The sequence below is a fragment of the Rattus rattus genome, chromosome 1, assembly GCF_011064425.1.
Source record: "Rattus rattus isolate New Zealand chromosome 1, Rrattus_CSIRO_v1, whole genome shotgun sequence".
NCBI lineage: Eukaryota > Metazoa > Chordata > Mammalia > Rodentia > Muridae > Rattus > Rattus rattus.
In genome coordinates, this window is record NC_046154.1 from 174888278 (window position 1) to 175032456 (window position 144179).

Sequence of the window (144179 nt, forward strand, 5' to 3'; positions counted from 1 at the left end):
AGTTACTTCTTGAGTGTTAAGTGCGAGTTCCCTGAGCTCAGTAACCGAAGAAGAGGCTGACGTAAGCACCCTGCTGAGGTGTGAGATGGCAGGGTGGAGTGGCAAGGTCATCTTCATGGGTCAGGTCAACCGTGGGAGCATCCTGTTCTTTCCCAGTAGCTTCTCCTGCTGCCAGAGGAGGGGAGAGCCTGTGTAAAGCTCACTTTCAACTCAGCCCTGGCCCTGGCGTCTGCCCCTCCCTTTCTGGGCCTTGGCTGCTGTAAAGCTTCTTACTCCAGTAGCTTCACCACGCATTCTCGCTCAGCCTCTCTCTTCTGGGGTTGACATCTTGGCTCCATTCCTCAGGCAGCACACCGGAAATAATCTCTCTCTTTCTCTCTCTCTTTTTAAATTTACCTGATTTTTTCTTTCTTCTTTTCCAACACACACACACACACACACACACACACACACACACACACACACACACCACAAACTTTAAAAAAAATCAACATCATAATATTTTTCCTTGTGTACACACACGTTTGTGTGCCTGTGAATGGTCACACATGTGCCATGGCATGCAGGTCAGAGGTCAGAGGACAGCAGGTTCTGCCTTCCTACTGTGTGGTTTCTGGGAAGTGGGCTCGGGTGATAAGTTCGAGGTGCCGTAGCTGCCGCTCACCCACTGCCTCCAACCCTCCCCCCACGCACACACACACACTTTTCAGACTCAGAAAAATGGATGTTATGCTACCCCATAGCTGTTGTCACTGTCACAAGGTACCTCTAACTCGGCGGCTTCAAACAGAATCTTGATGGTCATGGTGGTGCACGCCTGTAATCCCAGTGCCCTGGGGTTGAGGCTTGTCTAGTCTACACGAGAGAGCCTGTTTATAAACAAATCAAAACCAGGAATGCATTCTTCTTCCACAGTTCTGGAGGCCAGACACTCCAAACCCAGGGGCTGGGCTCCACGACGAGGGACTCTTGCCCTGGCTGTCCTTCCTTCTCCATGCTCCTTGGCTAACACAGCATAGCTCCGATTTCCTTATTCGTCTACACAGGGCTACTTTCCCTTGGTGCTGGTCTGTATTCAAATCCACCCGTCTTTACCATGACTGCATCAGGTCCAGTCTAACCCAATACATCATTTAAAGTTGTTTTTCTCTCTCTCCCTCTAAAGACCCTATTTCCAAATAAGGTCACGTTGTCACATACTAAAGTTACAGCTTTAACATACCTGCTTTTGGAGTCACGAGCCAATTGTCAACTGACGGCCTCCGGTTGTCTGTTGCTTGGCATTTTTCAAAGCTATGCTGACAATCCCCGTGGAAAGACACTGTTACATGAGGCTGACAGTATGTAGCCCGATGTGGTGCGGATCTAAGTCCTTTGGCCACAACTTGGGAGAGCTGACCTCAGCTCATTGGTCCTCATGGATAAGATGGAGAGAAGAGGCCCAACTGCTCCCCGATGGCTATGTTGGTTCTTAGCACAGCATCTGGCTTGAGGGTTATACCACAGGCTTCACTATCAGGGGAGTGGACCGTCCTCTGTCCTCCGAATTCGCACACAGTCCCATGTACTTAGAGCAGACGCTAACATCGGACTTCAGAGTCCCAGATGAATTTTTAGAACACCTACGTGTCTGTGGCCAGCCCCTTAAGCTTTCCAGACTAGACAGTGCTAAGTGAACTCAAGATTGGGACAAGTTCATTCTGTTGTTCTTCTGCCCCTCCCTGTCCCCATCTTGTCTGTTTGCTAAGCTAAAAGAATCATGGGGAAAAGCTAGAAAGCAAACTTTGGGGGATACGTGCATATGTGTGCTTCAGTCTAGATTGACCCTGTGTGATTTTTTTTTCCCTGCCCACAAGGCTCCTCCCTCTACTCCTCTACCCTGCACACAGCCAGGCCCCACACGGGGTGGATAGAACTGGCTCGTCTTGGGTTTCTGCCGGTTTCATGGCTTTGATGCCGGCTCCGCTCTGAGGTAGCTGGGAAAGACAAACTATTATTTGTTACTTGGGAGGGGAAAAGGAAAGAAACCCCAGTCTTTTATCTCTGTGTCCTCTAAGTTGCCAGTCTCATGGCGGAGAGAGGGAACAAGTGGGTTTTATCTAACTGTCATGGGAACATCAGAGAGCTCAGAGCCCTGGGAGTGCATGCAGGGGCCAGGGAGAAAAGAGGCCAGGCTCTCTCAGGGAATGGGGTGCTTTCAGGGGGCTGGGCTGCTGACACTGCTGCTGGTGATGGTGACTGGCGGTTGGGCAGGAATGAGAGGAGCTGGGAGCTTCAGTGAGCGGATCCCAAAGGGAGCCTCCAGCCAAGTGGGTAACCCATCCGTAGCAAGGGGAACAAGCTGCTCTCTGCCTTATTTTCTTTAAAACCTTAACTTTTTTTTTTAATTTTTTTTTAACCTTAACTTTTTAAAAGAAAATTTTATGCATGTGGATGTTTTGCCTGTGTCATTGGCAGGCAGGGACCATGGCCGCAGAGGTCAGAAGAAGGTGTCAGATCTCCCGGGACTGAAATTACAGTTCTAAGCTGACACGTTGGTACCATGGCGGTGCTCAGAAGCAAACCTGGGTCTTCTCCAAGAACAGCGGGCTCTCTTCGCGGCTGAGCCATTTCTCCAGCCCTCTCCCCTTTCAAAGTATGACTGCTTACTGAGGAAGCAGGTCAATGGGTGTGATGGTTTACGGATGTAATCCCAGCACTCGGGTGGCCAGTGCAGGGAGAGGGCAAGGTTCAGGTCAGCCTGGGCTATGTTAGTGCAGCCCTGTTTTATCTCTTTGACCCTCTGTTGTGCAACAACCCTCACATACACACAAAACCCTCTACCCCATCGAAACACCACACTAAACCAACCAAGTCACCACCACCACCACCACCACCACCACCACCACCACCAAAAAGTAGACTATTCTTTTTCTTCTCCTCACTTGCTTATAGTCATGTGGACTTTGAACAGACACAAAGATATTTTTTATCATATAAAATTGAAACGCGGGGTTGGGGATTTAGCTCAGTGGTAGAGCGCTTGCCTAGCGAGCGCAAGGCCCTGGGTTCGGTCCCCAGCTCCGAAAAAAAGAAAAAAGAAAAAAAATTGAAACGCTGTACTTTTGAAAATAATTTTGGGTCCACCCAGGCTGCCTTAGATCGTATAAGTCTCCTGTTTCCTAAGGAGCCAACGTGTAAGGCATCTACCATTCGGATGAGCTTCATTTTGTCTTTTGACACTTGAATATTTAAAATGTACAATGGATGTGAAAGTTCTCGTCCCTAGCCTTTAGAGAACTGAAACAGGACAATTGTCACAAATTCGAGGCCAATCTGGGCTTCCTAGTGAGTTTTAGTGGGACTTGGGCTAAAGCGTAGACCCCGTCAAAAACAACAATTTTATGAAGTCTAAAATGCACACACACACACACACACACACACACACACACACACACACACACACACATACACACCCTTACACTTCTCAGCTTCTGCTGTTGTCTTTAAGAAACAATTCTACCCAAATATCATAGTTCATATCTGTAATTATAGCCATTTAAGAGGCTGAGGTAAGATAAGTACCACAAATCTGAGGCTAGCCTGGGCCACAAATCTGAGGTTAGCCTGGGCCACATAGTAAGTTCTGTCACAAAACAACAACAACAACAACAACAACAACAAAAGCAGCAGCAGCAGCAACCACAACTACAACAGAACAAAACAAAAATCAAACCAACCAACTAAAACAAACAAAACCACAACAAAATAAAAAATAAATAAGATAAAAAGCAGAAAGAAAGAAAAAAAAATGAAAACTTTGCCAAATCTGATGGCCTATGTTTAGGTGGGCCTGATGATGTGATTTTGGTAATTTTGAGTGTGTGTGTGTGTTTTTAAATACTTTATTAGGTTAAAAGATTCAACTTCATTGTTTGGTATCCTGGTGCTTCAGCAGTGGGAAAGAATTTCCCAGCTGAGTGATCTTGGCACCTATGTCAAAGACCTTTTGATGGAGCTGGAACAGAGCTCAGCAGGAGAATGTTTGCCTAGTGTTTCACATGAATTTTAGGATGATTGTTTTCAATTTCTAAAAGGAAATTGAGATTTTGACAGGGATTTGACTCCATCTGAGGGTCTCTTTGGATTGTATCTCAGCAATCATAAGTCTCCAGTCCAAGACTCTAAGCTAGATTTTATTCTCTGTTTCACCAATCCCTCTTCTTTATTATTTTATTTTTCCACAATTTATAAAAATTAGTTGCTAGTTTTATGCCACTTCCCCCTCTCCTTTTTGAGACAGGGTTTCTCTGTGTAGTCCTGGCTGCCCTGGAACTCGATCTGCAGACCAGGCTAGCCTTGAACTCACGGAGATCTGCCTGCTTCTGCCTCCCAAGTACTGGGATTAAAGGCGTGTGTCATCATGTCTGATACCTTTCTCTGTTTAACTTAAACACAGCTATAGGCGTCCCTTTCAACCCCACACATCACGCTGTCTCTGTTTTCTTTTTTCTCTAAGCTTACTCTGATCTCACTGTGATTTACTTGACCCGCTGATTGTTGAAAGGTCTATTGTTTAATTTCATATATATGTATATATAAAACTTAAGCTACCGATTTCTAATTTCATCCTATCCCAGTCAAAGAAGATGCTTTGTACGAAGTGTATCATTTAAAATCTACTCAGGACCCAGGGAGGTAAAAGTTGACAAATACCTGTTCCACACACAAGCAGGAGGGCCTGAGTTCGGATCCCCAGTGCCCCTCTTCAACCTTAGCGTTCACAGTGGGGGAGGGACAGACACAGTTGAACTCTCAGAGATCATTGACCACCCAGACTAGCCAACTGATCAGCACTGTGCTCAGTGAAAGTCCCTGTCTCAAAATATAAGGTGGAGAGCAATAAAGGATACCCGTGGTTGACCTTCATGTGCACGTACATACATGGTCGTGAACATACACACATATATAGCCACTCCCTACCACACACACACAGACACACACAGACACACACAGACACACACACAGACACACGCATACGCACATGAGAATTTGTGATCTAATATACTGTCTACTCTAACAGAGTAGTTTGGAAAATGTCTCTTGTGCACCTGGGACAACTGTTTTCTACCTGGGTTACGTATATCATATTGTATAATACTACTGTATAATATTATATATTATATTATACATATATTATATTGCATGTTATTTCACCTTCTTTACTTATTTTCTATGTGATGGCTCTGTCAGACAGATGGACTAGAACCCTGAGGTCTCCAGCTATTGTTGCATAGTTGTTTTTTTTCCCTTCAATTATGATAACAAACATTCTGTAATTGTCACAAAAACCCCAAGACTTGTGACTTGCAAGGACAGAAGGCTTACTTTGGCTGATGGTTGCCATCTATGATTGGTTGGCCTTTGGCCTGTGATGGCACCGCATCATGGTATAAGCCCATAGTAGAGGAAGCAGCTCAGTGCTAGGAAGTAAATGAGAAAGGAGATAGTGTCCCCCGTGTCCACATCAACAGGGTACTTCCATGTCCTGACATCTCTCCACATGGGGATTCTTTCTCTGTGCATGTCTGACTCTGCTTCCCACACTTCGTCTTTCTCTAAGGATTAGTCAGATCCAAGGCCGTCCCCAGTGACGCAACTCATTCTTCTGCAAAGACCCTAATTTCTAAATAAGCCCTTACAGGCGCTAGGGCGTGCCTTCAACGTATCTCTTCAGGCTGGTGGACACAGTTGAATTCATAATAAGTAGTTCCAAGGAAAAATGACAGAAATACAGTTTTACATAAAGGAGTACTGAGATCGCTCCCCAGTGGTGGATACCATCCCACAGGGAGAAGGACGGTAAAGGAGAACCAATAGACTCTGTCTCAGAAGCGCAAGGTACCTTTCTGCTAGTTACAAAGTAGCGAAAGAGTAACCGCTAGGGTTAGAGTCTCATCACCAGAAGGGCTGCTGGTCAGGTCCCTGAAACATAAGGTTTTGCTATTCTTCTCTTAATCTGTTCATTTTTATCACTTGGGACAAATGATCTTAATTCACTGAGCATTAAGTGGTCCTAAAATCTCTTTCTTGGGAATCATGTTCCCACTTCCATTTCCCGGCCCTGCTTCCGCTGTCACTGGGTAAGGGGTTGGCTGTGTCCTCCTCAGTGCCAGTGTGTGACTACTGATGATGGCAGGAGCCTCAGGAGAGAGGGAGAGCCACCCACCTTGGTGGCTCTCTGCTCCTTCTTCCTGTGATCTTTCTGGGGAGGCAGAAGCCAAGTCCGTGAAACAAAGGAGTGCGGCTATCACCATTCGATGAACTGTTACAGATACAGGGGCTGTGACATCCAGGATGCCATAGACACTCCCCTCCCTACACTTTATATTTACTCTTCACGGCTCTGGGAATCGAACACAAGACTCGCACATGATGGGTGAGCGCTCTACTTCCGAGGTGTGGCTACCCAGTCTCCATTTCTCAAGTCCCAGCTAATAAAAGAAAGGCATGGGGCTCAATGCTACACTGGTTTTAGCTTCATTTTCTGCACCCGTTTAAATGTTCTCATAGCTGCTTGGGTGCATAAGGAAGGAGTGGGCAGAGACAGTAACGAGTTTTCAGACTGTCTACATGTTACAAAATGACACAAGCGTGACCCCCCGCCCAGTAAAGGAGGGGGGCACTTTAAGAAACTGCAGAAACATGGGCTCAGTCAAGAGTGCTTGCCTCGAAGAAAATAACTCTGGGAATCAGCGTGGGAATATGTGATTCCTATTCCTGACATTCTTTGCCTTCTCACTATACAACTTCCCACTTTTGTGCCGTACTGCTTTTTTGTTTGGTTTGGTTTGGTTTTATCTCCAGAAAGAGAAAATCCTTGTGGGGGAAATCTGGGCCAAGTTGGAGAATGTTTTATTGCTCAGGCCCAAGCCAAAAGAGCCGGCGCTTTCCAGTAGGAAATGACTCTATCTGGAGGGCTGGACGCCAGTCCGCTGGCACAGCTGGTAGGCTTTGGAGACAGGTCCTTTCATGTGTCTTGTCCAGCTCTCTAATTTACTCCACTGATTCAAGCACTTGCCAGTTTTCCATACATCACTCCCAGAAGCTTCCAAGTAGATGGCCAAAATCTCAATCTTATATTTCATTCGGGCAGAACTCAGACCGTCGTGCTTTGCTACGCTTGCAATTCTTTTGTGCAATATATTTAGACCACGTTCTCTCCCCTAACTCCTCCCAGATCATCTCCTTTTCCTACCCACCCAACTGCAGATTCTCTCTCTCTGGAAAAAAAAAAAAAGGCCAAGGTAAACAGCAGCAGCAGCAACAACACCAAATTAAACCCAAAAGGTGCACGAGTGTGCACGCGCATCCTCCCCAAACAAAAAACCAACAACCAAACAAAAACCCAACCCAACAACAACAACCCAATCAAAAAACCATGGAGTTCATTTTGTGTTAGGGTTTCTGAGCATGAACCCTTTCTCTGCAATGTGGTTGATACACCCAGCGTTGTTCCACTGGAGAAAACAGAATTTTCCTTTCCCAGAAAGTATCGATTGCAAATAGCCTTGTGGTTAGGGGTGGGACTTTGTGCCCACTTTCCTTTCTCTGAACTGGGATTTTTTTGTCTGGGCTTATACACTGGTGTTATCGTCTCCGTGGATCCTCTGTGAAGCAGCCCTGCGGAGTCTGGCTGATGCACTTTCCTCACAATCATCCACCTCCTCTGTTTTTTTACAGCCTTTCTGCCTCCTCTTCTACAAAGATCCCTGAGTTCTGAGGGGAGGAGTGGGGTTAAAACGTCTCCTGCGTCTTGGAGTTGAGCACTGTCTGAGCATTGGCTAGCTGTGGTTAGCTATGCGAATTACTGTCTACTATGAAGAGAAGCTTCTCTGCCGAGGGTTGGCAATGCAATGACCTACGGGTATAGCAATATGTCATTAGGAGTGGTTTCATTGCTCTGCTCATTTAGTAGAATAATAGTAGGTATTTCCTGAGGGCTCGTGAACTATTCACTCTCAGGCTCTTGATCTTATTACAGTGGCAGGCATTGGTTCTAGCTTGTGGAATGGAACTTAGGCCCAATTAAAAAAACAAAGACCCCTCTCCCCCACCAGTTGTTGGTTACTTCCATAACATATGTGCCGCTCTGCAGCATATCTTGTGGGCGGGTCTCTATTATAGTCCAACATCCTTAGCCATCAAGGAAATGCGGATTAAAATTCCTTTGAGATTTCTTCTTACTCAAGTCAGAATGACCAAGATCAATGAAACCAATGATATCTTATGCCAACAGGGATTTAGGGAAAGGAATTGCTTCTCCTTTAAAAACATTTTTTTTTTAAATTAAAAAAACCTTTTCATACAATGTATTTTGACCACATTCATTTGCCTCTCCTAACTCCTCCCAGATCATCCCCCTTCCCTATCCACCCAACTGCAGATTCTCTCTCTCTCTCTCTCTCTCTCTCTCTCTCTCTCTCTCTCTCCCCACTCCTTTGTCCCTTCTCTCCACATGCTCACAGCCGGCCTCTACTCCTCTCCTCTCCTCTCCTCTCTCTCTCTTTCTCTGCCCTACCATGCCCTGAATAAACTCTATTCTATAGTATACGGTCATGTAGCTGGTCCCTCAGGAGGAAGGGATGTCTCAGCATGGACCCTCTGAGGCACCTCCTTTCCCCAGACCTCCATAGAACACATGGAGTCTTTCATCATTCATGTCAATCCATTTCTCACACTGTAACAAATATCTGTGACAATCAATTTATAAAGATTTATTTATATATTTAGTGTGTGTGTGTGTGTGTGTGTGTGTGTGTGTGTGTGTGTGTGTGTGTGTGTGTTGTGAGACTAGAGACATTGGGTGTCTTCTTCAATTTCTCTCCAACTTAGTTTTTGAGACAGGGTCTCTTACTGATCTGAAATCCACCAATTGACGATATTGATTGGTCACGTCTGAGGGATCCTTCTGTCTCCACATTCCCAGCTGGGACTATGAACCACCATGACTGGCTTTTTTGCAGATGCTGAAGAATGAACTCAGGTTCACTTTACTGACTAAGGCCCTATGTGACCTCTTATGAAAATCTTTCTTTCCCTCTTTATTCCTGCATGCGTGTCCTTCTAAGAGCTGAAGGACACTCTGGCCTCAGACTGATTGTGCAGCCAAAAGGGCCTGTCTTCCTGGAAGTTGCTCTGTCTGACAGTGGCCTGGCTTGTGGAGATATCTAGTATCAGAAGTGCTTTGCGCCCAGGTCCTGAGAAACAAATTTTTCTGAGCTTCTTGTTGTTGTTCATGGTAGTGGTCATTTTAATGATTCTATCTGGTGGACTTTGTGACAACCCTTTTTAACTCTAGAGGTAACCAAGATAGATTTCATTCTGGAAAGAGTAACATCACTTACAAGTGAGACATTTTATAACTCAAGGTTTGGGAGGAGAGATTAAGTTCTGCTACATGGTATTATACCTGTCATTGTTTTGGAGAGTTGAGGGACTATAATTGAGATTAGACCTCTCCCACACAGTTTACTACTAAGATTGAGGATGCAAGGTTTGGGGTCATCAACCTGAACAGACCACAGATTCTCCTTCCAAGGGCTATGCATAGAAAAGTATGGGAGGAAAGCAGGTGAAAATGTACACACAGGTGCTAGTATTCATTTCAGGGTCTTGGCTGTGTGACTTCATTTATAAGGATGGATTTTGACTGTCTCAAGCTGGCTTTGAACTTACTATGTAGTTGAAGGTGACCTTGAACTTTTAAAAAAATGTTTATTATTGTATATATTTATTGTATATGAGTACACTGTAGTTGTCTTCAGACACCCCAGAAGAGGGCATTGGATCCCATCACAGGTGGTTGTGAGGCACCATATGGTTGCTGGGAATTGAACTCAGGAACTCTGGAAGAGCAGTCAGTGCTTTTAACCGCTGAGCCATCTCTCTAGCCTGATCTTGAACTTGTGATTCTCCTGCTTTTACCTCCCCAGGGCTGGGATTAAATGCTATGTAAATCATGTCTGGTCAGTGAAGTTCTGAGGATTGAAGCTTTGTGAATGCTTGGCTAGCACTCTAACAACAGCTATGCTTGGCCATTCTTTTCGGTGTCCAGAAGGACTAGACCACAGTCTCTGGCAATGGTATAGTGGTCAGCATGCGGGGAGCAGAGGACACAACTGTGGGGCAGTGACTATTAATTTCTTCAATATCAGTGACATTGGGACAATGTTTGCTTCTCTTCCTCATACATACAGGGGCTCCTGGCCTCCTGGGCTCCTGCATGCCCAGGGTAGCTACAGCAGTCAAGGGTTGATGGAGAAGAGGATATCATTGTCTTCAGAGATAGACAGCCAGGTTTCTCCTGCTGCAGTGAAGAGCTGCCACCTGTGCCCATATGAGTGGCTCGGGGCAACCCCAAGGGGTCGCGCAACATGAAAAAATAAAAAGAACACTAAAATAGATAAAGAGTTGGGTGGGGACTTAGTGGGGAGGTTCTTTTTACAGTGACAATGACAGAAATAGAATGGATGAGTGTGACCAGCCTTACCATGTGTATGTGTGTGTGTATATATCAAATATATATGTACATATATTGTCAAATAATGAAATTAAAAGCTTTCTTTTCAAAGAAAAAACCTTCAGAAAGGTAAGAGAATGTGTTTTTGTATTTTACCCACCTGACAAGCTATTATGCTGACTTACTAGCCCTGTAGCACAATTTGGAAATTTTGGATGACTTTGGTCCACTCAGCTCCCTTTCTGTGACACCCCTGAGAGACTCGTGTTTCTTCAGATGAGAAGATAGGGAGGTTTGGAGGCTTTGGGAACTTGTCCAAAATCACTGGTAGCATAGGGGCAGTTGCTGACAGGGGCAACTGCCCCCCACCCCCGACACCTGCGACACTTCCAGGCCTTGCATAGGGGCTAGCATCTCTTATATTGCAGAGTATGGCTTTAGTGTGTGTGTGTGTGTGTGTGTGTGTGTGTGCGCGCACATGCTTACGTGCATGCATGTGCACATGCATAGGTGTGAGGGAGTGTGTGGAGGTCAGAAGAGGATTCCTCAATTGTTCTCTACCTTGTTTTTTGAGACCGAGTCTCCCACTGAACCTGGAACTCACTGATTGGCTAGACTGGCTGACCAGCAAGACCCATGCTTCCTCCTGTCTCCGCCTCCCAGTACTAGGCTTACAAGGGCATGGTGCTGTGCCTGGCCTCTTGACATGGTTGATGGAAACTGCAGGCTGAACTGCATGCTTGCACGGTAGACGCTTTACCAGTGAAGTCAGATCCCTAGCTCTCTTTTTCTTTCTGGTAGTAATTATTATTATTTAATAGAGCATCGAGTGCTTCCGTTGGGCAAGCTGGAGTTGCCTGTATTTTCTCATTTAATCCTCAAGATAACATGCTACCGGGCTCTGCCTGACTCTAACTAACGTCCTCACACTCAGCTTCTGCACACAGTCCCTTTGATAACCCAGACTTGCTGACCTGGACTTGGTATCCTTTCTGCTACCAACAATGGCCAGTAAATCCTGAGAGTGCAAATCAAACAGAAGACAAACGACAGAAGCCCAAAAGCCCGTCAGGAAGCAAGAGTCTGTGGCGGCACAGGCTAGTTACCACAGCACTGGCCAAGCCGAGTCAGGAGGATGGGGTGTTCAAAGCCAGCCTGAATTACAGTTTCCAGGCAGCCTTCACTGGATGGCCGGATGCTGTATGGAAAAACCGAAGCAACGAAAGTCAAGAGCCCTCAACCAGACAAAACACCTAAGTGGCAGGCATGCTGGCACACATCTATAATCCTATTAGTTGGGAGAATGAGGAGAAGGATTGTGGGGAGGACCAGCCCAGCCCGGATTCATAGTGAATCCTTATCTCAAAAACAAAAAAAAAAAAACAAGAAAAACCAAAAACCAAAAACCAAAAACACAGGGGCTTGCAACCCCATAAGAACAACAATACCAACCAACCAGAGCTCCCAGGGACTAAACCACCATCCAGAGAGCACACATGGACAGACCCATGGCTCCAGTTGCATATGTAGCAGAGGATGGCCTTGTTGGGCATCAGTGGGAGGAGAAGCCCTTGGTCCTGCCAAGGCTGGACCCCCAGTGTAGGGGAATGTCAGGGCGGGAAGACAGGAAGAGGGGGTGGTTGGGGAGGGGGAACACCCTTATAGAAGAAGGGGAGGAGGATGGGCTAGAGGTTTATGGACGGGAAACTGGGAAAGGGAATAACATTTGAAATGTAAATAAAAAAAAGTCCAATTAAAAACAAAACAAACAAAACAAACAAACAAACAAAACCCAAAAAAAACCCAACCAACTAAACAACCAACCAAACAAAACACCAAACCACACCAGGAAAAAAAAAAGATGAGGAAGGAGATCCTGATAAGACTATTGATCTCTGGCCTATGTAGATTTAATCAGCATCCAGTTTGCCTCCCACTAGACTCCTTCCTCTGAGCTTTGAAGGTGAACTAATAAAACGCTCTGTGCATGGGGTTGGGGATTTGGCTCAGTGATAGAGCGCTTGCCTAGGAAGCGCAAGGTCCTGGGTTTGATCCCCAGCCCCGGGGAAAAAAAACAAAACAAAACAAAAAACCGCTCTGTGCAGCGCATGCCGTTGTTGGGATGTACGAACTTGCAGTAACCCAATAAGCTTGAGTTACTTTTTGTTAAAGAAGGAAATGGTTTTAAAAAGTAGTATCCTTATGATCCCCCCCTCCCCATGGAAAACCTGCAGGCCAGTGCTGACTCAGTTCTTCCAACAGCTCCATCCAAACGGAAGTTGGGATCACAAACATTTCCGCCAAGCGGAGGGTAATGACTGCACCAGCGTGGGAAAAATGGTGGGGGTTGATTTCAGGTCTGTAAAAGACATTTTCATCACGCCACGAACCTAGCTGCAGCCTAGCAGTTGGCCACATTGCCACAGAATAACTTCCTCCATTAGCTAGCGGAAGGAGCTGGGAGACAAGGGGAGCTCCTTGCAGGCAGGGAAACAGACTCTGGAAACACTGACCAGAACCGGAAGTGCCGTTAGCAGCTCTGCATCTATGCGTCGAACTGCAGAGTGAGGGCAGCCAAGGACCCACCTAGGCTCTCTGGTGCACAGACCAAAGAAGAGAGAAAGCTGAGCCTGTACACTAACGGGCCAGTGACAGGTGCTGCTTATGGCTGAGTTGTGTCCCAGCGAGACAGGTCGCAGCCACTATCAGTTCTTTGTAACTTCCCAGAACCATGATCCAGGGTATTCCACTGTCTCCCCAGCCTTCTAGGTCATTGCAAGTCTGAGTTCTCTGCATAAGACAGCCTGGTACAGGGCCTGTCTACATTGCTGAGCCCCGTGATGAGGTATTTCTATCAAGTGTTTAGCTTTTTCTCTTGCTTCTTTTGCCCACCCGGGTTGGCCTATAGATACCGATGCAGAGGCTACAGAGATGGTCTTGGGTTCCACGCCTGACAATTTTTGGTGTGCCTGGAGAAAACCATTTAACTTCTCCAAGCTGTTTTTTCCCCGGGCCACAGGGCGGATAGGTAATAGCATGAAAGTGTAGACTGGTGGGGCACACCCACAAGACACAGAACTCCTCTCTCCCCATTCCCTTATCTCTAAACTAGGGGTGATAACAGCATCTAACTCGGAGCTGAATCGGCAGAGCCTGATACTCACTAAATGCTGAGCAGATCATTATTTTCAGCTTTGTAGTTCCTCCACCTCAAAGGACTCAGTGCTGTGTCAGTTGATAAAGACTATCCTTTAAGTAGAAATCTGCACAGAAGAGCAAGGCAATGAATAAATAATAGTGGATCACTTCGTGGACACCCCTGTCTGTAGCCCGGGGCATATATACCAGCAGAACCTCCCGTCTGAACCTTCAGGCCTCAGAAAAAGATACACCAAACTTTGTTGCTTTGACTTGCCGAGGAAACGAGGAAACGGAACTAAAAGTCCAGGAAGTAGCTTTCTGGAACCTTCTCCCAACCTCTTTTCAGGTTTCTCTTTCTTACCTAAATCGGTCATATTTTCTCACTCAAAGCCTAGAGCTATTTCCTGGGAGGTTCTACTGCCCCTCCTTCTTTTCTCTTCTTTTCTTTTGTTTTTCGTTTTGTTTTGTTTTGTTTTGTTTTTTGAGACAAGGTTTCATTGAGTAGTGCTGGCTATCCTGGAACATACTCTGTAGTCCGGACTGGCCTTGACTCACTGTTATCTGCCTTCTGGGTGCTGGGATCAAAGCCGCCTGTGCCACCACCACCCGGCTTCCTACTGCTTTTCCATGCAGAAACTGGCTTAAAGAACGTTTAGTCCGAGAGAGGTCCTGTGTCATTCTCTGGAGGGACACTGCAAGAGACCGAGAAACTGAGCAGGTGGACCTTGCTGCTTTTCCCCATCCAGACTGTTCCCACGACTTTATACCCTTTGTCCTCCCCATTGCTACATGGCTGTCCATTCATCAAGGGATTTAAGCACAAAATAGTTTTCTTTCTTTGCGGGGGGAGGTGTGCGATCATTTTTGAAAGCTTCTCTGACACACAGAACTTGAGTTATGTCAGTGGGTTGTCGATGTTTGATTTGGCAGGGTCTCTCTCTGTAATCTAGCCTGGCCCGAAGCCTTAGTAACTCCTCAGACAGTTTTGATGCCCAGTAATGTTCTAAAGACTCTGAGAAGTCTCGTAGTAGGGAAATGTTTCTTTTTCCATAAGCCGGCAGTTCTTAAGTGTTGACCTTGAAGAACTTTTTAAAAAATTATCTTTTTGTTTTACTTTTAAAGAAGTATAGTGACAGAAAAGGATGTCCCTTCTCCCCCCTTTATAATTGTGCTGGGTTCAGTGACAAACTACAATGTGGAAGTGTAAGCCAAAAGAACCCTTTCCTGCCCAAGTTGCTTTTGGTCATGGTGTTTCATCATGGCAATAGGAACCCTAACTAAGAGAAGTGTCACAGTAGATAGACCAATGAACGAGAGGAAAGTGTAGCAAATTTGTTTATTCGTAGTTTGACCTATCACAGGAGACTTCACTCCCGGGCTGAGGGAAAGCTGTCTGTCTTACACTCAGATTCCATGAAAGTGGGGTAGAAATGGGAGAGGCGTAGGTATGGGGTCCTGGGAAGAAGGAGCCCAGCAGGTCTGCGTGCCCGTGCCTTCTTGGCCTCTGAGCGTAGCAGTCCTCTGTGGGTGGGGGCGGGGGTGGGAAGCAGAATGCTGTAGAATGAGACTGCTGACAGTTTTCTGAAGGCCATGAGTTTTCACTGACTGGCCTGGCTGGCTGAAGTAGGGCAGACCTTTGATGGTTAATTCACCCTCTGGTCCCCTGTGATGTGAGAAGTCACAGAGCTGTACTTCGGCCAACACTTGCAGCCTCCCCTGCCCCAATGGACAGTGCCTTAGCAACTAACCCTAATTCTGATGAATTATTATTATTTAAACTGTTTCGCTTTAAAATAGAATACATGTCAATGAGCTATAATAGAAATGACTGGAACCGTATGAATCATGTGTTTCTGCAGTTTTCTATGTTAAATTCTGGGGCCAGGTTTGACCCCAGGTGAACTGAAACCCCAGAAAGTAAAATCATATATAAGAGTGGGGTGGCGTTTGATGGCTCCCTAAGGCAGACCAGATATATGAAGTGGCTTTTTCAGGCACCCCGAAAGATAACCAATAGATACCCCCCAGATCCCTTAGACGTCATGCCCTAACCACCAAGGATATTCTCACTTTTTGGTTCTGGAACACACTCCCTGTTCTTATCTGATTTAATCTGGTTTGCAGTGTGTGTGTGTGTGTGTGTGTGTGTGTGTGTGTGTGTGTGTGTGTGTGTGTGTTTTCATCCTTTTTACTTCTTTGGCAATGATCAAAATATTCCTTCAGGACCTTCTTCCTATTCGTCTGGCTCCTTTTCAGCGAGGCTATCGTCCTAGCCTTGTGGGGTTGCCGTGTGCAGACTCTACAACTGGCTTATTCCTGCTCGGGGCTGTGGGAACGGCTTTCCGAAACAGCCAAGCAACCCAAACCCAGACAAGTGCGTCTGGATCTGTGAAGTGCTTCTGGTATTCTGTTTCCTTTTTTGTGCACAGATATTTAAAAATAGATAGCGAGGACTTGCATTAGCCGTGAGGGGAGTTGTGTGTAGAAGGACGGTCCCTCCTTTGGAGACGACACTGTAAAGGCAGATTTGACATAGTAGAAAAAATGTGGATATTTTGGTCCGTGTCCCACTTCCTGGCACACAGCTCCACCAAACCGCTTGTCGGTTCTCAGAAGTGAGGCGACTCTTGGAGGCTAACGGGATTTCTGATGTTTAGGGCTTCTTGGGCAGTCTTCAGACAGAGGCTGGTTGCCAAGGGAAATAGCCAAGTGAGGCAACAACTTGGACTTTCAGCCTTACCCTCTTTTCTGACCTCTGGGGAGGGAGAGGGGCTGGCTGGCCTTTGAGGTGATCATTGTTGGCCAATGGTTGAATTAAGACCCCAAAGGAAGCCATGGAGAGCTTCAGGCTCATTTAAAAATCTGCCTATATTTAGCTCCTGGGAGAATGGTAAGGCTCATTGCCAAGGCGACAAGTTCTACATTAGAGCAGCCCCCATTTCTCCCGTGCCTGTCGGAGGCATGGAGGTCTTTCTCTGTTCATGAAGAAGCATTAGGGAACCTGGATGTTCACCATACGAGTTGACCCCTCAAAGGGAAGAGTGCATAACCAGTAATCTGCCCAGAAGGCTGGAACTGGAAATGGCTAAGGGCCTGGTGACCTGTGTGCTGACACTGTGGCCGCAACTACACTGGATCCTCCCTCAGGCCCTTAGTGTGAGGCTGTCACTCTATAAAACAACTTAATCTTTATGGAAGGTGTCTGTGGGATGTTTTTGTGCACTGTGTATTAAAGGCTGACTTAGAGGTCTGGTCACAATCTGGACTTTGGAATTGTCATTATTATGGGACATTTCTTGATTCACTGTTTCCTAAGACATTTTCTCTGTCACCTTCTGATGGGCTAATAAAGAGCTGAACAGCCTATGGCTGGGCAGGAGAGGCGGGACTTCTGTGACTGGAGAGAGGGAGAGGGTCTCTGGTAGGACCTGGAGAGTTGCTATTGGGACACAAACGAAGGCTAAGGAGAGACTAAAAAATGGCGGGTAAGGAGCCAGATGGCTGGGAAGTAGGCTAGGCCAGCATTATCAATGAAGAATAGTGTAGAATCTGCCTAGCTATAGTGCCTGAAGCTTGTTAAATAATACAAAGGTCTCTGTGTCATTTACTCAGAGCAAGGGCAGGCATAGAAAAACCCATTCTTTCACAGGTGTTAAATGTACTTCACAAAGAATTTTGATACACTCCTATCTTAAGCTTTTCTGTGCATGTGGGATCGAATTGATTATCACCAGGAAGATCTCACCAAATTGTGCCACGTTTATGCCTAAAACAAACCACTCAGGGTTACAGTTCCAAAGTTTGAACCAACACCAGTGACTGGGACATGTTGAACCAAACTACTTCCTTCTATCTGTGAGGTGGTCACAGAGACCCCCTGTAAATGCTGTCACTGACCCTGTTTCTTCCTGGCTAGAAGCACAGCTCTTGATATATTGTGGCTAAAGGCTGGGGTAGGTCTGGAGTCGTGGAGAGGTGAGGGTAAGCATATGTATATGTATGTGTATATGTATATGATGTAAATGTATACATGACAACATATTTTATTATATATAAAATTAATATAATTTAATAAATAATATGATATATTGTAATATATATATTATGGTGAAGGCAGCATAGGGTGAAGACATGGGACACAGCGAACACAAGGGGAGGCTGTAATAAGCAGTTATTTTGTAAGTTTTCCTCTCAGGAATGAGGAGTGAAAGTTGATGTGAAGATGGATGAGGGCAGATGAGAGGGCTCAGTGGGTAAAGAGTCTTGCTGCTAAGCCTGATGACCTGAGTTCAATCCCTGGGACTCATATGGTGGAAAGACAGAGCAGACTCCTGAAAATTGTCCCGTGGTATTTGCTTGTGTAATGTGCATGCACACACATGCACAGGTATGTGTGTATGCACGTACATGCACATGCATGTGTGAATACACAGACCCAAATACACACTAAATCATATATACATATGATGGTTACATTTTAGATATAAAGAAATTAAACTAAGAATGGATGGGATGTTAAAAGGAAGAGTCAACAAATAAATTAATCAACATAGCAGTTAACCTACATAAATGTTAAAGGGTGACATGATAGACGGTTGGTTGGACGCCCAAAAGCATTAGTCAGCAGCTTCTCTGCCTTTCAGTTAAAGCAAGGTCTCGCTGTTTTGTCTGCATCTGGGTGGATATGTGACACGTTTCCAGACAACGAAAGTGGAATGTCTGTTTAATGATTTCATGTGCTCCACAGCCAACTGACTGATTCAGAGCATGGTTGGAGGAGAAGATGCTTGGAACTGCTGTGGCCCTGTTGGCAGAGTGAGGGGGTCAAGGGTTAATAGGGAAACTGCCCTTAGTCAGCCAAACCCATGCTCTATATCCTTCTTTAGGTCTCCTGGGAGCCAAGATGTTTTCATAGTGTTAAGCACTCTTAACATCTATCTTTTGCCCTTTCAGGTATACAGAGGAGCTCAGGTATTTGAAAGGATCATTCATTGTTTGCCAAACAAACACTTGGAAGTGACCTAAATAACCATTAGCTGAGAAAAGATCTAGGTAAGTCATGGCACTATTTGTTGAGTGGAATACTATACAGCACTTAAGATTGCAAGGCACGGAAATCAGTATTATGCAGAGTGTCTATTTTTATATGTCCATATAAATATACACAATGCATACATAGACATGTGTACAAATCTCTCTCTCTCTCTCTCTCTCTCTCTCTCTCTCTCTCTCTGTGTGTGTGTGTGTGTGTGTGTGTGTGTGTGTGTGTGTGTGTGTGTAAATCGTTTTACTTCTGGGGAAGGAGAAAAGAGGACTCGTATAGGAGACAAAGAAGGCACAGCATGACATTTAAAAGTCTGGGTGGTGGCTAAATGGGTGTTTATTTTGTTTTCTCTGCATTGAAAGACCTTAATGAAAGAACAGAAAGACAGTGGTAAAACCAGCACTGGTGGCAAGCACCTGTTGATTCTGGCAGATGAATCATGGGTTTGAGGCCAGCCTAGGCTACATAGTAAGAACTAGGCTAGTTAGTATAGAATAAACAAATTCTGTAACATAGAGTAATCAGATCACTCAGAAGGAAATGAAAAGACAATTTGGACATCTATCTGTACATCTATTTGTCTGTCTATCTATCTATCTATATCTATCTATCTATCTATCTATCTATCTATCTATCTATCTATCTATCTATCCATGTTCTATCTGTTTGTGTATATATAATCTGTCTGTCTGTCTGTCTGTCTAACCTATCTACAGACCCTCACATATCTTAAGCTGACTGAAACTAGCCTAGGATGACCCTGAACCTCCTAGTCCTCCTGCCTCTATTTCCCGAGTGCTGGGATTACAGATATATAACACTACACCTGGCTGGGGTTTTTGCAGCATTAGATATTCACCCAGGGCCTTGTGCCTACTAGGAGAGCACTCTCCCCTCTGAGGCTCAGCCCCAGCCCTATGACTCATGCGACGTAACTACCCTATGCCAACCACTTTCAGTGCACAGGTCAAAGGTGTCAAGTACAGTACCATTGTTCGTGATCACCCCACCTTTACTTTCAGCAAACTCTCCTATCCTCAGCACTGCAGATCTGCATTCTTTAAACACAAATGTTGTGTTAAATAATAAAAATGGGATGTACCAACCATGCTAGCACCAGCTATTCTCTGGCCCCAGCGAGTGGTCTTGCTGTCTTCAATGCTATTCCAGTGCAGTGGCGCCCATCTTGTGGTTAGTCGTCACAAATCCCCATAACCTGGTAAAGTCAAAACTCTAGAGGCTTGTAATTTATCAGTCAAATTTATATCAGTAAATTATCAATCCACAAAGTACCCAAACTAAGAACTCAGAGCCAATTGATATTGATATAAACTGCCCACTTAGATTGGACAAATTGTCCTCTAATAATCACCCCTTACATGATATTCACAGCTACCTGTGGCTATTTAAAGCCACACGGATCTGGGTCATCCTTTTCTTCCCCCATCTTCCTTCCTTGTCCCTTTCTCCTATCTCTCCCGCCTTTCGGGCACTGGTCCCTTCTATCCGTCTTCCTCCTTGCTCTGAGGCACCGACCCTTGGGACCTCGCACCTCTGGGATCATAGATCGTTTCTTCTTTTGCGCCAGGCTTGTTTCACTTAGATCAGCCCTCAGTGGACTGTGTGCCTTTCAGTCTATTTATAGCTGACTATTTTCAGGCTTTTTGTTGTTGTTGCTGTTTGTCTGTGCATCCTCGATGGACACACAGCTCAGTCCCACGGTTCGGCCATTTTGAGTCAGACTGCTTGAATATGGCAGCTTACATATGTGTTCAAGCCCATTCTGTCAGTTCTTTGAGGCACATACTCCTAAGTGGATTTGCTGGGACATATCATAATCTTATTTTCTATTTCATTGTTACAAGGACAATAATTTTATAGTTATGATTTCAGGCTAATGTGAAATGTGTCGTGTTAGAATGTTCCCGTGTGATTCTCGCCGTGACATTCCAGCAGCCTGTGGAGTTTGCAAGTACGGGTTCTCACATTGAGTCTTGTAACCATGGACTTGAGAAGTTCAGGGGCTTTCAGAGTCGAACTAAATTCTAGGGCAACCTAGGCTGAGCACGGTAGCTGTAGGGGGAACCCTGGTGCGGAGGCTGAGGTTTGCCTAAGCTCCTGGTTGAGAAGCCTGATTGCGGAGTCACATGACCACGCGAGTTCAATGGCTGAGGTTTGCCCTGCAACCTCTCCTTAGGGTCAAAGAAGAGAGAAGAGACTAAGAAGAAGTCCCAAACTCTCTCTCGCCAGGAATGCATTTATTAAACAAGACAATAAAAAAATAAAACCAATCTTTACTTCTGAAAATTATATGTGCAATGCAGGTTCCTTGTAAGGTAATAAAAAAGCAAGCCCATGTAATGAGAAAATTGAAGTCGTATGTAATGCCATGCCAGCCCATCTAGCTTATGCACTGTACATAAATACGTTTAATACACTTTCTGACCAAAAGTCAGAGCTATGGTATGAGTGACTTTTCTCCTTTACTTAGGAGGATTGTGAACGTGGGCCTGATCTCCTAGTCCCTATGATGAGCCCCTCTTTCACGACAAGATGGAACAAAGAAAAACAAACAAAACTACATCAGTCATTCTAATTTCTGTTCAAAACAAAAAAATATTTATGCGGTTTTAAAACGAGCAAGCATAGCATTCGTTATTAGTTTGAAAAAAATTACAGAAAGAGTAAAAATGGGGGTTAAAATTACTCTGCCTCCCGTGAACATTCTGTTGTTCTTCCTCTTTGCGTGTGTAAGTGTGTCATGTATGTGCACATATGTGGAGGTGCATGTGTGGGTGCAGGTGCATGCGTTTGTGCTCTAGGTTGCAGGCCCACATAGCTACACATAGCTTTGCTCTATGGGTGCTGGTGTCTTAACTTGCGTCCTTATTCTCTCTCTCTCTCTCTCTCTCTCTCTCTCTCTCTCTCTCTCTCGCTCGCTCGCTCGCACGCGCGCACACACACACACACACACACACACACACACTCTCTCTCTCTCTCTCACACACACACACACTCTTACTCTTTCTCACACAAACACACATACACACATTCACACACATTCTCTCTCTCTCTCTCTCACACACACACACACACACACACACACACACACACACACACACACACCCCTTTGTATAACTGCACAAATGCCAGGTTGAACATCCCTCATCCAAAGACTTGGGACCGGACATGTTTAAGACTTTGAAAGCTTTTGTTCAGGGATTAATTTTTGAGCAATGAGCCTTTATTTATGAACAATCTTAAAATAGAAAATGGCGTATGCTCCGAATGTAAGAATGAGTGAGCTTTTTTCCATATTATTAAATATCCCTTTAGAGAATAAAATTTAAAGCTTCCAAACCTTTCTCAATTTATGTTGCCATTTTCTTCAGCCTTTGTCAAGGGAGTTTCAACATGGCATTTGTGCAGTTATATAAAGACGCGCGCACGCGCGCGTGTGTGTGTGTGTGTGTGCATGTGTGTGTAAGAGATAGATAGATAGATAGATAGATAGATAGATAGATAGATAGATAGAGGAGCTGAGGTACTGGCTGGCTCATACATAGTTCCTGACAGAGCAGGGGTCAGGGGGCACGGCTCTCCTGGCTCTCCCCAAGCCCCTCCCCATTCCTGCTTGCTACCAGCTTGTTGGAACCAGGCCAGGTACCTGACACATGGACAATCAGAGGGTTGGGAGGGGTGTTGGGGGCAAAAATCTCTGCTCAAAGAAGGTGGAGTGGATCAACCATGATCTTTTTGTTAGATCTGAACATGGAAATTGGTCCGACTAGTTTACAAGGGGTTCACAGCTTGAAGATTTATAGAGAAAGCCCACAAGGTTGGATATTGGGTGGCAGGAGATATGAGCAAGGCAAACCCTGTTGTCACGAGCGTGCAGAATAGTGTTTTGGGTGAACTTAAAATCAGACAAACAACAGAGTAAGAATACCTCTATTGAAATGTTAGGTGACTCGAACTGATGGTAATCTTCTGAAGCATAATACCTTTATTTGTAGCACATACATAATAATATATGTGTTATTCAGTTGGGAGAATTTATTTAGATACATAGGTAAGCTTCTTAGCACAGTCGTTATCAATAAAGCTATTTATTCTCAAAAGCTTGATACTTTCTCGATATCCTATTTTGAATCTCTGGCATATAGAATATGGACTTCTGTATACATCATTAATAATTATGTGTTATGTTCCAGGAGGTTTTCATGGCTTGAAATCTCAGGTTTTTTTTTTTTTTCATTATTGACCAAGTTTCTGACACAGTAAATAGATTTTCTTGTCTGTCACTTTCTTTTATCTTTAAGGATAAAAGGAGATCCTACTGCGATGTCTTGTTTACTTTTGGGTTTATAAACTTTGAAGTTTCTTAGTCTCCTGAAGGAAGGTTTGAAGGGCTGGAAGGTGCACTTTTTTTTTTTTAAAAAGACAATTAGCTTTGAAATGTCAGTTAGTGTCTTAGAAGTCATTACTCTCCCAGGACCTGAGGTTTCTATTTCCTTCTCTTAGAAAGGAGGCATCTAGAACTTTCTTTCTTACACAAACTGCGCTGAGGGCAGAGGGCAGGCTCAATTTTCAATCACATCCACTTTCTCCCTCTGGCCACGCCCTCCCCCTGATAATTAAGTGTGTAAATAGCGTCGTCTGAGAACATCCTCAAATCTCGGTCCTTCTCATCACCGAGCAGGGCCCAGAACTGATGTTGCAATTAGAGTACTGATTTAGCTCTGAGAGGCGCATTGCAAGTGATCCACCGAGGACGATATTTATATCAGCACCGACTGATGAAGACCTTGTCCACTGTACCTTTGGCAGATCATTTAATGGCGTGCCCCTGGGGTTAATCTACCTCTCGTTATAGCTTATGATCTGTGATGATGTGTTTTCTGAACCACTCATCTTACCCAGAAGGCCACTATGTGTAAAAACGCTGATCCGTCAAGGACAAACGCAACCCAACATGGAGGAGTCGGTGGGAAAGATTTCAGGGCATGGTTCCAGCCCAGGAAAAAGGGCATGATCTGTGCGGAGGGGCAGTCGTTCTTCCGTGTTACCGGTTTCACCCTGTTTTGACACGAGAAGAAGGAAATGAAGATAGACTAACTACTTATGTCCCCCTCCAGAAACCCAGGGCAATTTTAAGTCTGCTCATTTCTTAGTTGTTTGCTACGTTAGGATTGTAATACCTCAGGACAAACCAGTAATACAGAATCAAAATCCTAGGATTAGTGTAAATTATTTCATTAGGGTCAAAAGCCAGTAGCTGAATATTTATATCATGTATAATATATGTCATAACAATGTAATAATATTACATATAACATATTTTATATTATTTACAATATATAATATACATTCTTGTATGTTTCATATTATAGTATATCATAAATATATTTATAAATATATAATAAAATCATTTATGATGTATATAATATATAGTCAGGTAACATTTATACCACAAAAAGCATATGATTATTATAACTGATAATATGTGCCTATCTATATATTTGTTACTAGATTCTTCTGGGAAAGATATTCTATGTACGCTCCCATGAAGCAGTAGAACAAACATAACTTAGAGTTATCAAAACAACTACCAAGGATGTCCAGATGGGTCAGCAAGTAAATGCAGGCTCTGTGCATTTGACAACTTGAGTTTGATTCTCAGAACCCCAGGCAGAAGTAGAGAACTGACTCCTAAAGTTATATTTTGACATCCATACCTGTACTCTGGCGTGTGTGTGCATACACACACACACACACACACACACACACACGCACAATACACATATATTACATACACATATGCACTCATACACTCATACACACGCATGCACACACATGCATACATGCACATGCACACACATATATGCACACACACATGCACATACATACACATGCACACAGGCACACACATTATACATGTACACATACACACGTTTACACACATATACTCATACACATACACATATGCACACACATGCATGCATACACTCATATAAACACATGCATGCACGCACACACATGTACACATATATGCACATACATGCACACACATACACATGCACATATGCACACACACACACACACACACACACACACACACACACACAGAGTAAGTTAAATAAACCCAACAGCAGCTGGAAGTCATTGGCATCAACCCCGTATTGTAGAAGGAGGGAATTGGGCCCTTCTCCTTCTAACTCTCCATAATGACGGGAAGAACTGGATGTTACAGTTTCCTCTGTACATGTCTTTGGAATACTATTATCTTCAAATCTTTATTAAGGAATTTCCAAACATACTTTGCAATATACAAAACCTTCCCTCAATCAGATTTTTTTCTTTCTGAGTCCTTCCTATCTAAAACCCCTTCTACAGTTCACACATCACAATGAGTTCAGAGGCTGTCACAGTAAGTTGTCAGCCAGCACAGCATGTACCAAGTTCCTCTGATGAACACGAAGACCTCTTGGTGTCTGTTTGACTGTCCCCAGGACCTCACCTTTCCCCACGCTGTGAGCTCAGCTAATCAGATTGGCCAGTGTTGGAGTTAGAGATGAAGAAAGTACCAGATGTTCCTCCTAGCCTTAAAAACAGCGTGGAATGAGATTGGCATCTTCTGGCCCAGCCTCAGAGTGAACCCACCCTGACAGGAGCTTCTCCCTCGGCATCTTGCCCCACTGGATATGGCCCTTACTTTACTTTGTTTCTTTCTTTGCTTGAAACATAGACCCTTCATACCGTTGAAAACTTTGGTAACATTACTGATAGTTAATGCCTTGCCTGTCTTTTTCCATAGATGTCTGGCAGGCCTTAAGAATGATGTTTCTGTGGCAAGAACCATCTCTGATCTTATCTCCGAAAGGCCAGACAGTCCCTGGGAGGATAAAGAAACAATAGAGAAACCAATATGTGATTTAGGATTCGTATTCGGAGTATGTGAAGAATTTCAAAATTCAAAATTCAATATGGCCACCGGGCACACCATGCGTGCTCACACACACACACACACACACACACACACACACACACACACACACACCCCAATTACTGCGTCTGCACAAGAATGGTCCTGTCTACACACAGGTATGGGGGTGAGAGGCGCTTAGTGGGCTGTACTTCTCATTGCTGAATTTGCTCCTGATCGACTCAGGCAGAGGGTTATATTCACTAGGGACCCCACTAATTTCCAATAAATAATTACAATACAACGGTCTCACGGATGGCCCTGGTTAAACCTAATGGGTCAGAGAACCAAGCCCAAAGTCATGAATCTGGGAAAGATCTGACAGTGATGGTGAGGGGTAGGTGGGGCAGTGGGGTGATGTGATGGTTTGAAGGCTTGGTCCAGGGCTCCATTATTAGGAGGTGTGGCCTTGTTAGAGTAGGTGTCACCTTGCTGGAGGAAGTGTGTCACTGTGGGAGTGGGCTTTGAGAGCTTCCTCCTGGCTGCCTGAGAACACTGGATGGTTCTTCGGAGAACCAGGTTCAATTCCCAGCACCCACGTGAGGCATCTTTCCGACACTGAAGCCACATGTCTGTAGAATGAAAGGTCATACGTTGGCCCATGTAAGTTCCACTGTCTGGTACAGTCTTCATACCACATCTTATATGGTAGAGGACAAAGACGGTGAGTATTTTTAAACCCTGCCTCAGCAACTGTGTCATACTTCAAAAAAAATAAATTATACGTTTGCTATTTAATTTAAGAAAAACATCCTAAGATACACCACAGTCTTTAAAACATTTTACTGTTGGGTGTGGTGGTGCACACCTGTAATCCCAGCACTCGGGAGGCAGAGGCGGAGGCGGGGGCGGGGGTGGGGCGTGGTCAGGGCGTGGTCGGGGCGTGGTCAGGGTCGGGGTTGGAGGGCAGGGGGGGGAATGGCAGGTGGGTCTCTGTGAGTTGGAGACCAGCCTGGTCCACAAAGTGAGTTCCAGGACAGCCAGGGCTGTTATACAGAAAAGACCCTGTCTTGCAAAACAAAACGAAAATTAATTTTGACTTTCTCTTTGAAATCTTTAGTTGACCTGGCATCAATTTTGGCATTTGAGGCAAAGCAAAGTTTATATTTCTCTTCAGTTGGTGTTCTGCATGCTAGTGTTTTTTTTTTTTGTTTTTTTTTTTTGTTCAAGTTACTGTTATTTTATTTCTGAGATAAATCCTCATTTCTTGGGTTCTTTATTGCTTATTAACCTGCTCTTTATTGTCTTTGAGGAGCTCTGGTGTGGTGTGACTGTGAAAGGTTCTTGTCTCGACACTCTTGTGTCGAGCACTTGGTTCTAGCTGGTCATCTCCGTTTGGAGAGGATCTGGAATCCTTAGAGGGTGGGTCATAGTTGGTGATGGGCCTTTGAAGGTTTTGCCTGGCCATCCTCACTCTCTGTCTCTCCACCTGCTGTGGTATTCTGCCTCAAGCATGGGACCAGCAGCCTGGACAGAGCACGAAGACTGAGAAAAGTAAACCCTTCATCCCTGATTTTATGTCAGGTGTTTGAGTAGAGTCATGGGAAGGTGAGGCAACACAGAACATCGATCTTTCTTTTGTTCACATAATCTAGTTTTGTTTTATGTTTTGAGACAGAATCTTGCTAGGTTACAAAGCTAGTCTTGAACTCCTAGGCTCAAGGGACTCTCGTGCCCAAGTCCCTTGAGTAGGTAGACTTCAGGTACAAGCTATTGTACCTGACCGATACTATCCATCTGCCTTAGGGATTTCACTGCTGTGAGGAGACACCGTGACCAAGGCAGTTCTTATAAAGGCCAACATTTAATTGGGGCTGGCTTATAGATTCAGAGGTTTAGTCCACTATCATCATGGAGGGAAACATGACAGTGCAGACAGGCATAGCACTGGAGAAGGAGCTGAGAGTTCTACATCTTGACCCCAGGGCAGCAGCAGGAGACTGGCTTCTACAGGAAGCCAGGAGGAGGCTCTCATTCACATTGGGCAGAGCTTAAACCTCAAAGCCCGTCCCCACAGTGACATATCTACTCCAACAAGCCACAGCTCCCGGCAGTACCATTTCCCACAGGCCAAGCATATTCAAACCATCATCCACCCTTTGTTTTATATTTCAATTATACACATATGGTATGTTTAATCATATTATTGGTTTAATGGCAACTATTGTTTTACAGATCAATGCTAGCAAAGACCACTTCGATAAAACAGTTTGACTTTTGGCTGCAAGATTTCTGGCTAATGATGACAACAAGATTTTTAACCCAGTAGGTTTCTCCTGGACAGCACTTTGGGCTTTTTGAAGTTTCCTATCAGTGCCTGGACCCATAAAACTTCACGGACTTCCAGACACCTGATCGCAGACTTACAAATCTTAGTCAAGCATCCTCTTTGAGCACAGGGGAAGTATGTTTAGAGGGAGGGCCTTGGCACTGAGCTTAGGAGGCCTGCTCAGCCTTTCCTCCAGCCTGGCTGGGCCTGTTGTTCTCCTCCTGTACTAAGGGCTTTAAGATAAGCTTTGTCTCCAGTGTCAGAGGCCTCCGCTGTAGCCTGCAGCAGGGAACACCGGAAGGAAAGCTGGTCATGATGACCAACTGGGGATGCCGCTGTTGAGGACAGGGGATGGGCAGTGTAGCAGACTTCTTCATCTTCCAGTTTTACCATTGGATTTTCACTTTCAATATATTCCCCCAAATATCTGCATTTAAGTATGCACGCATGTATCTTTCGGGGCAGCTATCTTCTACATGATCTTAGCCGGAAGGCTGAGACGAGAAGTGGATCTGCAGGCTTTTTCCAGTTTCCTCTATTTTCTCCATGCACCGATGCTGTAGTGTTTTTTTTTTTCTTTTTCTGTTTTCTTTTCTTTCCTTTTGAAATAGATTTTTTTCATACAGTATATTGTGATGGACTATAGCAAGTCCTCCCTGTTCTTCCCTGCCTCCCCTCCTGTCCAGATTCACACCCTTTCTGTCTCTCATTAGAAGACAAGCAGGCATCTAAGGAATACTAATATAAGATAAATTTAAAAAAAGAAGAGATGAACCCCAGACCCCCCCCAAAAAAACCCTACAAGAAACAAGACACAGAGACACATAAATTTCATATAAGTAAGAATACCATAAAAGCACAAAAGAAGTCATTATATATACATATATATGCATATATTATACACATATACATATATACATATGTAAATACATATATACATATGTAAATATGTATATATATATATTTAAAGATTTATAAGGTAGAATAAAAAAAAACTGACTTAGCATTATGACACAGAACCTTCAAAGACACTGTTGAGTTCATTTTCTGTGGACCAGCTACTGCTGGGCACATGGCATTCCCTTAAGAGTGCTTTGTGTCCCCAGCTGGAGACAGTTTTTAGGTTAGGGGTGAGGTCACGTGTCACCTTCCCCTCTCGGCTCTAGGACCTCACCCACGCAGACCTATGTAGGCTCTGCGCTGCTGCCACAGTCTCTGTGAGTTCATAGATGTGCTGCCACAGTCTCTGTGAGCTCATGGGTGTGCTGCCACAGTCTCTGTGAGGTCATAGGTGTGCTGCCACAGTCTCTGTGAGTGAGCTCACAGGTGTGCTGCCACAGTCTCTGTGAGCTCACGGGTGTGCTGCCACAGTCTCTGTGAGCTCATAGGTGTGCTGCCACAGTCTGTGTGAGCTCACAGGTGTGCTAGCCCTGTTCTGTCTAGAAGGTCTTGATTATCTGGTGTTGTCTGTCTCCTCTTCTGCCTTGTTCCCTGAGCCCTGGGGGGAGGGGCTCGATGGATCATGCCATGTAGGACTGAGTATTCTGAGGTGTCTCACCGCATGCTGTCTGGCTGTGGGTCTCTGTCTCTGTCCCCATCTGCTACACAAGGATGCTTCTCCGGCGATGACTGAGCATCGCCATGTATGAGCATAACAGAATGCTACTAGGAGTTACTTCATTTCTACAGTTCTTTAGCAGAGCAGAACACTGTTTTTAGTTTCCCCTAAATTCCTAGCTTATCTAATCTCAGGTTCTCGCCTACCCAAGCCGCACTAGGTTTGGGTCCCATTGAGTGGGTCTTAGCTCACATCAGATATCGGTTGGTTACTTGCACAAGACTTGTGATATTATTTATGGCTCTGACATATCTTCTAAGCAGGTCAGTCTCGCGGGTCAAAGGGTTTGTAGCTGGATTGGCGTTTACCTTTCTCTTTTGGCAGCATGCAGAGTGCCTTCCGGTACTATGAGGACTAACTAGTCCGTGTGGATAAAGGCTCCAGGTAAGGCACCAGTTCATTGTCTCCATGTTCAGTGAATCGTTTTTGTGTTGTCTTCGGCAATGGGGCCTCACCATCAGTTTGTGGGGAGCCACCCGTGACCTTGGCAACAGCCTGGGTTGTTTGGGGGTTTCCATGGTCTCTTAGTCAGGGTTTGTATTCCTGCACAAACATCATGACCAAGATGCAAGTTGGGGAGGAAAGGGTTTATTCAGCTTACACTTTCCACATTGCTGTTCATCACCACAGGAAGTCAGGACTGGAACTCAAGCAGGTCGGGAAGCAGGAGCCGATGCAAAGGCCATGGAGGGATGTTACTTACTGGCTTGCTTCCCCTGGCTTGCTCAGCTTGCTTTCTTATAGAACCCAAGACAACCAGCCCAGGGACAGCATCACCCGTAAGGGGCTGGGTCCTCCCCGCTTGATCACTAATTGATCTCATGGAGGCATTTCCTCAAGGGAGGCTCCTTTCTCTGTGATAACTCCAGCTTGTGTCAAGTTGACACACAAAACCAGCCAGTACACCTGGGATCCCTTTGGCCAACAATTTGATTCTATATAAACCATTCCCAATATTGGAAGTGTCATTGGTGATGGGAGATGTCCCTTTGGAACTCTGTCTCCCTCATTACTTGGCAATTTTATTTCAATCACCTCCATGTATGTATATATTATATATGTATATATTATAGGAGGGTTCTACTGTATTAGGTGTCTATATGATCCCTCAAATGGCCTTTAGGTTTATCTGTCCATCCTCTCACTCCTTCTTTCTCCTACCCTCCATTTCATCCTTCCATTTTAGCTCCCCCATCCATCTATAATGGTCTTATCTATTTCCCCTTCCTAGGGAGATGCTTCCCTTCCCCCACCCCTTATTTCCTTCGTATCTTCTGTGGTTATGTGGACTGTAGCTTGCTTACCAATGACTTCGCAGCTGACAGAGGATCACTTCATACCATCTCCATTAAGGAAGGCTTGGCAGCCCTTAGCTGCTCATTCATAATTGAGCACAAACTGCTGGGAGGTGAAATGGGAGCACAGGACACCCAGGGGACGCACTGCTGAAGCTGGCTACATTTGCATGGTTAATATGCAGGCAGCTAGGATACAGAGAGGCTTCTAAGTGTGTGCTGTGGAATTCATTCTCCGGAGCCATCAGCTTTTCCAGGTCAGAAAAGCTTCACCGTCTTGTTTCAGAGGAAAGAAAAGGTAGATACCAGGGAACGGTGTCCAGGGTGTTCCGGTGTGTAAGTCTCATTACCTGAATGTTGCACACGCAGACCTCCTCAGTCACTTGTACACTTTGTATAGTAATAATTAAAAAGGCTAACTCACATAGTGTTTAATGAACAGCAGGCATGAAGCGTCTGTTTTGTACTGTTTAACCTGGCTTACCACTCTGAAGTACTTCAACGGGTGCTTTAATTATGTCAAACCTATAGCCAGCCTGAGTTCACACAGCTTCTGAGTTATAAAGACAGAATTTCAGGGCTGGGAAGAGGGCTCCACATTTAAGAGAATATACTGCTCTTCCAGAGGACCCAACTTTGATCCCCTCTTACCCACCCATGGTGACACGGATATCTGCAACTCCGCCTCCACGGCACCTGATATCCCCGGCTTTGGCGGGCACCTGCGCTCATGTCCACATACGAACAGGCACACACATAAGCAAAATAGTAATAAATCATTTTTTAAAGGGCAGATTCTGAACTCAGACCCTTTGACAGTGTAGGGCGTATACAGTCTACTCCCTTGTTAGGAAAGTGATACAGGCTGGTGTGTTAGCTCTGACAGCTTCACGGCTTTGGTGTCTCCCTGAGGAAGGAATATCATGCATTTCCCTTACTATATCCCCCAACTCCCCACCCCCATGCTAGCACAGGTCAGGATAGTACATTTTATGAATGAACGAATCTCCATTATTTTCTCATAGAATGGTCCTTGTCAGTGACGGGAGTTTGCTACCTGTGACGGCTAATCTTAGGCATGAACGTGACAGACGAGGAAAGAGGCAATCTTTTTTTTTTTTTGGTTCTTTTTTTCGGAGCTGGGGACCGAACCCAGGGCCTTGCGCTTCCTAGGCAAGCGCTCTACCACTGAGCTAAATCCCCAACCCCGGAAAGAGGCAATCTTAATGGATGGATCACCTCCATCTGATTGGCTTTTGGGCGTGTCTGTGGGGCACTGTCTTGATGAATGGTTGATGTGGGACAGAGGAAGGAAGCCAGTGAGCATCACTGTGCCTCATGCGCTCTACTGCTCTGCCGCAGTGTTCCCACCAGGTTCTAGCCTGAGCTCTGGCTCTGGTTTCCCCCACGATGGACTATAACTTCTAAGATGTAAGAACTTTCTGCCCCAAGTTGGTTTTGGTTGGTGTTTCATCCCAGCAACGGGAAGCAAAGTAGGTCATTACCTCAAGGGGGGTGTGTGGTGCCCGGTGCATGTTTTTCTCCTCTCGGTTGTGAAAACACACCTCTGGCCTGGTGAACGAAGCCGGAGGACAAAGGGTACCAGCGCATTCCTGCAGTCACCCTTCGTCCCCTTTCACAACTGGCTGCTTCCGGCTTTGTTCAGAGGCGGCTTCTATGGCTTGGGAGTGAGCTGACTGACTTTTTCTCAATATTGTGGGCCACGAATGGGCCTTCCTAGCACTCTCCCTTATCTGAAGCTGAGAGTCTATTCCCAGCTCCCAGGCCCCATTGCAAACAAATCTCTCAATTGTTCAGTTTGAATGAATAGCCCAGCCATTCTTTTTCTTAACAGAAAGGCAGTGACTTGCCAGTGACTATTTAAAGCATGGGTTTCCTGAAATGGCCCAGAGATATTGCCAGTACTTCTAAGTGTCTTCTAAAAAAAAAATGATTTAGTCTTATTCCAGGGACTTATGACTGTCTGGAGAGTGGTGTGGTAGGGAGTGGAGGCTCCTTTGCCTCGATGTAGTGTTTATCAACTGTTGCAGAAAAAAAAAATATAGTTGCTGTGTTCATGCTTTGCTTATTTGCGGTTCTTAACTTCTCCATGACTGATGGGTAAGGAAAAACTCAATAGCCAACTGCAAATGTAGCCAACTATTTCTTCAGTAATTTTTTTTCTTTTTTTCGGAGCTGGGGACCGAACCCAGGGCCTTGCACTTCCTAGGCAAGCGCTCTACCACTGAGCTAAATCCCCAACCCCCAACTATTTCTTGTTATAAACACTATGGGGGTATAAATGTTCATGGAGTACACATTAAGTATAAGGGAAGGATCACAAAAGGAAGATGTCAGTCTGTAACACAGAATTATTGTCTTCTCTGGAGTCAAACATATCTACAGAGTCTGCAACGTTTCTAGGGTCACATTTCCTCACATGTGTAATGGATATCGCTCTACTTGTTTTGAAATATGTAAATTAGATAAGGCAAACGAGGTAAAGGAAAGGAGAGAGGGGGGAAGGAGAGAGAGAAAGATAGAGAGAGAGAGGAGAGAGAGAGAGAGAGAGAGAGAGAGAGAGAGAGAGAGAGAGAGAGAGAGATCACACTTCTTGCCCCTTGTGTGGACTCACAGCAATCTGGTGGAGCCTCATGGTTTACTCTTGATCGAGCTGTTGTTGCTGATTCATGTGTGGTGCCTGCCAAGTGGACTAGGCCGAAGCGCTGATTTGTGTTTGGTGCTTTGCTAGTAGACTGAACTGCTGATATTGGGACAACAAAGATCGGAATGGCCCCAGAGAACTATTTCTAAACAGGTCCACTTTCCCCGTGCCCTATTAACCTTTCCTTTCCACTACCTCTTGTGGGTGGTGGGCTAGAAGCGGGGTTAAAGTATCTAAGAACCCTTATTAAAATAGGTTTTGGAAGGTATTAAAACATAAGCCTACAACCCTATGTAGCCCAGGGCTGTCCTTGAACTCATGTGTCTTCTTGCCTCAGTGTCCCAAGCACCGGGATTATAGTTGTGTAACATTATACCTACTTAAGATAATATGCTCGCGGGAGTGTTGCTGTTGTAGGCTACAGCATTTGTAGCTAGGCGATATTGATGATTAGTTTTCTTATCTGGTAGCGCGCAAAGTACCTGTCAGCACCGTGAACTCTACTTAGTAGAGGTGAAGTTGGGAACCAGATGGATTTTTCCATCTTCACTGACATAAGCAGGCCTTCCCACAAGGTTATGGAGAGTAACCAATAGCCTTGGAAGACCTGGTGCAGTAGGGGTGCAGATCTGATGGGATTGACTGTCCGCTATTATTGTTGTTGTCATTGTTATTAATGATGGATTTAAGGTCCACTCCGGAGCTAGAACCCATGCTTGACACAGTTAAAATGACCAAGAGCTTGAGATTGTATAGTGGACCCTAGGGGCAAGGATTCATACTATTCTGCTAAATGAACAGAGCAGTCAAACCACTCCCGATGACATATCCCTTACCCAGAGACCATTCTCCCGGTCACCCCTTATCAGGGAAGCTTCTTCTTGCCGTAGATGGTAATTAACAATTAACCTACAGCTGAACAATGTGCGGAGAGTTAGAGATTTTGGAGCACTCAGCTCAAAATCAGATGGCTTTATTTTACTCCTCCTTGCGAGACTCATGGGTGGATCGACGTGGAGGGGGAGGGGAGAAAAACGGTGAGAGCTGGAAGTGTGAATTACTCAAAAACAAAACAAGACAAAACAAACAATAATACCAATAATAAAAAAAAAGAACCAAAAAACCCAAAACCCTAAAACAAAAAAACTTAGCCTCATCCAGACACATTAGGACTGATACCCATATGAACTTACAGCATTCACAAGACCTGCACAGGTCCAAACCACACAAAATCCCACCTGCTAGCCAAGAGGCTGTTTGCAGTTGGTACTTGTTGAGAAACAGAAAGTCAGCTTTCTCCACTGGAGGGTCACTGGGTACCTCAAACACACTCCAGGGAATGCCCCAGGCCCAGGAATGCCCAACCACCAAATGAAATTCAGGGTTGGCTTTGTGTACTTTTTCTTATTTTTTTCTTTTGATTTTCATTTTCTTTTTTGTTTTTGGTTTCTTCTTTTGAGAGGGAGAGGGAGAGGGAGAGGGAGAGGGAGAGGGAGAGAGAGAAAGAGAGAGAGAGAGAGAGAGAGAGAGAGAGAGAGATGAAGTTGTGTAGGTAGGGAAGATGTGGGAGGTGTTGGGGAAGGGCAAGAATATGGTAAAAATTTATGACAAAATTAAGTAAAAACCCCATTAATTAAGAAGAATAAGATTCTTATAAGTTGAGTAGCCATAGAATTTGTCACCTGCTTCTCTTTTGTGGTGCTGAGAATCCAAACTGTGGTTCCCTGAAATATGCTTAGTGCTTTGTCCCCAACCCCACAGCTCACTTTCGAAAGTGAATGGGGCGTTATTCATAGTCACACTTGACAATAAGTCTAATACTACCTGGTGCACACCAGAAATGTCACAGGCCAAGGGCTCGCAGAGAACTGGAATAGGATATGTGGCGAGGGCTGGGTGGCTACTTGAGTCTGGCAGTAGGAGATCTCTTCATGTAAGCTGAGCCCTGAATGAGGAGAAGAAGCCAAGTGCAGGAAGGTGACAGGGATGGTTCTTCCAGGCAGAGAGATCATCCAGAATGAGTACTTCCAGCAAGGACAGGTTGGAGGCATTTGAGGAACGGTGTGGTTGGTGTGCGGTAGGGAGAATGGTTGGGCGCAGGACCAGAAACATAGGCAGGGCTCTGTGAACTTGAGTCTCAATGAGATCGGCTTTATCTAAAAGCAGGACTGGAAGTCATTGGAAGGTTTTCAACGATGAAGTCACTTAACCAATTTTGCTTTTTTTTTTTTTTTTTTCAATTTTGCTTTTTTTAAGGTGACCACCGCACAGTGCAGTGTGCTTATAGTTCAAAATGTTATTTGCTCTTTTCTTTGATATGTTAGGTTTAAATTTTTTTCCTCTCTTTTAAGCATGCAATACTATGAAATTATAAATCACGAGTAGATCAAAGGATAAGGTATTTGAGATTTACCACAAACCCAGAGATGAAGATGAAGTGTGATTGGCTGTAGATGGTTATTTACTATTGATGTTAAACAATGAAAATAGAGAAAGGTACCACCTGAGCTGCAGCTGTGTGGAGATTACATTGTGGAAGGGCAGAGAACAGGTAGCTCGGTGTGCTGAGGAGTTCATTTGGTAGAGGCTATTAGGTTGGTACTAACTGACAGGGAAGGGTTGGGTTTAGGATACATTTAGTAGTGGAAGCCAATATACCCCACTGCTGGATGGGTGGGCTGAGGAGACCTGAGTAACCTATGACAACTCTTTAATTTTTAGCCTCAAAAATCGGTTGGATTGAAACGTTGCTTACTATTGGGCACGGTGGTGCAAATCTTAATCCCAGGTCTCCAGGGGCCGAGGCAGGAAGAGCCTAAATTCAAAGCAAGCCTGGGCTATGTAGTTAGGCCATGTCTTAAAGACAAACAAACAAACAAACCTGTTATTGACCAAGTTAGGGAAAACACAGAATGAACACGTGGAAATACGTGGAGGGATATATGAAGACATGCTCTCTCTAGGTCATGTTAAGTGTAACACGCCTGGTTAGTCATTTATAAGAAGTGTCAACTAGGCAAGTCTGGAGGTGCCTAGTGATGTCAGGAGAGCACATTGGATGTCTCTGGAGAACTACTCGAGTTCTGTCAGCCACACAGGAGCCTTCCTTATTTGTCTGCTTCTGTGTGACTCCTACTGACTTTCTATGGGTACAACCTGCCACAGTCCTTTACACATGCCTAGCATTTTCTCCCTTCCGGGATTCTCAATGGGGAGAAAGTCTTGCTTAATGGTGGGGGAAGTTGATTCAGCTGGGAGTAAGGAAGTGGAATAAACCATTAAGAATGGGAGCCAGCCCTCTCTCAGGACACAGGCCTTTATGTGGCTCTTGAGGAAGGCCCTTGGCGGTGAAGCAATTAGTTATACTTGGTCCCAAGAGGAAACAAGTTCAGTAACACATCGTCATGTGTATTGTTTCTCCTTCCCATGACTCATTGTCTCTGCCAATTTTACGTTCCTTTGTCAAGACACTTGGAGCTGGGGTGACTTTAAAGGAAACAAGCTCCTTTGCCCTATAGTTCTGGAGGTTCAAGGGCAGGGCCCAGTGTCTTAATAAGGGTTTTGGAGACCCCATAAAATGGCAAGGAAATAGAAAGTCCCTTTTGAAGGAAGTAGAAAGACCATCTTTTTGAGAGGGACCAGGTAGTGCTGTTGTGGTAAATATTATTTGGGGGATTTTACTCCACTTAAACCATGCAGTTCCCAAGAACAAGACAGAAAAGGCTTTCTAGTTATAATAAGCATTAAAGTATTAGAGCTGGGCAGGTATCAACCTTCTATGCTATTTTGTCTGCTTCCTTCTCAAAAACTCCGAGATAGCACTTGCCGTGTTCCGCTTAGACTGTTCCTGCTCTAGCAGGCCAGCCCTCATAGCCTGCGCTCACCATCTACCTACCTTAGGGCTTCTTCCTTCCTTCTCCTTTCTTCTCTTTCTTCATCATCTCTGCCCAAGAACCTGGAACCAGGAACCTTTGTTCCATCCCCTCTCTTCTGCCCAGCCCAGGCTGTAGGTATCTTTATTGATGGCTAACTTGTGGGGGGCGGGGGAGGGGACAAGGTTTACACAACAAAAGCTGGAATACATGATGACACACAGAACCAGACCAACCTGCCACATAGTGTGTCAGCTTCGATTTGTATCGCTGTTCTCCTGAGCAGTAACTTTTTTCAACAAGAGCATTATTAATCGCTTCTAAAGGTGGTACCCTCATGACCTAACCAGATGCCACTAGACCACACCTTTTTTTTTTTGTTGTTGTTGTTTTTGTTTTAAATAAACTCAGTCTTCTTTAGGACTGGGGCTTTATTTTCCATCTTTAATTTTATTTAATGTATGAGTGATCTGCTGACTATATCTTCTCATGCCAGAAGAGGGCATCAGATCCCCATTACAGATGGTTGTGAGCCACCATGTGGTTGCTGGGAATTGAACTCAGGACCTCTGGAAGAGGAGTCAGTGCTCTTAACCACTGAGCCATCTCTCCAGCCCCTAGACCACACCTCTTAGGCTCCATTATCTTTCAACCTTGTCTTTCCATAGCCAAGCTTCTGGCACATGAACCTCATCCCAAACAAAGTACCCTCCTTTCCCTCAGTATTCAGGAAGCAGCAGAAGGTGGCGGATGAACAAAGGTGACGGGGAACAGAAGCAAAGCAGGAAACAGAGGTGTCACAGACACCCTTCAGCAGAGTTCTGGTTGATGCTGATTGTTTCCAATGCAAACCGAAGACATAAAAGTCATTGGTGACCTCAAGAAGGGTAGTGTGGGCCAGAGGGAGAAGGTAAGGTTCAAGATAAATGAGCAGAGCCAATAAATATCCAAGCCTTATTTGGAAGAGAAGCAGAAATCAAAATGGAAGCAAAGGCCAGGCGTGCTGGCACAGGCCTACCTATAGTCTCAGTGCTTGGAAGGCAGATGCAGGAGCATGAGACGGTGTGGTCATCCTTAGCTACACCATGAGTCTGACACCAGCTAGGCCTACATGGGCTCTGTCTGAACAACAACAACAACATCATCATCAACAATAGCAAGCGAGCAAGCAAACAAACCAAACCCAAATAATAAGCAAAAAGGAAAAGGATGCATGGGAAAGACATTCTACGTTCTAAGGATGAACACTGCTTCCATAAGTTTAGAGGATATTGGGAAGACTAGCTATGAAAATTGCACAGAAAACCAGCAGACAGGAGAATCGAAGACACGAATGAAGAAATCTTCCAGAGTTTCACTTATTCCCATCTCAAGAACTTTAATTCTCAAATTCCAATCTGTGTAAGACAGGCCGGAAAGACGCCCTGACAGGTGTGTCAGCTTAGTGGCAGAGGTAGCAACATGGCTGAGCCACAGCTTCAGGACAGGGCAGGTGCGACCACTTCCTTTACCTTACAGACTTCCTGCTCAGAGAAGAGCCACAAGAAAGGGCTGGAACAGGTTGAATGCATTCAGCTAACACACACACACATACACACACACACAGACACACACACACACACACACACACACACACAAAGATATACACAGACACACACAAAGATACACATAGACACACACATACACAGACACATACACACAAACATACACGGAGACACACACAGACACATACACACTGACACACACAGACACATACACACAGACACACACATACAGACACACACACACACACACACACACATACACACAGAGACACACACAGAGACACACACACACACACACACACACACACACACAGACACACACACACACACACACAAAGACACACACACACACAGACACACACACAGACACAGACACACACATACACATACACACAGACACACACACACACAGACACATACGGAAACACACACAGACACACACACACTGACACATACAGACATACACACACACAGACATACACACTGACACACACACACAGACAGATATACACATACATACACAGAGACACACACAGACACATACACAAACAGAGAGAGAGAGAGAGAGAGAGGCACAGACACATACACATACAGACACATACACATACACAGACACATACACATAGACACACAAAGATACACACACACACACACAAAGATATACACAGACACACACAAAGATACACATAGACACACACATACACAGACACACACACACACACACACACACACACACATACACAGACACACACACACACATACACACAGACACACACACACAGACACACACACACACACATACACACACATACACAGAGACACACACAGACACACACACAGACACACAAAGATACACACACAGACACACAAAGATATACACAGACACACACATACACAGACACATACACACAGACACACAGATACACACAGACACAGACAAAGATACACACACACACACTCACACAGACACATACACACAGACACGGAAACACACACAGACACACACACACTGACACACACACACACACAGACACACAAACACAGACACACATACAGAAACACAGACAGATATACACATACATACACACAGAGACACACACAGACACACACACACACAGACACACAAAGATACACACAGACACACAAAGATACAGACACACACATACACAGACACATACACACAGACACACAAAGATACACACAGACACACACAAAGATACACACGGACACACACACACATACACAGACACATACACAGACACATACACACAGACATATACAGAAACACACACAGACACATATACACACTGACACACACACACTGACACACACACACATGCACACACAGACATACACACTGACACACACAGACACACACGCACACACAGACATAGACACTGACACACAGACACTGACACACACTGACACACACATGCACACACAGACATACACACTGACACACACAGACACACACGCACACACAGACATACATACTGACACATGCACAGATACACACACAGACACACACACTGCTACACACACACACACACACACACACACACACACACACACACTGCTGTTTGTTTCATGAAGATATCTTTGCTGTGGGCCAGTGAACACAGAAGAATTTCCTTTCCCATGCTGTGGGCAAACATTATCTATTATTAAACTCAGCCACTGCAAGGAGTCTGTGTAGAGAGACCACATCGTGTGTGTGTGTGTGTGTGTGTGTGTGTGTGTGTGTGTGTGTGTGTGTGTGTTCCCCTTTAGTATTACTTTGGCTCTTGTGTCTTTCTGAAGATGTGAAGACCAAAACCTTCCTGTAGGGAGAAGTCCTGGCCAAGGAATTCTTCTCAGGCCTCCGTGAGTCCACGACCCATTAGAGGAATGTTCTAATGGGCAGTGCCCTTTTGGGTGGTGTTCCTGGAAGCAAAGGAGTTGAGACGTTAACGAGCTCGTTTCTTGGCCCTCATTACCTCTAGGAAGTACCTTGACCCCTGGCCTGTCAGGGATTCCAGGCTGTAAAGTAGCAAGATTAGGAATTCAGACTTGAAGGTGGATGTGGGTCAGACCCCAGCCCTCTGTTTGCTAGACCAGGGACACAGTATTGTCACTGACATTGTTCTTACATGTTTCCGAGGAAGATTGTGATTTCACCAAAGTGTCTGGTGCAAATGGAGGCAGGGATAATAAAAGTTGCAACCTTGAGAAGGACCTGTTGGCATAAGGTGACATTCTCAAATATCTAATGTATGGTCTAGACTCTAGAGAGAGAAGAGAAAGCCATATGAGATAGGAGGTGAGGCAGGAGACGGAAGATTACCAGAGGGAACATGGAAATTTGGAACTCTAGTTGTTTATTTTTATTTTAGATTTATTCATTTTATATGTACAAGTGCTTTGCTTGTGGGCCTGGTGCCAATGAAGGTTAGAAGAGGGCATCCGATCCCTCGGACCTGGAGTTATAGATGGCTTCGAGCCACCATGTGGGCTGTTGGGAACAGAACCCAGGCCCTCAGCTAGAGCAACAAATGATCTTAACTCCCGAGTCATCTCTCCAGCCCTTGAACTAGCCATTGTGGCAGATTTGGGCTTAAATTCCAAGTTAGCTGCTTGGGTTCTTGGGGCCTCACTTTTCCCACCTTAAAAATCTGGCATAGCAATGACAGGGCAATAAAGATGGCCCAGTAAAACACTGACCACGAGGCCTGACGTATGCTAGGCATTTCCTGGAGAAGGCTGGGGCGGGGAGGACTGGTGACTAGGACTCATCATTCGCATAATAGAGGCATAATGTAGCTCAGTGGGCAAGAGTGGCGGCCTGCATTCCTGAAATCTCACCAAGCCAGTAATTAGTAATTATTCACTTTGCAAGGGCAGGGTCTGACCCTGCCCAGATCTCAGTTCTGATGATTCAACAAAGGTTGCTAGGTTTGGCATAACAAGGGCCCCTTTCAAGCATATGTAAGTTATTAATAATCTTGGGCTTCAATCTTGGGTACCCCTCCTCCCTTTTATTCATTTTGCTTTGAACATCCTGCCCTTTGATTAAAAGCAATCTATTCGAAATCCCTGTTTTCAAAAATGGCCTTTTCAGCGCTCTTCTAGTTGCATCACTTAGGCACGGCAAGGTTCTTGTCCTCAAGTTTGCTCAGAGTTCGTGGGACTTGCTTGCAACCCACTGCATTCTTCCTGCCAAAATTGCTTGAAATTGAGTAAGTGGAGTTGGGTCTCAGGGGGAAATAATCAGATAAATCAAGAGTATGATGTTTTCTAGAAGATCTAGATTGAAAAATCTTGAGAAACAAGGAGTCAGGGCTGGGAGTAGGTAGACACAGGTTAAGATGTAAGATATAGACGGTGAGGTTTGAGTGAGGAGGGAGACCACACCTCAGGACAGCTGGGGCGGCAGGGGAGCGCATCCTGCTCTAAAAGGAGTCGAGAGTGTGAATCCTGGGGACTGTAATTCACCACCTCTGGAGTGAGTTCTTCTGCCTCCATAGAGGACTGTGTGCATCTGTGTGAGCACGTGCACACACACCCTGGGGAAAGAGGAGGTAAATATTCTTTAGGACTTGAGGACCGTGGACGATGCTAACTAACCATTGGATTGTCTTTATACATGGTTTGTGGAAGGGAATCGTTGAGCTGTGTGAACATGTCCGAATAAAAAGTTGGGCAGGAAAAGGCATGGGAGAAAAACCAGCTGGATAGTCTGTATATTTTTCTCCCAGCGAACATTTTGTCTAGTGAGAGGCACTTTTAAATCTTCCCAAAGAGGCTGGGGTGTCCCTCTCCCTTCTAGACTTGGAGCTCCCAGCTAAGGCAGAAGTCATTCTCACATTAGGAAACGTTCAGTTCTTTACAGTTCTGCTGCCGAAAGGCTGTGGAAAGGTAGATTGACTTACCTCAGAAATAAGTAAAAAATCCTCTGGGAGGGCAACCGTTGGAATATTTCACAGAAAGCAAACATTTCTTCTTCTATTCACAGTGATGTGTCTATGCAAACTTAATAGGAATCTCATTGGTCTGTTCTAGGGTCAAAAGAGTTCTGAAAATTTCACTTGGAATTTCCGGGGCAGAAATGCCACTTGTTTTTAGACTACACTACATTATATATCTCATGCAGAATGGGTTTCTTTTCAAGAATGGATTTTAAAGGGCAGGCAGACCTGCATGTTTCCGCTTGGACTGTCATCACCACGTTCTGAGGCAGTTTGAAATCTTAATGGCTTGACTCCCTCAGATCAAATGGTGTCATACTTAAATCTGACCATACAAAATGTTGGGGGCAAAAAGCAGACGGGTAAACAAACTTATTAATAGCAATGAAATCTACCAGGGAACATAGACACTCTCACACACACACACACCGTCAGTGGGGGTATTAAATTCCTGGGATAAGTTAACATGGATTAAGCAAAACTTTTTATAGTGCAAGTTCTTAGTATCAAATTTTGAAGCACAGCAACATCTAATAATATAATTATAATGATATAATTACCTATATTAACCACTTTTAATAGACTGTAAATAATTCTAAAGGGGCATGTTAAAAAAAACCCGATATGCTTAATGTACAGATATTGGGTATCCATTTGATTCCTAATTTGGGAGGAAAGTCATGCATGCACACTGGAGTCTACTGGTGAGGCCAACTTTTACTATTAGCTTGTCTGTTGTTCACTTGTACTTCTTGTGTACTACGTGTATATGTCTATATGCATGTGTGTGCACATATATGTGGAGGTCAGAGGTCAACATTGGGTGTCATCTTCAGTGGCCATCCATCTTATTTTTTGAGTCAAGATTTCTCATGGAACTTGGAGTTTGCCAATAAGGCTAGATTAGTTGGCCAAGGGAACTCCAGGGTCCCCTGTCTCCACCTTCCTACAGTCCGTAGGTTATCAACATGCTATTGCTCTGTGCCTGTTTCAGTGTGTGTGCTGGAGAACCGAGCGCAGTTCTCATGAGCGTGTGACACATTCTTTACTGACAGAGCCATCTCCCCAGCTTTCTACGGCCCTTCAGTCATGGAGCATTCAACACAACTCTTGACGTCATCAATGATGTCATGAGTATAGTAGGCATTCCCGCTTCAGTCCACAGACATCCCTGTCTGTCCCAAGTATGTCTTTAATGGTTCCTAAAAGTTCTTTGGCTAAAGACTTATGGCTAAAGGTCACATCACCCCGGCAGCGTTGGCAACCTTGTATTTAGTGTATTGAGTAGTTTTCTGTTTCTTCCTGTCTCTTGATGGCTCGTGAAGGGCTTTGATGACCAGGAGAGGTAGAAGAGGTCATCTCACAGTTTGATTGCCGACCTTAGACCTTCCTTGTCCCCAGCGGGGTGGTGGTACCATCATTGACCTTTTTTTGGCCACAGGCCCAGAAGGCCACTTTCCGGGGATAGCGTAGTGAGGAACTGACTCTGATGTTCTGGGAGTTAAGCATGGCAATACGGTAGAGATGGCTGGTTTTAGATGACGCCAGACTCCAGGTAATCACAGAGGACCAGTTTCTATCTGAAACCCAGACTTTGATGTTCGCATGATGTATTAGTTAAAGCCATGGTTAATGGGACAAGAGTAGTTTGGAGAAATCGAGCATCTGCCATTGCTTTGATCTTGTAAACATCAATAACCAGATAAAATGATCAGATTTAGGACTAGTTTTATTTTCTTCCTAGAATTCTTCACTTTGGAATGCTATACAAGGAGTCTTCAAATAACATTTCTAAGATGGCTTCTTAAAATACTGATTATTTTTGATCCTTTATGCGCCTGATCTACTGCCTCCTCCCCCCAATACTCCTGGATAAAGTGAAGACCAAGATTGACATCTGTGAGATGGTGGGCTGGAGGGTGAAAGGCGTGGCTCACACAGCAGCCGAGGACGGCAGTCAGGGTTTCCAACATGACAGTTAGATTCTCGAGTTAAGGCCACACGACTGTTTCTTAGTGTTTCTGTGACCTTGGGTAGTTTCATAAGGTTTTCCTAAGCCCCAATTCCCTCAGCCATAATAGGGGATTGCAATACTACATTGTAGTTATTATATAGAATTATATATTTACCAATTATATAGTATATTTATACTGTCTGTAGTATACTAAAAACATAAAATGTCATGTGTCAATATTAATTGTATATGATTAATTTAAACCTAGTAATGTAACATTTCCCCATTTTAAAATTCTAAATTGAAATGGTGTGGTTAAAATGCCTGTTAAGTGTGTTTAACCCTAGATTTAATCATTTTGTGGTTATTCTGATGATCATTGGAGTTTGCGTTATCATTTGTGGTCTCTCCTAGGGGTAGGCTCGTTGGATTTTGCTTTTGATTTGCTGATTGTTATTGTTTCTGAGACAGTCTCACTGCGTAATTCAGTCTAACTTTGAACTGAATATAGAGATCAGGCTAGCCTCAAACTTGTGGGCAGCCTCCTGTCTCTGCTTTGTAGACACTGAGAGTAGAGGCAAGCATCTTACTACTGAGGTACAGTCTAGCTCTCACTCACAAGTCTCTCCTTGAGTAGACAGACAGCCTAGACTCTGAAAGCTGCACTCGAGAAGCACTTTATGGCCAAGTAAACACAGTAAAGAACATGACGAGGCCTCGGGAGGACACAGGCTCCCTCTTGTAGTCTGAGTTCTTGTAGCCTGTGAAGGTAGAAAAAATGGCCTCTAGGAGAACAAGGGCCAGGAGCTGACCTCAGTAATTTTCTTCACTCTATAGAACACACACTTCTAGCTTGGCAGGCAGGCTGGGCAACCTCCTGCAGCTCTTAGTTGGATTGTCTGCCACTGACTTTCTACCTTCTTTGTGTTGAGACTCCTGCCTCCCCATTCCCCCACCCCCACTAAGTAACACCCGTGCCCTCAGAGCTCCTGAAAGCTGGAAAGCCTAGTCCTGTCTCATGCCAACATCGCTGTCCCAGTTTCACAAAAAGAACAACCGAGTCACTCCTCCATTGTCGCCACACCAAAGTTACCCAGTGAGTCATTCTAAGTCCTAGAACTGGCTCCTAATTCTTGTTCCTGGCATCATGAACAGAGCCGAGTGCCGTCAAAGGCTAAAGAGGATGCTGGCACCGAACCTCTCCAAGGAGAACAACCTTGCACATGACTGAGTCAAAAGCAAGGATTAACTCTCTTGATACTTGCAGCCTAAGGAAGAGAAGAGAAGAGAAAAGAAGAGAGGTGTGAGGTGTCTGTGTGTGTGTGTCTGTGTGTGTCTGTGTGTGTGTGTGTGTGTGTGTGTGTATGATGGTGTGTGACATCATTATCACTAACAAACAAGATTCTTAGCTGTTCTTAAAATGATCCATAAATTCTCTGCTTCCTGCCCTCTTTAATACTCTGTGTGTGTGTGTGTGTGTGTGTGTGTGTGTGTGTGTGAGAGAGAGAGAGAGAGAGAGAGAGAGATAATTACCACAAACAAACAGGATTCTTAGCTGCTTAGCTGCTCTCAAAGTGGTCTGTAAATTTACTACCCTACCCTCCTTAATAATGTGTGTGTGTGTGTGTGTGTGTGTGTGTGTGTGTGTGTGCATGTGTTCGTGTGTACATTGTATACATATATATTGAGACAGAGTCTTACTTGTAGGCCCGGCTGGTGTGTAACTCTCTATGTAGACCAGGTTGGCCTTGAACTCACAGAGATCCGTCTGCTTCTGCCTCTTGAGTCCTGGGATTAAGACTGTGCACAGCTTTACCCAGCAACACTAGGTTTTTAAATGAACGAAAGTATCTTTTTTGTAAGAGAAGCAATGAACTTTATCTGATAACAGAACCAGTTATGTGAATGCGACTCTGAGAGGAAACTAAATATATTTCCTTCTTTTCACAGAAGAATCCTCAAAGTATCTGGCAGAGGGGAGAAAAATGAGCTCACTCTGGCAATAAAATTAGAAACACAGACCATTCCAAACACAAGCTGTCATGCTTAACAAGAGGATACTTCTTATGCTCCATTTTCTGCATGGCTTAGAATTTCCTCACCCCCTGTCTTCCTCCTCTTCCTCCTCCTCCTCCTCTTCTTCTTGTATCTTTCTTTATTTTTCTTTGTATCACACCCGATTCTAAGCATGGATTGTCTCGTTCACATCCAAACCAAGACACTGTAAATCTACCCTTCCACAGTGGCCCTGGAACTAAATGGCTGCAGCCTTAATTTGGAGGAGAGTAAAAATTTCATGTATTAAAGTTGTGATTTTATCCTCTACTTCATAGCTATAGAGAAAAAGGAAGCTTTAGAAAGCAGAACAGGAGTTCTTCCAGAGAACCCAGACGCTTCTGAAAATGATGACCCACACCAAAACTCAGTTACCATGGAGACCTCCTCAGTCACAGTCTCTGGAGGTGGGGACCTCGGAATCCCCGGAATTTCTTATATGGGTTAAAAAAAAACTGGAGTCCACCTACGTACAGACAAATCTCTTTCTGTAGTGGGCAGCAGTTTCCACAGAGGCTCAGGGCTGGTTAAAGGTTGGGACCTGACTGACGAGGGCTCAGCCTTAAATGGCACATCTGTGTGAACCCCTCTCCCCACCGAGGTGCGTGGATGTCTCAATAGAGCTGGGGAATGGGCAGGAGTGTACCCAAGGGCTATATTTGTGCACATGGACACACTGTAGCCATGATTATCTGTACAAGTCCTGCACAAGGTCAAGCCAACTAGACCATTCAACATTTCCTGGACTTATTAACCTAAAACTACATGAAGGTGCTCGGGAGATGTGTAGGATTTGGGGTGGATATGATCAAACAGATATTCTAAAACCAAAATGGAATAGAAGCTGGAGAACCTATGTGCAGACAGTGACCACCGATGATTACCAGGGCTCTCTGAAGCCTTCTGATGCTCATATCGAGAGTGATGCTGAAACACTGTGCGTTTTCCTGAGGGACATCCTCAAACAGCCATGACTCCAGAAAACGTTAGGAGCAATGCCCAGGAAAGGGGAAGCCAATCTGACTCGTCAGTAAACAACAGCGGCATTTTTAAAACTGCAAGTTAAGCCAAGATTATCACTCAGCATCGACGAATCTTTAGAGATCCATGCAGTTTGTCAAATCTTGTAGAAAACTCAGGATTTTTGTGTCTTACTAGGCACAGGCATGTCTAGCCAGCAAGTAGGTAGCAGCCAGAAAACATAAACTTATTCTCACAGCCAACCAAGACATCTCTCAACAAAACAAAACAAACAAAAACCTTTCATAGCAACTCTCGGACAAATGAATATAATATAGTCAAGAATTTTTTAGAGGTAGTAACTGTGATTATAGAAAGTTGGAAGCAACCTCAATGTCCACCAATTTTGGAGTAAATAAAATATAGTAAGATCAGTAATAGATCACCATAAAGCAATTACAAGAAATTATCTAAATCCATACATTAATAATAATGCAAAGAAGGCAGCTGATTTTTTATGGTACTAACTGGCACTTTTCTTTTTTCTTTTTTTCTTTTTTTCTTTTTTTTTTTCTGGGGCTGAGGATCGAACCCAGGACCTTGCGCTTCCTAGGCAAGCGCTCTACCACTGAGCCAAATCCCCAACCCAACTGGCACTTTTCTAATGGCTTTGTGTATGTCAATAGGCAGGAGCTCAAAACAGTATGGAGTATGACTATGTATGTGGTGTAAAAAAATCGTGATACTACATGTGTTTAAAGGCGCAGACTAAACGGTGGTTTATTGGTGCCGCTAGGAGGTAGAAGCCTAAAACTGGGACTCCATAAATGTTCACAACATTCTCTGACAGAGCAGCTTAGGGTGGCTCTGAGGTGACAGTTATAAGAACCGAGACACTGTAGTCTTCTTCTTCCTCAGCATCCTCAAGAGACATAGTAGAGCTCTGAGGATGCTCACAAAAAAACATTTGGCAAGACAAGAAAACACAAACGCAGATCCTGCAGATAAGGGCTTGGGGAAATGGAGCGGGGCAAGCTCGGATTCACGGCGGTGGGAAGGTTTGTAGTATAAGCGAGACTTAAGTCCACAGAGCAGGAGGAGTCCCACTGTCTGGAGCACTCAGCTGTAACTTCCTAGGGAAGGGTGTCAGCATAGGAGGGGGAACCCACAGATGGAGAGGGACACACACATACAGGAGCAGGCCAAGCTCCACAATGAGACTCCCTGAAGCCACAGCCATCCTCTCCTGAGAGGAAGCGGGAAGACATTGGCCTGCCCGACCGGACATCTGGAAGGCTCATCGGGCTAGGGACATGTGGTAAAGCTCTTCTTCTGTTACAAACTATAACCGGAGAGGAAATGACTAACTGACGCGCTTCGACCCCGAGGAGCAGAGAGGAATTATGTGCGGAATGCCAGTTACCAAGGTCTGGGAGCCACAATGTCTTCTGGGAATTCATGGTATCCCAGAGAAAGGGATTTGGGGGCTGTCTGGTCCTCAACTTCAGGTTGGGAAACACAAAGTGTGGAGTAGTGGTGTAAATACGGCAAGTGCCTCTTCTTCCGGTCCCCAGGAAAGAACAGGATTAAGAGAAATAGAATTTGGGCCAGCCCGGGATTCTTCAAGCACATTTTAAGTTTACAGCTCCTCTCGCCGGTTCCTGTGACCTGTAGGATGCAATTTATCTCCAAGGATCTCCGCATTTATTGAGCTCCCTCTCCGTCCACCCCGCCCCCACTCACAAAGACTCCTCATTCTCCCTATTGATCCCCACCCAGCTCTCACTGCTCCCTTTGTCCAGAATGACTTCTGTCTGACCCTGCTTTGCCCTGGAAAAGTCCCACCATCCTCTTAGGGCTCCTCTGCAGGGGCAACTCCCACAGCTCCTCACGATATAGGTCTTCCCCGGGGCCTCTGGGAACAAACTGATAATCAAACAAGATGGATCTGTTCCTTATTGATCAAGGGGACATCATGGGGACGCTGGCTCAGCAGCAGTGTTAGAAAGGACCTGTCCTAATTGTGGGCTTTGGTGCGAAGGTCTGAGGAGAAGCTGGGGCTTTGCTCTACACTGGATGGCACCAGGAATGCAGGTGACCCTGTGCTAAGGGTGTTTTAGGGTTACAGGGATCCCGTTTGTCTTTTGTCTGAGCATAGACAAAATAAATCATGCAGTGGTCTCGCTTTGATCCATTTTATCACGGTGCCCACAAGCAGGTCTGCCTGCATTGGCTGCTCCGTGTGATCGCGGAGGAACAAAATGGCTTGGCTCTGACTATCAGAGCAGCCAACAATGATATTGAGGGCTGGCTGTGATTATTTCCAGATGTGGAAAGTTGGTTTCTCCTTTCTCCGCATCGATAATACAAAACAGTCATCAGACCGTGACATTGTCCATGTTTTCTACGTCACTTAGTGGGCCGTGTGACAGAGCAAGCCAGTACAATTATATCTTGATGTGCATTCCATTTAAGCCCCTGACATTGTCGGACAGCCATGCTGTATGTGTGGGACTCACCCCCACCCCCTCCGGGATGGGCGTCCATTTATTTAGAACAACCGGTGACTCACTCAGGATGACTTTAGAGATGACTATCATGGAATCGCACAGCGGTTTTCACCCAGGAGGTTTTAGTAGTGGGATTCTTTGGATGGGGGTAAGGGAGAAGCCTGTTGGGGTAGAGGAAGAGTTGAATTTGGCAGGTAATTGCAGTGGAGGCCTGACTGGATTGCCCCTGGGAGCTGGGAGCCATCAGAGAGCAAAAGTGCCAACGTGGAGAAAGAGGACCTCAGCCCTGAGAGGAAGACCTGATTGGCACATGCACCACAGGGCCATTTTCTTGTCTGGGTGATACTTTCAACATCTAAAGGACAGGTTTGGAGGTGGTGGGCCCTGTAATGTGTTAGGAACATCCCCTTCCCATCCGGCCTTGGTCTGTGCTCCTCTCAGCACCCAGTAAGTCTCCCCATGCTCTGTTCTCCTTTCTTCCAGTCCCTACCTCTCTCTTACTGACCCCTCCACTTCCTTCTGACTCCTTGCTATTTCTCTGCACACAGAGCACCAGGCATTTCTGTGACTGGACTCACAGTGGACCAGTCAGCTTCTGCCCTTCGGTCACTGATACTTGTTGGCCCTTGACCTGTCAGTCATCATCCATGAATGCGCGCGCGCACACACATTCTCCCTCCTCTTTTTTTTTTTTTTTTTTTTTTTTTTTTTTTTCGAGCTGGGGACCAACCCAGGGCCTTGCGCTTCCTAGGCAAGCGCCTACCACTGAGCCAAATCCCCAACCCAACACACACACACATTCTCTCTCTCTCTCTCTCTCTCTCTCCTCTCCTCTCCCTCCCTCTCTCCCTCCCTGCCTCCCTCTCCTTCTCCCTTCCTCCCTCTCTCTCTCCCTCCCTCTTCCCCTCCTCCCCTCCCTCCCTCCCCTCCCCTCCCCTCCCCTCCCCTCCCCTTCCCTCCCCGTCTTTCTCTCCCTGACACACAGTCTCTCAGTAAGATGATATTTATCACGCCCCGGGCCTTTTTCAGATGCCAAGATTCATTTTCGGAGCACACTTGTGTGGCCGCCGGCTTGTAACTGAACGCCTTTTCCACTGCCTTGGAGTTTCCAAGCTCTTGGGGATGGGGGGTGGGAGTGGGGGGTGGGTCGGGGAGGAGCAAGACTATCCCGGGCTCCAGTCCCATGTTGAGGTGCTCTCAACTTTCTGCCCTCAAGGGTCGAGCCTCCCAAACACGTGTTGGAAGGACTCACAGGCACATTTGACCCCAGCAGCTTCTGCCCTCTCTTCAAACAAAACCTGGTGGGCAAAAGGACATCCATTATGGGGAGGCCAGGTATAGGGTGGAGTGGATGGTTTCGGTCTGACGGAGGCTATCAGAAGAGGAAGGAATTCCACCGTGTGATGAAGGAACGTGTCAGTGTTTGCAAACGAGTCTGAATTCACGCGGAGGCGGCAACCGCAGCCAGTCCCTTCGCAAGACTGGACCCAGGCTGATTTTCTGCATAGGTAGACTTGGGTCAGTTTTCTTTTCTTCTTTGTTTTTTGCTCTTCTGTGAACTTTCCATAAAAGGGCTCGGAGGCAGCCATTCCACATTTAGAGCTCTGGCTTGAAATATTCCTCCCTGTGAGAGCTGACACGCTGGGTTTAAATCCATACTGCAGTGTGAATACTGCAAAGTCCGTTCCTTTTGAAAGCAATTTAATTAAATAGGGAATGTGTGGGGGGGGGGGGGGTGGGGGGTGGGGAGAGAAGGGGACTGGATGGTCAGAGGGAATTAGGAGGCGAGACAAAGAGAGGGTGCCAGTGGTTTTTATAAGGACATAGTGTCTCAGGGCTGGCACCAATTTCTTTCCAGAACGCAATCGATCAGGTTAACTTCAAATCTCTCTACTCCACATTGTCCACACCGTTTCTACCACACAGCTTGGTTCTCCCAGCTGGGTACATGAGTCCATCGCTGGTGGGTAAAGTGAAAACAAAACAAAACAAACAAACAAACAAACAAACAAACAAAAACGGGTCCATTACTCAGACCACAACAATCCACCAGAATCCACTCTATCACAGGTCACTCCAAACCCAAGTGAAAGTGGTCTCCGCTAACATACAGCAAACAGCTCTTGCAAGAGTTCTATCTGGCTAAGTACTCCTCTACCACAGTTTTCTTCCCTTCCTTCCTTCCTTCCTTCCTTCCCTCCTTCTTTCCTTCCTTCCTTCCTTCCCTCCTTCTTTCCTTCCTTCCTTCCTTCCCTCCTTTCCTTATTTTATACTTTTAATCCCCTCTCCTAGGTATGTGTGTGCGTGTGTGTGCGTGTGTGTGCGTGCGTGTGTGTGTGTGTGTGTGTGTGTGTGTGTACATGCATGTTGGTATGTATGAGGCACTTGCTTGCCATGGCACATGAGAGGAAGTCAGAAGATACTCTTGGGTGTCAAGCTGCCAAGTTCAACCTTCTTGAAGATAATCTGTTGTTGTCTGCCCCTGTGTACACCAGGCTGGACCAGCTGGTTCAAGAGCATCAGGGGGTTCTCCTACGTCTGTCTCCTGTCTTGCAGTAGTACATCCTACAGATATTTGCCACACTGGTGGTTTTACACGGCTTCTGGGGACCCAGCTCAGGGCTCAGATGTAGACAGCAAACCACACCCATGAAGCCATAGCCTCAGCCCCCACTTTATAGTTTAAAAACCTTTAAAGTTTAGCATACAGCGTAATGGGTTTAACCATGGTATGTTCATACATATGCAGTAACTAACATATTTTGGTTTCACTCATCCCCATCTCCCAGGCTCCTCCCGTGCTCCCTCTCCACTCCGAGAGGTCCTCTTCCTCCACACAGTCAGCCCTCGCTCTCCTTTCCAGTTTCATGTGTTCCATGACCACCTCTACTTCCGGCCTCCCCCACCATCTCTTCCTCCTTGCTTGGGATCAATTTCCTGGTTTTGTTACTAAACTAGGAAATATGAGTTACCAAACCGATATGTCTGTTACATGCATATAAACACAGACACACAGACACACAGACACACAGACACAGACACACACAGACACAGACACACACAGACACACACACACACACACACACACACACACACACACACACACACACACAATTTTAAATCTAGCTTCCACCTTTGGACAAAAACACAATGTTAGCCTTCCTGTGTCTACCAAGCCAGCATTCTCTGAGGGTAATTGGTAGGACAATTTGATGTAGGTCTGAGGGTTCAATGATCCCTGTTCGTGTCACCAAGCGAAGGCTCATGTGACACGCTCTCCACAGAATATCTTGTCTACACAGGGAGCTCCTAGGTCCACAGAGGAGTTACTGAGGTTCGGCACATTAGTGAGTCACATGGGAGTCACGAAACCATCTGAGCGTGTTTGCCTGTGCCTGCCAGCAGGCTGTATTCACTTGGCAATGACATTCTCTTTCTACTTGGCCCAGATGTACAACTTCCTGTGGAGGAGGGAAAGGCTGGAAGTAAGGCTTCCTCTGCCATCGGCCCTCCGCTCTGGGGAAAAGAGGGGGGCGGGTGAGTTCAAGGCCACTGCGTCTGGACAGTCCGAGGGAGTGAAGACATTCCTCAAGCTCTTCCCTTTTTGATAAAGGAGCGAGTGGCGTTCTGATTCAATGGGGACAGCCTTGTCACCAAGTGGTTCAGTGGTAGGAAAATATACTCTGTAAACTGGGGTAATCACGCCCACACGGAGATAAGAATTAATGTGAGAAGCTATCAGAAATCTCTAATGATACACGGGCACCAAGCAATCACTTGGGTATTATGTTTTTTGTTTTTTTTTTTCTTTTATGGCTTTCTCGGTGTATGGCTGGCATTTTACATTGAGGTCTGCCATCTGTTTTGAGTAAGTTGTTTGTGTAAGGTGTAAGGTCTTCATTTAGATTTTTCTTTCTTCTGTATGCCATTTGGTGACAAGGCATACCCAGTGTGTGTGCTTCCTTATCAATGATCAGATGAATGTTTATGTTTGTGTGGATCAGGTTCGGGGTGTTCTGTTGTACTTCAGAGACCATTTATCTATCAGCAGATTCAGTCTGGGCCAGCAGATTCAGTCAGTGGTTGGCCACTGCATGGTGGTTCTCAAAAAGACATCTTTTTTTTTTTTTTTAAGATTTATTTAAATTTATTTATTTTATGAGTACACCATTGCTGTCTTTGTCTTCAGACACACCAGAAGAGGGCATCAGATCCCATTACAGATGGTTGTGAGCCACCATGTGGTTGCTGGGATTTGAACTCAGGACCTCTGGTTTGAGAGGTAGCTACCAATGGTCACAGGCTTCTTTGGTAGCATGGATGCTCTTCCAACTGTGAGACAATCAGGGCTGTGGGCTATGGAGAGAGAAGTCATGCAGGCCAAGGAATCCCAAGGGGTGGTAAGCTTGGTGTCCATCTTTACAGAGAGGACAGAGCTTGGTTGCAAATGCTTCTTGGTCAACCTCTGATCTCTCTGACTTCAAAGACCTAGTATGGCTTCGGGCAACACGAGCTTTATAGCTTCATAGTGTATTATAATGTGTGTTTCCTACTTATTCTTGGGAGTTAATGTTTACTGCTCACTGTGGGTGTGTCTCATAATCGTCCATTCTAATCACAGTTGACATTTATTCTTTGTGCTTTAGCAAGTAATTTCTCAAAGCTCCTCACCGGAAATGTCACTGAGAGAGACAGTCGGAGATACTGTTCTGTAATGGAGATACTGTTCTGAAGCTCTCTGTGTTTAACTATAAATAAATAAATAAATAAATAAATAAATAAATAAATAAATAAATAAATAAAAAACCATGTTTACTTTGAGTGCTACTACTGTGCATTTACAAGTCTCTTGTTCCCTGGCTTGCAGTGTTCTGTCATGAGTTCTCAGGTGGAGAACCACTTTACAGCTGGAGAAACAGAGGCTTAGAGGTATCTCCTGAAGCCTCCAGAGAGGGGCCAGCTTCTAGGTCTGTCAAATTTATTTTACTTAAAATGAAGGTAGAAGCTGAGTGTTGGTCGTATACACCCTTTAATCCCAGCACTTAGGACGCACAGGCAGGCAGATCTCTGTGAGTATGGGGCCAGCCTGATCTACAGAGCAAATTCGAGGACAACCAAGGCCACTCAGAGAAACCCAGTCTCGAAAAACCAACCAAACAAACAAATAAAAAATAAAATAAACGAAATAAAATAAAGGCAGAAAGGGTAGCAGAAGTTGGGTTGGGCAGCTGGGAGGTTTAGAAGCCGCTCTTCTCTTCTGTCTTTCGAAATGCTCACCTGCAGAAATGAAATGAGGAGTATGATGCACTCATCCCTCTCCACCAGACAGAGAATAGCATCGCACTCATCAAGCTGCACCTCGAGGGTGCTTCCATTGCCTGAAGACAGACGCCCTAGCTTCTCCTTGAGGTTGGGTGTCCAGTCAGACTGTGAATCCGAGAAACACTACAGTCAAGTTGGCTGACACAAGCCAGCAAGACTTCGTGAGCTGTTTGTTACCCAGGAAAGCCTCTCTTCAACAAGATTTCTTTCCTTTCCCTTTTGACCTTGGACCGCCTGTAAGGGGAGGTGTCATCCATTTGTAATTTTCCAGTTTCTAACAAAATGACTTTTCCTTATCTGTTGTTGATTGACATGTGGAGACCTGCAGGGTTTACAGAAGCAGGGCCCACAGAAGGGTAAGCGTAAGCTATGCATGTGTGTGTGTGGCACAGAGCATCCCACACCTAGGTATGAATTTGAGAAAATGGAAAACTCATGTTTGTGCAAAATGTGTATGTTGTTTATACTAGACAAAAGGAAGAGCCCAGAAGCCCAGTGACTGAGCACTGGAAAACAAAATGTAGTAGAGAAATGTAAGGGAATATTATTTAGCCATGAAAAGGGGAATATTATTTAGCCATGAAAAGACAAGGTAGAGATACCTTGCTAGAAATCATATGATCCCTGAAAACATTGTGCTAAGTGAAAGTAACCAAAGTCAAAAGGCTGTGTTTTAAAATATGAAGCCATTTATATGACGTGATCGGGTCAGGTAAATCTACAGATACAGAAAGCAAATTCATGGTTTCCAGGGGCTTACGGGACAGTAAGAAAGAGGAGTGGCCACTAGTGAGTATGGATTTTCTTTTGGGGATCATGGAATGTTCTAGAACTAGGTAATAGTGATGGTTTTACAACCTCATAAATATACTAAAACCATTGAACTTTGTACTTTAAAATGGGTAAACTTTATAGCATGTAAACAGGCTTAATCTGGCTCCCCTAGGTCTACTTTTTTTTTTTTTTTATCAAATCAGCTAAGCAGAATGTTCCTAACTTTGGTGGTGGGGGGGAGGGAACTGGGGGGAGGGGAAATGAGGAAGGACCCAGAGCTTCACTCGTATCCCTAAGGGCTCAGTGCTCAGTTCTCAGCTTTGTCCTGTAAAATTCTTTGTAGGTTCTGAGTGACAAGAATTCTGAGCAGGACACAGGGGACACGGGGACTGTAATCCTCTACTTCCTTCATCCCAGATAAACTGTCTCCATCCTGTCTTCCCTTTGAAATATCTCACTTGTGTGTACTTTCCATTTTCTTTTGAGAAATAAAGCGTTAATGGTTAGTAATACATCAGAAGGAGTTGGAAGGAAGCCTTACCATTTGAATTCTACAAGCCAAGTACTTTTGACTTGCCCGGTTCAGTTCAGTTTAGTTCAGTTTGCTCCAAGCAGCTCAGCTAGCCTGACCTTGTGACAGGCATCTGGTGCCAATTCATTGATTTTTAGCGACATTACTTTCTTCAGATGCTATTAGTTCATTCGTTTCTTGAATAACTATTTTCTGAGTCTCTTACCCTAACGTACCTGGCTCTGTTCTAAGGGTCGGGGGATAACATAGTGAAGAAGACGTAGTGTTTTTCTCAGAGGGCGTAACTGGGTCAAGCATTTTGCCAAAGCTCAGAGGAAGTAACTGAATACAGGAGGAAGAGAGGCTAAGAGAGACTGTGAGCTAATAGGAAAGTTGGTGGTAACCAATGAGGAGAACAGGACAGGTTCAAGGGCACAGCAGCCATTTTTGGCTCTCAGAAGCCATTTTAAACCCCAACCCCGGAGACCACAAGGAGAATGCAAGGATGGCTGGAGCACGGGGAAGGCTGAGAGCCTGAGAGTGAGGAATGAGGAGCATGGAGCACAGGGAAGGTCTGAGCAGGAAGGGTTTGTTTTCCTTCTCCAAGGCTGCCTACAGACTGGGTGGACGGGATGACAGAATGAGACAAGAAATCTGAGCTGGCGATACCAATGGGGTTATTTCTGCTAAGATTTTTGGCTAACAGAAAGCTAGGCTTCCCTGCATCTTTATATGGTCTCTTCTTTGTCTCTGCGAGACTATGTCCAGACTCTTCTTCTCATGCGGACATTGCAATTCAACCTACTAAAACGCTGGCAATCCCTGAGTGTGAGTTAGGTTTTGTAGGATTTTCCTGGGGCGAGGCATTTTATCTAAAAGTAACTTATCAATAAGTGGAAGGTTTTGTGCTTATAGATCTGATTACTATGTGGGGGAGAGAGTCTGGCAAACAGATCTGAGACCCTCTAAGCCCTAGACAGAGGCAACACTCTCTCTCAGTTCAGAATTCAATATATTATTCTTCATTTTCATTGAGGCTGGTTTCCAACAGTTTATGCAAAAAGACACCAGGGTGTCTAAAAGAGCATGCTTCACTACTCCAAACAAAATCAGAAAAGCATAAAAGTCAACCACAGACTCCCATTCTGCAAGGCCTTTTGTCTACTTATACTACAAAGCTCTACTATGGACCAGGACTAGGCTGACGGTAAGTAGCCACCTATGGCTTCTCACATGATCACCCGTGGGCACCATGGCTCGTTGTCAGGAGAAATTTCTGCAGGTTGGTGATTTTCTGTCTTCATCAGGGAGTTCTGGTTTCCCAACTGAGCCAAAATCACCAGCCATAAACCAAGGAGAAAATTAGAGCTGAGCAAAGTCTACTTTTCTTTGCTAATAAGCAAAAGCTCAAACTGGAAGGACAAATCTTATTTTGTAAACACGGGAGAGCTGTTCAGCGAGTGCCAAGCACAACCTTGGCAAACTTAATGGATGTGGTCTCCTGGGATGGGGTTTTAAATGGCTTCCGAGGGCCAGAAACGTCTGTTTATTGTGCAAAGGTGGCCGGTGTCAGAGCCAGGTTGTAAAAACTATTTTCAACAGCTGAATGCCATTTCCTCGCCGTGATCTACCTGCTTCAACTGTAACACCGTTGAGAGAGAGAGAGAGAGAGAGAGAGAGAGAGAGAGAGAGAGAGAGAGAGAGAGAGACTCTTGTCTTCTTCCCCCCAGAGACATCTACAGAATAAGCACCGGAGTCACCAATAGTCCACAAACAGAAGGCGCCGGTCCTATGACTCGATGTTCTTGCAGATAAATTCCCAGTGAATCTCTCTCTCTTCTCTCTCATTTGCAAAAGTTCTTTTTCTTCGTTACTTTGGCTGCCTTGTCCTGAGGCAGGGTTTTGTACCCAGATGGGATCTGTATTTAGGGCTTCCATTAGCTCTTGCACTTAAATATACTGCTTCCTAATTTCAGCAAGAGTGATCTATGAGAGTGGCCTGCTGTTTATGTAGTTGCTATACAATTAGGTCATCATTCCGTATCCCACCCAATAAGGTTAAAAAGAAATCACAGCCACTCATCGATAAGTGGGGGATGCGGTTGTGGTGGTGATTACTGGCTCTCGAGTCACAGCTCAGCCTTGGTTCTGGCTTTCTTGATGCTCCTTTTAGACAGGGTTAGAGACCAGTTTAGATCTTTGGTTTTGGTTTGTGGACGTTCAGCTGCTCAGCTAAACTCGCAAATAGGAGATTGAGGAATGGAATTGAGCCCAGTTCATCATCTTGGGCTGAAATGCTCCATTTTACCAAAGTCATTTTTCTCTCCACAGTAACAAAGAAGCCATTGATGCTCCAGCAGAGTCAAAGTGCAATTATAAGCTGATTTCTGAGTTTTTAGAAGATGATTGTGTGCTCCTGTAACTGAGTGCCCCAAGCACTCAAGAGGCTGAGGCAGGAGGATCTTGAGTTTGAGGCCAGTCTGGACTCCGGAGCAAGACTTTATTTAAACAAAGCAGAAGCACAAAACAAAACAAATCAGGAATGTGAGGGGCGGCGGGGGAGACGACGGAAGAAATAGAATGTTAGGTAGCTTAGGGCTAGGGCTGTCTAGTTTTGTGTGGGATGATGTCATAGGTGAGGCAGGTACAAGATAGAAGGAGGCCTGTCATTGGAGGAGAAGGAAGGATGGGCGGGAGAAAAGTTTGAAGGAAGGGGAGGAGACTGGAATGGGAAGGAGGAAGAGACAGGAGGGAGAGGGAGAGAAGCCATGGCAGGTGATGTTAAGATTCTGGTCTGTGTATTTACAGGTTGTTATTAATGTTCCTAAGGGATAGATGGTACTGGGCTTTGTATGTTTAGGTGGGCAATTATATCTTATCAATTGGGTCAAAGATTATTGTGTTGTGTGTGTGTGTTTTTTAAAGATCTATTTATTATATACAGTGTTCTGCATATATACAGAAGAGGGCAGCAGATCTCACTATAGATGGTTGTGAGCCATCGTGTGGTTGCTGAGAACTGAACTCAGGACCTCTGGGAGAGCAATCGCTGCTCTCAACCTCTGAGCCATTTCTCTAGCCCTTATGTGTTCTTTTACGTGATGGTTTGAGTGTAGGAAAGTGTGCGGTGGCTGGAGACACTGGGCCACCGCCACGGAGTTGGGATGTGTTTCCCCTAAGATATCTAGCAGATATCTTGGGACACTGTGGTGCCGGATCTAGTGGGGATAAAAGACAACCATACTTTTTTATTTTTTACATTTTCACAGCAACAATTTTGTACTAGGCCATGGGTTTAAATCCCAACACCAGACAAGCATGCCCCACGCCTGTAAAACCAGCACTTAAGACCTAGAGACAGGAAGACCGATTCAACGTTATCCTTAGCTACATAGAGAGCTTAAGACTATCCCGGGCTATGGGAGGCTTTGTGTCAATAAAAAACAAAAGCTAAAAAATTAAAAAAATAAAACTAAAAAAGGCAGCTTGGTGCATAGATTGAAGAAAGCAGCACTCTGTTTGTCCTCACCGTTTCTCAAAGATGTGTGGTCAGTCTAGGCTTTGAGGGATGATTATAAAGATAAGAACTCCCACTGACTCCTGCTAGACAGATGACGTAGCAGTTTCCCTTTCCTGCCAAGGGGCTGAGCTACTCTCTCCTTGTCCTCTGCAGACTCCCTCCCCAGCCCACAGTATAGTTGAGGCTTGGTCTTTTGTAATGATAAATACTGGCCCCCAAGATCTGGTCCACCTCACACACACACACACACACATACACACACACACAGAGATCTTAAGGAGGAGGAGATCCTCATGTACATGATGCTATATAACCTTGTCCCCCAAGCTATCCCTGATTGGTCAATAAAAATGCCTACAGTTTGTAGCTGGGCAGAAGAGAGGTAGGCCGGGCTTCAGTACTGGGGATTGGGGTCTGAGAGAGAGACCATAAGAGACAAGAGGAAGAAGGTAGATTCCATGGGGTGAGTGGATTGTGAACGCCTAGCCACGAGGGTCAGCCTGTTGGAGTAGGAGTGGCTTAGGTAGAGCATGGCAAGCAAAGTCTCGGGGTTACTAGCGGAGAAGATAAAATAGCATAGAGGGTTGATATCTGCCTAGCTCTGGTGCTTTAAGGCTTATTATAAATCTAAAGGTTTTGTGTCTTTTATTTGGGAATAAGTGATCTAAGGTGGGGTAGAAACCCTTAAATAATACCACCACACAGTAGCGTGGCATTGAATCCTTGGATGGAGGCCTGGGTCTGGACTTTGGGGTTCTAATAGAACATGTGGAAGAACTTTCTAGATACAGATCCTTTAACAAAATAAGCAATCAGAAGTTACAAATGCTAGGTAAGGTTTGTGGACACAGGAAACAAGAGGGAGTGTGTATGTGTAAAATGTGACTTGACATTCAGGGCTGATGTTAATCTTAACCAGCTATCTGGATCCAGTAGGAATATTTACCTTGTAGATGGTCGCATGCAGAAAAACATCAGAGGTTCAGTTGAGTTGTGTCCACATCAGAAACTGGAACAGGGTGCCACATGCTTTGGGGTCACCGTGGGAGGCCAGACACAGGTGTCACCATTTGCTTTTTCACCTCATTAACGGAGGCAGGATATTTGCTGTCATGTCAGAGGACCCCTGGCTGGAGACTGTGGTGGAGAGAGAGTTACCACAAGACCAACTTAAACTCAGACCCTGCTGTGTTCAAGGTCGTTGTTGTCTACTCACAGCTGGACCATGGGCCCTGCAGTCTGCCCTCCTGCCTCTCGCTTTCTCCCTCCCAGTTGTCTCCTTGACCTTTCTACTTAACACTGCAGTTGAGTATTGACATTTACCTCAGGTTGTGTCTTACAGTACCGGCGTAGTCTCGCTTTACTCACGTGTCCTGGACAGTTTGGTCCATTTCTTTGGGCTCGGCTGCCTATTTTGTTGCTGATGTCTTTAAGATAAAACTGGCAACCTTGAACCCAGATCTTCCAGGCTCAGCTCCAAGAATCCAGGGCCCTTTGCTTCATGTAACCCTTTCCAGAGCTCAACACAGAAACGCCATCGATCCTCTCTGGCTTAGACACTGGAGGCGCACCATGGATCAGCACTTGACCTAGGCTGAACGGTTCTCGGAGCTGGGGTTTGAATGCAGGCTGTGTAACCAGATACCGTACCTGCAGCCGTTCCATAACCGGCTACTGAGCGAGTGCGCAAGTCAGAAGCAGAGCATCATCTTGAATGCTGCCTTCTCCCCTGTCTCCAGTGTCCAATCCGATGCCCCGCCTTTGTCTCCTGAGTGACAGTACCCCTTTCCTTTTCCTTCTGTCTTCTCTTTACCTAATTTATCCAAGATATCCATCTGGCTTGAGGGGTCTCCATGATGAGGTCTTGAGAAGGACTTTGGTGCCTTGGCTGTGTACATTGTGTTTATTGTGTACCCGGTTCCATTCCAAGCCTTTGAAGGTATATTAACTTGTTTTGTTTTGCAACAAGCTTCTGAAGTATGCGCAATGACCATTATTTCATTAGCAGACACAGCACAGAGTCGTAGATCCATCAGGAAAATTGATGCCACTCTACTAGTTCAGAGAAAATGTGTGTGTGTGTGTGTGTGTGTGTGTGTGTGTGTGTGTGAGAGAGGGAGAGAGAGAGAGAGAGAGAGAACATGGATGTGTGTGTTTGAGAGAGAGAGAGAGAGTGGGGAGAGAGAGAGAGAGAGAGAGAGAGAGAGAGAGAGAGAGAGACAGATAGACAGACAGAGACAGAGAGACAGGGAGAGACAGAACATGGATGTGTGTGTGTGTGTGTGTGTGTGTGTGTGTGTGTGTGTGTGGTGTTGTGTGCTCATGCACACATGAATGCAGGTGCCCATGGTAGTCAGATCCCCTGAAGCCGAAGTTATAGGCAGATGAAAGCAATCCAATGTGGGTGCTGGGAACTGAACTCAGAATCTCTAGGAGCGGAATGTGCTCTGAATTGCTGAGCCATCTCTCCAGCCTTAATGCCTGGCTTCTTAAAAATGTGGGTTCTGTGGCCTGACCTCAGATCCTTCAGACCCTCATACTTGCAAGACAAGGTCTCTACAGCTGGAGTTATCTCCCCAGCCCCCACAAAGGAAACTTAATAATTGGGGCCCAATTATACCAGTGTAAGGGACAGACTGAGCAAAGAGTGAATGCAAAGCAATCCAGGGACTGGCATCCGTTGAAGTCATCACCACAGTTTGGAGAGGCAGAGGTGTTGATGCCACCTGAGCTGAGACACTGAGGCTAACACAGAGACTGGAGCCTAGAGGAGACAAGTCCCCTCCAGAGTTACTGAGACATCCTAACATTTTCTTCTTTAAAGCCACCAAGATCACCACTGTCTCCCATTGCATGAACTCACTGCACACGCAAGGGCAAGGAGACCAGGGATTGGAGTCTGCAGAGATGGGAGGGAAGAGTGGAGAATGATTTCAAAATAAACAAGCTGAACACTGACCCAGATGAGTTGATTTTCCCAAGGTCACAGAATTTTGAATGACGGGGTCAAATGGTTCGAGTCAGGCTTTAGCTCCCCTTTCTGAGAATCCAGGGCAAGTCACCAGAGCACTGTCCTCAGGAGCGTAATGGCAGTGAGAGTAGCATCCATTAAAAATTGTATGGAACTGACAGTATGGCGGCGTCGAAGGTGAAGCAGGACATGCCCCCACCAGGGGGCTACGGCCCCATCGACTACAAGCGGAACCTGCCCCGCCGGGGACTGTCGGGATACAGCATGTTTGCTTTGGACATCGGGGCCTTGATCTTTGGCTATTGGAGAATAATGAGGTGGAACCGGGAGCGTAGGCGCCTGCTGATCGAGGACCTGGAGGCCAGGATCGCCCTCATGCCACTCCTCCAGGCAGAAAAGGGCCGCAGGACCCTGCAGATTCTTCGGGAGAACCTGGAGGAGGAGGCCATCATCATGAAAGATGTGCCCAACTGGAAGGTAGGGGAGTCTATGTTCCATACCACACGATGGGTGCCACCCCTCATCGGCGAGCTTTATGGGTTACGCACCAAGGAGGAGATGGAGAGCGCCAACTTCGGCTTCACCGGGTACACTTAGGGCCTGAGCCGACGTGCATAATAAAGAATAGTCAAATAAAAAAAAATTGTATGGAAAAGGTCAAACAAGTCCAAACAGAACCTAGACTATCACACACACAGCAAATTTGGGTGGCGTTATTGCAGAGGTAGGAGTGTAGGAGAAGGCGTGATCTCAGCATGGAAGCCGTGACCACTGCTGAATTCACTCCTATAGAGTGGAACCCCCAAGAGTCTGAATTACCCAGGCTGCACAGCGAAAAGAGGAGTGGTGCTCGATGAACCCTGGGGCCAGCGTGCCTGCTGCTGTTGAGTTTCCTGTTCAGTCCCAGCTCTGGGACACTCATGCAGCCAACTGTAGTTTCTCAGGGGACATGACCCAGACCTTTTTGCCTTTGATTCCATACCAGTCGCTTGGCATGTGATGCCCGGAGGGTGCTCATTGCATATTCTGCTTTGTGAATTATTAAACGGCCTGAAGAGCTGCAAGCGACTGTGGGCGCTGGCTTCCCCAGGCTGTCTCAGAATTTTCAGGTTGGCAGTGAGGTGCTGAGGCAGGACATGAAAGGACATTCTCTTCCCAGGAACCCTCTAGGCCACCTCCACAGTGCGCTCCTGAACGCCTGGCTGTGCCATTTCCTCCAGCTCTGTACTATTTCCCATCTTCCTCCCCAGAGAGGCTGCTCCCTACCCCATCCCCTCAGTAACCAATCAGTGGCGCCAAGGTGAGGATAGAAGAGAGAGTGGGCATACTGTGCCAACTAAAAGAGACAAGAGGGGTTGGGGATTTAGCTCAGTGGTAGAGCGCTTGCCTAGCAAGCATAAGGCCCTGGGTTCGGTCCCCAGCTCCGAAAAAAAAGAAAAGAAAAAAAAAAAAAAAAGAGACAAGAGTGGGTATGTGGAAGAAGAGAAATGGTGGTGGGTCAATAGTATGACACCTTTGGAGGTCCTTGAGGGATAGAATTCACCCATGTGTCTGGAGGAGATACAAGGCTAGGCAGTATACCTCATCTGGACAAATGAGTTCTATTTGTACCTTAGCACAGGACTTGGTATAATGCACCTGAAACAAGTCACCCACCTCTGCCTCTGTTTCCCCACATAAAGAAGAGGGCAAAGACATTATTCCACAAATGTTGGGAATGTTGGGAAAGTTCTTCATAACGGTTAGAGAAGGTTGTGTCAAATTAAATATTGAATTGGTTTTTGGTGTGAGGAATTGGCTACAACTAAATGATTTTTTTTAACTGTTGCAATGATTCTATTATTGAGGGATATCCTTTGAAGTTTCAGTTTGCCATCAAGAAGAGCTAGGTATCTTGTTAGACATGTGCACATATTTATTTAACAGATGTTAAGGATTGTGTGCCTGATAATGGCTCCTTGTCTCATTGGCCACTCACGAAAGAGCTGCATTTACTGTATATACAAGACAATTATGAACTTACTGTGCATCCTTTAGGAGCATTAGAATCTTGTGGAACGACATGGATTTTTTTTTTTTTTTTTTTTTTCTTTTTTTAACCTGGCCACTGCAGCTGCCCATTCTATGGACCTTATTTGTATTTAAGTTCCTCTTACTGAACTTTGTGTATTGTGGTCAGTCATCTTCAGTCCTTCCTAAACAACGCCAGGGAGTAAGTAGATACCAATGATTCTTTCAACTGTTTTGACATACACAAGATTCCTGGCATCATGCTAGTGGAATACCTTGAGTCCTGTCACATATTAATATTCCACTGACTTTTTAAAATGAGCGAATATAGCAAAAGTAGATATGTATAAACATTCAGCAAAAAGCATAAATGTATAGCAGATAGCTACATATTAAGTCTTAAGAGTTCTTAACTAAAAGAAACTGAAATTTTAGAATTTGTTACTCAAGAAACAAATATTGACAGGTTTAATTTGTTAATGCTTTAAATGGATATTTTATTAATATGCATACAAACAACAAATCTATAATTTATTAATTATATTTTATTGATCATCACATATATATACATATACATATATATATGTATATATAAAATTTGGAGAATATTTGCCTAGAAACAGAATCTTCAATGGGTCTTAGATACTGTCAGTGGCTATATAGAAACTCCTTATAAGAGCTACATAGACCTCCCAGAAGCTGAACTCTGCAGTGGGAAGCCTTAGTGCATTAGTCAGTTTTTGATGCCTGTGATGAAGAAACTTGAGATTAGTAGCTTTATTAACACAGGAAATTTATTTAGCTAGTAGTTCTGTGTGTTCACAGACTTGTTAACAGCATCGGTGTGATCCTTAGTGAGGGCTTAATGAGAGACCCCCCCAAAAAAAAAATCACCTCACCATGACCTGGAGAGCGCTCAAGAAGGAGAGACTATACCATTAGACAAGAAGCTAGAGAGTCAGGGTCAGGCTTGCTTACTCTTATAACAAACAAATCTTGAAAAAACTAGCTAGGATCGCATGAGAACTCTCAATCCTTTCAGAAGAGGGTGCCGCAGGGACCTAATAAAGTTCCGTTAGACCCCACCCAAAGACCTAATCTACCCACACTATGTAACCAAGGACCAAGCCTCCAACACATGAACCCTGAGGTAGTGAAGCCAGGTAAGAACTGTGCTACATCCCAGCCCCAGAGCTTTATCTTTGTAAATGAATTCAGTTTCCATTTTCTTTATCTTACATTGCTTAAGGGATATCTGTTTTAAAGACTTCATCTTTTTGTGTAAACAGGCCTGGGCCTTTTAGTCACCCCTTTCTCTCTTCCTTTCTTCTAGTGAAGGCTTCATATATCACAGGCCCATGTCTTCTTGTTGGTCAACCTATTGGCTTCTGATGGCTTTTTCTTACTAAGGAATCAACATTGTCAGCTGCAGATAGTACTTTTTGGATTAGCACAGATTAGAATTTTAAGAAGAAGAAAAAAAGGCACCGTGATCTATTGGATGTTTGTGGATTGTTTAGTGAAATACGCTGTCATCAGCTGAACCAGCAATGTTTCCACGGACAGCCCCGCCTCAGGTGGACTCAGTGCGTAAACCCAGCATTATACAGTACTAGGCCAACAGCTCTGGCCTAGGCAATGTCCCTGCAGACACATCCTCGGCCTGAGGGAAAGCTGACAGGGTCTGCAGGGCTGCATTTAACTAAACTCAGCACAAATGTTTCTCTCAGCGCTTGACACAGGTTCATTCTAAGTCATTACCCAACCTCGTCTCTGGGGTCCCCAGGGAAGTTTTTGTAATTTTTTGAGTGGAAATGCAGCTAGCTTGCTTTCTTCCTTCCTTCCTTCCTTTCTTTCTTTCTTTCTTTTTCTTTCTTTCTTTCTTTCTTTCTTTCTTTCTTTCTTTCTTTCTTTCTTTCTTTCTTTCTTTCTTGTGAACTGAAAACTAAGCAGCCAGCAGCCCACCTTAGGCTAGGAATAAAATGAAAAGAGAGAAAAAAAATGAAAGAAAACAAAATAGAGAAAAAAGCCCAAAGGAAAGAAACATGATGAGACAAGAACCCCTTTTCCTTGTGAGCAGCCAGGGCTGTGGAAGGAGGGGTGAGAAGCATGGAGAAGGGCCTGGGTTTATTTTTAACGCCAAGCTACAGGCATACTCTGTGTTCTTTTCTTTTAAAAATAGCCTTTTAACTTTTTGAAGCATTTTGACTCTATTCTGCCTGAGGGCTAATGCCCCCTGTGTGGCTGGCGACTCCCACTGGACCTTTGCCCATGACAGGCTCACTGGCCAAGTAGTTAGAGCATGGAAAAATCCCAGCATTTCTCTCCAGAGCACTCCTGCTTTTCACATGCATTCAGGCTCTGTGTACCTAGAGGCTGCCAACCAGAGCCCAAACTCTCTTTCTAAAGTTAATGGTTAGGAAAAATATCCTCTCTTTAAGATGGTTTTAATTGGCGAGTTAGAGTCCAGCCTTGCTGAGGTCCTCTGTGGTTATGCATTCATTGTTGTCTATGAACAGTGTAGCACAACATACACATGCACACAGACTCACACACACACACACACAGACACACAGACACACACGCACGCGCACACACAGACATATACACACAGAGACAGATCAGAAAGACATACACAGAGACAGACATACACAGAGACATATATACATACATACATACAGACAAACACAGGCACAGACACAGACACACACACAGACACACACACAGAGACATATATACACAGAGACAGACAGACCAGACAGACATATACAGTGACAGACAGACAGACACACACACAGACTTATTCACATAGAGACAGACAGACCAGACAGACCAGACAGACACACAGAGATAGACAGACAGACAGACACAGGCACACACAGAGAGACATATACACACAGAGACAGACAGACCAGACAGACATACACAGTGACAGACAGACAGACACAGAGAGACATATATACACAGAGACAGACAGACCAGACAGACATACACAGCGACAGACAGACAGACACACACACACACACAGACACACACAGAGAGACATATACACACAGAGACAGACAGACCAGACAGACATATACAGACAGACAGACAGACAGACACACACACACAGAGACATATACACACAGAGACAGACAGACCAGACAGACATACACAGCGACAGACAGACAGACAGACAGACAGACAGACAGACAGACACACACACACACACACACACACACACACACACGCAGCAGATGGAGTGGTGGATGGTTCGTCAGAACAGATCTGTGTGCACCCAGTGGATCGCTCTACTCTTGTTGAGGACATGTGGTGTGACAGGTTCTTCATGCAGTGAATGCTCTTAGGGGCAGCTACAGGAACACCCCATGTTATAGAACAGCTGTTCGTAATGCTGCAACCCTTTAATCCAGTTCCTCATGTTGTGTTGGCCCCCCCAGCCATAAAATTCTATTCTTTGCTACTTTATAACTTCAATTTTGCTACCGTCATGAATCCTAATGTAAATATCTGTGTTTTTCAAGGTCCTATGACCCTGTGGAAGGGTCATTTGACCTGCAGGTTGAGAACTGCTGTTGTAGAGGAAGAAGCCTGGGCTCGGGACTGTTACAGTATCTGTGACAACCAGATGCTGAGTGGGTGATTTCAAGGACCTTCACGCATGCTCAGTAAGTGATCTTTCCCCTGAGCTACGTCTCGAGCTTGGTATCGGTACTTCAGGGCTCTTTGGTCTTTTGTGTTTCTCAGGCAATCTGCCTATTTCATCTGAGTTGTCAAATGCATTTTAGATAGTTCTTCACTGTCCTTCCTTATTACCTTTGAAATATTTTTATAATTTACAGTGACACCCTCGCATTCCTTGAATTTGTTCATTTTGTTGACAGACCTAGTTTTGTGCTGGGCTTGCTGGTATGAAGGCAGGAGGCAGTAAGGGTATTAGTGATTTTAGACCAGGTTTGCCTACAGAAAGGGAGAACAGGGCGGGGTGGTGGGAGAGACAGAGATAGAGACAGAGCAATAGAGATAGGTAGGTAGGTAGATGATAGAGGGATGGATGGATACATGGATGGGTAGGTAGGAAGATAGATAGGTAGATAGATAGGTGGATGGATAGATAGATAGATAGATAGGAAGATAGGTAAGAAATAGATAGGTAGATAGATAGATAGATAGATAGATAGATAGATAGGAAGATAGGAAGATGGGTAAGAAGATAGATAGGTAGATAGATAGATAGATAGATAGATAGATAGATAGATAGATAGATAGGCTGGCTTGAAGTTGGGGGTGGGGGAAATTCCAGGGCAGTTAAAGAGGCTTCAGGGTAGCAATATGTCAACTAAGCTTGAGAGAGGACATGAATCTGAACTGGTAGCATAGGAAAACATGGAGAAAAGGTACTTCCCAGCTCCAGATTAAGTTGCCCCCGAGACCATGTGAGGCTCAGTAACAATGAAACAAATTAACTAACAGCCAAAGCCTCCATTTCATGGGCTTTAGTACGTTGGTGCTGGACTTAAAATGGAGTTTAAATAGCTGAGAAAACGACTGTTCCTCGCACTCACGACCGCTGTAATTCGTTGACAGGCTTCGAGCGGACTTGATGTCTCTCAAGTACTTGTTTTACTTGAAGATTCTGGCTTTGCTGAAGAAGTCAAAGGGAGGTGGGTAAGTTTTCTTAGCCTCGGCTTACAGCCTCGACTCCTTGAGAGGCTACTGCACCCGTGTCATTGCTGGTCACAGTCAGTCTTTCTCATAAATGCTGGCAGCTGCAGCAGAGAAGCTCTACCTAAGGCTGCTCGTCCTGTGCGTTTGTTTTTATTTCTCCTGTGTGTCGCAGCAATTCCAGAAGGCTTTAAACACCCCAATAAGAACAGAGCCTTGCATTTCCTTGGTGAGGTTGGGGTTTTACGTTTCCTTTAAGCAAATCATTCATTCATCTGGCAAGTGGTCCAGGTCTCCCTTGTGTCCTTGGCCCCACATCTTCAGAGCATGCAGCAATGTCTGTGGGGGTGGGGTTGGCCCTGCCACTGGCTCTCTGGGTGACCTTGCACAAGTCCTTCAATGCTCTGAGCCCTGTTATCATTGCCTACAAAATAAAGATCTTATCACCTGCTCCACCTTGCACATGAGGGCTCTGTGCTAAGGCAAATCAACATGTAGGTGGGAGTTGTCCCTGAAGCATGTAGCACTGCACAGTCACAGCCACAGGCACTGCCGCCGCCTCTCCACCTACACTCGTTTGCTCCTGAATGCTAATGTGTAAGAAATTGCATAGGTTTTGGAGTTGAACGAGGTCCTGCTGCTTTTTTCCTCCCCTATATCATTTTGAGCAGGTCATGTTGTGAACCTTGGCTTCCTCATACCTAAAGCAGGGACTATTGAAGCCCGCATTTACTGACCTGTCTTGGTGTATTGCATATCAACCTTTACCTGAACTCTAGGAGAACAAAGGCTAAAATTACCATGGAAAGCCCCTGACGTAGGTTTATAGGTTTGGAACCCTTTGTTTTTTCTTGAGTGGTAATTCTATTTCCCCTTTCTTTCTTGGAAACTGGATTATGGTAAAGCCCAGCTGCCCTTATGTCTGCATCTCCAAAGAAAGGAATTTTCCTCTAAATTGCTGGGGACACCTCTGTCTTCTTAGTATTTCATCTTTGATGTTTTGTGGCTAGATCCCAATGCTTTGTTCGTTGCTTAAACATGTGTTAAATTCTCGCTGTAAGTTAGTAGAGGGGGAAAGATAGAGGACAGCCGTATTATGTTAGTAATAGATGCAGATTCTTCAACGGGGTGTATGCAAAAACCCTAAAGGTCTGGTGGACAGGTAAAACTAACATGAGTCCACACCACCATGAAACAAGAAGGAAATGCCTTTAGGAAGGGCTGGCAGAGTCTACTCACCCCCGTGGTCATCAGATTCCTGCAGAAATGAAGCACTAGGTTCCAGAGGGAGGTTACTATCAGAATTTTGTTAGATCGACTATCGGAGAGGATCCTTAAAGGGCAGGAGGCATCTTTTAGGAGAGGAATGTATTGCCTTCTTGTTTCTTTCTTCGAAATGACTAAGAACTGGAGAAGGTGGAAGCCCCACTTTGCATTTGTACAAGGTCACCAACTTCTTAAGAGTAACTAGGAAGCTCAGTTCATGTGATGGTTCATTTTAAGGAATTATTGTATTTTGCATTGAATATATGCTTTTGTGTCTGCACACAAAACATACATACAGGTGCCTATTGAGGCCAGAAGAGGCAGTGGGTCCCACGGAGCTGGAGCCCCAGGTCGGTGTGAGCCACCTGCTGTGGGTTCTAGGGGCCAAACTTGGGTCCTCTGCAAAAGCAATGAGGTCTTAACCACTGAACCATCTCTTCAGCTCCAAGGTCATATAATTACATCTGAAAAATGGGCTTGCAATGGTAGTGAGGGAAAAGCCAGAAGGAACACAGGCAAAACATCAAGCAGTGGAGAAGGACATCAGGTAAAGGGGAGTGGGGTTATTGCCAAGGCAACTCCCACCTTTAACAAGGGAAGCATGACATTTTATGAGGAGAGCGGTACATGCTCCTATAGGAAATTGCTGTAGGGGAGGGCAAATTCCTGAGCATGCTTAGTTAAGACATGCATTCCTGAGCATGCTGCATTCAAAGTTGTAATTTAAGAGGGAAACCCAGCAGACACATTTTCCAGCATGCTTGGCTCAAAGTCATGAGAACATGTTTAAAAGGTTAAACTGGTGGTCAGAGATGCCTCTGGGCATGATGGGCTGGCATCATAAAGTTTTAACTGAAACGAAAGGGAACAGCACGTTGAATTAATATTGGTGTTTGCCCTGGAATATTGGAATAATATTGTGTTGCTTAGTGGTTTTACAGGGACGAACTGGAGACAGAAGGCAGAAATTGTAGGGAACTCGTTTCTACCCATGTTGGTCGTGCTTTGGGCTATGGTGAGCTCTGGCTAGTGAAACGCTTTTAAAGCAGTTTTGGTTGGTAGTATATACCAAAGGTGGTTTGAAGAAAATACTGCAATTAGAAATTGTAAAGGGATAGCCCAACAAAATACATGGAATGAGAATAGGTAGTAAAAGCTGCTGGCACAAGTTTACAATAGGTTTGAGAGGCCTGGGCAAAGCGACCGACTTCATAAAATATTGCTTTCAGGTGAAATTAACCTAAGAATAAACAAGTTATTTAAATCTTATGATTTTGGAAGTTGTTAACCACTGATTATATCTATTCAAACAATAAAATCAGGTTGAGATAATTTTCTTACAGGCAAACATCGCTAAGTTTTCACGGAACAGATAGAGCATACAAAGAACACGGAAAAAAAAATACTCCCCAAATTTATTTTATTAGACAAACATAATCATGAGTACCAAACAAGAAAAAGGATTTATAGGACAAATTATAAATCAATCACATTTCTAAATACAAAATCTTAAAGTCAGATAAAATTTATGAAGATAGTAACTTCAAAAGTGGAAATAATATTACAGGATGGCCACGTTGATCTTTATCCCAGGAAAGCAAAAATGGTTTAAGGTTTGAAAAATATGTTACTATAATTTACCATGTTAATAAAATCTGAGAGGATACCTGCTGCCGTGTGGTGCCAGCGGGCGCCACTGTGATGAATAAGCATGCAGTGTTGAGATGGGGAGAGAGAGAGAAGGATGGTGTGTGAAGTATGAAGAGGGAAGGAACCGGAACTACGAGGGAAGGGACCGGAAATATGAGGGTGGGACCGGAAATATGAGGGTGGGACCGGAAATATGAGGGTGGGACCGGAAATATGAGGGTGGGACCGGAAATATGAGGGTGGTGAGGAATGGCCTGATAGGAGTAACCTGCGCTTCACCTGAGGCCATGATGTCCTAGCCTAGGCTGATGTCCTGGCCCATGTTGCTGCTGCATAGGGAGGGACATTTCTGGGTCCATGGTCCTGTAATAGCAAGAGTCCATGTTGATGATGCATGTCTGTGGCCCATGTTACCACCTAAAACCATGTGGATGTCCCTGGTCTGAGATACTGCCTGGGGCCACACTGATGTCTGAGAGCTGAGATGAACTGCAAGCCCATCCTCTGTCTTGGCAGCATAGGAAAGCTGGCCCTGGTGGCATGGTGCAGGAGAGCTGGTTCTGAGGGCGTGCGTGCGTGCGTGAGGGTGTGCGTGCGTGGGTGCGGGGGTGCGTGGGGTGGTGTGGGAGCTGTTAAAGTTTGGTCTGTTGCTATATATTGTAATGCTGAATACTGGCCCCCCAAGGTCTGGTTCCCCCCAGGGACAAGGAACTCCTCACATACACCAAATGTGTATGTACCAAATGTAACCTTGCCTCTCCCTTTACCCCCCAATTTATCCCTGATTGGTCAATAAAGATGCCTGCAGGGGTTGGGGATTTAGCTCAGCGGTAGAGCGCTTGCCTAGCATGCACAAGGCCCTGGGTTCGGTCCCCAGCTCGAAAAAAAAAAAAAAAAAAAAAAAAAAAAGATGTCTACAGCCTGTAGCTGGGTAGAAGAAAGATAGGCAGGGCTTGGGTTCCTGGGCTTGGGGGTCTAAGGCAGAGACCACGAGGGAAAGAGAGGAGAGTGAGGAGAGAGGAAGCCACTATGGGGTAAGGGATCCTGTGAACTGACCATGAGGGCTGGCCAGTTGGAGTAGGAGTGGAACGTGGCAAGTTATAACTCTGGGTTATTGATAGGGAACACAGAGGGCTGATATCTGCCCTGCTCTAATGCTGTTAAGGCTTATTATTAATATAAAAGTTTTGTGGCTTTCATTTGTGAACTAAATGGTCTGAAGTGGGATAGAAACCCCCACTAAATATTTACCACACTAAGGAGCCAGTCCTTTCTCTTGCTGGGCAGAGCTGGAGAGCTGACCCTGGTGGTACTGCAGAACTGAATGCTGAAGGAACCCTCCTGCAGAATCAAAGCTGCAGGATCTCCATGACACAGGGCCACAACAGGATATCTGAGAGGAGTCCCAGTGAGGATCCAGAATTGTTAGTGTAGCAGAAGCCGGAGGCCTCAAACCAGACCACTGAGTGACTCACTACAATGGATGTTTGCAGGTAAAGATGTGTGGACAAAAGGAACACACTGTGGGACACATCGTGACTCACTACAGCTTCCTCAACAAGATAGTCAATCTTTTAAGTTTTTTGTTTTCTTTTGCGTGGGAGAAGGCATGGGCAGAGGGCAGATACGTAGAGATGGGAAGATGGGTGGGCTTGAGGTGTGTGATGTGAAATTCACAAAGAATCAATACAAAGTTAAGAAAAAGGTGTGAGAGGGAAACCCCACATAACTGCTTAGTTAGAGGAAGATGTTCTTTTTTTTTCTTCCTAAGATGAAACTGTTTCTTATTAGAAAGCAATAAATACAAATAGAAATTTTCTTAATCAAATAAAGTAGACCTATGAAAATTTTATAGAAAATATTACTTTTCAACTTTGGCAAGTACTCTTTTTAACCCTGGGAATAAGGTGAGAAGCCTCTTACTCTTTCTAAGCAATCGTTTCTTGGAGGTCTTGGTCCGGGTAGTGAGACAGGAAGAGGAAGGCATAAGGACTGTAAAAACAAATGTAACCATTATTATTCAGAGCCATAAACCCCATCACAGATCCTAGCGGAACTTAAGCACACAGTATGAATTAGTATAGGGATTGATGAGTTACTAGGTACAATCCCAGTACAGAAACAGTCTCCGTCCTCACACAATATCAGTAGTTTTTAAATAATAATAAATACCTAAACAGCACTTCTTTCCACATTTACTAAACTCAAACCAGTTCTCATTATCTTTTTTTGGGCTACTTGGCAAGATGATGGGCAAAAGAATCATATGGATGAGTAAGGGACCAAAAAATGTCAGACCACGATAGGCAGCCTCCCTGCAGCTTGCACACATCATCCAGGGTTCAATCAAAACGTAGAGCTGTTTATGTCCTGGGTATTATGGAGGAGGAACTTATAATGAGAAGGTGCTGGGTAATGAAGGGCTAGAAGAAGCTTGACCTACCCTCTTAAAATACAAATACAAATTGGAGTGTTGAGGGCAAACCGACAAACCAGGCATGTGCCCAGCCACTGACACTGTATAGTGGAGAGGGATCACAGGGACATCTGTGTAAAGCCACAGCTTTGGGATAGCTACCTTTTTGGCGGATCATAGCATGAATCTGGCCTTAGACCTTAGGCTGTAAGACTAGAGGTTTAGAAGAGCAGAAAAGGTGAAAGATGAATTGGAATCTCTAGTCACTTCAATGTTTGTTGCCACATTTGCTATGGTTTTAGTAACGTAGCTTATTCCTTCCTAAGGTCAGCTTGAAATTGGGCTCCCAGATGTCTTAGTTAGGTTTTCTGTTGCTGCAACAAAACACCATGACCAAAAAGCGAGCTGGAGAGGAAAGGGTTTACTCAGCGTGCACTTTCAGATCACAGTCTGTCACTGTGGGAAGTCAGGACAGGAACTTAAGCAGAGCAGGAACCTGGAGGCAGGAGCTGATACAGAGTCCATGCTTCCTGTATCTGGCTTGCTTCCTGTGGCTTCATCAGCCTGCCTTCTTAGAGAACCCAAGACTACCAGCCCAGGGAATGGCACCACCTATCATGGGCTGGGCCCTTCCCCATTAATCACTAATTGAGAAAATACCTTACAGCTGGGTCTCATGGAGGTCGTTACTCAACTGAGGCTCCTTCCTTTTTGATGATTCCAGCTTGTCTCAAGTTGACACACAAAACCAGCCAATACACCAGAGGAACTAACACCATCGAGATATTGTGGGGTTTTAAAGAATAAGCCAGTAGAATGTTTCACTCCTTCTTTAAAGGGAACAAGAATACCCTTAGGAGGGAATAGGGAGGCAAAGTTTAGAACAGAGGCAGAAGGAACACCCATTCCAGAGCCTGCCCACATGTGGCCCCATACATATACAGCCACCCAATTAGACAAGATGGATGAAGCAAAGAAGTGCAGGCCGACAGGAACGGATATAGATCTCTCCTGAGAGACACAGCCAGAATACAGCAAATATATGGGGTGAATGCCAGCAGCAAACCACTGAACTGAGAATGGGACCCCCTGTTGAAGGAATCAGAGAAAGGACTGGAAAAGAAGCTTGAAGGGGCTTGGACCCCATATGAACAACAATGCCAAGCAACCAGAGCTTCCAGGGATTAAGCCACTACCCAAAGACTATACATGGACTGACCCTGGGCTCCAACTGCATAGGTAGCAATGAATATCCTAGTAAGAGCACCAGTGGAAGGGGAAGCCCTTGGTCCTGCTAAGACTGAACCCCCAGTGAACTAGACTGTCGGGGGGAGGCGGCAATGGGGGAGGGTGGGGAGGAACACCCATAAAGAAGGGAAGGGAGAGGGGTTGGGGGATGTTGGCCCAGAAACCGGGAAGGGGAATAACACTCGGAATGTAAATAAGAAATACTCAAGTTAATAAAGATGGAAAAAAAAAAAGAATAAGTCAGTAAAAGCAATTAATCTTTCTCTCTTACTGTGTTGGTTTGAACAGGAATGGCCCCCATAGATTCATGTATTTGACTGCTTGGCCATAGGGAGTGGCACTGTTAGGAGGTGTAGCCTTAGTGGAGGAGGTGTGGCCTTGTTGGAGGAAGTGTGTAACTGTGTAGGTGGGCTTTGAGGCCCCCTGTGCTCAGGGTCCACCCAGTGTGGAAGAAAGCCTCCTTCTCGGTGCCTGTGGAAGAGATGTTCTCTTTCTGGTTGCCTTCCCATCAAGATGTAGAACTCTCAGCTTTTTCTCCAGCGCCATATCTGCCTGTACACTGCCGTGTTTCCCACCATGGTGATAATGGACTGAACTTTTCAAACTGTAAGCCTGCCCCACTTAAATGTTTTCTTTTACAAAATTTACCTTGATCATGGTGTCTCTTCATAGCAATAAAACCCAAACTAAAACACCTACTTTTTCCCTCAAAGTACTGGATGAGTCGCGTGGGGAGTGGGTTGTTATAAATGAGGGAAAGCTGGGCTTTCTCTCTTCCATGCACCTGTTCTTGCTTGTCCTTCATAACTGAGCCAACAGAAGGCCCTTGCTGTGCCATGACCACACGGGACTTTTAGAACCAGTGACCAACGTTAACCTCTATACGATAAAGGATTCAGTCTTGAGTATTTTTGTTAGCAACAGGGTATGGGCTGGAACACCCTCCCATTGTGAAGACCTACACAGGAAAACAGGTTCCCTTCATCTTCACATCCCAAAGTTCTATCAGAGCTTCTTCTCCTAGGCAACTTGAACTTAGAACCAGAGGAAATCCATGCCTCAGCTACTATAATGACAGAACCACCCGAACAAAAGTAACACTAAAGCTACTGTAATTTAGACTAAAGAGAAAGGACAGGAGACGGCTTATCTGACTGCATTCTGGGTAAAACCCTCATGACAAAAGATGCCATAAAAACTGAAAAATCAAGGTGAAGATTAAGAGAAAGCATTTGTAACACATGAGCACCAATGGATGAGTATTAGGTGGAATGTGAAAAGTGCCTGCAAGTCAGTACGAAAAGTTCCAGATCGAGGGAAGGAATCCAACTGGCTAATCCCCCATTTTAAAAGGATCACACTGCTGAGCACCATGTATTGGTGTCAAGGTTTTATTGGGCCCTGACCATGTATTGTTGTAATGCTTTGTGTGTGTGTTAATACACATAATCACTCTGAACTCTAGCCCTGTTCTAATTCCGAGAGAGCGAGTGGGGCTAATGTTATATAGCCACTAAGTAGTAAAGGTGAAGTTTGGCTACAAACCTGGACTCCAACTTGGTAAATTTAAACACTTGACAGTATTTCATCATCAGCAAGGCTTTGGCAAAAATGAATAGGTGCACACTGCTCATGAAGTTGATGATGGATGCTAGCCCGTAAGGTATCATTGTCTAAGTCCTTTGCTTAGCTTATATTTGTAACCTAGGGGGATGCATGGGAAAATTTATTGACATATTGCTTGTAATAATACCATAATGTGAAATTTCCTGAGGAGACTAAACAAACACTTATCAGCTCCAGAAAGGATAAAGACAGAAAGACAGAAGAAAAGATTCTACCTTAGTCTAGCTTAGCGAACCATGAGCTTAATTGGGGTTACTTTGCTTACAGGAGTTTGATTGAGAGGCACTGTTAGGAGCAGGGGCAACTTATGGGCAGCTACACCACTGAAGAAGGTCCTTTCCCTTCCCATTTCCAGCAATCACAGATCACAAATGCAACCCGAGGAGGGGGAAGGACCTTGTGTACAACCTCATGTATCCTTCTTACATCCACCACGGAGTGAGGGTTCATAGCTCCATTCTTGTGAGGACCCCACATGGGTCATCCTAGCTGTTCAGATTTCAGGACTGCAATGGTCATACCACGCGCAGAGGACAGAATTCCACAAGTACAAACACAGAGTGTTGAATATTCATATAATGGGATTATGGATATGAAACAATCTAGATGTAGCTTTTGGACACAACACTGAGCAAAACGCAGTGGCATAGGTAGAATATGATGCTATTTACACAAAGTTTTAAAGGAGTACAAGACACCAAGGTGTGCTTATGTAATAAAATTATACCACGTGGGAAAACTAAACTCGAAATCTAGGACGATGCCTTCTGTTTCGTAATGGATGAGAAGATGAGTGATGGGGAGAGGAGGATGCAGAACGGGCAATCCTCTAGTGTCCATCGTTTCAAGTAAAGAAAATAGGGAAAAATAGTAAGACATGCTGAGAACATGGGGTGCTCAGTAGTTTGGATATGGGTGCCTTCCAAAGGTTCTGATGTTAAAGACTTGTTCCATAGGATGGATGTGCTGGGGATGGGGGGTGGCATGATAGAACTTTTAGGCTTGGGTGTTTGCACAATCAGTCCCCTGTTGGTGGTCTAGGGAGCTTATGGAACCCTTGGGAGGTTTAAGCCCAGCTCCACATCCTGTGCATATTCAGTTCACTCCTTCTCTCAGTGGTGAGCAAGCCAACTGAAGCCCCTGCCACCACGGTTGGTTCCCTTTTTGTGCCTTTGCTGTCCTGATGAGCAAACTGCGAGCTGAAATAAACCCCTGTCAGGTATTAGGTTGGTGGGCAAGAAGGGAGACAAACAAATGAAACCCTCAAAACCTAACTAACCAAACCAACAAAATACAACAAAGTCAAAACACAAATCCAGGAAGTCTGCTCTTGAAGGGGACAGTCAGATCCTGCCTTTCACTTCCTGGACAGTGAGATGCATGGTTGGTTCTACTGTGCGCTTGAGTTGAGACATGGCGCTTCACCACAGCGCTCAAGTACAGACTAGAACCTCAAAACAAGACTTTCATCTTTGTCATGATTTATCATATTGTCTGGTCCCAAGAAATCTCTTTTCCCAAAGTCTGGCATTTAGACAAAAGCTAGCATTCCGTCAGGGACTTGAGAGAATGATCCTTTTCTGATAAAAGGAATCATTCTCCTAATTTAACAAAAGAAGCTCAGGCTCTGTCACTAATAGCCCTCTGTGGTGCCTATCAGCATATCAAGGTCTTCGACCTCCTTCAATCTCTACTCACAATACCTGTTATACACTTCAAAGCCCTCCTCCTAGCTCACAGCTCTCCTCCTGCCTGGTACCCATTCCCTTGAAACAACCCCCACCACTCCTGCCCCCAGTTTCTTCTCTCTGCTTTCCTGAAAGGCATTCTTGGTGGTTTGGAATGAACTTTTTCCTTCTCACCCACAGAATGGCTTTTTGGTTCCTTTACTGTGTCCATTCTATCTGTTACTCATACGGGAGAACCGAATAGCTTAACGTGTATTATTTCTCGTATTTTTGGACTTACATGGCCTTACCCACCCATGCTGCCTACCCTATCTCATCCATGCTGCCAGCCCACAGGGACAGCTCATGGGACAGGACATGACTCCGTGACCCCAAGCTTTTGTTCATCCAGCTGGTCTTCAGCAACACCCTTCTGTTTAAAAAGTTCTGTTTGTCGTTTATAGGTTGAAATACGTTGTTTAGAAAAATACCCAAGGAACCACAATCTTCATAGAACCCATATTCATAGTCTAAAACATAAAAGTAATCTAGTCGTCTGTTCACAACTGGATAAGCAAATGTGGTGAAATCATATGTGGTGAACTCATAAGATGGTGTAAGACTTGAAGTGAGTCTTCACTACCGGGAGACCCCCCCAAACCCAAGTGAGACACGAGAATGGAGTTCAATGCAAGCACAAGAGGTTTATTTTTCCGGGTTGACCCTCAATCATCCCCTCGTGGCAAATGACTTAGAAGGCAACCCCAAATGGCTATAACGAGCAGTTTTTATACTTTTTAGGGGTACAGGTTACATCAGCAAGGCTACAGTTTAAACTGATTGGCTAAGCATATTGACCTTTGAATCTATTGGCTAGCAAGCAAGGACATGCATTCGAACTCTATCTGGGACCAGAGGTTCAGGTGACTATGTCAGTACATTCTGCGGTTTTTCAAGAATGTTCCCGTTCCTCCCGAGAACTGTGGGTGGAGAATGGAACTTGGCCTAGCCTTGACCCGAGGCGGGAAGCTGGTACTTGGCCTAACCTTGATCTGAGGGGGTGGGTGTAAGACTGGCGAAAGCCCCTAGATTCCTTCAGTGGACCAGTATTTAGCCATAAAGACAGACAATGTTCTGATGTATATGACAACGTTAATGGCCCCTGACGGTAGCAAGCTTCTTACTGGGTGACTCTACTCACTTGAGTACCCAGAGGAGCCCAGAGCAGTCAACTTTATAAACCCAGAAAAGAGACCAGAGATTAATAGGAGCTGGCAGGAGGGGCGATGGGGATTGCTGTAACGGATGTTACTCGTTCAGGGAAGTTGAAATGTTCTGGGGTGGGGTCCATGATGGTGATGGTGGGGAGGCACTGGGGGGGGAACATGTGACCTGTCTAAACACTACACTGAAAACTGGCTAAAATTGTAAATTTTTAAGTACATATATTTTATCCAAATAAGCACTTCAGCAAGAAGAACCAAAAACAAACCCAGCTCTTAAAGACATCTTATATTACTAGACATCTATTATCTGTCCCCTCTTCCCCATGAAAGGTTCTGTTTTCCGGGTAGTATCTTGGTTTACTGTCGTCACTGAAGTGACAGACACAGAGCAGAACACGTCAGTGATGACAGAAAACCCTGAGAAGGCTCTGGAACAGACCACAGCTCCAAGAAGATCTGGCCATCTAGGCCAGCGGCTCTGACTGCATCTCCAACTTCTCTCTTCCCCTGACTCAAGCTTGGGCTAGCGCTTTCCTGAGCTCTAGTCTCACCTCTTACCCTGATTGCCTCAGCTCTGAGCCAGTCCATCACCGTCTTCAGAGGCTCTGTGGGCCTGCTCACAAAACCCCATCACGGTCGGGTCTGTGGATGATTTGCCTTCCTTCATAAGAGATGCATGCAGAAGCCATGGTCTCTGAGGGGTGCAGACCTTCCATAGTGGCTACTTTAGGGTCATTCATAGCCCTACCTAAATAAAACCCCTCACCCGTTGCTCTACCATAGGGCCTCCCATTCAGTGTTTAATTTTTGTTTTTGTTTTTGTTTTTTGAGTCAACTATGGCAGACTTGCACCTCAGTGAATGGAAAGAAGAGAGAGAGAGAGAGAGAGAGAAAATGGCTGCTCCTAGGTATGGTGGAGGAGAAAGTTTATTATACATGGGTGAGAGGGAGTAGTCAGACGCAGGGACATCTGGGAGCATTCAGAGTGGACCTGAGCCAAATGAGGATATGGGAGGAGGGAGAAGAGAAACTGGATGCAGCAGCCAGGAGGCCCAAAGGCACAAAGAGAAAAGGTAGCCAAAATGGTTGGATTATATAGGGAAGAGCAGCCCAGCTCCCCTGACCCCTGAGGGCTGAGATGTGAGGGTAGGGGGTAGAGAGTAGGGGTGAAATGTGCTGATGTGCTAGTCAGTAGGGCCCTGTAACAGGGAGGACTGAGGGATGGAGGGAGAGCCTGATGGTTAGTGTCTGCTTTGATGTGTCAAATAGGTAAGTACGTCAACCTTTTCTCCCAGGGTTTGAAACCTAAGTCTGTTTACCATTGGGACCTGAGGAAGAGGGGTAGACATTTTTCGTTGTTTAATTTTAGCATGGGCCTGGCAATTTGATTTTGGCTTCCCTACCCCATTGTGATTTGTAACCAGGCCTACCTCAATTCTCCTGTTTTGCTCTTTGTTTCAGGGACCAAGCTTCCTGTCAGGAACGTTGTTGCAATTCATCAACCGCTTGATCAAATGGGACCTGCTTATCACTGAGTACTCACCGGAAAATCTTAGGGTGATCTGTTCGGAAACCACATCCAGTTCTTTTTCTTGCAGACACATTGGATGCCTAGACTGACCATAGAGGCTATCAAGGGAAGAACATTCAGTCAGTGTCCTGGCTGGTTTTGTGTGTTAACATGACACGCACTGGAGCCTCCCTTGAAATGCCTCCATGAGATCCAGCTGTAAGGCATTTTCTCAATTAGAGATAAAGGGTGGGAGGGTCCATTGTGGGTGGTGCCATCCCTGGGCTGGTAGTCCAGGGTTCTATAAGGAAGCAGGTTGAGCAAGCCAGGGGAAGCAAACCAGTAAGCAACATCCCTCCATGGCCTCTGCATCAGCTCCTGCCTCCAAGTTCCTAATCTGTCTGAGGTCCTGTCCTGACTTCCTCTGCTGATGAACTGTGATGTGGAAGAGTAAGCTGAACAAACCCTTTCCTCCCCAGCTTGCTTCTTGGTCATGATGTTTGTGCAGGAATAGAAACCCTGACTAAGACAGTCAGTGACCAAGTTTGGGTGGTGGTGGGGGCGTTGGAGGGAGTTGCTTTTTTCACGTTCAACGTGAAAAGTAAGCAAAACTTATGCCGTTTTGGTTAAATAAATAAATAAATAAATAACCAACCACCTCTCTGTACTGGACCACAAGCCTCTTTCCTGTAGGCAACTGAAGGTCAGATATCCTGAGAAGGACAATTTCAGCTTCTTGGGAGCCAGCCATCAGGAGGAGGAATCTTAAGGTCAGTATGGCAAGGAGAAGATCAGGCTGTAAAAGCTTCTTCAGTTTGCTAAGGGAGCCATAGTGGCTGTGGGGATGAAGGAAAGGGCTGTCTCTCTTGACTTGCATCTGCTTCTGTCTCTGCATACAGTAAGTGGGAGCCAAGGGGAACACAGTCTCCTTTAACTAGCTCAAAGAACCAGGTAGCGGTAAAGATTTGAGACCAAGACGGGCTGTGGGTTGGGATTTCGGCCTAGAATAACTGAACTAACAAACTGCCAAGAGACCCAGAGGGACGAAGCCATGTTCAAAGAGAAAAGTGTTTCATAGCTTTAGAGAAGTAGAAAGAAAAACATCAGCTGTGGTCATTGAGCTCGCCCAGTGGGTAACGGCTCTTGCTGCCAAGCTGGACAATGCGAGTTTGATCCCAAGGACCCCCATGGTAGAAAGAGAGCTGACGTCCACGCATTATCTTCTGCTCCCCCTCTCTCCTGAACAAGATAAAGGATGTAGAAAAATTGTTAAAATTAAAGCACAGCATTAGATGGACATTATGAAGGTATGTCTATATTTCATCTGCATATTATATTACAGGTCATGTGTTATGCAATTTTTTCCCTGAATAATTTTTGAGACTCATTTTCTATGTAGTTGGTCTCAAACTCATGATTCCCCTGCCCACGCCTCTGAGTTGCTGAAATTGCAGGCAAATCCCTCGAGGGACAATACGTATGGATTTCTTTATATTAAAAACAAATCAAATTTCTAAATGGACACGTATTTGACTTACTGCCTTGGCTAGCTCATTCCCTGTCTGAAGTGATGCTGAAGAAAAGTCGTGTCATTGACCTGCCTAAGACTTTTAGGTGCTTTAATTTTTCTTGGGATAAAAACCTGACTTCTATAATTCATGTGCAGGGCAAATTTACAAGGGTTCCTCTAAACTTGGGTGGTTATTTATACTAATGTTAGGGTAACCGTTGTGATGGGGATTCTCCAGGAAACCAGGCAGGTTCCTTGCCCCATCTCTGTTCCCATCCGCTGGGCTTGCCTCAGACCTTCTGTTCCTTTCAGTGACTGGAGTAGCCACAATGGAGTCTCTTCTGACCTCCCACCCCTGAGTCACACTTGTGTGTACTTTATTTTCACATATTAATTGCTCAGAGAGGCCTTTCTTGCCCTGCCCCCACCCCGAGTCTAGAATGTTCTCCCCTGGCTACTCTGTGTTTAGCTCTGGTCATTTCCTTCTAACCGTCACAATCTGGAAAGGTCTTGTTTGTGCATTTGTTATCTGTGTCAGTTACCAGATCCAGGCTGGGGACTTGTCTGTCTTGTCTGGTATAAGCCTGAAAAAGTTAGACAAGTGCATGACAAAATGGATGGTCTTTTCTTGGAGCTGAATTGAATGGCCCTATCCTCAGTCTCCAACTTCCAAAACCCGCCCCCGTGAGCTCGCTGAGCATAGAGGGGCCATTCCTTTTATGTAACAGAATGACTCTCATCCCAGCTCTTTAGAGAAGTTTCCTGATTGGTCTTGGAAGGTTACTCTCTCCCTTTCAGGTCATTCGGGGGTTCAGGGGGATTTCTAAATCTGATCGCTACAACTATACCTTTTCCAGTTGTTTGTTTATTTCTGTCTGTTGTGCCCCAGCATGTACAGGGAGGTCAGAGGACAACTTAAGGGAGGCAGCTTTTTCCGTCCACCCCTCGGGTCCCAGAACTCAGGTGGTCAGGCCTAGCAATGAGAGCCTTTACCCCGTCCCCCACCCCCCGTCATCTCTCTTGGCTTCCACTTAGTTTTATGTAGCAGTGGTGGCTACATGCTATTTGTCATTATATACAAAACCTTGTATATAATAATTAATATTAATATATAGTAATTAGTGATTATAGTTTATTCCAGCTTTTATTTCATGGCTCTTCAAAGTAGATTATTTCTGTTTTTCTTTTACATATGAATGACACTCCAGAGTTTTAACTGAAGGCTTCTGAGAGGAAACTCTGGCTGTCTGGGGCTCTCATGTTGGGACATTTGTTTCTAACTGACTGTTAACTTATCCTGATTGTACAGCCAGGATCTAAGGTGCACAAAAATAAAACAAAACAAAACAAAACAAAACAAGACAAAAACCCCAAACCTGTCCTGGACTTGAAAACCCAAGTTTAGGGTACAGGAACCTCACAGACCTCCCACTTTTTAAGCTACTGAAGTGATGTTGTCCAGGCAAGTTGGAAAAAATTTTTTTTTCTTAAAACATTTGTAAAATCTTAAAAGTCCATGTATGCGTGTCCACATCTGTGCGTAGATATGAATACAGGTGCTTGTGGAGGTCAGAGTCATTAAATCCCTTATGCTGGAGTTAGAGGCAGTTGGGAGCCACCAGAGGAGGGTAGCAGGAATCAAATTTGTGTTGTTTAGAAGAGCAACAAAGGCTGTTAACCACCGAGCCATCTCTCCAACTCCCTAAAAGATTTGTTTATTTATTTTATGTTTATAAGTACACTGTCACTGTCCAGACACACCAGAAGAGGGCATCAGATCCCATTACAGATGGTTGTGAGCCACCATGTGGTTGCTAGGAATTAAACTCAAGACCTCTAGAAGAACAGTCCTTGCTCTTAACCACTGAGCCACCTCTCCAACCCCCTAAAAATTGTTTGTTGTTGTTTTTAACTACTTGAATGAAATATGATCTGATTAAATATGTTAGGTTGGATTCTCAATTCTAAGAAGGGCCACACAGAATGCCCCTCACTGCTACTCCTTTGTTGAGCATAAACAAATTACATCTCCTAACACGAACAGCACGGCAGGCAGGACCTTTAGTGCGCCATACCATTTCCCAGAACAGCACTCATAAAAGAAGTTCAGAGAAATGCAAATATAGGTCAACGATAAGAGCTCTTGTAAAAGGCAGTTGCCGAGGTGTGCCTAATTATAGCCAAGGTCAAGTCCGCGATCTTTTTCTCTATGGAATGGCTGTCCCCGTGAGACACTATTTGTCTCTTTAGCTCGCCATCCCCAGATTCCTCTGTCTTCGTTCCTTTCTCGATACTTAACATTGAGTATTTATTTACTTGGCTTTTGCCATACCTCATTGAAATACAAACTCTAGATGGCTCAGACCTGCCTTATCTGTTGAAGTATTCATTTTTTTTTTTTTCTTTCTTTTTTTTTTTTTTTTCTCGGAGCTGGGGACCCGAACCCAGGGCCCACTGCTAGGCAAGCACTCTACCACTGAGCCAAATCCCCAACCCGAAAGTTGAGGTATTCTTGCAGCTCAACCCTTTTGCCATTCAGAAGGTGTTGACAGTGGACTGGGGGCTAGAGCCAGAAGTAACAATGGGATGGACACACGCTTGATTTTCGAGACGTTTTTAAAGGTTTTCATGTAATGGTTTTAATGACTAAATATAGAAGGTTCTGGAATGTTTGTGACGAGCCTTACACCTTGGGGACTGTATGAAGGCAATTACTAATGCATGGGTGAGTAAGATCATGCATGCAGTGTTCCCTCTGTAGTGACATCATGACACAAACCCACTCATTCTTGTAACATGACAGAAAGGAAACGTCTCCAATGGCTGTTGCTTCTTTGCTTTTTCTTCGAAGAAAACTGTCACTTCCTCATGTTGCTTCCTCTTGTCATTCAGCGTAAATTGTTCTTCCTATCTGGTGTCAGTTTCTCCACCAACCTGTTCAAATACATCACCTCCTCCTGTGCATCTTCCTTCAGCCTTACAAAGTCTGCATTGAAACAAAAGAAAGCATAAAAGCTCAAGACCCGGGGATGGAATCGAATTTCACTGATGTCTACAATTGTGAGAAGTTCTATCAAGACCCGTATTAGAAGTGTGTAAAGGCTGGGAAGGGATCCATACTAGAAATTCTAATCAAGGAGTTGAACTAAAAGCACAGCAAGTGTTCTGGCTTAAATATTATGTTCTGGTTTGAGTGGGTGCTTAAGTTCAGTTATGACAAGGGAGGGAACCGTGTATTAGGGCTGAATCTGGGCAAGCATGTTAAGCCCCTTTGCACTTGGTCTGAATGTAGCAGTTGCTTGGCTCTGATCATTGGATTTTGCCGTTTGTGTTTACTCGAGGTGGTGGGACGACTCTGATACACACAAGGCTGTCTGTGGATTTAGATTTCGCTCAGTAATCCGAAGATCTCTTAGGAGTGTAAAACTTGATTTAAGAAGGAATTGATTAATTCAAGTGTGTGTTATTCTTGTAATCCCCACATTTGGCAGGCTGAAGCAGGAGGATCACTGTGAGTTTGGAGGACCTGGCTGCAGGGCAAGATCTCATCTCAATAACAAAACAAAACAGAATAGAACAGAACAAAACAAAACAACACAAACCCCCAAAACATACAGGAAAAAGGAAAATCAAAAGTCAATAACCCAGTAAAATCACTCAATATAGATGATGTTTATGTTGTGTAAACCTGGATCAAATTATTTATTTAGCAAATATTTATTGCAAACCCTCTCTGTCCCAGGCACTCCTAGCTGTGCCAAGTGGCCATGCATAGAGAGATAAGTAAAGGCCCCATGTCCCACAACCTGCTTCCCATTGCTAGAAGAAAGAAAACAACAGAGGACAGCTCATGATCTATGGGAGAAGGGAGATGACAATAAAGTTGGGGTTAAATCTCCTTATCTACCCCCTCCCCCATTTCAAGATGCTTCCTCGGGTCTCCCAGGGGCCTAAGGACAAGATAAGGTGAACTCAGATTCACTCTTGTGTGGACAAATTCGAAGACTGAGGATTTATCTGAAGGTGAGATTAAACATTTTGAGAGTAAATATAATAGATAAGATTTAAACTGGAACCTGGGGCTGTCACTTCTTGTCATTGTCCAACAAGATACTGCTCAGTATCAACCATTAAGTAATAAAAGTTATCACAGTGCTCTTTAGACGGGCGTCCACACCAGTGACTCTGAGAAGCACCCGCTCCTCCTTCCCTCTATAAGAACCTTACAAATACCTAACCCTTAACTCAAACTATGAAATCTAGGACACTTTTGGTTCAAACACTCTAAATAAAGGACATTCAACCTTCATTTTTTTTTTTTAATGTTCAGCTCTTTGGGAATAAAGTTCAGGTACAGGTTAGATGAATCATTCTCTCTTAGAGTAAGTTTCAGGAGAGCAGGTGCCATTTCTACTCTTAAGAAACGCCCAGGGAACGCCCATTGTAAGAAGAATGGTGGGCATTGCTTCGTGGCCCTCTAGTTGTGCTTTGGTCACACTGGCAATGGGTTCCTTAGCTAATCTAGATGAGATGGATTGAGTCATTGTTTATCTATTTGTCGCTCGTAGCCACATTAAAATTTTCATCCATACCCTACGTCATAGGTTCCTGAAGTGATGTCCACTGTGGGTAAAATCATTTTCCTTCTATGGATTTTTGGGCTGACCATAGTGAAATATCTCTGAGTTTGATAGCTGCTCTTTAAGTGCCCTCCCGTGGTTTCGTTTGAGCTCTTCTGTTCCTGTCGTGTTCCACGAAAAAGGAACGTTTCAGAAAGCTCTCGCTCAAAAGAGGATTATGTAATACATAGAAATGAGGCCTTAACTCCAGCCATGCCCACAATGGTTGCAGCTTACCCATAGGCCTCCAGGAGAGAAATACGTGCTCACTGCTTCTATCTGCAGCAGTGGACGGTTGGTTAGGCACATTCTCGTCACTAAACGCCTTCTCTCAGATCCTTAGCACACTGTACCCTCTGCCGGGCAGCCCTTCTCACACTCACTCTGCCTAGCTTAGCTCCTACTTCTGCATCCGCTCTCTTTTAACGATCTTGTATGCAGGGAAGATAATGAAGACCAGAATAACTCTGAATTCACACCCTGTGAGCCCTCATCCGTAATGGTTATCACATTTATAATTTGCTTCGTGCCATCTAACTGGAACGTCAGCTTCTTAGGGGACAGTGTCTCGTTCGTGTATTGGCTCATATGGCTAACATAAAGTGGTTTCAATAGCTGTATTTTTTTTTAAAAACATAATGCTGTTCTGTTCCTTAATTGTAAGAAATTCAACTTTTTGAGTTCTGTATTTTTTTTTCAGCAACCCTAGCATCATCATAAAAACACTCAGATCCTAAAAAGAAAACAGTGAAGGTTAACCATTAACCATTAATGTCACTGTATGTCATACACAGGCACCCGATAGCTGCCTACGCACCTGATAGCTTTTATTACAATTACAGAGATATACACTTTGTATCTTTGCCTTAAAGTGATATTCTTGGCAAGTCATAAAAGGGAAATAAATTACACTGTGTTGTATATGATTGTAATTTATAGATTTCAAAGTATTGCGATTGTTTGCACACGATTTGGATTCTATTAAGAAGGAATTTAAGGTACAGTTCAGCTGCGACGAAGAGGGCGTTTGCAAGTGGCATGCTTCATATGTTTCTCATTCAGCGACTGTCCTTTTCAAATGTAACAAGATGGCTGGAAGGTGGTGGCCCATTCCTTTAATCCCAGTACTAAAAGGTAGATGCAGGCAGATCTTGTGAGTTTGAGGCTAGTCTGTCCTACAGAGTACATAGCAGGATAGCCATGGCTACAGGGCAAAACCTGTCTTGAAAAACACAAAACAAACAAGCAAACGAAGGGATGAAATAATTTTTTTTCTATTTTCAAAAACAGTCCTTACTTTTTCAGAGTCATTGTTTTTGTTCTCAAAATAGAGTCATCGTCAATGCCTTAAAAATAAATAGCTTTGCCACAGGTTTTATTTCATTTAGGTTTTGTAAAATTTCGTTCTGAAGAGCTGTCTCAGCCATTAAGAGCATGAACTGCTCTTCCAGAAGAACTCAAGTTCAATTCCCAGAACCCATGTCAGGTAGCTCACCACTGCCTGTGACTCCAGTTCCAGGGGATCTGAGGCATCTAGCCTCTACGGCCAGTGCGTCTGCACTCACAGGTACACTTAGACGAATGGTTAAAGATACAAAATAGAAAAAAAAATAGAAAAAAAAGATACAAAATAGATATTTTTTAAAAACTCAAAATGAAAAAAGCAGCCTATCTCTGCTATAGAAAATTAATAAATGCAGTTAAACATAAAGAAGGGAAATGCAAATGTCTGTGATCCAGTGTCATCCAGAGGTAGCCCTATAGAGTCTCCCTAAAACTTCGTTAACATGTGTTGTTTCACAATGATGACGTTAGATCATAGTTTTCTTCTTTTGGAGTTGGTTTTTCATGCAATTATCACAGATGTGATGATGTACTAATAAATACTCACCAACAATAATATTTTTAAAGATTGTATATTTACTTATGTAATGTGTACATGTGTTTGCCTTCGAGAGTTTCTGGTGCACAGTGTGTGTAGGAGCCTATGCAGGCCCGAAGAGGGCCCCAGGTTACCAAGAACTAGAACGGTTCTTGACCACTGAGCCATCCTTCCAGTCCTACACAATAGTCGTCTTTCACGAAAGGATGTTGGAAGCATCACTCATTTGAGCTATCCCTATTGGAAGTTTAATATTTTTCACACAACCCCATTGTTCATGATGCTGCTGGGCATACGTGGAGAGATACAATGACTTCACTCAGGCCTTGGGAAGCAATCATTTATCGGTGTGTAGTAGTTCAGAGTACAACAGGTTGTTATCTAAGCACTCTGCTACTTCTCTTGAATTTTTTACTGAGTTCAGGACCATGTTGGAAGATGGACAGGCGGTAGCAGGATCACATTGGGACAAGAACATTTGAGAAAAGGCTTCCCCATCTTCTTAATGGTAAATCTACAAACCAGGTCCCATAAACTTGCACCTGACTCCGAATAGCAAATAGCAAAGATGGAGAGTTCTGAAAACAAAGCCAGGGAGACAAAATGAAGTTCAGAAGCCTGTGCTTCTCATTCTCTGGGCCTACAGTGGCCAACTGTGCCTTGATGAACACACTCCCCCCTTCATTATATTTCTGGCACAATGAATCTATCACTGTCATTTCACAGATGCAGGCCTGGGAAGGCTGACTCAAGGGCCCATGGTCCTGTGGTGAACGAGTAGCTCAGGATCTGAGCGTTTGTGTCTTGGACCACAGTGAGGATGCTTTTCATGTTCTCATGGTTCTCCATAATTCTGGAGATAACTGTCATGGTTAAGACTAGAGAGTAGGAGGCAACATACCAGGGAGACAAGCAGCAATACGATTCTCCCAAGAGACAGTGCAGAGACACCTGGTAGCCATTCGACACATGCAGAATGTCTTCAGTAGCAATAAATTCTCTCCACCTCAGGGTGATCTGAGCATGACTGCTTATTGATTAATTTTTTCTTCTAAGAGCATAGGGATTTCAAAGGAAAAATGCTACCAATTAGAGTATTTTCTTATCTTCTTCTCTGAAAATGAGGGAAAAGGAGGTTTGGTTCTGTTGAAGGAGTTACTGGTAGACACAATACATTGTGGAGGGGGCGTTCAGGACAGGGTTTCTCGATGCATGTAGAGAATGTCATGGAATTCCCTCTGTAGACCATGCTGGCCTCGAACTCAGAGATCCACCTGCCTCTGCCTCCCAAGTGCTGAGATTAAAGGCCTGTGTCATCACCTCTTGCTGACAAGTATATTCTTTACTGGAAAGTCTACACTCATGAAATCCTTGAATAGAAGTGATATTAGACCCGGACACACCTTGTGTGTGTGCATCTTACTAGACAGTAAGAGAAATTCTTAGCACTATGAGTTAAGAAATAAAAAAAGACATCATTATAATGCATGTTAGTTTGTATAACACTTACAAAATAGCTGAGACAACCAGTTTATAAGGAGGAACGATTATAATTGCTCATGGTTTTGGGAGTTTCTGTCCAAGGCCAGTTGGCTTAGTTGCTTTTTGGCCTGTGGTAGGGGAGCGCCACAGGGCATGCAGAACATGGTTTAGCAAAGTGATCACCATATCTTGGTCAGGAAATGGAAGAGGAAAGGCCTGGAGTTCCAGAACCCTTATTAAGGGCACCTGTCAATAACCCAAACATTTCCCACTAGCTCCTACCTCTTAAAGCTGCCACCACCTTCTAATAAGACCAAGTCAGGGACCAAGCTTTTAATATGCTGCAGACCAAAATTACAACACATTGAAAACATCATGCTTTAATTGTACCCTTAATACACACAACTGCATTTACCAGCCTTCACTATAACTTCCCTGGCAATGGTCTAAAGCCACAGTTTTAATCCAACCCACATCTGTGAGAACTCACTGGGCATTTTCAAACTCGGGAGTGAAATCATCCTCACAATCTTTTACCATATTTTAACGCTGGTGAGTCTTTCCAAGGCACTTCAGTAAAATATGATTTGGTACTGTTATAATAACTCACTCTTTATACTCCTATGTCATTATGTAATTTTAATAGCGAATGAATACAACATGGAGAATTCTGGCTTTGAAAAGACACAGAACTCAACTCGTGGTTGCAGGGTTGTGTGGCAGAGGCAGAGTGGATGGGACACTCTGTGGGGGATGACTTGAGTCAGAGCACAAGGTTCATCGATGCCTCATACGTAGCTTGGATGCGCAGCCTGAGGGGGTGATATTCATGTTTGAAAGATGAAACCCACACGGGGCATCATGTGGGTGACCAAGAAGTTTGACATTTGGGATCAGTTCATGTTTTTAGACTTGGAGATCAAATAACCGTCCTGTAAATCAGTGGTTCTCAACCTTCCTAACGCTGTGACAATTCCTAACAGTTCTTCACGTTACGGTGACCTCCAAGCATAACATTATTTTTGTTGCTACTTCATAACTGAAATTTTTCTGCTGTTGTGGACTGTATTGTAAATATGTGATATGCAGGACATCTGATATTCAACCCCCGTGCAAGGGTTGTTCAACCCCCAAAGGGTTTGCCTCCCACACATTGAGAACCATGGCTGTCATGCATGACGTTCAAACAGCGCCCCTGCTTTAAATGTCCCTCCTCAGGCAAGGATCAACCCTTGATCTCTGTGACAGTAGCACATTCAGAAGTTTTTGCGTCAGAGGCAACGAAACAAGTTAACTTTAGTTGCCCACACATCTTTCTGGAATGGAGGTCAGCTATTTTATACACAGTGAACAAGACCAACTCATCACTGAACGTGAGGGAACGTCTAATTCAGCCACTTTATGCTGTGAAAGATGATCTACTTGGTCAGAGACCTTTGGTCATGTTATAGGAATAGTTCCTGTTTATTTTTACCCAGCGCTGCAGGATGCATTCATTTGCTTTTACACGTGCTTGAGATGAATGCCTGAACGGACAGGTGTGAGCACAGCAGTTGGCCAAATATAAACTTGTCTGAGTTCATGAGTTCAACAATCAGCTCCTCCTCTCCCCTCCAAAAAAAAAAAAAAAAAAAAACCCTCTCACCCAGAAAGAATCTTCCAGCACACATGGCCACTGCCCTCTGAGTGATCTCTGTTCCTGCTCTACGCATACAAGTGCTTTTAGTTTAATTTAAAGGTGGTTTTTTTTTTTTTTTAATCAGCTGGTAAGAGATTAAATAGAACTTACCACCTCCATAATGCTTCTCTGGTCTGGAGTCTGTTTTCCCTCTTATTGAAGGCTCAGTTTCATAATGTTGAGGATTTAAAAGAGAATTGAGATTACATTCTTCCTGAGAATTCTTATTTTTCTGTTAACGAAGCAGAACAAAGACAAAAAGGCAAAAGTCCTGTGAGCTAGCTCACAGTAAATCTTACTATAAAGCATGAACCACCTCATAGAAACCTGGGGGTTCTACAGAAGGTGATGGATCTTTCACGGTTGCGTGATCATTCTACTTGGTTACATTACTGTAGTCTGCTACTCAGCTTTCTGGAATGTGTTTGAGAAAGGCTTCCGAGTTCTGATTTCCTCTTCTGTATTTTGACTCTTCTTTTGGGAGATGATTGAAGCAACTGTAGCCCAGGCTTGCCTCTAACTGCTATGTAGCCTGGGATGTCCTTGAACTCTTGATGAAGATGATAAGCTTCTATGTACTTTTCCTGCCCTGTTGGTATTCTGCCTCATTCTGAGGAGCGGCAGCATTTGGTGGGACAGTCCCTACGTGATTTCCAAAGTGAAAGGCAAGTATTTGTTGCCTTGCTTGTTAGAAATGAATATTTTATGTGTGATATACATATATACATATATATGTATATGTATATATAATGCCCTAATTGCCCTAATGCCAGTCTTCTAAGGAGTAAGAAATTTTCCTGCTTGTTTGCCTGTCAAAGTGTCATACAGGGCATTGTTGAAGTGTCCTGTAGTACAGAGGCATTGATCTCCGCAGGTGGATTTGTGGAGCCTGATTACAGAGAACGAAAGGTAGATCAAGCTTGGGTTTCCTTCATCATTCACAGATAATGTCGTTTCTAAATAGGCTATCTTTGCATAACTAAGAAGAAGTTGATTTACTTAGTTTTTCCTTCTGAGAAAAAACATGGAGTAGAAATATTATTTTCACTGTGGTTCTCTTCTACCCAGGGTCTCAAATAGCCTCAGTCTCTCTTTATAGCAGGGGATAAACCTGACTCCTGATCCTCCTCCCTCTATCTCCCCAGTGCCGGGATGACGGACATTCCTCACAACCCTGGGCAAATTGCAGCTTTTAAATGTTTAAATAAGTTCAACCAATTAAAGGCTGTTGCTGCAGTGGCCACATGAGTAAACTCGTTTTGATGAACATTTCTCATCGTTCTCCTTTTCCTCATGGAACTGGCTTACTTACCTAAGCTGACCAAACTTGTGCTTTTGCCATACACCCAAATGTGTAATAGCGCTACAGCCCCAGTCCATCCGAGCACGGGAAATTCAGAACTTTAAACATCAGCTGGTACCATTTTCTTCAATCTAATAGGACTATATCAGATCACCATTTTCAGGATAGCATGGGATTTAAATTAAATCTTACTTTTCAGGCTGTCCGATTAAATCATGTAGTTTTACATACTTTGACCTAGTATGTCATTGTGAGAAAATCTAAAGTTTAAAAGATATGACTACAAAGTTTTTTTTGTTTGTTTTTTTGCTTGCTTTGTTATGTGGATGTTTAAAACCTGTCATAATGGGCTCAAGACCCATTCTTTCTCGATATGGGATGTTTGTAAAATTCAAATGGTGCGACCATCAAGGATGCTCTTTTAAAAACTCTAAACTGTGCCTTAAAAATAAACTTCAGGGCTAGAGAAATGGCTCAGTGGCAAAGGGCTGGCTTTCCAAGAGTGAGGACCCAAGTTTGGAACTTAAATAGAATCTCCAGCCTTCATGCTCACCTCTCATACCAGCACCGGCGAGCGCCCGTGCGCACGCGCGCGCACACACACACACACACACACACACACACACACACACTGTCGTTTGTCTTCTCCACATGAATAAGTATATGTACTCTATGAATACATGCACAGAGGGAGGGGGAGAGAGAAACGAGGAAGATCTGAATAGATGGAAACATTTGTGTATCTTTGATATGCAAATATGTTCATTTCCCTCAAAAGTGGTCTATAAATACAATGTAATTTTAGAAAAATGATGACAGTTTTTTTTTCTGGATCTCAATGTGCCTATTTTAAAATTTATATGAAGGAACGACACTAAATCCACTTAAAAAGGAGAAACAAAAAGGAGGGACTCACCCTCCCACACACACTAGTTTGGAACTGGTAAAAAGTCAAACAGACCCAAGGAAAAGTGTCCGAAGCCAGAAATAGAGCCAAGTTTATCTGGGAGCCTGCTCTATAACATGGTACCATGTTCCAGGATGAAGGATGGATTGCCTCAAACCATTGCTGTGAGCCTACTATGACAAAACCATAGATCTGTTTATGTTTTCACAATGACAGAAGTTACTAGCAATCAACTCAACCTACACATTGGTTTTGTTAGTTGACACTTGTCAAATAGTCCCAATTTCCCTTGACAGTCTGCTGTTGGCAAATTGTTTAGTTCAATCCGAATGACTAAGGACTGATGGCTTCTACTAAGGTAGAAGTGCTTGCAATGCAAGCATAAGGACCCGAGTTCAAATCCCCAGACTGATATTAACTCTCAGGACACACACTATCCATCATCCCTTAATTATATCTTCCTATACTGAATAAAAAGAGCTACAACAGGGCTGGAGTGGATGCAGGGTTCAGAGAGTTCAAAGAGACCATACTGATGTCAGGCAGGATGCTTATATATACACAGAGTTGCCTTAGGTGATTAGATGATATACTAACAAACTAGCTTGGGGAGCTGCGGAAAGGTAGCAAAGTACAGCTAAACTTCAGGGTTAAGCCAATCTGTGGAGGCGTGGTGTGGGGACAGGACAAAGGATGGAGAGTGAGAGACAACAGAATCACGTGATGAATCCCAGGAATCCAACTTCCGGGACCAGCATCAGGCTGCATGCAGATCTGAGTTTATTGCCCAGCCTATAAGCTTATATACAGTGTTTGAGCCAATCCCAAGTCCCTAAATCCTTAGCCAATCGTATCTCGCCACACCATCGCCATGTTCCAATGAAAGCCCTGCCTGATGAGGTAACTCAGAAAGAGCAGGGAGATCGTCTGTTACCTGTAAGGACATCCTTGAAGATGAGGGGAGGCAGCCAATAAGCCAATACTTTGGCCTCGGTTTCTTTTTGTGGGCTCACTGGTATTCTCGGAGCCATCTTAGATCTAATGCTGTGTATGGAAGATCAGGATTCTAAGGATTTGTAGGAGCTGTGGCATTGACTTCCACATCCCCCGCAGCATAGAACCTTGGGGATGGGTACACAGCCCTAGCGGTAAGGTGCAGAATCATAAGGCACAGGAAGGGGTTTGGAGAGAGGAATGACTGGACAGATGGACAAAGATTTGAGTGGGCCATGTTAAGCAATGGGACCCAAGTACCGGTGAAGCCTTGGGTACAATGGAAAGTCCTCTGCCTGTCCCTCCCATGATGAACACACTGAGGACAGGCTGGTACAGTCATTACTACCACAGTCACCTTGTCAGTCAGGCGTGCCCATTAAGTTCTTGTGCCAATTTTTTTCTGATATGGTTTTAACCCAACACGTGCTCCTGTGTGCCCCAGTTCACTTTGATAAACTAATCCGTGGCACCTGTCCACTTTTAGGAAGCTTGTTTACCACCCTGGGCTTCGTGGGTGGTGTTTTTGCGCATGCCTGAGAAGTAAAATCATTCTACCTTTGTGTTTGTGCTCCAAATGAAGCCAGGAGCTACTTGTAAAACGGAGTCATTCAGGGCAAGGCACAGCCTGAAAGCTATTGCTTCTCACAATCCCGGGGAAACCTAGAGCAGGGAGCAGCCCTGTTGGTGAAGGGGACAACAGTACATCATAGTTCTGTAGTTTTTCCAGTAGCTTGGGCCACGCCCCACCTCAGGTATACTGCCAATGCCCAAATCCCTAGTAAGAAATGGTACTCTGTGTGCATATAATAACCTACTCACATCTTCCCATGTACTCTAGCCCATCTCTCAATTGCTTATAATACCTAAGTACATGCGATATAATATGTAAAAACATAAGACAGTGCAAACATTACAAGCACTTTTTAGGAAGCAACAAGAAGAGCACAACACACACACACACACACACACACACACACACACACACACACACACACACACACAAACACACACACACAGTCCATGAGGTGACTCAGCAGTTGAGAGCAATGGCTGCTCTTACAGAGAATCCAGATCTGATTCCCAGAGCCCATGTGGCAGCTCACTATTGAACCTCTGGTTCCAGGGAATCTAATGCTCTCTTTGGCTTCTATGGGTGCTAGGCACACATGTGGTTCCCAGACATGCAGGCAAAATACCCACTGGCATAAAATAAAATAATATCATTTTTGTGGTGCATGCTTTTAATCCCAACACTTGGGAGGCAGAATCAGGTAGATCTCTGTGAGTTCGAGGCCAGCCTGGTCTACGGAGTGAGTTCAGGGACAGTCAGGGCTACACAGAGAAACCTTGTCTCAAAAATCCCAAAATTAAAATATAAAAATGAAAGCCTATCTGTGTGATCTTGGATGATTATAAGACAATATAGATTTCAGTGCAGATGAAAATTCCCCAGAGGTTCTGGGGCTGTGGTTGGTTGTATCCTTAATTGAAGAACCCGTGTAGGGAGAACTCACTTTCCATAAATCCAGATTGGTCAGCTGTCTAAGAGATAAATCATGTGCTCCATTTCTTAGTGTGAGGTATGCTTTGAGTTCATTGGAGTTCCAGGTCAGCAGGAAGCAATAGACACTCTCTCCCCTAGCTGGCGGCTGACACATGTTTGGTTCAGAAAGCCTGAGAATTGTAAAGTTATAGCCTGTCTGTTTCATGTCTGAGTTCATGATCAGAAAAAGGGGCAGTCCCCAGCCTCAAATTATCCATTTCATCTTTATGTCTTAAACCAGTAAGATGGGGAATCTGGGGAAGGGTCAAGTCTAGTCTTTGAGAAAAGAGGACAGGATTTTCTCTAAATCGGGGACCTTAAGGACCATTGCTTTGTGTAAATGAGCACGCCGGCCGGTTTTGCCCTTTTTCTATGCCATGTCTCTTGGATTTGGATTGCCTTCTCATAGATTTAACACTTTAAAAATTAAGACTGTTAAAGGACGGGGACCTTAGGTCCAGGTGATAAAAAGCCAATGGAAGATATTTGTACCTTAATTCTACAAAGTATTAATGTCCAGAATGTGTACCCCAAATCCCAGTCTGTTGTTATAAGATAGGAATGACCATTATGATGTAAATAATAAGACAGTGAAGTGCTTGTCACAGAGCCTGACACATAGCTTGTGCTTACTGTTTCCTGGTCCTCGTTCTTATCCCGTGATGAAACAAAGTGGTACTAGGCCATGGTTCACAGACCCCCACTCTCTGGTTTCTGTCTAGCTCCATATTGCTGACTTCTGGGGCTACAGAGCAGTGCATATACAAAGGTCCCGCCACTCCCAGTAGTCACAAACTCTCTTTGATCCACGTCCCTGAATAGATCCAAGGTTTCCAAACTGACAAGGAGGTGGGGACTACCCAGCCTGTACCACTGTAGGGGCGGAAACCACTGCCAAGGACCGGCTGGGTGATGAAGCAGGATCACATTTCATGGCTTGAGGTGCGAATCTTGTGACTGTCACATTCCAGCCCTCCTGAGGCTGGGCCCCAAAGACACCCCATCCAGAGAACAGAGTGGAACCGTAGTTTCCTCGTCAGCCCTTCATCCTGGTGTAATGTCTGATGAGGTGCATGGGCGAGCCAGCCTTCTCCCTGCTTTCCAGAGGACTCCCGTGCCCACAGGCAGGCTAGCCACAGAGATGACGGCAGACCAAAACCTGTGCTCTGAAAGCTTTGTCTCATCCTGGGTTATGACCTCAGCTTCGGGAGAGGCTCTGGCTTCCCATGTGTAGCTTTAAGACCTGCATGATGATGCACTAGGCAGAAGGTAACAAGTTGAACTCTGTGTCAGTGACCTGAGCTGGGTTCATAACTTGGACTTGAAGGAGAGATAAACAAGTCATCTCGAGGGCCAAATGGCTGATAAGAAAGGGAGGGAAGTGAAAGAGAATTCTATTTGGTACTAGCAAACGCACTGATTCCTGTCCCCGGCAGACCCGGGGTGCACACATTCTATCTCAAGTCTACCGATGCAAAAACTGAAGCCCAAAGAAAGAATATTGCTTGCCCAACTTATTCATTTTATGAATGGCTCCCTGGGCTCTGAACTCTAGGTCTTGTGGACTCCAAAAACTATTATGTGTTTGTTCATGTGATCGGATGACTTTCGGTGCATTTTTTTTTTAATCTCTAGATGCAGACATAGGGAAGGATGAAGGTGGAGAAAAAAAAATCTAGATGGCTGAGCAGATTCTCTGGAGGCATACCTGTTCACTTTCATCCTTACCTGGTCTTGGCCATGTGACTTCCTACCGCTGTGTTTGAACACTTGCTCCTTTGGTTGGGTGTGGTTTTGGTTTCTCAGAAGTCCTGTTCCCATGGGATGTTGGCATCCTTAAAGTACCGTCTCTTTTTGTCATTTGGGGAAGGCTGCTTTTCTAGGAAACACACTACACAACATGGGTGGGTCCTCTGTCCAGAGGGGACATCAGACAGGGCGTTCACGGCAGGAGACAGCTTGCTTTCTGGCTTGTCAGTCAGGTGGAATTTCATCTCCGAGCTGCTTGGAGCTTGTGCCTTGACAGACTGGTTTTATTAGCTATGAACAGAAACGCACTTGTCCAAACATCTGCAAATGGAGTGCGTGTGTGTGTGTGTGTGTGTGTGTGTGTGTGAGAGAGAGAGAGAGAGAGAGAGAGAACATAAACACACACACACACACACGTTTAAGAGAATACAAGTATTTTTTGTTCCCACTCAAGAACATTAATCGTATAAAGGAATGGGCCTTGCTATGACATTTATATAAATGCATGGATTTTTTTAATAGATGCTCATTCTCTCACTCCTCTCTCATATTCTCCCATCTCCATAATCGCCTCCATTTCACCTTTGTTTCTACTTTACCCCCCCCCCCCAAATTCCACAAATGAGACAGCGCACTCAATACTCGTTTGTAACTCTGGCTTCTTTCACTTAGCACCATGTTCTCCCATTCTATCGGTTCTCATGCGAACAACACGATTTCCTTCTTCTGCACGGATGAGTAACACTCCACCACCTATACCACCTGTTCTTTCTCCATTGATCTGTCGGTGAACACCAATCTAGCCATTACGAACAGCGTGTTGGTGTGCAAGCATTTGATTCTTAAGCGTGAGCATCCTCATGTCTGCAGCAGGTCTATCTGAGACCAGGAGAACACATTTTGCTGCCAAGGTCCATGTTAGTTATTAAAAAGTTTCAGCATCACATAGTGATCGTAGCAACCACGCACGGTGCTTTGGGTCTGTGCTGGGCACAGCAGTAATCTCATTTTTTTTGTTGTTGTTCTTCCTACAGCACTCTTCTGTGTGTCATTTAACATGGTTGGACTGTAAGTAGCAGAGACCCCATTTTTGTGGCTTAAAGTACTTCATAGGAAGTACTTCAGTGTGAGTTTTGGCCACTTGCTGCCCTCAGTAGCTTTCACAGAAGAATTTCTTTGTCACGTTTGCCCCAGGCTATTTTATTTCAGGTGTTGCCAGAAATGTCTAAGCACCAAGTAGGGACTGGGGAAAAGGCGAAGTGGAAGACTAACGAGGTAAATTCAGACTGAATATCTGCCTTCTAACAAGCTTTCTTAAAGCCTCCATGGTTCCTGGACTTGCGACTCACGTCCGCACCTCCCTGCCTGACCATGGCCAGCCGGTAATCCAGGAGTGTTCACATGAGTTCCTTGGTTAGTAAGAAAGGGAGGGTGAGCGGATACAGGCTGTTTAACTGGCACCGCCAACCTCAAATAGTTAATGCTTGTTTAAAATTTATGGACAAGGAAAGTGAAATTAGTTAGCGATCACTTTGCCAAAGGTCAGCTACGGAGGGAGCGCCCGGCATGTCTGAGTCTAAAGTCACCACTCTTACAGGTTGTTGCTGATGCTGGGCAAGGTTGGGCAGGAGAAAGCAGACTTCCTGGGTTCTCTCAGACTCAGAGGGGGAGGCATTGACCTTTTGACCTCCGTTTCTTCCTCGGGCAATTGTGGGGCTGAATCTAGAGCTTGGCACATGCTAAGCCCTGTGCTCTTTCTTCGAGCTACACCCCCAGTGCTTCCTCAGCTTCTTAAGAAGAACACCAGGATCAGCACACAGAAGATACCAGAGGCTCGGTTTGATGTGGGCAAGGAAGCATTTGCTAACAGCCCGGAACCCAGTGTTAGATGGGTGAAGTATCAAAAGCCAACCAGGAATGTTTGTGTACAGCTGGGGCGCCCCTCAGAGGAGTTTCTTGAGAGCTCTAGCAGTTAGGGTCACTTGGGAGTTTAAGATTCTTTGGTGTATGAAACGAAAGTGTCTGTGCTAGGAACTCTTGAGGAGAGGAAGGCCAGATACAGCCCAAATAACTCTCCCTATTGGTCAGAGCCAGAGGACTATATAATTAATTTATGGGATTTTTGTTTTTGCTTTTAGGAGTAAAATAGGGTTTTATTAGCAATTCTGTAGGATAAAAGGAGGACACCAGCAACCAGAAGCTGTAGCTATGCTAGCCATAGAAGAATATGAGGGGGCGTGGAGAGGGAGGGAGAGAAGGAGGGAGGGAAGGAAGGAGAGAGAGAGAGAGAGAGAGAGAGAGAGAGAGAGAGAGAGAGAGAGAGAGAAGAATGACCAGAAATAGTAGAACTCTATGCTAGACCATTCCACTTCTTAAAGCTAGACCTTCAAAGAGGTTCTGATTGTGATAGGTTTTGGTGACAGTTGTTGAAATCTAATGTGCTTAAATTCTTGACTCTTAAAGACAAGTGTCTGGCACAGCCTGTGTGCCTGGGTCTTCTCTATATGATCCATGTTTAAGAGTCGTGAGCCCAGCCCACCTCGGCCTGAAAACAGACCTGTGTTTGAAGAACACATTGAACAGTTTTCTCAACTTTTAAAAACGCTGTTCAGGTTTGCTCAGTGACCTTGGGAAAGTCACACTCTCCGTCAGTGTGGTTTGATTGATACATATATTTTGCCTTTGGCGGAGATAAAATTAGAAGTGAATAGTTATACGGGAGGGGAAAGGCGATTCAAGCTCTACCACAGACCCCTCACAGATCTGAGCGATACTACGTTTATGACTGTTATTAGCAGAGCTTGCCTCTTGTCCTTCCCGCCTCCCATTAGGCCATAGGGCACAGCATAAACAGGTTTGGCCCATGACCGGTATTTGATGATGCTGGCATGAGAACTGAAGGGCGGGGATGTCTCTTGGGCTTGTAGTTCACCATTAACCTGCTGTTGCCTGAATCTTAATGCCGTTTAGTAAGAAGCTAGAAACGAGGGGTGTCACAGGTACTGGTTCCACTCTATTCAGGAAGGACTGACTGAGCCCCTGTGTGCCAAGTCCTATTTCCCCATGGTAGAGCAAGATATAGTAAGCATTGGGCCCCTTCGTGTCTATTAGAGCAAGGGCTCTGTGAGACGACGGGGTTTGGAGAGCTCATCTGTCGCAATTTTGCGTCTCTCACGGACACCCAACTGACAGAGTTAAATGTCAAACTGCTGTCATATCCATTTCCAGAGGGAACGGGGCCAACAGCCTTAGATTGGCCCAGGGTTTGGTCAGGTTCACCTCTCTGTCTCATGTTGCACCACAGAGTCCTAGCTATTTGGACTTTCCTACAGTGGCACACACATCTTGCTTTTCCATCCCTGTGGGCAATGGGTGGGCAGAGGCTTTCTGTGAAGCCACGGACCACACTTGTTCTATAGCATAAATCTCTCTGTTGTGCAGCTTCTCAGTGCTCTTGTTATCATGGGGAAGGTGCCATAAACAAAATGTAAATGACTGCGTAGAGATGTGTCCAAATAAAACTTTATTTATAAAAACAGCAAGGGTCCAGATTTGATGGTTAGTGCGTACTCTGCTGCGGTCTGTTCTAGACCTTTGCTGCTGCTTTGCGCTTCTACAAATTTGCATCCAACACTCCTTCCTCCCTACTCATCTGATCACTACTGGTCCAGTTATCACCAAAAGTTCCAACCCTTTTGCCGGGAAAGGAGTCTGGTATTATTTATTCCGATGTCGAAAAAATCTCTGTGCCCTGCGAACTAGTTACCGTCCGGACACGGTCATTGCCATGAATATTGTAGAGAATCCTCCCCAGTTATCTCTAATTAGTTAATAGAATTCTGAACAGCCAATGACTGGGAAGAAAAGATAGAAAGGAAGGACTCCAATCCCAGCCAGCAATCCCAGGGAGGAGGTGTTCTCTACTGGGCAGGTGACGGTCCAGGAGAAGAAGGGCCACCAGGTAGAGGGAAAAAAATGGTCGCCTTGAGGATCAGCATGAGAACAAGTCACCAAGGGAGTGCTCCATGAGGGCAGACACCTACAGCAGAGCGAGCCAAGAGGAGACTAAATATGAATTACTCAGAGTGTGTAGCTGGGAAGTAGCTAGATACCGCAGAGGGTTAGGAATACCTGCTCAGTTATTGTGCTTAAAACTTGTTGAATTAATCAGGCCTCCGACTCAATTATTTGGGAGCTGGCCAAGGTAGGAAAAAAATTACCTCGTTAAAAATTCATCCTATACTCTTTGTCACTATTCCAGGTAGGGGACTAACTGGAAATAACAGTTATGCAAGAGAAAAAAAATGTATCTTGCTCTATACATGGGAAACAGAACCTGGCAAATGGAAGCTCTCGGTGACTATTAACTGAATAGAACATCCACGGACATCTAAAACATACATGGTGTTTTTAGAAAGTGTTTCTTTAAGGTTATTTCAGTAGACTGCTTCTGCTATATAACACACAGCTGTAATTCCTACTTGTTTCCAGTTCTGCCATTAACCTTCTATTGTACATGACTCTCTTCAGGTTTTAGAAAGTCCAGCTTATGCCTTCTTCCTTAACCCAATGGTAAGCTTCACTCAACGACATTGTAATTTTTGTGCAGTGCTTAGAAAGTCTGTCCCCTGAAAAACAAGGAAAGATAGAGCTAAAACAAAGATGTCCATTGTCAAAGACATATTTGCCTCCTTGCTGTCAGTGTGGAGTGGTGAAGAATTCTTTTTCTTGACAGATACCAGAATCGCCTTTCTGCTGGGGTGTGGTCAGCAACTGTCTCCAGCCTTCCAGTGGCCTCATCTGGAATAGTTTGGAGACTCCCACAAGTCATTTGCTTTTACCTTTTTCTATATGCCAGGGTCACCTGATTTCTGGTGTCTTCTTGTGGTGGGACCAAAAATAGTTACACCCATTTCCCAACTTCCACCTGGGAAGGTCATGTGACTTTGTGGATCACCAATAGACATCGTGTAGAGTGCCTCTTTTTTCTTTTTCTACTTCTTCTTCTTCTTCTTCTTCTTCTTCTTCTTCTTCTTCTTCTTCTTCTTCTTTTGCGTTTTTATGTTAAAAAATAAATGTGTGGGTTTTTTGTTTTTTCTTCTTCTTTTTGTTCTTTTTGTCCCCCCTACTCCCAATTCCTCCTTGAGAGAATTGTGCTCTCACAGGATAGGGATATTGAAGTAGTTTCCTGCAGAGTCAAACTTTTTTCTTTTAAGTATTTATTTCAGTTTACTTCTTTCTGCTTCTCTGTCTCTGTACCTCTCTGTCTTTGTCTCTGTCAGTCTCTCTGTCTCTCGATCTCTGTCTCCATCCCTCTGTCTCTGTCTTTCTATGTCTCTGTATCTTTCTGTCTGTCCCTTCTACCATTTGTCTGTTTTTTCCCTGTCTCTGTTCCCCCCCCCCCACCTCTCTCTCTCTCTCTCTCTCTCTCTCTCTCTCTCTCTCTCTCTCTCTCTCTCTCTCTCTCTCCAAGCACCAGAAGAGAATATTAGCTGCCCCTGAACTCGAGGACCTGAGCAGAGTATTAGGTCCCCTGGAGATGGAGGTACAAGCAGCTCTGAGTGGACTCTGGTCCTGTGAAGGAGTAGCAAGCATTTGTTAAGGGATGAGCCACCTTTCGTTCAAACCTTGTTTTCTTAAAAAGCCAGACTCTGGTCCTTTGACAATCTTGGGGTTGCAACAGTGGGGGCACCAGACCATTGGAAGACATAGATATTTACATTACACTTCATATCAGCAAAACTACAATTACGAAGTAACAGTAAAAATAAGTTTATAGCTGGGGGTCACTACAACACGAGGAACTGTATTAAAGGGTCGCAGCATCAGGAAGGTTGAGAACCACTGTCTGGAGGCTTAGAACCCTTCTAAAGCAAACAGAAGGGACTGATTTTCAATATGGGAGTAAAATGACCTCACTCACTTTCAACCTGGTAAGATGTAGCTTTTCTGTGGTAAGCCGGGAAGATAATGTGTTTATGTCAGCAGCGGAGAGAAGAAAATGGCTACATTTGCCTACAAAACAAACACCAAACCTGCACAGAACTTCTCATCTTACCTGAACAAGTAGCAAAGACCGCAGGCTAGCGGCTGACCACAGTGTGTTGCATAAACACCAGGGAACCAAGAATGTTCGGGCGTGCTCCCCTCCCCCAAACCCTCAAGGTCTGGAAGGGATTCTGCTGCCTGAAGAGGGAGAGATTACCGGATCCGGTGGTCACTTACTCACCCACGTGGCTAACAAGAAACTGAAAATTCCCCTTGCCCATGTCCTCCTCACAAAAGTTTCAGTCCCTTGCTTGAGCCCAAGCTGCAAAGAGTGGCCCCTGAGGGAACCAACAGAGAAATGACTACCTGTTTACGGAGGAGGGGGCAGGGTCCCAAGATGGCTTTTGCTTGTAAAAGAAGGGTAAGAGATGCTAAGGACAGGGACCACAGATGTATAAAACTGAGAAGGCAAAAGGTCAGTGCATTGTATCAGTCAGCTGACCTACTGCAACAAGCACTCACGTGTTTTGGTGGTCAGAAACTTCTGGCCTGTTCCTAGTCAGTGAGATCTTGCCACAGCACGTTTTGAATTTACATACTGTGTGTGTGTGTGTGTGTGTGTGTGTGTGTGTGTGTGTGTGTGTGGTGTTGTATGTGGTATGCATGTGTGTTGTGTTGTACATGTGGTGTGTGTGTATGTGCGTGCACGCTTAGGTAGGACTTTGACAAACGAGCTTCATAAATAGGTGTGCTGATTGTGTGCCGGAACTATTAAAGTTTAAAATAAAATACTATCTTATTGTCTCCAGTCCTCTTCTTGGAAAGAACACTTTGCTTTAGCCGTTTGTATCAAAAGTCAAGTGTTGTTTGTCCTCAGTGCATAACCGAATCTGGTCTCTAGGTCCTTTGACTCTGCGATTTCACTTTAAGGAATTGCTCTCCCAGTCCTAGTCATACAAAAGAATGTTAAAAAAAAAAAAAAGGAAACAAACTATTGTCTGTCAGAGGGGGCGAGATAGATGATGAGATTCATACACAGTGAAGATTGAGACACAGTGAGTGAGGACGCGTCCCAACACTTCACAGCGTATTAAGCACCACTAAGGAATCCAAGGATACCGGGAAGGGGCGGGCCTAGGTAGACACAGGATGGCACTGTATCCATAGACTGCTTCTAGGAAGTTACCCCAAAAAGGTAATGCTGCACGACTCTGTGCCCAAGACAAGACGACAGGCTTATAGACACCTCCAGAAGGTTGCCTTTCACTCCCCTACTGCTTTTTTTTTTTTTTTTTTCACTGTTTGAGAATCCTGATTGACCAGGTGTGTAAACATTTTCTAAAAGAATTTTAATGAAAATGTCACTTTTCCCAATTAATTGGGGGTTTCTCTCCCAGTGGCACTGGTGTTCTGTGGGCTAGATGACATAATCCTGATTTTTCCCACCGACAGTCTGGACACTTGGATAGCTGCATTGGAAACCCGGCCTCTCCTTCAGGAAACCACACCAAAGGCCTTTTCGAATGCTCTGCCTCTCGCCTCCTGTTTATTTCAATTCCTCAGCTCTCAGGTGTCACCAGTGCCTCCTCTTTACCCATGGAAGATGAATGTTTGGAGGGATAAACACATGCTGATTGATTTACAGTGAATAATACTCTGCTCCCTCTCAGTGGCCTTTAGAGAGCAGTCACGTGACAGTGACCTAGCAATGTTTGTTTGATATCAAGCTTGCGGGCAGAACAGTGTCAAGGAGAGGCCAAAACATTTTTTTTCTTTTGTGAGACTTGCCACTCATTCAGCACTGGGTGTCTAGAAAAAGGAACACGGAAGATGTCCACATTTAACAGTTTGCTATCCTGGCCTTTCTCCTGTAATGCTTGGTTCATTGTAACTGAATCTTCCACTTACCAAAGTCTTCTGTCTGCTCTCTGTTCAGACTGGGAACTCCTTAGGTCAGATGTGGTGGCACATGTCTTTACTCCCAGCACTCTGGAGACGGAGACAGGTGGATCTCTCCCAGTTCCAGGTCTTCCTGGTCTTGACTTCCAGCCTGGCTAGAAATACATAATGAGATTTTGTCACAAAAAAGCAAATACCACTAAAACACCAAAGGCTGGATAAGTGTAAGACCAGTGTCATCTATCTATGCATGAACGCATCCATTCATGCATGCAGCTATCCATCCGTCCATCCATACATGCACCCATCCATGCATACATGCATCAATCCATGCATGCACGCATCATGCATCTATTTATGTATCCGTCCATGCATGCATGCATCATCTACCCATGCATGCATCTATTCATCTATGTATCCATCTATGCATCCATCCATCCATGCATTCATCCACCCATCCATAAATCCATGCATCCATGTATCCATCAATTCATTCACTTACGGAACAAATACTTAATGTTTGCGCATGCGCGGTGCTTTGCTATGGTCTAGGGATGCAAACAGGAGTAAGATACATTCCTTGCTTTCAAGATGTTCTCGACCTTCTAGTATCTTTGAAGTGAGCTGATCTTTACAATAATATGTGTCTCCCTAAGTGCTGAACACAGAAGAGATTCATGACGGTGAGCAGAAAGGGCGGGCGGCTCGAGAGAGTGCTCCGGCCGTGAACCTGAGAGGTTGCCATGGTGCTGTGGCTTGTGTTCTAGTTTTTGCTGAAGGGTGTTTAGAAGAAGCACCAGTTTCTCAAGACCTTTTAGCGGTAGCTTTCAGGAAGGCAGTTCCTTTCTTTCTTAGAACGGAACTTTCTGGACCTGGAACCTCTCCTAAGGGTGACTCCGAAGACAGTACTTGTTCTGGTCTCACAACGGTCTGGGCTACCTTCTCTTCAGGAAACAGGTTCACTTTTTGCATGGACAAATGACCACTCACCGAGAGGGGACGTAGGAAGAGGGCAAGAAGCTGGGAGAGGTAATGTTTCCCAGGGCAGCTGGGCGGCTGAGGGCCTGGAACTTCGCACACTTCCCTCACGTAGTGAGCAATTACTCAGAGGTATTAGAGGTTAGTAGGCGATCCCCACCTCCGCCCTTGTGTGCTTTTCTAATTTTAAATTAAATGATTTCTAAAACACTGGGTCCTAAGCTGGTTCCCCAAAGAAGCACGACCCAGTCATTTCCCTCACAGAGATAAAGAAAGAACAATTAAACACACACCAAGTCAGACAATCACTGAAAAATAGAATAACAATAATGGAAAGGATTTTAGGGCCCCAGAGTTTCCTAGGATGCACTCCAAGGATCGCAAGTGAGCTGACCTAAAGACAGCCAAAAGGAATGCATTGTGAAGCACCAAGGATAGGAAGAGGACACAACGTGGAATCTAAGTGTTATTTGAATGGTCTGAGACTCAGGGGCTGAGAAATGACGTTTTGTTTTGTTTTTGTTTTTTTGTTTTTTTCTCCAGGAGACAGAGATGTTATGTTACCCATGCTCAGAAGAGATCAGAGACCAGAACCTGGGTCACCTGACTTTGCCCCAACATCCTTGTTCAACTTCCTACTCTGGGGAAGAGGAAACAGCGGCTTGGCTAATGAGTCATCTGATTTGGAACAGAGACTCCCGTGAGAATCTGGCTGCAAAGTAAGACAGCACAGACTTGGTTTAGTGTAAAAGTCAGCCCTTACAAGAGTGCTTACCGTGTGCCTCAGTCTTACACGGAGATGTCACGCATATTAATGCATGCTAATCCCCAAACATCCGGGTGGGTGCTATTAGGCAATGAGACATTTCCATTGTCTTTCTTTTCACGGGAGACAAGTGAAAGAATGAAGATGGGTATGGTTTGTGTATGCTTGGCCCAGGGAATGGCACTATTAGAAGGTGTGGCCTTGTTGGAGTGGGTGTGGCCTTGGAGTGGGCGTGGCCTTGTTGGAGTGGGTGTGGCCTTGGAGTGGGTGTGGCCTTGTTGGAGTGGGTGTGTCACTGTGGCTCTCAGACCCTCATCCTACCTACCTGGAAGCCAGTATTCTGCTAGTAGCCTTCAGATGAAGATGTAGAACTCTCAGCTCCTCCTGCACCATGCCTTCCTGAATGCTGCCATGCTCCCACCTTCATGATAATGGACTGAACCTCTGAACCTATAGGCCAGCCCCAATTAAATGCTGTCCTTTATAAGAGTTGCCTTGGTCATGGTGTCTCTTCACAGAAGTAAAACCCTCACCAAGACAAAGATCAAGTGCTTTTTAAGCCTTAACTTGCTGAGCTGAGATCTGAACCTACCTAGGCCAGCTCTTGAATGTGTCCCCTTAACCACTACACACTCAGATCACAAATACATGAGGGGGTAATGGAGGCGTCTCCATCTCCGATGGGATTGGAACGATTCTACTCAGTGTGGGACCTTCTCTCCATTCCCCACCTCGAACTCACCAATCAGCCCTAGTTCATTCTGTAGAAGACATAATTTTTTTCTGGCTGTCCACTTTTCTTTTTCAGTAAGCTTCCGCTCCATAGCCCGGCCCCAGGCTGTCCTGGAACTCCTGTAAATGCTGGGATTGCAGAAACCCCCCAGAAAGAACCAGGCTTACCATGTTTCATGGGAATTTCCATCCCCAGGAAATCCATGCGCAATTGCATTTCACCATATGCAGTGATGTAAAGAAAGACTCCCACCTCCAAGGCTGAGAGGGACAGCACCACAATCTGTGGGCAGCATAGTGTGAGTCACATGGGTTCATGGCAAACCTGCGGGTCAGGGGTAGAGGCCCAGGGCACTATGGGTAGTCACCGGGTGCCGCAGAAGCCCTGCTCGCCTGCTGCTTGGTGTTTAGCACAACACCCGGTGCCAAGCAGGTGTTCAGAGCTGAGAACGGTTGGAAAACTGGATGGAAACAGCCGGGCCTCGAAGTGGGCAGCGGTGTGGCGATTGAGGTGAGAGGGCAGCCGACACGAGTTTGACCTACTTTATTATCTTGCTCCAGGTAAGCTAGGAGCAAAGCAGAGGGCCAAGTTTCCAGCCCACAGGGAAGAGAACAATGCCCGGAGCGCGCAACATGGCTAGCGTTTCCAGGCTTAGAGGGAAAGATTCTTTCGCCCTTGTCCTCCGTTGGAGCAGGCTTCTGGCTTCTGCCTCCTTAGACGAAGGGACCTTGGTCTCCCCCATATAGGGTGTTTGGTTGGGGAGGGGGAGGCCATCTGGGTCCTGTCACTGGCCTCCTCTGTATTGGTGCTCAAAGAGGATCAGCCTATGGGTGCTTTTTTTTTTTTTTTATCTCCCCAGCAGGTGCTGACAGCTGAGCCATTCCACACACCTTTGGGGCAAAGAAGTGCCTGGAAGCCAGGGCCAAGTTCAAAGACCAAACATTCTTTCCAAGGCGACCAGAAGCACCCTGGAGGGCTGGCTCCTAGTTACATAAACCGCAGGTTAGCAGGTCCCCCACCGATGAACTCAGCCTGAGCTCCCGGACTTACGCAACTGTTACGCAGAAGCACTTGTTCAGTGTGGCAACAGATGTTGTGTTGCTATCAAATACATGGTGTCTCCGCCCATCCTCACTTAGACAACACTAAAGCTCTTCACCACCAGGTGGTTAAGGCTGTCTGATCGGGCTGGCAGGAGGGAAAGGCATGACTTACTGTAGCTCTTGGCCCAGGCCACCGAACACTCAGTACCTTGTACCCCGTTAGCCTTGGGCAGTAAACCCTCTGATAAAATGTTCTTTTTTGGTGTTTGTTTTTCCTGGCAGTCTCATTTTGGGATATAAATGGTTCATTATTTCCATCCCATAGATCCATTCTTGCTTCTGGAAAAAAAAAATGGAAAGATTGGTTAAAAAAAAAAAAAGCATCATTGGGGCGACCCCTCCTCTTCCCAAATGTTCTGACCTTGAACAGGGGCCTAGTTTCCACACCGCTCCAGCCATCTACAGCTGAGCCAGTGTGGGAGAGGTTGACTTAGGGAAGGCAGCCATGAACAGGGGATATAAATATATTACACCACAGCGCTTGGTGCTATTAAATGCCAGGAAGTGGTGCAGACCTTTCCCCCGCTGGAACTCCTGCAACCTTTTCAGAGGACACTAGGCGAGCATCAGCGGTTAGGAAGTTGGAACAGGGTCCCTCCCTCTCCAGCTAGGTCATTTTCCCTGCAGGGCAGCCTGGAGGCAAATTTTATTAAGGATCAAGTAGCTGGCCCAAAGCAGTATAAATAGTGAGAGAGCATATGACAGCCCTAGCAATGAATGTGGCTGGGGCTCAGGCGAAAGGAACCCGCTGTGTTTGCTGCTGCTCTGAAACTTGTGTGGAGCCCTCCTCCCAGAAGGCGACCAGGAAAGTTGGACACAGACTTGCTAAGGCTTAGTATTCAAAAATTATTCAAAGTGACTTCTCTTTACTTTTGGAAATTAAGTTTGGAAGCAGAGGCTGTCCCTGATTGAGGTTCCCCAAGTCATTCAGGTACTACTAAGGGCAAAACCTTGAAGCACCCCTAAATACTGTGTAGGAACTAACATGTCAGAAGCAGACCAGAAGGACCTCAAAGTTGAATTTTACAAGGACAGTCTGGGGTGAGTTTAAGCTGCCCCACCCCCACCCCATTAGTTTCTTCTACTGTTGTCTCCCTTTGCTTCAGGGTAGACCCTGAGTGTAAACCAAGCTTTAGTGAAACGGATCAAGACCTGAACAACTGAGAGATGGGAATCACTATTACAGAACAGTTTCTTAAACTAGCTGTCTTTCGTCAGTCCCGTCCCACTGTCCAGAGCTGTTGAGGAGACGCCGAGGATTGAAAAGGTGCAGACCGTTCCTGCTCGTCTCTGACACATTTCCCAGGTACCCCTGGCTTCTGAGACAACGCATGTGCTTCATTCTGACCTAACTTCTCAATGTACTCCGAGAGATGACAGTACATTGTACATTACACATTGTACAGTACAGTCGTCCTACCCTTCTGGAAAGGACAGTAGCCACCCGAATGTGCCACACACTCTCCCTCTGTCTGTTAAAAACCATCTCTATTTTGTATCCGGGGCTTAGAGAAGGCTCCTGACTTTCAAGGGCATTGACCACAAGGGGCCAATGCCTTCAGAATTCCCCCCCAGAGGGTATGAGGCCATGAGGGAGGCTCTGTTGCCTTCTTCCCGACTCCCTCTCATTCTGGCAAAGACATTGACCCCTTAGTCAATATTTACTCTATTTTTTTTCCCTCTATAAAAACAATTTTAACGTGGCAAAATTCCTGGCTAAGAGATGACATTTCTCAAACCCTCTCATAGTAAGAATGTCACAGGGCAGGGTGCTTACATAAATTTGAATTCTGGCAAACAAATAGTGTGTGTGTGTGTGTGTGTGTGTGTGTGTGTGTGTGTGTGTGTGTGCCTGTGCCTATGTGTGTGTGTACTTGTTATAGTAGTTTTTTTATTTTTATTTATTTACTTTTGTTTTATGTGCAGGAGAGTTTTGCCTGCATGCATGTGCGTGCATACATTGATAACCATGGAGACTAGAAGAGGGTGTTAGGTCCCCTAGAACTGGAGTTACCGACTGTTATCAATTGCCACATGGACACTGGGAGCTGAACTCAGGTCCTCTGCAAGCGCAGCCGATACTCCTAACCACTGAGCCGTCTCTCCAGCCCCCAATGTTTTTGTACTTTTTAATTTCCAAATATGGCAGCTCTTTGCACAGGGCTTTTGGAATGAACGTACATATTCTCTTTGCCCCCCGTTCTCTCCTAGGGGGTAACTGAGAAAGCTGGACTTTCAGCAGCCACCTGGAGATATGTTTAGGAGGAACAGAAGTAAAGGACTCGGGTCTCCAGTGACTGTACACCTTCAGAGCTCCTTTTGTGTGAGGACAAGCCATTGGTCCACATGAGCTGCCATGCTGTCTCTGCGATTTGTACCTGACAAATGCTAGATATCATAGATATTCATAGGATATGGCCTTAACATAGCTTAGAGTAGTGTTACTTTTGTGCCTGGCAGAGTCTGTCTTACTGTGTACCATTTGCTTTGGCTTTTGTTTATCATACACAATTATCTCTATTATCTCTCTGTCTACATATACACTGTATTTATTATATTATGAAAATAATATACTCATATACATTATTTATTACCTACTATATATTAAATATACGCTACACTGTGCGCACACACACACACACACAAACACACACACACACACACACACACACACACACAATGTATCCCAGAGTGGCCCTGAACCCTCTGCATATCCAAGGCTGGCCTCGAACTCATGATCCTCCTGCCTCTGCCTCCTAAGCGTTGGGATACAGCTGTGCACCACCACACCCAGCTTAGTCACTCTACATGTAAGGTCTCTGAGGGAGGAGGAGAGCACTCCTTCCATCCCTTGGAAAGGCAGCATGAGACCCACACGCCGCTGGTGCCCGTCTGCCTTACACGCTGCCTTTGTGCATTCTGAGCACTTGCTCCGGATCATAACATTTCTAAAGCAAAATGATTTTTCTTTTTAACCTTCACACAAGCATTCTGCCCGAAACTCAACTCATCTACACTGATGAATCAAAACCTCAGAGTCTTATTTCAAAAAGTTATTGACAGATTCCCTCGTATGCCACAAAGGTTAGCTAGGGACAGTCATGTGTTCAGACAAGACTAATTCATTTATAAAGCGCATCGATAACTTAGAAAGCAGGTGTCATATTCCTATATTGTCAGCACTCAGGAGGCGGAGGCAGGAGGACGTCAGTTTTAAGGACAGGCTGGGGGATGTCGCGAGTTCGAGGCTGGCTGTAGCTATGTGGTGGGAACGCAAAGCGACAATGACAAAATCAGGAGCGATATAAAATACACCTCCTTCAGCAGGTCATGACCTTGAAAACCCACTGCTCCGCATTCTAGTAAAGAGAAGGGGTCAAGGGCGAGAGCATCTAGCTTGGCTGAGAACTGTATGAATAGCTGGCTCCCTTTCTCAGTGACATCTTCTGAAGGTTATGTGATAGAATATTACCAGCCATGTTCTCTCACATTAGCTGCCTTAACTTTTCTCCAAAAGAATTCCACACTTGCCCTCTGTGGAGACGAAGCACCATGAAAAGAGAAGAGAGCAGTATTTCCTTACAGGACTCCCTCTTCAAACACTCGTGAAACAAGATCAGGCCTGGTCCGGCTGTCTCAGACTGCCCTGAGGAGATGGCTAGACTTTGTGATGTGGTGAGGGCTGAGGGCTAGAATTTAGCAGGAGAGAGAGTGAGAGGCCTCTCACACCATTTTGTATGTTTCTATACAGGACCTCCAGCTCTGCCTGTCAGGGGTACTTGGGAGCAGGGGAGCCAAGCCTCCAGACACAGGCAATGTTAATAACAGCAACGGATAACCAAGAGGAATAAGCCACACACGGACGGAGAAGGATCAGGATCAGTCCGGAGCACCTGCCCTTGGAGTCTGCTGAGAGGCTGTGACGTCATCACTGGCAGCCCCAGGGAGATGACGGATGAGCCGTCTGTATGCATCGAAACTACGGACATAAATAAAAGTTGTACAGACTTGAGTTAGGCAGATAAAACCACATCACGTGTTAATTGGTATTTTCCTTATCGTGGAGAGGGAACATATCTACCAGACATTCAGGACCAGATACGTGACAGACACTTCAGCAGGCTGAGAGGCAGGAAGATCATGAGTTCGAGGCCAACCTGAGCTATAAAGTGAGTTTTGGGCCAGCTTGGACTATATGGTGAGTGTCTGTCTCGGAATACAACACAACACAACTCAACACAACATAACACAGCACTCAGGTCCATTGATTGAACATTTATTAGGTGCCAAGCCTTGTTGTCAGGGTCACATCCAGTTTTATAGTGCTGTTGAGGCAGAGTACCAATGCCTTTCAACTTCCCAAGAATGAAAATTTCCCAAGCTCCTTTGCTTCCCTGCTGTAAGACCATAGCTGAAGCCAGCCACCTCCTGTACTGTGATCTCTTAGATGACCATTGTTTTAATCCAAGGGCAGGAACATGCTGGTAGGCAAGTTTATGAAATACTCCTGGTTTTAAAACAGGCTTACGGTAAGACCTCATAAAAATCAGCAGACTGCCTTATGTTCAGTTTTCCTCTGCTACTAAATCATCTTTTCTTTCCTTTCTTTACAACTAAGCTTAGACATTTACCAAACAAGCTCCAGAAAGCAGGACGGGAGACTGAGTGACTCCTGGGTTCACATAGGCAGGGAGCAGAGGCCGAGATCTGCTTCCCTAGAGCCCTTCAAACCGAATGGACTTGCACTTGTTGCTTAAGTGTCTTGAGGCCTCTGTTTCCACATCTGAGAAATGGGGAAACTGTGGTATTTGTTGTGAAGATAATTCAATTTAAAGATTGGGTAACTGGGTCACTGAAGGTCACAAAATGCCCCAGCAAAGGTAGCTTCTTCGTGTGTGTGTGTGTGTGTGTGTGTTTGTGTGCGTGCATGTGAGTGTGCGTATGTGTGTGTGTTTGTGTGTGTTTCTATGTGTGTGTGTATGTGTGTGTGTGTGTGTGTGTGTGTGTGTGTGTGTGTAGCTATTGATAGATCCATCAGTTCATCTATTTATAACCATGGATAGCTCGGTGAGTGCATAACAGGGAAATGCAAACACACTGGTGGCCCAGTTACACCATGGCTACTTTCTCCCCAGCAAACCTGCTAGGTCTCCTTTGCGGTTTTTGAAGGTAAGATCCAGACTGTCCAGCTTTCATCCGCCTCCTAGCTCCTCTGTTCTCTTTATTCTTTCTTATACTCCAGCTCTCCGTGTGTTGGTTGGAGAGGAGGAGGGAGAAGGGAGGGACTGATATCACTTACCTGCCCATCCACGGCCACAGTCTAGTCGGACTAGGGTGGTTGAGCATTAGAGGCAGGTGCCTAAGGGCTGGTGACCCAGTGAGTCACTGGAAAGCCTGACAGGCCTGACACCTCCTTCGGCTCCAATCAGAACCTCCATCCTTGCAGCCAATGATGCATCGTGCGGCTCATCGGTCTGGTATCTACTGACTTGCCTTCACACTTACGTGTCGCTTGCGGATGTTTTCTCAGTACTCTGAGAGGTGGTCTATTAGTCGGTTGCCCTTAACAACACATACCTTAAGTAAACAATCCCATGACACTTCTTTACTTCTCTATGGCTGTCCCCACCTCCACCGAATGTTGTTTACATACTTCTGTGGGTTGCCACATCAGACAGGAAGCTCTTCTTGATTGCATTTTTCTGTTTTCTCAACTGTGTTGTGAGTACCTGGAGTCGAGGACCGGGCCTTCTCTTGCCGAGTGACTTGAATACAGGCTTGTACAGTTTTGACAGGTGACGTTTTTGCCACTATTTCTCAATTACCTGATTCATCCTACAAACCCGTCTGTGATTGCTCCATTGTGTATAGGAACCCAGCAGTGGCCCTCACAACATCGCTCTTTGACAGAGACAGAGATGAACTGGTGGTGCCGTCTGCTCTTGCCGTAGGAGGAGAAGCCTCTCCGTTCCATTTCCTGTTCTTCTCCCTGTCTGCTCGGAATCAGGATAGACAGCCTAAAGAGCAGAAGCTGCCACAATGAAAACTTAAACATGGACAGGAGACAACTTTCACACACTTATTCATTTTAGAGATGGTGCGTGGCGGGGTCAGGGTGGAGGGCCTGCGTGCTGAGGGTCAGGTAGAGGGCCAAGGACAACTTGGGAGAGTCATTTCTTTCCTGTAGCCACTCTTTACTTCCTGAACCATCTCATTGGTCGGATCCAGGAACTTGTGTTTAGCACCCATTTGACAGGAGTTTCTCAGTGTGAAACTCCAGCTGTGTTCCAGCCTCTACCTCATTTCTCTTCCCGTTTATTTTCTTAGCTTTCTCATTGGCTGATGAACTCATCTGGTGTTCCTTAGACCAACACCTTCAGTCCCATTTCACAGAGCCAAATCACAAAGGGGAAAACAGTATTTATTTGGCGAATTCCATATTGAAGGTATTGTGCTGGGCACAATAGATACATTGAAGAAGCCCCGCTTAGGAAGCTGAGGTGGAAGATGGCAACTTTGATGCCAGCATGGTCCTGACTGCCTGTCTGAGACTGGGGAAGAGGCTGAGGGAGGAGAAGGAGGAAGAAGGGGAAGGATAAGTTGCTATTTTTGCTGGTACGGGTTTTATTTTTCTGCCAATAAAGTGGCAAGTCTTTTAAGGAAGAAAACATCTAGTGTTTCTTTATGTCATGACTTTTCCCTCTTGTATTTTGGTTAGAACAAGTAACTCTTATCACAGGATAAGAGGTCTGGTCATTGCCTCCCCCAACACCCTTCCCCCACTAAGGTCAAGCAAGTCACAATGCCTGGGCTTGCAGCCCAGTCAGCCTACAGCACTAAACCTTTCTATGAAGCTCTTACAGAAACGTGGTCTGCACCAGTGACCCTGTGGTCTGCACAGCTCACCACTCTGCTTTCTACACAATTCATTAAGCTGTGCCTGCTAACGCCCCGAGTGACTACTAGCCAGTAGCCACATCTGGCGTGTGACCTCTAGTCCTTTACTTGTTTACCTATTCATCGTTATCACCATCACCATCATCACCATCACCACCACCACCACCACCACCACCATCATCATCATTATAATCATCATGGTTTTACATTGCCCCACACCCTGCTTCTAAATCCCATTACAATACCCATTTCTCTTATCGTCTGCTGAAATGAGATCATTCCCCTGGCACCCCAACTTGACTCTATCATTCTACACTTGGTTGCCAGGAAGTCTCTTCTGCGGTCATGTCTTCAGCTGTAACCCATATTCTGTAGTTAGGACAGCAATCTCGATCACTCCATGAGAGCAGAGACCTCATGATCTAGTCATCCCGGAAGTGGCTCACTTTTCAATGCCGCCGCACTGGAGAGTGTCTTTGGTTGTTTTCTGTTGCTATAATTGGATGCTAGAGACTTGGTAACCTGTAAAAGAAACAAGTTTATGCTGGCCCACCACCCCATAGTCCAAAAGTTGAAATATTGGTCTGTCTGACTTCCATGCAGGGCCTCCTGATGCTTGAACACATGACTGAAAGCAGAAATAGGAAACGGTACTTGTGGGATACAGAAAGGGGAGCCAAATACATGAGTGTAGACAGACAGACATACAGACAGACAGAGACACGCACACACAGACCTTTCTGCCCTGACAGAAGCTTCTTATTCCTATTATTCTGGATGTGTGTTAAATGAATGTTTTAGAACGAGAATGCATTCTTTCATTTTAGGAAGCATTTAATGCATCTGTGATGTTTTTAAACCCTGGAAACAATACAGCATAACAAGAGAGATGCTTCGTGGGGGAAGTGCTTACTACAAAAATCCAATGACCCGAGTTCCATCCCTGGGATGCATGTGGTAGAGGAGAGAACTGATACCCATACGTTGTCCTTTGACCTCCACAGGAGTGTTGTGGCATGCGCAAACCAGCATACCACACACACACACACACACACACACACACACACACACACACACACACACACACACACAAACACACACAGAATAAATAAATTACATTAAAGCATGGTATATTTAGCCAGAAGCTCAAACGAACCCAGATGCCCTTCAACAGAGGGATGGATACAGAAAATGTGGTACATCTACACAATGGAATATTACTCAGCTATCAAAAACAATGACTTTATGAAATTCATAGGCAAATGGATGGAACTGGAAAATATCATCCTGAGTGAGGTAAACCAATCACAGAAAAAGGCACATGGTATGCAATCATTGATAAGTGGCTATTAGCCCAAATACTTGAATTATCCTAGATGCATAGAACACATGAAACTCAAGGCTGATGATCAAAATGTGAATGCTTCACTCCTTCTTTAAAAGGGGAACAAGAATACCCTTGGCAGGGAATAGGGAGGAAAAGTTTAAAACAGAGGCAGAAGGAACACCCATTCAGAGCCTGTCCCACATGTGGCCCATACATATACAGCCACCCAATTAGATAAGATGGATGAAGCAAAGAAGTGCAGGACCGACAGGAGCCGGATGTAGATCTCTCCTGAGAGACACAGCCAGAATACAGCAAATACAGAGGCGAATGCCAGCAGCAAACCACTGAACTGAGAACGGGACCCCCGTTGAAGGAATCAGAGAAAGAACTGGAAGAGCTTGAAGGGGCTTGAGACCCCATATGAACAACAATGCCAAGCAACCAGAGCTTCCAGGGACTAAGCCACTACCTAAAGACTGTACATGGACTGACCCTGGACTCCAACTGCATAGGTAGCAATGAATATCCTAGTAAGAGCACCAGTGGAAGGGGAAGCCCTTGGTCCTGCTAAGACTGAACCCCCAGTGAACGTGATTGTTGGGGGGAGGGCGGTGATGGGGGAGGATGGGGAGGGGAACACCCATAGAAGGAAGGGGAGGGAGGTGCTAGGGGATGTTGGCCCAGAAACGGGAAAAGGAATAACAATCGAAATGTAAATAAGAAATACTCAAGTTAATAAAGATAAAAAAAACAAAAACAAAAAAAGGTATATTTTTCCTAAAGCACACAAATTTTATGTGCTCACCTTAATGAATTCTTATGTATGCGTCCATCTAGGTGTATCAGTGCTATTGCGATATGCAAATTTGAAGTATGTTTCCTTTGTACGTGTAACTAACAACCTTATGTCCTTAATGTTGTGTTATGGTTTATATGTGTTTGGCCCAGGGAATGGCACTATTAGGTGTGGCTCTCCGCTCATTGATGCCAAATAAGTCCATCCTCTGCCACCTATTTGGCTGGTCCATCCCTATGTACTCTTGGAATGGTGGTTTAATCCCTGGGAGTGTGTGTGTGGGGGCTGGTTGGTTGATATTGTTGTTGTTCTTATGGGGTTGCAAACCCCTTCAGCTCCTTCAGCCCTTTCTCTAACTCCTCCATGGGGGATCCCATTCTCAGTTCAAGGTTGGCTGTGAGCATCCTCATCTGTATTTGTCAGGCTCTAGCAGAGCATCTCAGGAGACAGCTCTATCAGGCTCCTGTCAGCATGCACTTCTTGGCATCTGCAATAGTGTCTGGATTTGGTGACTGTATATTAGATGGATCCCCCAGGTGGGGCAGTCTCTGGATGGCCTTTCCTTCAGTCTCTGATCTACACTTTATATCCATTTTTCCCCTTGTGAGTATTTTGTTCCCTCTTCTAAGAAGGACTGAAGTATCCGCAGTTTAGTCATCCTACTTCTTGAACTTCGTGTGGCCTATAAATTATATCTTGGGATTTCCAAGCTTTTGGGCTAATATTCACTTATCAGTGAGTGCATACCATGTGTGTGCTTTTGTGATGAGGTTACCTCACTCAGGATGATATTTTCTAGTCCCATCCATTTGCCCAAGAATTTCATGAAGTCATTGTTTGTAATAGTTGAGTAGTACTCCATTGTGTAAATGTACACTTTCTGTATCCATTCCTCTGTTGAAGGACATCTGGGTTCTTCCAGCTTCTGGCTATTATAAATAAGGCTGCTATGAACTCAGTGGAGCATGTGTCCTTGTTACATGTTGGAGCATCATTTGGGTATATGTCCAGGAGTGGTACAGCATGGGTCCCCAGGTAATACTATGTCCAATTTTCTGAGGAACCTCCAGACTGATTTCCAGAATGGTCGTACCAGTCTGCAATCCCACCAACAATGGAGGAGTGTTCCTCTTTCTCCACATCCTCGCCAGCATCTGTTGTCACCTGAGTTTGTGATCTTAGCCATTCTGACTGGTGTGAGGTGGAATCTCAGGGTTGTTTTGATTTGCAGTTCCTTGATGACTAAGGATGTTGAACATGTTTTAGGTGCTTCTCAGCCATTCAATATTCTTCAGTTGAGAATTGTTTAGCTCTGAACCCCATTTTTAATAGGGTTGTTTGGCTCTCTGGAGTCTAAGTTCTTAACTTCTTCATATATATATTGGATATTAGCCTTCTATTGGATGTAGGATTGGTAAAGATCTTTTCCCAATCTGTTGGTTGCCATTTTGTCCTAATGACAGTGTCCTTCACCTTACAGAAGCTTTGTAGTTTTATGAGGTCTCATTTGTCGATTCTTGATCTTAGAGCATGAGCCATTGGTGTTCTGCTTAGGAAATTTTCTCCAGTGCCCTCGTGTTCAAGGCTCTTCCCACTTTTTCTTCTATTAGTTTGAGTGTATCTGGTTTTATGTGGAGGTCCTTGATCCACTTGGACTTGAGTTTTGTACAGGGTGATAGGAATTGATCAATCTGCCTTCTTCTACATGCTGACCTCCAGCTGAACCAGCACCATTTGTTGAAAATGCTGTCTTTTTTTCCATTGGATGGTTTTAGCTCCTTTGTCAAAGATCAAGTGACCATAGGTGTGTGGGTTCATTTCTGGGTCTTCAGTTCTATTCCGTTGATCTACCTGCCTGTGTCTGTACCAATACCATACAGTTTTTATCACTATTGCTCTGTAATACAGCTTGAGGTCAGGGATGGTGATTCCCCAGAAGTTCTTTAATTGTTGAGAATTGTTTTTGTTCTCCTGGGTTTTTTGTTATTCCAGATGAATTTGCAAATCGATCTTTCTAACTCTGTGAAGAATTGAGTTGGAATTTTGATGGCAATTGCATTGAGTCTGTAGATTGCTTTGGGCAAAATGGCCATCTTTACTATATTAATCCTCCCAATCCATGAGCATGGGAGATCTTTCCATCTTCTGAGATCTTCAATTTCTTTCTCCAGAGACTTGAAGTTCTTGTCATACAGATCTTTCACTTGCTTGGTTAGAGTCACACCAAGGTATTTTATATTATTTGTGACTACTGTGAAAGGTGTTGTTTCCCTAATTTTTTTCTCAGCCTGTTTATCCTTTGTTTAGAGGAAGGCTACTGATTTGTTTGAGTTAATTTTATATCCAGCTACTTTGCTAAAGTTGTTTATCAGCTGTAGGAGTTCTCTGGTAGAATATTTGGGGTCACTTAAGTATCTATCATATCATCTGCAAATAGTGATATTTTGACTTCCTCTTTTCCAATTTGTATCCCTTTGACCTCCTTTTGTTGTCTAAAGCTCTGGCTAGGACTTCGAGTACTATATTGAATAAGTAGGGAGAGAGTGGAAAGCCTTGTCTAGTCCCTGATTTTAGTGGTATTGCTTCATGTTTCTCTCTATTTAGTTTGATGCTGGCTACTGTTTTGCTTTTACTATGTTTAGGTATGGGCCTTGAATTCCTGATCTTTCCAAGACTTTTAACATGAAAGGGTGTTGATTTTTGTCAAATGCTTTTTCAGAATCTAATGAGATGATCATGTGGTATTTTTTCCCTCTTTGAGATTATTTATATAGTGGATTGCATTGATGAATTTCCATATATTGAACCATCCCTGCATGCCTGGGATGAAGCCTACTTGTTCATGATGGATGATCATTTTGATGTGTTTGATGGTTTGGTTTGCGAGAATTTCATTGAGTATTTTTGCATCGATATTCTTAAGGGAAACTGTTCTGAAGTTCTCTTTTGTTGGGTCTTTGTGTGGTCTTTAGTGTAATTGTGGCTCCATAGAACGAATTGGGTAGTGCTCCTTCTGTTTCTATTTTGTGGAATACTTTGGAGAGTATTGGTATGAGGTCTTCTATGAAGGTCTGATAGAATTGAGCACTAAACCCATCTGGTCCTGGGCTTTTTTTGGTTGGGAGACTTTTAATGACTGCTTCTATTTCTTTAGGGGCTTTGGGACTGTTTAGATGGTTGATCTGATCCTGATTTAACTTTGGTACCTGGTATCTGTCTAGAAAATTGTTCATTTCCTCCAGATTTTCCAGTTTTGTTGAGTATAGGCTTTTGTAAAAGGATCTCATGAATTTTTGAATTTCCTCAGATTCTGTTGCTATGTCTCTCTTTTCATTTCTGACTTTGTTAATTTGGATACTGTCTCTGTGCCCTCTAGTCAGTCTGGCTAAGTGTTTATCTATCTTGTTGATATTCTCAAAGACTCAGCTCCTGGTTTTGTTGACTCTTTTTGTTCCTACTTGGTTGATTTCAGCCCTGAGTTTGATTATTTCCTGCCTTCTACTCCTCTTGGGTGCATTTGCTTCTTTTTGTTCTAGAGCTTTCAGGTGTGCTGTGAAGCTGCTAGTGTATGCTCTCTCCAGTTTATTTTTTTTATATGTACTAATAAATTTATTAAGTATTTTGAAGTATTCATTGATTTAATGAAGAGGAGGACAGTGGACACAGAAGCTGGAACAAAGCACAGGTCTAAGAAGGGAAAATTGCTACAATGAAACAACTAAGATGTAAGTAGATATCACTTAGTCCTACTCCATGGAAAAGAGCATGTCAAGAAAATGAAATATACTAACACAGAATTCATTTTACTCATAAGCAAAAGTTAGCCACTTTAAACTCACTCACACACACACACACACACACACACACACACACACACACACACCCTCTCACAACTGTATACATTTAGGACTTAGTGGATAAAGGTGTTTGTCATGAAGCCTGATAGCCTGACTTTGATTCCTGGAACCCAAATGTTGGAAGGAAAAATACTGTGACTTGGTTGTGTCTCTAGGAATTCACTGAATGTATTCCTCAGTGTCGTGTATCAATGGTAGTAAGGAACAAGTTCTTTGGGAAGGAATTAGGCTTACATGAGGATATGAAGGTAGGATTGCCACAATTGCATGAGGCTATATATGGAGGGAGGACCTAAGTTAGCATGCTCTTTTCGTCAACTGATGACCTAGCTGCCCTGGTACTCTATAGGTTCCCCACTAACAGACATACTCAACAGATACCTCTCTCCAGTTTCTTTTGGAGGCCCTCAGACCTATGAGTTTTCCTCTTAGCACTGCTTTCATTGTATCACGTAAGTTTGGGTATGTTGTGCTTTCATTTTCATAAAATTCTAAAAAGTTTTTAATTTCTTTATTTCTTCCTTGACCAAGTTATCATTGAGTAGATCTTTGTTCAGATTTCATGTGTATTTGGGCTTTCTGTAGATTTTGTTAGTTCACGGTGATCTGATAGGATACATGGGATTATTTCAATATTCTTATATCTGTTTAGGCCTGTTTTGTGACCAATTGTATGGTCAACTTGGAGAAGGTACCATGAGGTGCTGAGAAGAAAGTATATTCTTTTGTTTTAGGATGAAATGTTCTATAGATGCCTGTTAAATCCATTTGGTTCATAACTTCTGTTTCACTGTGTCTGTTTAGTTTCTGTTTACATGATCTCTCCTTTGATGAGAGTGGGGTGTTGAAATCTCCCACTATTATTGTGTGAGGTGCAATGTGTGCTTTGAGCTTTAGTAAGGTTTCTTTTATGAATGTGGGTGCCCTTGCATTTGGAACATAAATATTCAGAATTGAGAATTCATCCTGATGGATTTTTTCTTTGACAAGTATGAAGTGTCTGTCCTTACCTTTTTTTTTTTTTTATAACTTTTGGTTGAAAGTCTATTTTTTTCGATAATAAAATGGCTATTTCAACTTGTTTCTTGGGACCATTTGCTTGGAAAAATTTTTCCTAGTCTTTTACTTCGAGGAAGTGTCTGTCTATGTCACTGAGGCATGTTTCCTGTATGTACCAAAATGCTGGGTCCTGTTTACATATCCAGTCTATTAGTCTATGTCTTTTTACTGGAGAATTGAGTCCATTGATGCTGAGAGATATTAGGGTCCAATGATTATTGTTTCCTGTTATTTTTGTTGTTAGAGGTAGAATTATGTTTTTGTGGCTATCTTCTTTTGGGTTAGTTGAAAGAAGATTACTTTCTTGCTTTTGTGTAGGGTGTAGTTTCCCTCCTTGTCTTGGAATTTTCCATCTATTATCCTTTGTAGGACTGGATTTGTGGAAAGATATTGTGTAAATTTGGTTTTGTCATGGAATATCTTGATTTCTCCACTTATGTTAATTGAGAGTTTTGCTGGCTATAGTAGCCTGGGCTGGCATTTGTGTTCTCTTAGTGTCTGTATGACATCTGCCCAGGATCTTTTAGCTTTCACAGTCTCTGTTGAGAAGTCTGATGTAATTCTGAAAGGTCTGCCTTTATATATTACTTTACCTTTTTTCCATACTGCTTTTAATATTCTGTCTTTGTTTTGTGCATGTGGTGTTTTCACTTTTATTTGACAGGAGGAATTTCTTTTCTGGTCCAATCTATTTGAAGTTCTGTATGCTTCTTGTATGTTTATGGGAATCTCTTTCTTTAGGTTAGGGAAGTTTTCTTTTATAATTTTGTTGAAGATATTTACTGGCCCTTTAAGTTTGGAATCTTCACTCTTTTCTATACCTATTATCCTTAGTTTTGATCTTCTCATTGTGTCCTGGATTTCTTGGATGTTTTGAGTTAGGAGCCTTTTGCGTTTTGCATTATCTTTGACAGTTGTGTCAATGTTTTCTATGGTATCTTCTGCCCCTGAGATTCGCTCTTCTTTCTCTTGTATTCTATTGGTGAAACTTGCATCTATGACTCATGATCTCTTTCCTAGGTTTTCTATCTCCAGGGTTGTCTCCCTTTGTGCTTTCCTTATTGTTTCTATGTCCATTTTTAAATCCTGGATGGTTTTGTTCAATTCCTTCACCTGTTTGGTTGTGTTTTCCTATAATTCTTTAAAGGATTTCTGTGTTTCCTCTTTAAGGGCTTCTACTTGTTTACCTGTGTTGTCCTGTATTTCTTATATTTTTGGTTGTGAGCCTAGCCTTTAACAGCTGAGCCATCTCTCCAGCCCTGTCCTGTATTCCTTTAAGCGAGTTATTTATGCCCTTCTTTTTTTTTTTTTTTTTTTCCGGAGCTGGGGCCCGAACCCAGGGCCTTGTGCTTCCTAGGCAAGCACTCTACCACTGAGCTAAATCCCCAACGCCTTATTTATGCCCTTCTTAAAGTCATCTAATATCATCATGAGATGTGATTTTAAATCAGAATCTTGCTTTCCCAGTGTGTTGGGGTATCCAGAACTTGCTGTGGTGGGAGAACTGGGTTCTGATGAGGCCAAGTAGCCTTGGTTTCCTTTGCTTAGGTTCTTGCACTTGCCTCTCGACATCTGCTTATCTCTGGTGTTAGCTGGTCTTGCTGTCTCTGACAGTGGCTTGACCCTCCTGTAAGCCTGTGTGTCAGCACTCCTGGGAGATGAGATGAGCTCTATCCCTGTGGGATCTGGGTACAAAGAGCTGTGGCACTGGGTCAGCTCCAGGCGCAGACAGAAACTGGAAGAATCCTGTCCCAGACTGCTCCTCGGCTCCTGTGTCCTGAAGGCTTTAGGTGGGTCCCTCTGAGCAGAAATGGTGATCTCATCTGTGTTCTCAGGTGTGTCAGCACTCCTGGGAGACCAGCTCTCTCCTGGCGGGATCTGAGTACAGAGGGCTGTGGAACAGGTTCAGCTCAGGGTGCAGGCGGAAACCGGAAAAGATTACGTTAACTTTTAATTCTACCTTGCAACCCTCTAGTTAAAAATTCTGTTCTTGTTTCTATCGGGACACTGAATCTGAGTGCTGAGAGGAGGAAAGGTGGGTAGTGACCCAGTGTTACTCTGGGGTACAGGTTCCTCCCTAAGGTGAACATAATAGTCAACCATAGTATCCTCTCTTTATAGATGAAGAAATTGAGTTTTGAATGTATTCTGTCCTTGGTTCTACAGTTAGACAGAGTTTGAGACTCTGTCTCTGTGGTACCAAGTCTTTATTCTTTCTTTTAGACTATTGGCAAGATGTTATGATGTATTTTCTTTATTTTAGTTTTCCTGAAAGCAAAGCCTGAGGTATTTTATCTGGAAAGTGATCCTAGAGAATAAGAGCGGGGAGCAAGGGGTGTGAGACAGAAAAACCAGGAAGCCCATACATGGATGACCTCTTGGTGTGGCCATAACTGAGGTCAGCTTCTGTCCTTTCTTCTCAACTCTTCTTAGGCGACTTAGGAGGTGTGTCATAACACCATCCATCTAGAAGACCCAAGGAGAACGGGATATCTAGTAGTTTTCATCATCCAGTGGCCAAAGGCACCACAATGTTAGATGTCTTCTGATTTCTGGGTTGTAATGTGTTGGTATCAAGGAGACTCTCCTTCCCTTTATACCTCACAATGGTCCAAGACAAGACCTGATACAGAAGAAAAAGACTCAAGGTGAAGGCCCCCGTAAAACACAGTCAAAGTGCTATTAGGTGAAACTGGACCAAGATGACATGTAGCTGAATGCCACCATGGTGGGTATAAGAGGTGGGGCCAGTCGTAGGCAACATGGTTGGGGTGTGTGTGTGTGGGGGGGGTTGGAGTTGGGGGAATAGCTGAATGAAAAAAAATAATAAAAAGGAAATGACTGTTCCTAGGTACAGTGGAGGAGAAAGTTTATTACAGATATTTGGGAGAGCATAGTCAGAGTCAGGGACGTTGGGAGAGTTCAGAGTGGGCATAACGTTGAGTCATGTGAGGGGAGGGGAAAAGGGAGAGGGGAGAGGGAAGAGAGGGGAACCAGGGCAGCCAGGAGGCCCAAAAGAGAGGGTAACCAAAATGGCAGATTATATAGAGAAGGGCACCTGGGAGAGGGGCAACTCAGCCACTGAGCTGGAGAAGTTTTGGGTAGGGGGCAGGGTATGCCAGCTATGTCAGCTATAAGGACCCTATAACAGGTAGGGACTAAGGAATGCTCAGAGAACCTAGCACCCATGTCTGCTTTGATATGTTAAATAGGCATCTCCACCTTTTGTCCTGTGCTTGAGAGCTAATAGTAACTCAGTAGTAGCTTGTACATGGACTGAGAATAACTGGGTAATGCAGATCCAGAATGAGAAACAATTTGCCAGTAACATGCCTCTTCTTGTGGTGGAGATTTCAACCTCGACCGAGGTCTTTTCTGCTAGAGTTCATGTCCAGGCATATTTGAAAAGCTGATGGGGTAGACTAAGATGATATTTGTATGCATTTAGTTGCATGAGTTCTCCTTTCTCAGGGTATATAATTTATCCATATACTTTTACATGTAATACATATTTATATGTATGTAAGAGAACAGAGAAAGAAGAAAGCAGTGTGAGACAAAAGGACCACGCATGGGAACAAGACCTGAAGTCAATGAGAAGAGAAGCTCAGGGGGGAAGAGAGGCGGCTTTATGAGAGCCAGTACCTCAATACCCAGCAGGCCACACTCTTTAAAGGCCTGGTGATGAAGTGTGATCTAGACTGAGGGCACTTGGGCATCCTTCCCATTTCTTCATTAGGCAGAGAAGATCAAATGTTTACAATCCAATAAACACAGTACAGACGCTCCCCGGGATGCTGCTCCCCGTGGCCTGGTTATCTTGTGTGTTTAGAGACTGTAGAAGTAATTTTAGGGGTATTAGCTCATATTTGGAGATTAGCTGACAAAGACTGGAGTCTGAACCAGCTTTCGGAGATGATGTGGAGTGGTCTAAGCAGGTAGATGATAGGAGGAAGGATTTGTGAATGAACTGAGGGCGATCAGGACCTTGGCATCGCTAGCCCTGGTGATGGCGGCCATTCTGCGAGAGCCTGAGGAGAAAGAGAGAGAGGTGGGGAGGAGGGAGGGAGAGGGAGGGAGACTTATAAGGCAACAAGGTCAGAATCCAGTTACTGAAAATAATCAGCTTGGAGGCTGACTGGTGTTAGGCTCTACTTCCTCTGCCTGGCCTATGTCTGAGAGGTAAAGCACCTATTTGCTACCTAAGCTGCCAAGTGAGTCAAACAAGTCTTCACTGTTGAGTTATTATCATTATTACTTTTTTTTTTCCAGGGCTGAGGATGCAACGCTGGGTCTTGTGCTTAGCTGGTGCTCTAATCCCTGAGCTGTATTCCCTAGGCTGTACTTGAATTATCAATAACTCTCAGATGTCTGAACCCACGAATAATGAAAGAGTTCACGGATAAAGTCTGTTTGCCACAGAAAGGTAGGGTCTTTGCCTGCCTAGTATCTTTGCCCTGTTCTCCATACAGAACTACCTTAAAATTTTTTATTGCATTTATTTATTTACTATATGTGTGCATGTATGTGTGTGAGCATGCACACATGTGTGCATATGTATCATGGCACATGTGTTGAGATAGCAACTTGTGGGAATTGGTTCTTTCCTTTCCTTATATGGGTCTCAGGAATCAAACTCAGGTCATTGGTCATTCATCTGGGGTGAGAGCAAGCACTCTTACCCGCCCAGCCATCTTGTGAGCCCCAGAACTACTTTCTTTTAAATGAAGGAATTTCCTAGCTTACCAGAGAATCTTACCAACATAACTAAGTCCACTTAAATCAGACTAATCAATTCCCTTGGCTAGGCATAAGTATGGAATGTTAAAGAGGCCAATATAACTTTCATGAGATTTGATATTTATGTGTTTACTGAGGAGGAATGTCTCTCCACTCTCCATAAATTTCAGATCATAAACTATACAAGCGATATAAACTGGAGTTGCTTGCTTGCTTCCTCCTCCTCCTCCTCCCTCTCCTCCCCCTCCTCCTCTCCCTCTTCCTTCTCCCCACCCTTTCTTCTCTCTTTTCTTCTTTTGGAGTTACTTTCTCTTACCTTTGCAGACTGCATGGAGAGAGCTATGAGTCTTAAGCTAACAGAGAAGCACAATGAAGAAAGGTAGGGGTGGATGGAGAGTCAGGATCCTAAGATCATCATTTGGACCTTGAATCCCGCTATTCCTGAAGACAAACACAATCTTGTGTACACACTGAGTTTCCATCCAATTTCATTTTGAGGTTTTAAAAGCTGCAGAGCAAGGAGATCAGATGAATGCATGTGTTTGTTATTAGCAACAAACATCTGTGGTGTCCCAGCTGGACTGATTTTATCCTGGAAATGTCTGCTCAGTTCTGTTCTCCGTGAGGACACACTGGCCAGTTCTGCTGGACAGAGGACTTGGTGACACAACACATCATGCTTTTCACACAGTGGGTGAAATCCTCAGCCCCATCCATTTTGAATCCAAGCTACAGCTTGATTCTGGCCTTCTGAAATCAATATGCCTGTGAGTATTCAGTGATCAGCTCACATTTGACAAGGATAGCATGGTACCCAGCAGCCTCCTGGTCCTCCTGGTATCATAGTCCATGGTGCCAATCATAGTTTCTGAAGGCGATCAGACCAGGACATCTCCAAATATGCCACTTTGGTATGATGATTACTTTGAGCATTGGAAATAGCAGAAGCAGGACGAGTTTTATCACCTCCTCTCTTCTACCTGAAATAGACCACAAAGCTTCCCACTCGCCAGATATTCTCCCTAAACCAGCAAGAAAAGAACATCTTTATCACCAGACACTGTGAACTGACTCCAAAATGGAGCTGTAATGGAGTGATTAACCCACTGAAAGGATCCTCATCCTGTTTTAGTTCGTCACCCTCATATGCATTCCCTAGTGATTTTGCCAGAGTTCATTTGAGTTAGTCACAGAGCCAGAAAGAACATGCAGGAGATTTTCTATTTCTTCCCTAATAAGCCCTTAAAGATCCCAAATGGTTTGGGTCACATTTCTTCTCCTTGTTCTTTATGCATGCTAAGTCATAGAGGTTTGATGCCCTTCCTTTTACTGTTTACACACAATGAGGTGTTGAGGGTAGCACAAAAGACACAAACTCAGAGAGTGCATTATAGTATAGGAGCAGATTGCTGAAAGCTAAAACAGGGACAGCTAAGAGAGAGTTGCAGGGACCTAAGCAAAGACTTAGTTCACTTGGGTTATGAGAATCAAGGAAGATTCATGGGAGATTTTCAATAGTCCATGTAGGAGGAATGGAATGGAGTCAAAGACCAATGGATTGAAGTGTTCTTGGATGACAACTTCAGATTCCTTGACCAGAGGAGCAGGTAGGGTGGGCCAGCTGAGGAAGGCACCACGAGCTGATTTCAAAAGTCATTGATGGATTTCTTTGTTATTTTTCCAAACTATGGAGTTAGAAAACTCAAACATCAGCTTTCCCAGCTTCCCTTGCAGCTATGCGTTACTGAACTCTAAGAGAGTACAGAGGGTGTAATAGTTGGAAGTCATAGATGGCATGTGTAGATATACTTATCTTGGGTTTCCCATCTTCTACTTCTTACATGGTAATGCACAAGAGTATTGAAGGGCATGCCAGCCATAGTAATACCAAGAAAGAGACTGCATTCACAAAATGGCAGAGAAGAAAGGCAGAAAGAACTTATTTCCTCAGGCACAACACCTGGTTACTATGAAACTCTAGACCACTTTCCTGAATATTCTTTAATATGTGTGACCAATAATAACAACAATAATTCTAAGTTAGTGGAGCTGCTCTATTGGTTGAGTGCCTTCTTAGCACACGTGAAGGTCTGGGTTCAGTTCCCAACACCCCAGCATCCATTCCAGGTACACACCTGTAATCCCAGCACTTGGGGGATAGAGGAAGAAGAAGGATCAGAAGTTCAAGGTAGCTTTGGTTACACAGCAAGTTTGAGGCCAGCCTAGGGTACATAAGACTTTATTTTAAAGAAAAAAATTCTTATTTTAGTGAAGTCTTAGGTTTTCCATTACCTCCAGCTGATCAAGCCATATGCTGAAAATAACTATGTTACTGAAAAAACTGGTTTACTCAAAGTCCTTTCTGCATGGAGGCAGGGGAATGTCTGTCATTCTGGGAAAAGTGTCCCCGGTAGCTTTTTACTGTTTACACTCATCAAAGCTCAGCTGAGAGCTGACTTCCTTGTAGATGCTTTGACCTCTGTCTTGGTCTTCTCTAGACTCACTAGTTGGCTGTTGGTCAATTTGTAAGTATAAATACATGATATGTATTGATGCTGATTCTTGGTAGATAAATTTTATTCAGCTCTAATCATACTTTAAGTACAGTTATCCAGTACTGTTACCAATTCTTCATGTATTTATGCTAGGAATCCCCAGGAGGAAGGTAAGTACTTTGTAGGAGGTGACTGTGCTTTACATTTTCTCAAAATGCCCAGTCTGGGTAGTCATACTGTGAATGACAAGTATCAGAGTCACAGGTTTGAGTCCTGGCCCCATCACCAAATATTTGAAGACTTTAGACAAGTTTCCTAACCTTTATCTGCTTCAATTTCCTTACCTGAAGAATGGAAGTTGATAATAAAATGTACCCCTAAAGGTTATTATGAAATGAAAATGAAACAGTTTCATAAATTGACTAGCACTGTTTATTTTATTATCATTGCATGTGCAGAAGATGGACTATGCTAACAACCATCCCTGTATCCATGGGCTTTTCAGTGTGATATCGCAGCCCTTCCCATTGTGAAATGGACTCCATTGTCTTACTCCTGAATCTACATGGGTCTTGTGGCATTCTCTGGATGATAAAGTATGGAAAAATAATACTGGATTTCATCTCAGTCTAGGCCTCAAGAGACCTTGTGCATACCCGTTTTCCAGCTCGAGACCCTGTCCTTGCCATAAGAACAATCTAGAACACTGTCTGCCAAAGGATACAAGTCTTTGTGGTGCCAAGTGGCTATGTGCACCTTCTCAGTCCTAGCTGCGTATGAATGAGTCCAGCCAAGATCAGGGAACTCTTTCATTAATGAGCAACAATAAATGCTTCTGTTGTTGCTGTTGTTGTGTTGTTGTTGTTGTTATTTTGAGCCATTACCTCGAACTCACCACATAAAGGAGAATGATTTTCTGAAACTCCTGTCTCCTGCTGGTATCACCATGCCCTGTTTTAGTAAGTGGTGCTGGGTTATTGTGTGTGACAGGCAAACACTCGGCCACCTGAGCTATATCATCAGACTGGTGCTAATTATTTGCAGTTAGTACATTTTTGGAAGTGTGGCTCTATGGTGGGAACTAACCAATGTAAGGTACTTGACCTAACAGACAGAAGGGTTGTCACCTGTTCCATTCACTGCTTTGTTTGAAAGACCTTGAGCAGTGTGTGACATAAGCAAGTTCTAGCACATATATGGCTGGCACTCCTGAATATTTAAGTATTTGAGGAATGGATGAAATAACAGGTGGGATTGCTTCAGGCGTTTGGTGATGTTCAATAAACATTAGCACTCAACGGGGTGACAATGCTTATTAATGGACTGACATCTTTTTCTTCATATAAAACTAGGCAATTCATGTAAAACTAGGAATGTAACCGTAAGATCAGTTAATGAAGCAATTCTGGCTTTCAGAAAACCCAACATGGGCTGGAGAGAGGGCTCAGTGGTTAAGAGCACTGACTGCTCTTCCAGAGGTCCTGAGTTCGATTCCCAGCAACCACATGGTGGCTCACAACCATCTGCAATAGGGTGCCCTCTTCTGAAGTGTCTGAAGACACCTACAGTGTACTCACATATAAATAAAATAAATAAATCCTTGAAAAAAACCCAATACTAACAACAGTTTGCTTTTGGCTTAACCATAAAATAAAAACGAATAAATGAATAACTAAAGCCACAGATGAACTTCTCCAGGAAACCTGGGGAGTTCAATAAAAATGCCCCTACCCTGAAGTGTAGAGGCGAAGACATTATCCTCAGATCAACCACCAGCATTGTTCTGGTTTCCTTTCGTCTGCTACTTTCTCAGCACCATGCACTATGAGGTGAGTCCCAAGTCCTCTCAGTGCTTGGCTTTCTCACTTTAGGTGGGGCATTTGTACCCCGTTCAGGAAAACCTCTTCTTTGTGTCAATGCCCACAAGCAGGGCGGGAGTGGGGGTGAGGGTGCAGCTCAGTGTTCCTTCTGTGACTGTGTCATCCACTGCTCCTGTTCTCCCACTGTAGAAAGAGGTGTTAGCATTTTCACCCAGCAGAGGCCTCGCTATCTGTCAGCTCTTGGTGACCTCATTAGTTTCCAAATTATATTTGGCCCGCTAGAAAGATGAACACACTGTACCTTCTCTGCGAGACTCATTATTTCCATTCTGGAGACTGTCATTTATGAAATTCTGACTGCCTTTCATCCCGTATTTACACGAAGCAGAGCTAAGAATATTGTAATTGTCTGCGATGTTTTGGAAACACTTGTCACAAACTGAAGCCAAATGCTGATTAATGTTAAATGTTATTAAAGAGCTCAGCTTTTAGCTCGTTAGCTGGACTCAAATGGCATCACCCATCAGCTTCAAGTTCCGATAATTGCTCAGCACAGACTGGTGCCGGTTTAGTAATAACGATGCTAACAGATTTTTATGTTTCCCTTTCAGTGAACGTTATGCATGTATGAAGGCCAATGTGAATGCCTTTAGTTAGGAGACCGGGCCCCGATTTGCTATAATGAGACCATGGGCAAATCTCTCCCCTGTGTCTTCATTTCCATATCTATAAAATAAGGGCTTTAGGCTGGATGATCTTCAGTATCTTTCTGCACTGGAATTCTGTGCCGTTGACATCACACAACTTGGTTTCGAACGACATGTAAAGCAGAGGTTCATTTAGGCCCATCCTAATGCTGAGTAACATGGGTATGAATGGGGGCTGGGCAAAGTTGCCAGTGTATTCCCCTCTCTTTCTGCATTTCCCCCTTATATTCATAGAGAAAGAAACGCTCTCCATTGGCTTGCAGGCTTAAGCCCGTAATCAAATGCTCCATACCATCTGTTTGAGGGAGTTTTGGGTAGGTCATTCTTAAGTAGCTATAATCACCGTGGAATCCGAAACCATTTCCTGTTATCCTGTCTGATTTCTGAAGCAGACAGGAGATTGTCTAGCTGTGCAAACCCCACACAGAGCAGTCAGAATGCAAGGAAGAGAGGCTTGTTTTGAGGGTCCGTGTTTCGAAACTGCTCGTTGAATCTGCTTGTCTTTTTCTTCCCAGTTCTTAAAGGTTGCGTCTCGGGCTCCCTTCCTCATTTCTGCCCACTCTCTTCCTATCTGTTCTGCTCCTTAGAATATTTATTTGAGAATTTCAACATACAAATTGAAAAATTTTAACCTTGGCTTCGGAAGAGGGCAGCTTCAGGGATGTTCATGATTGGTTCGTGATCACATTGATGGCTCATGCCATCAATGCTCGATTTTCATGAAGACTGATCGTATGATGCCTATTAGGAACCCCTTGTGGTATAGGTTTCTTACCTGCTCTCCAGCAGGTGTTCTAATCCAGGTCCTTGGATTTATTTATTCTCTGTGGCCCTCTGGATTTATTTTTCTCTAATTAAAAAAATATTTATTTATTTTTATGTATATGAGTGCTCTGTCTGCATGTACACCTATGTGTCAGAAGTAGGCATCAGATCCCATTATAGATGCTTGTGAGCCACCATGTGGTTGCTGGGAATTGAACTCAGGACCTCTGGAAGAGCAGTCAGTGCTCTTAACCACCGAGCCATGTCTCCAGTCCCTTATTTCTCTCAGTTGAAGACTGTGAAAATGACCTTTTAAAGTCTGCCTTTCACCAGGCACGGTTGGTGCACACTTGGAATCTTGGAGCTTAGGGGGCAGAGGCAGGATGATTGCCATTAAGCTTGAGGGTCCCTGGTCTATTAGTGAGTTCATGGTCAGCCAGGGCTACAGAATGACATCCTGTCTCCAATATGGGGGGAGGGAGAGCTATTGAGAAGGAGTGGTGGATCAAAGTGCTTGCTGTGCAGACAAGAGGACCTGATTTGAGTCCCTAACACCTATGTAAAACCCAATCCTGGTCAATTATGTCTGTGACTCTAGTACTGGCCGTGGAGACAGGCCTATCTTTAGAGCTTGCTAGCCAGCCAGTCTAGCCTAAGTGAATAGGTAGCTACAGGTTCAGTGAGGGACATTATCTTAGGAAATAAATTAGAGATCAACTTAGGTAGACACCTGATACTCTCCTGCAGCTCCCATATATTGTACATATAGTCAGCCACACTTACACACTTATATATACACGTGCGTGAGCACACACACACACACACACTCAGGCTCAGGTGCACACACACTGTGTATTTATATTGATGTATCTTTATCTTCTATCTATCTATCTATCTATCTATCTATCTATCTATCTATCTATCTATCTATTATCTATCTATCTATCTATTATCTATCTATCTATCTATTATCTATCTATCTATCTATCTATCTATCTATCTATCTATCTATCTCTAAAATCTACCAACCTACCTATCAAGCTATCTTTCTTTTCAATACAGAACATACTTTCTATAAATGCTCCTTTCTCTTGCAATGCCTGACTTACCTTCAACACGCCATCTTTTTCTATTTCAGACACCGGGATCACTGTCTGGAAACACTGGCCACCCTCTGCAGGCTGGAGAGGTGGTGACAGCTGAGCCATGATGGAGATGTGAGTCCGTGGGTTAGGTTACCTGGGCATGGGAATCCCCGTATAGCCGCTGCCTTCCTGGGTATTAAGTGTCAGGTAAACACAGCTCCTCAACTGCTACCCTGTGAATGTGTGTCATCACCTGCTGGAAGCCGATGCCATGTGCTGTTTACTTGGTGTAGAGAACAGAAACGATATCTTTCTGGAGCATTTCAGATTCTAAGGTCTAATCCTGGACAGCAAGGTCACCGCAATGTCTGGATCTCATAAAGAATGTCGACGGGCACATAACCTCCTAGGACTCACCTTGCGCAGCCAAACGCTGCAGGAACCATCAAGGCTTGGGTTGCAGCCATGCAGGTTGCCTTTTCATGGTCACAGAAAGGTCTTAGGGTCTGGTCTTTTGTCTCGTAATCTTCTTTGTGTGTGGGGGAAAAAGCTATCCTTTACGCTAGAGCCTGTAGAAAGAGGAGAGGATCTAGAGACATTGAGCTATAGATCAGCCCCAAGGTCATTTGAAAAGTCTTGTGGGAATGAGAAATAAACCTAAGATTTTATTTCTGATTCAGCTTTCTTTCTTTACCTTTTTTTCCCCAAAGATTTATTTATTTATTATATATATAAGTACACTGTAGCTGTCAGACACACCAGAAGATATCAGATCTCATTACAGATGGTTGTGAGCCACCATGTGGTTGCTGGGATTTGAACTCAGGACCTCTGGAAGAGCAGTCAGTGTTCTTAACCACTGAGCCATCTCTCCAGCCCCTTTCTTTACCTTTTTAAAACAGAGAGAGAAAGCAGGGTGTAGCTAAGTTACCGTACTTGCCTAGCATGTCCAAGGCCCTGGATTCAGGCCCCAGTACCACAAAGTAATAGCACCAGTGGAACCAAAGTCAAATAGATAAAAGTCTTGACTGCTGACCAGAGGTTCATCTTTCTAGTCTTTAGCTTGGCTTTCTCAATGCTGGGACAAAGAAGTTCCTTGTTTTGGCTTATCGTTTTGTTGTGTCTTTCTCTTAGGAGGAAGTTACGTTATTTCCTGGCCCTGACCACTAGCTGGAGTCAATACTTGGATGGTGCTCCATGCAGATGGTCCCCGCCAAGCAGAGTGAGTCTCCAGCATATGATTAACAGTAGCAACTATGATTCTGACGTCATCTCATGTGCAGGGGGTGTAGGGAGAGACAGGAGCTGCGCTCTGAAGCTAGAATACGGAGTTCAAATCTCAACGTTGTTCCTCATGACCATCAACAAGTTCCTTAGCTTCTCTGTGGCTCAATGTCCTGCTTTTTAAAAGGAATTTAATGTATTGCTTAAAAGTAGGTGACTACACAAGGCATCTGTGGCATCAAACAGTATTTGTGACATTTTGTGAGGTTCTTCACCCTCCTCTGGTTTTTTTTTTTTTTTTTGAGAGAGGGTTTTTCTGTGTAGCCTTGGCTGTCCTGGAGCTCCTCTGTAGCCTAGGCTGGCCTTGAACTCACAGAGATCTGCCTGCCTCTACCTCCTGAGTGCTAAGATTAAAGGCATTCACCATCACCACCTAGCTCTGTTTCCTACTTTACATGCATGATGAACTCAACAGTCATTAAAAAAAAAAAAAAGCGTTGTGTAAGCTAGGTGGTGGTGGCATACACGTTTAATCCCAGTCCTGGAGGCAGAGGCAGAGGACAGCCTGGGCTATAGAGTAAAAATTCCAGGACAGCCAGGACTACACAGGGAAACCCTGCCTCAAAAACAAACAAATAAACAAAATGTTGTAGTGTTGTATATATGAAAATGTCACAGTGTAATCCATTACTATGTATCATTAATTTATGCTAATAAAATGTCACGCCTATCATGTGGAGATCTTTGGTTTAATTTGTATGTGCGTGTTTGGGGGAGGTCATGAGACCAGAAAAGAGACTGAGAAAGGAAGAAGAAATCCAAAGAATTGGGGTTGGGGGCAACAAGGATGTAAAATTCATGGATTTGAACAGGGCCCATGAAAGGGCAGACATTGGTCCAACAAGAGGGTGAGAGACAGGAAAAGGGTGGGAGCGTGGAACCAATAAGAACAGAGCTTATGGGGTTGGGGATTTAGCTCAGTGGTAGAGCGCTTGCCTAGCAAGCGCAAGGCCCTGGGTTCGGTCCCCAGCCCAAAAAAAAAAAAAAAAAAAAAAAAAAAAAAAGAACAGAGTTTATGTGAAAATGCCCTAAGGAAGCCATTGCTTTATGTGCTAAGCCAACAAGTGCATGAAAAGGTAGATGACAATGAGAAGGGCTTCGTGTTTAGTCTGAGCCAAGTGAGGGAAAGAATTGGCAAAAGCTAGCTGTTTAGGATTAATGTTGCCACATGTTAAATACCAATGTCCCGTTCACGGCTCCCAATCGATGAGTGGGTGGAAGAAAGCTCGTGTTCTTGGTGTGGAGACACAGGATGGTACAGCACTCCTGGTTTCTGCAGAAGCTCTGAGATGCAAGGAGTCCCACAAGGTCATGCATAAAGGCGATGTTGACCCCATAGTTCTTCCACCACTAGGATGTGGAATCTGAAAGGGGGAAACATCCTTGATAGGAAAATATGCAATGGCCTTTCAACACTAATTATGATAGAGTTGCACTCTTTGATGCATGAAGCACCTACCCTCCCATAGGAGCTTCATGGCTGAGAATTAATACACTTAGAAATATAGCCCCTAGAGTAGACCGTTGCCTTTAAATGCAGTCAGTTTGAAATGGCGCTTGCAATGCACAGAATTTGAAGGCATTACATTATACTATAATTCTGTTTCCTTGTTTGTCTTTTGTATACCAAAAGCAAAACTTTGCTTACCTGCTTTGTGGGCCACCAAAGACGCTAATTACAATCTTTCTATACATAGAGAGACTGGTGCGGGGAGGAGAAGAGAGCAGATAAAAAGCCTGTTGTATAACCTTGCTCTCAAGGGGCATGAGTCTGGCCAGTCCTTATACTTAGCATCCCAAGTAAAGCTGGCCAGGGAAATGTCTCCCTCTCTGTCAACATATGACTTGCAAAGTTAATGGGAAGCCACTGAAGTTCCTCCCCAGAATAGAATCCTGGGTTATTGAAAACAAGTAGGTATTCCTCCCAGATGTCAGAAAAGAAAATGGAAATGTCCTCACTCCATTTTAAAAGCTGTAGATTAGGAAAAACTAGTTTGAAATCTAGATGGTAATTGGACATTAATTTCTGGCAGAAAACAAAGGCCCTTCTTTCCGAATCTGTTACAAGAGTTAGAGCCTCTCCCCTGGCCTCCGCTGTGCCAAGTTCTCACTACTATTTAGACGGGGCTTACGGTATCTGTGCAATTCTGGCCATGGGAGGTGATACTGTGTCCATCAACTCTGTTGATGGATATATTAAACATCATCAGAATAGTCAGCATTCCATTTAGTCACACTGCCCCCAGCTTACTAACCAAGTGTTGTGCAAGAGAGAGGAAAAGGATGTTCTCAATGTGCTGTCAGTAGGACGTGAGTCTCCACGTGACTTTCTTCTTTCCTACAAATATTAACTTATTTTATTTCATGCATTTTACCTGCATGTACACACACACACACACACACACACACACACACACACACACACACACACACACCCCACATGTGTGCAGTTCCTAAGGAGGCCAGGCAGGAGAGGGCATTATCAGATCCCATGGAGATTACAGACAGCTGGGAGCTGCCATGTGGGTTCTGGGAACTGAATCAGGTCTTCTGTGGGAGTAACAAGTTTTCTTAACTGAGCAGCCACTTTTCCAGCCCCTTTGAGCTGCATTTCTCAAATGGACCCTACTTAGTTATTTATTCATTCCCTCAGTCCTCCAACCTACATAGATGCCGACCACAGTTCAGATTCTAAACTCGAGGCCGTGTTTCATGGGTTAGTGTGATGCCACAGTTATTCTCGACGACTAATAGTGTAAGCAAGTTTCCTTTGGGTCTTTGAATCTATACTGTATCTGAAGTTGGGCATAGGGGGTTTAGAAATTCCTTGAAATTAAATACAGTCACGGATCTGAATGCACATAGGAACATTTTCTAGAAACAACGATCTCTATCTTTCATCATATTGTTAAGGAACTTGGGGTCCAAGGATGATTAAAGATTATTGATGTATAAGGGAAGAAAACCCAAGCTATCTATCTATCTATCTATCTATCTATCTATCTATCTATCTATCTATCTGGAGAGAGAGAGAGAGAGAAAGAGAGAGAGAGGAAGAAGAAGGAGGAGGAGGAGGAGAAAGAGGAGGTGGAGAGAAGAGAAGAGGAGAGGAGAGAAGAGGAGAGGAGAGGAGAGAAGAGAACCCTAACCTTTCTGCCCCGAGTTTGAATTGGGTTGAAAACCAGAGAGACAGAATTCTGTCTCTAACTCCCATCTATTACTGGTTGTATATGCTTGGGGCAACAATGTTCAGAGTTATAATCTTTTTAATTTAAAATGAGGATATTAAATTCATTCTGCTTCGGTATGTGGTTGTCAGAAGGACTAAATAAGATATAATACATGTGAAAATGCTTCACTGTAAATTTCTAAAGCAAAACAAGGCTTGCAGAAATTACTGCTTTAGTTTCGGGTATTATTGGGAGAACGAAACCATTCATTAGTGACACTGCACTATTTCCTATCATTAAATACGTTGTTTGTCCTCTCAAGGTCCTTTTGTGTGGATTAAAAATAAATCTGTTATGTATTTCGTTTCAAAGGGCATCTGATAAGGCTTTAAAAATTTAAAACTATTAACCGAATAGTAAAAGGACCAGTTAAAAGTTAATGGAGCAGGACCTGTCAGGAGAGAGAGACTGTGTGTTGAATTTGAGATAACAACCATCTCATTTGCAAGGAGGAAGTTTCTAACCCTCAGAATTATGCTAGAAATTTCCCAAGGGGTTGATTGGTACCATGCCCATGGTTTGATTAAATTCTTCATAGGACTTTTGACCATGGGCACCCAAGGTTCCGGAACAATTATGATTAAAATAATTTACTCACGCCAAGCCCATTATATGAGCAAGAGCTTCTGCCCCGAGTTTAGACTGGTAGGATGATATCTGTGACTTGGCCTTTCACATAGCAAAGCAGTAAGATCTTCCTTTGGGGTCCTTTGACATACTGTGCATCTAGATTATTAGGCTACTGATGCGTAAACAGTTCATCATCTTGAGTATTTCTGAACTGTTTGCTTCTACTGTCATGGTTAGGGTTAGGGCTAGGGTTAGGGTTAGGGTTAGGGTTAGGGTTAGGGTTAGGGTTAGGGTTAGGGTTAGGGTTAGGGTTAGGGTTAGGGTTAGGGTGAGGGTTAGGGTTAGGGTTAGGGTTAGGGTTAGGGTTAGGGTTAGGGTTAGGGTTAGGTTAGGGTTAGGGTTAGGGTTAGGGTTAGGGTTAGGGTTAGGGTTAGGGTTAGGGTTAGGGTTAGGGTTTGGGTTAGGGTTAGGGTTAGGGTTAGGGTTGGGGTTAGGGTTAGGGTTAGGTTTAGGGTTGGGGTTAGCGCTAGCATTAGGGTTAGCAGGGGGATGTAAGATCCTTTAGAGTGAAAAACTCATATTCATAAAATACTTACAGTCCTGCAGTGTATGGTCTGGAAGGTGTTGTGGCCTCACTAAGGAGGACAAGAAGCACCTATTCAGTTTCCCTTTCTGGCTTTTAAATCAAGAGCGAGATCCACCGTGATGGGTTTGCGTCCGTTGCGGAGAAATGGTTAATGTGATTGCTCAACTTCGGATCTTACGAAGCCATCAGGATGGATGTTGATGAGTATATCTGAGGCCCATTATGAGATTATTATCCACTTTTAGAAATAAGAGGATACAACCCTGCCTTCACACCATTGCCCCAAGCTATATTCATGATCCATTTCTTATCTCCGGAGTTGGAGCTAATGTTCAACCAGCCCATGTGTGTAAAGTTCTTGGGCTCTTGAGATGAGAGCCTTGGATCTGAATCTTAGCTTCACTCCTGACTAGCCATAACCTGGTTCAAACTAATTTTGCTGAGGTTCCAGTTTATAATCAGTACAATGAGCACAACGTCAGTACCCCTTAGTAGAGGGTGTTGTGAAGACTGCAAAAGGCAGAGGGCTCTCGGGTAAAGTGCTAACAGGGGGCCTGGAGCCTGAAGTGTGATCAGTGCCTTTGAAGCATTTGACATTAGCCAAGAGAAGAGTGTGGGACCAGCTCCAGGCTGCAGTGGATTTGATGTGCTCGGAATCATCCCATCTCTGGGGCTCTGAGCTGAGTCTTTCTCTATGCTCTATTATCTACTGCAGACTGTCATTCTCTGTTTAAATTTCAAGAACAGCTGCCTAATGAAGGTCTCTTTCTTTACCCTGAGTCGGAGTTGGGTTCCTATATCTGGACTCTGTGTCAGAATGATTCTGCATGACACAGGGGTTGGAGGCAGAGGGCACAAGCCCCTCAGAGACAAGAGACTCTTTTTTCTTTTTTCGCTGGCATTGCAAACCGAAAAATAAATTCCCAGCCACCCTCGCCTCATGCTGCAGCAGAGGCTCAGACATTGTGGTGTAATCGTTTCATGCCCAGAGCTATGCGGCAGAAGGCAATTTACTGTTGGATCCTGAAATGGCTCCATGAAATGAATGCCTTTTGATTTAATAATCATTAGCGTCGCACA

At 44.5% G+C, this 144179-nt stretch overlaps 1 protein-coding gene across 1 annotated transcript; it reads left to right on the forward strand.

Moving 5' to 3' along the window:
• Positions 1–63615: 63615 nt before the first annotated feature.
• On the forward strand, positions 63616–64098 carry LOC116889990 (NADH dehydrogenase [ubiquinone] 1 alpha subcomplex subunit 13-like). The gene has a single exon (XM_032890779.1). It carries the CDS (start codon positions 63618–63620, stop codon positions 64050–64052), a length of 435 nt encoding a protein of 144 aa, XP_032746670.1. The 5' UTR covers positions 63616–63617; the 3' UTR covers positions 64053–64098.
• Positions 64099–144179: the final 80081 nt, after the last annotated feature.

Excerpts from the sequence above, each read along its gene's own strand:
- LOC116889990 (XM_032890779.1), top strand. The coding sequence starts at position 63,618 with ATGGCGGCGTCGAAGGTGAAGCAGGACATGCCCCCACCAGGGGGCTAC.